Raw genomic sequence first — 144179 nt, forward strand, 5'->3', positions numbered from 1 at the left:
GAATTCGTGGCGGGCCGCATCAAACAAGTCAGAAGACTGATGACCCAAGAAGAAAAAGGTTAATTGTTTGAGATTTAGTCTAAGTTAATGCTCTGTTGTTTTTTAACTAGCTGGGAAAATTTGTACGCCGCTATTTTCTCTCTTCTGAACTGAATATAACCCACCACATAGGAACGAAACATAACCTGATCTATATACAAGAAAGAAAATCCACACTGACCTTGCGATTATCGACCATTGAGCGTCTTACCCACTGTATTCAAAACAATGGAATTTAATGATTAGCACCAGTTTACTGACTACTTAAGCAAATTCAATTTATACGACAAATACTAATCTGGCTTTTGCAAACATCAAAGCGCAAACACTGTATTAATTAAAGTAACTGATGATCTGAAGTGTGCTATGGACTATGTGGTCTACAGCCAGGCCACAATATTGGCATTACTAGAGTTCAGCGTGACACTTAAACCGCCAACATAGAGGGAATACTCAGAAAAATGAGACAGCTAATGTTTTCAGACAGTACCCTAAAGAGATTGGAAAGTTTTTTTGAAAAACAGACAGTAACATGTTTATGTCAATGGAAAGTCGTCCTGGAAGCGTGATGTCTCCGAGTGCTAAACGGATCAGCCGTGGTCCACTATTGTTTCCTTGTCACTGATATCTGATTGGTTCTGTCCTCTGGTTCACTATTGTTTTCCTTGTCAATGATATCTGATTGGTTCTGTCCTCTGTCAAATATCATTTCTATGCCTACGATCTCCAGCATTACGAAGGAACAAGGCCTGAATTCATTCGTCCATTCATGATCGGTCTTCAGTGCTAAGATGGGCGCATAACTGGGACTGAAATGAAATGCGAGAAAGTTCCGGGTACGAGTAATTTTATTATCCCATCAGAAATTAATAAGTTCTGAATTTCGCGAACAGCTGCCTCCCATTCTTCTCGTTTTCCGATACCTTATCGAAAAACGGTGAACACTTTTGTTTAACTTTGGATGAACATCTTATCTGGCCAGAAGAAACTGTCACTGCATTGCATCTATTCCATTGAAGAGCTTCGGAACATATTTCCAAAGAGTGTGACACGTAAACTTGCGAAATCACTTATTCTACAGGAAGTCCAGTATTGCGATGTAATCCAGCAGAGCACGGGTAGTGGGAATACTAGACGGTTAGAACCAACCACAAATACGTGTGTGCGTTATTAGTCAACCACAATATTGGTACACCTGGGAATGAGGGTGCTTCAGTCGGCGTACCATGAGTTTTTATAGTGGAATTTCACCAGTATACGCCGAACCACTTGGTAGCATCGCGCGGTTTAGGGCGCCATGTCACGGATTGCGCGCCCCTCCCGCCGGGGACTCGAGTCCTCCCTCGGGCACGGGGATGTGTGTTGTTCTTGGCATAAGTTAGTTTAAGTAGAGTGTAAATCTAGGGACCGATGACCGCAGTAGTTTGGTCCCTCAGGAATTAACACACATTTGAACATTTGAACTCTTGGTAGCATCCGCATAGCGGTCCTGAAAGCACCGACAGTACGATGCGTTTTCCTTAGTCACCACGGTACTTGTTTGCAGTAACGTCAGCGTATGTTTCCGATAAAGACCATGGGAGGCCAAGTGAAATAACATCGTGGTCGGGTAGTACATCGCAAACATCAGTCTATTTGACCATGTCAGTGCTTTATATACCCAATTCGGCCGGCTGTGGCGAGACGGTTGCATGAGTTTTATTGGATCCTCATTACTTACGTTCATCAGTACCTTGCATCAGACTGATCAACTGAAATCTCATCATAATCTAAAGACAAGGTCTGACTGATCTAGACCTATATTTGTGGCCATTCATAACACAAAAAATTTGGAAACTCTTTCACCGTTCAAAGTTCTTGGCAAATCCTTCTTTGTTGCTGCTGTCTACCTTTGAAATAAGTTACCCTCTGCACACAGTCAAATACTCCGCTGCTTTTAAGAAAAACCGGAAGCACTTTCTTTTAGCATCCTCATAACGTGTCCACCCACATTAACGAATATGTCCAGTTTTCTCACTGTTAAACAGCAAATCAAATGCTTCCACCTTACCCCATTTAAGCCGCTTTCTCTTTATATTTCTGCAACAGCCGCGTCGTCTTCTTTTCTCCTATCTTAATTAGCCTAATCGTGCTTTATCAAGTTCCTCTTTTTCTGCTTCTTCCGCCCCTTTTCTGATGTCCATTGCTGCTTTCTGGTCCTCATAATTTAAATCTTGCTTCCTGTAACTTTTCTGTTGTTGTACTCATGAACGTATATAAACTGCGTTTACCTTTCTCTCTTTACACCCTCTAACAATTGTTAAATGTTTTGTAATGCTGTATTTCAGAGCCGACCGGTGTGGCCGAGCGGTTCTAGGCGCTTCAGTCTGGAACTGCGCTACCGCTACGGTCGGAGGTTCGAATCCTGCCTCGGGCATGGATGTGTGTGATGTACTTAGGTTAGTTAGGTTTAAGTAGTTCTAAGTTCTATGGGACTGATTGCCTCAGCACTTAAGTCCCATAGTGCTCAGAGCCATTTGAACCATTTGTATGCCAGATGGTCACCGATAAGCTAAAATGTTGTTATAACTGCAAACCGCGACGTTGGATGCTGCCCTGTGGCAATGCGGGCACTTGACGCGGTACACTATGTGATCAAAAGTGTCCGGACACCTGGCTGAAAATAACTTACAAGTTCGTGGTGCCCTCCATCTTTAATGCTGGATTTAATATGGTGTAGGCCCACCCTTAGCCTTGATGACACCTTCCACTCTCGCAGGCTTACGTTTAATTAGGTGCTGGAAGGTTTCTTGGGGAATGGCAGCCAATTCTTCACGGAGTGCTGCACTGAGGAGAGGTATAGATGTCGGTCAATGAGGCCTGGCACGAAGTCGGCGTTCCAAGACATCCCAAAGGTGTTCTATAGGATTCAGGTCAGGACTCTGTGCAGGCCAGTCCATTACAGGGATGTTATTGTCGTGTACCGACTCTGCCACAGGCCGTGCATTATGAACAGGTGCTCGTTCGTGTTAAAAGATGCAACTGCCATCCCCGAATTGCTCTTCGACAGTGGGAAGCAAGAAGGTGCTTGAAACATCAATGTTGGCCTGTGCTGAGACAGTGCTGCGCAAAACAACAGGGGGTGCAAGCCCCCTCTGTGGAAAACACGACCACACCATAACACCGCCGCCTCCGAATTTTACTTTTGGCACTACACACGCTGGCAGAAGACCATCACCGGGCATTCGCCATACCCACACCCTGCCATCGGTTCGCCATATTGTGTACCGTGATTCGTTACTCCACACAACGTTTTTCCACTGTTCAATCGTCCAATGTTTACGCTCCTTACACCAAGCGAGGCGTCGTTTGTCATTTACCGACGTGATGTGTGGTTTATGAACATCCGCCTAACTTTCATAGTACTTGCAGTAGATCCTGATGCAATTGGGAATTCCAGCGTGATGGTCTGGATAGATGTCTGCCTATTACACGTTACGACCCTCTTTAACTGTCGGTGGTCGCCGTCAGTCAACAGACGAGGTCGGCCGGTGCGCTTTTGTGCTGTACGTGTCCATTCACGTTTTCACTTCACCATCACATCGGAAACAGTGGACCTAGGGATGTTTAGGAGTGTGGAAATCTCGCATACAGACGTATGACGCAAGTGACACTCAATCACCTCATCACGTGTCCGCCCCCGGTAGCTGAGTGGTCAGCGCGACAGAATGTCAATCCTAAGGGCTCGGGTTCGATTCTCGGCTGGGCCGGAGATTTTCTCCGCTCAGGGACTGGGTGTTGTGTTGTCCTAATCATCATCATTTCATCCCCATATACGAGAAAGTCGCCGAAGTGGCGTCAAATCGAAAGACTTGCACCCGGCGAACGGTGTACCCGACGGGAGGCCCTAGTCACACGACCTCATCATGTTGGAAGTGCATGAGTTCCACGGAGCTCCCCGTACTGCTCTCTCACGATGTCTAATGAGTACTGAGGTCACTAATATGGAGTGCCTGCCGTAGATGGCAGCACAGTGCACCTAATAGCAAAAACGTATGTTTTTGGGGGTGTCCGGGTACTTTTGATCACATGGTGTATGTAAACGGAGCAGACACGGACAGGGGATTAACCTAGCGAAGATATGGACTGCAAATGGGGAAATCCATTGAGATAAGCGACTTTAGAAAAGGGCAGATTATAATATGAAGGCTTTCACGACCGGATGACATATCTTCTGGTTAACCTTCCGGGATGTAAGGTCGTGGTCCATGAAACTCTAACGTTTCGACTGACGGGTCGGACGTCTGAGAGCGACTTATGTATCGTAGAAAGTGGGCGTGACCAGAGTTACACGTGATATGCAGAGATAACCTTTGTCAGAGATAAAACTTAACTGTTGTTGTTGTTGTGGTCTTCAGTCCTGAGACTGGTTTGATGCAGCTCTCCATGCTACTCTATCCTGTGCAAGCTTTTTCATCTCCCAGTACCTACTGCAACCTACATCCTTCTGAATCTGCTTAGTGTATTCATCTCTTGGTCTCCCTCTACGATTTTTACCCTCCACGCTGCCCTCCAATACTAAATTGGTGATCCCTTGATGCCTCAGAACATGTCCTACCAACCGATCCCTTCTTCTGGTCAAGTTGTGCCACAAACTTCTCTTCTCCCCAATCCTATTCAATACTTCCTCATTAGTTATGTGATCTACCCATCTAATCTTCAGCATTCTTCTGTAGCACCACATTTCGAAAGCTTCTATTCTCTTCTTGTCCAAACTATTTATCGTCCATGTTTCACTTCCATACATGGCTACACTCCATACGAATACTTTCAGAAATGACTTCCTGACACTTAAATCAATACTGGATGTTAACAAATTTCTCTTCTTCAGAAACGCTTTCCTTGCCATTGCCAGCCTACATTTTATATCCTCTCTACTTCGACCATCATCAGTTATTTTGCTCCCCAAATAGCAAAACTCCTTTACTACTTTAAGTGCCTCATTTCCTAATCTAATTCCCTCAGCATCACCCGACTTAATTAGACTACATTCCATTATCCTTGTTTTGCTTTTGTTGATGTTCATCTTATATCCTCCTTTCAAGACACTGTCCATTCCATTCAACTGCTCTTCCAAGTCCTTTGCTGTCTCGGACAGAATTACAATGTCATCGGCGAACCTCAAAGTTTTTATTTCTTCTCCATGAATTTTAATACCTACTCCGAATTTTTCTTTTGTTTCCTTTACTGCTTGCTCAATATACAGATTGAACAACATCGGGGAGAGGCTACAACCCTGTCTTACTCCCTTCCCAACCACTGCTTCCCTTTCATGTCCCTCGACTCTTATAACTGCCATCTGGTTTCTGTACAAATTGTAAATAGCCTTTCGCTCCCTGTATTTTACCCCTGCCACCTTTAGAATTTGAAAGAGAGTATTCCAGTCAACATTGTCAAAAGCTTTCTCTAAGTCTACAAATGCTAGAAACGTAGGTTTGCCTTTCCTTAATCTTTCTTCTAAGATAAGTCGTAAGGTCAGTATTGCCTCACGTGTTCCAGTGTTTCTACGGAATCCAAACTGATCTTCCCCGAGGTTGGCTTCTACTAGTTTTTCCATTCGTCTGTAAAGAATTCGTGTTAGTATTTTGCAGCTGTGACTTATTAAGCTGATAGTTCGGTAATTTTCACATCTGTCAACACCTGCTTTCTTTGGGATTGGAATTATTATATTCTTCTTGAAGTCTGAGGGTATTTCGCCTGTTTCATACATCTTCCTCACCAGATGGTAGAGTTTTGTCAGGACTGGCTCTCCCACGGCCGTCAGTAGTTCCAATGGAATATTGTCTACTCCGGGGGCTTTGTTTCGACTCAGGTCTTTCAGTGCTCTGTCAAACTCTTCACGCAGTATCATATCTCCCATTTCATCTTCATCTACATCCTCTTCCATTTCCATAATATTGTCCTCAAGTACATCGCCCTTGTATAGACCCTCTATATACTCCTTCCACCTTTCTGCTTTCCCTTCTTTGCTTAGAACTGGGTTTCCATCTGAGGTCTTGATATTCATACAAGTCGTTCTCTTATCTCCAAAGGTCTCTTTAATTTTCCTGTAAGCGGTATCTATCTTACCCCTAGTGAGACAGGCCTCTACATCCTTACATTTGTCCTCTAGCCATCCCTGCTTAGCCATTTTGCACTTCCTGTCGATCTCATTTTTGAGACTTTTGTATTCCTTTTTGCCTGTTTCACTTACTGCATTTTTATATTTTCTCCTTTCATCAATTAAATTCAATATTTCTTCTGTTACCCAAGGATTTCTACTAGCCCTCGTCTTTTTACCTACTTGATCCTCTGCTGCCTTCACTACTTCATCCCTCAAAGCTACCCATTCTTCTTCTACTGTATTTATTTCCCCCATTCCTGTCAATTGCTCCCTTATGCTCTCCCTGAATCTCTGTACAACCTCTGGTTCTTTCAGTTTATCCAGGTCCCATCTCCTTAAATTCCCACCTTTTTGCAGTTTCTTCAGTTTTAATCTGCAGGTCATAACCAATAGATTGTGGTCAGAGTCCACATCTGCCCCTGGAAATGTCTTACAATTTAAAACCTGGTTCCTAAATCTCTGTCTTACCATTATATAATCTATCTGATACCTTTTAGTATCTCCAGGGTTCTTCCATGTATACAACCTTCTTTCATGATTCTTAAACCAAGTGTTAGTTATGATTATGTTGTGCTCTGTGCAAAATTCTACCAGGCGGCTTCCTCTTTCATTTCTGTCCCCCAATCCATATTCACCTACTATGTTTCCTTCTCTCCCTTTTCCTACACTCGAATTCCAGTCACCCATGACTATTAAATTTTCGTCTCCCTTCACAATCTGAATAATTTCTTTTATTTCATCATACATTTCTTCAATGTCTTCGTCATCTGCAGAGCTAGTTGGCATATAAACTTGTACTACTGTAGTAGGTGTGGGCTTCGTGTCTATCTTGGCCACAATAACGCGTTCACTATGCTGTTTGTAGTAGCTTACCCGCATTCCTATTTTCCTATTCATTATTAAACCTACTCCTGCATTACCCCTATTTGATTTTGTGTTTATAACCCTGTAGTCACCTGACCAGAAGTCTTGTTCCTCCTGCCACCGAACTTCACTAATTCCCACAATATCTAACTTCAACCTATCCATTTCCCTTTTTAAATTTTCTAACCTACCTGCCCGATTAAGGGATCTGACATTCCACGCTCCGATCCGTAGAACGCCAGTTTTCTTTCTCCTGATAACGACATCCTCTTGAGTAGTCCCCGCCCGGAGATCCGAATGGGGGACTATTTTACCTCCGGAATATTTTACCCAAGAGGACGCCATCATCATGTAATCATACACTAAAGCTGCATGCCCTCGGGAAAAATTACGGCTGTAGTTTCCCCTTGCTTTCAGCCGTTCGCAGTACCGGCACGGCAAGGCCGTTTCGGTTATTGTTACAAGGCCAGATCAGTCAATCATCCAGACTGTTGCCCTTGCAACTACTGAAAAGGCTGCTGCCCCTCTTCAGGAACCACACGTTTGTCTGGCCTCTCAACAGATACCCCTCCGTTGTGGTTGCACCTACGGTACGGCTATCTGTATCGCTGAGGCACGCAAGCCTCCCCACCAACGGCAAGGTCCATGGTTCATGGGGGGGGGGGGGGGGGGAAACTTAACTATCGATCGTAATCTAGCAATTCTGTAGTGCTACTGTCCAAATATCACTAAGTTTCATGGTCTCTTCTTTCCGATTAAAATTATCCCTATGTTTATATATTTCAATTGCTTCTCTACAAAGTCGTGGGTAATAGTTCGTCGTCGTAGATAAAATTTTTGTTTCGGAAAACTTCACTTGATGATTTCCTGGCTGAAAAGCGTGTTCTGCTACAGCCGATTTGTCTGTTTTTCCTAATCGGCAAAGACTTCTGTGTTCTTTTAACCGTGTATTTACGCTTCTTTTTGTTTTCCAACATAAACTTTACCACATGTACACGGAATTTTATATACGCCACTGGCTGACAGAGGAGCGCGTTTATCTTTTACAGACCGAAGAACATGACAAATTTTCTTCGTTGGTCTAAAAACAGGTCTAATATCATGTTTACTTAAAATCTTTCCAATCTGATCCGTTACTTTCTTTATAAAACATCTGAAGCACGCTTTTGAGAAAAACGGCTACTCAAAGAAAGAAGTAAGCAGAATTCTGCACCCAAACAACAAAAAGCTTAAGGACAAGTCCGAAAAACGATGGAAGAATACAGTCTCTCTCCCTTTTATAAAGAAAGTAACGGATCAGATTGGAAAGATTTTAAGTAAACATGATATTAGACCTGTTTTTAGACCAACGAAGAAAATTTGTCATGTTCTTCGGTCTGTAAAAGATAAACGCGCTCCTCTATCAGCCAGTGGCGCATATAAAATTCCGTGTACATGTGGTAAAGTTTATGTTGGAAAACAAAAAGAAGCGTATATACACGGTTAAAAGAACACAGAAGTCTTTGCCGATTAGGAAAAACAGATAAATCGGCTGTAGCAGAACACGCTTTTCAGCCAGGAAATCATCAAGTGAAGTTTTCCGAAACAAAAATTTTATCTACGACGACGAACTATTACCCACGGCTTTGTAGAGAAGCAATTGAAATATATAAACATAGGGATAATTTTAATCGGAAAGAAGAGACCATGAAACTTAGTGATATTTGGACAGTAGCACTACAGAATTGCTAGACAGTTTTATCCGTGACGAGATTACGATCGATAGTTAAGTTTTATCTCTGACAAAGGTTATCTCTGCATATCAGGTGTAACTCTGGTCACGCCCACTTTCTACGATACATAAGTCGCTCTCAGACGTCCGACCCGTCAGTCGGCAAGACTCACCGGAGGAGAAACACCCCTCTGAAGATGTCCAGCGCAGCTCTGGACGAAACGTTAGGAGCTGAAGAGTTTCATTGACCACGACCTTACATCCCGGAAGGTTTACCAGAAGAAAGGGCAGATTATTATTACGTGGAGCCTGTGAACCAATAACTCATCACCACGTACGAAAATTAGGGGCCAGCTGTTTATGCAAAATACATGACCTGTGCGTAGACATCTAATGTCACATACCTGTACAAAACCTACAAACAAACAGTCGGATCCCTGATATGTAGAATTAGTGATGTATTTCGGTGGTGGTGGTGGTGTTTGTTGGGATGTTTAAGGGGGCTAAACAGCGAAGGTCATCAGTCCCCCAGATGTATTTCGCTCCAAAGACGGACAGATAAGCTATTTGGCTCATCAGTGTAACTTGTCGCGTGCTGATGCTAATTATTAGAAATATAACGCAAAATATGTAGGATGTCTGATTAGATGTAGGAGAGAGACCGATAGCGCAAATCTTATCAGGCTTCCCTTCGTTTTTCACTGGCAGAAAGAGCGAAGAAAAAGCGAGCGTCTATATGGCTCCGCAGGAGCTCTAATTTTTCGTCTCTTATCTTTGTGTTTCTTACGCGAAATAAGTGCTGGCAGCAGTAGGTTCGTTCTGCAGTCAGCATCAAATGCCGATTATGTAAATTTTCTGAATGGCGTTCCTCGAAAAGAATCCCCCCCCCCCCCCCTTGATTTCCATCTGATTCTCGAAGCATCTCTGTAGCACTGGCGTGTTGTTCGAAGCTATTGGTAACAAATCTAGCGCCTCTGAATATCTTCGATGTCTTTGTGCAATCTGACCCGGTGCAGATCTCAAAGACTCGAACAGTACTCAACATTAGTTCGTGCTAGTGTGCTATACCTGGTCTCCTTTACAGATGAGCCTATCTTTCCTTAAATTCTCCCAGTGAGCCGCAGGCGACGATTCGCCTTCCCTACCGAAATCCTCACATGTCCGTTCCACTTCATGTCGTTTTGCAACGTTACGCCCAGATATTTAAACGATGTGACTATGTCGCACAGGACACTGCTAAAGCAGAACATTATGGGTTTGTTTCTCTTACTCATCCTCATTAAATTACATTTTTCTACATTTAGAGCCAGCTGCCATTCATCACACCAACCAGAAATTTTGTGTAAGTCTCTTGTATTATCCTACAGCCACTCACTTTCCACACCTAACCGTACACCGCAGCATCATCAGCACACAACCACAGGTTGCTAGTCACCCCGCTTGCCAAATCATTTGCGCATACAGTAAATAATGGCGGTCCTATCACACTTCCCTGGGCACTCCTAAGGATACTCCTGTCTCTGATGAATACTCGACGTCGAGGACAACATACTGGATTCTGTTACTTAAGAAGTCTTTGATGCACTCACACTTCTGGGAATGTATTCTGTATGCTCGTGCCTTCGTTAACAGTCTGCACTGGGGTAGTGTCAAATAATTTACGAAAATCTAAAAACATGGTATCTGCCTGTTACCCTTCGTCCATAGTTCTTCGTATATCATATGAGAAAAGGGTAAGCTGTGTTTCACATGAGCTATGCTTTATAAAACTATGCTATTTAGTGGACATAAGCATTTCTGTCTCTAGGAAATTTATTATATTCGAGCTTCTAGATTCTAAATGTTAAGGATGTTGGTCTGTAATTTTTCGGGTCTGTTTCCTTCTTATATAGAGGAGTCACGTGCGCTTTTTTCCAGTTGCTTGGGACTTCAAGCAGGGCTGACGCGGGATGTAGCGGTGGAGCAGAATCGAATACGTCGCAAGCGATACCTCAGGGTCTCTTGTTTCCCCATGGGCTGTGCTGCCAAGGCACCTCCTAGTGTACACGACGCCGTGGACCTGCCCTCACAGCAGGGTGAGAGGTGGGATGCAAGGCGTTCACGTCGTTTGAGGCGGAGGGCCAATGTGAAGACTAGCCGACTAGCCTCGCCTCTTTGCCCTGTGGGTGAACGGGTAGCCGCTTCTTCAGCAGGGTGCGAGCAGGCACACACTGCCAGGGTTTTGTTTGTTATCGGGAGCTCTAAAGTTAGTTGCGTTAAGGAGCCCCTTACAGAGATAGCGTGGAAAGAAAGTGAGTGTGAACTTGGTATGCCTGCTGGGGGGTCTCATCCAAGACGTGGAGATGGCCTTGACTGCGGCTATCGAACGTGCAGGGCGCAGTCGTTTGCAAGTTGTGGCTCACGTCGGCACCAACGAGGCCCGTCGCGTGGGTTCAGAAGCCATCCTCAGTTCATACAGGTGGCTGGCGGAGGAGGTGAAAGATGATGGCCTTGCGTGCAGGGTGCAAACAGAGGTTGCTATCTGCAACATTGTTGCGAGAGTTGATCCTATGGTTTGGAGGGTCTCAGTCAAAGGCTTCGTCAACTCTATGGCGGTCTTTGTCGCAGATTTCTAGACCTGCATTACCGGGTGGTGAATAGCGGAACTTCCTTTAATAGGTGAGCGGTGCACTATACAAAGGAAGTAGCTACTCGTGTATCTAAGTACTTGTGGAGTGCACATAGTTTTCGAGACTAGGAAGTCGTTTGAGGTACTCTGACGAACACGCACCAGACGATTGAAGATGGGGGTATCAGACAGTGTTCAGAGTAAAGATATTTCGTCTGTCAAAATTTTATCAGGGAATTGTCGAACTATTTGAAACAAAGTTCCCGAATGTACTGCCCTCCAGGAAAGTTCTCACGCTCATACTATTTTTGGGACCGAGAGCTGGATAAAACCTGAAGTAGGAAGCACTGAAATTTATGGTGTCATGGAATGTTTATCAGAAGGACAGTTTAGACGCCATTGGCGGGAGAGTGTTCGTTGCAGTCAGCAGAAGTATTGTCTCTAGTGAGAAAAACTCGCTTCAGTTGCCAGAGATTTTCTTAAATTCTTCCATGACCAGTTTAGAAGCTTAATGCATCATCTCCAGGCGCCACCAAATAACTGTTAGAACATAAACGTGGGGCAATCAGGCCAATCAGCCATGGGGATCACATCCACGCCAACAAAATCATGGAAGCGTAGCACCAGCAACCACTGCGGCCGCCTAGAAAGCACGACACGGTGGACGAGGTATCCGGACGCGACCATCGACCTGGTGTAACAACAAATGCGAATCCCCCGACCAGTCAACACGTTTCGATAGATCTACGGTCCAGTCTTGATGAGCCTGTGCCCACTGCAACCGTAATTGGCGATGTGGTTGGTAAACACGGAAAAATATAGGGTGTATTTCAGTAGAACGAAAAACAAGTCCAAGTTGCAAATTTTTGTTTTTTTAGTCATTCGATGACTAGTTTCGGGGCGGGACTCATTTTCAACTAGTCATCAAATGAATAAAAAATAAAAATTTGCAACTTGGATTGGTTTTTTGTTCTGCTGATTAACAGAAGGTGCTAACCCAAGCTACCACAGCATGGTCGAAATGCGCACATAAGTGATATTATGTGGGTAGCCCCATGTACAATAATATGGTCTTGAAAAGTGTTCGAAACACTTAAGTCTGCATCAGTATTGTACTTTGCCGTCAGTAATCCACCGATCGCCACCTGTCTCTTTACAGAGTGGGCACGCCTCTAATCTCCACGTTCCGTGATGGGACGGGGAATTCCAACATCTTGTCTCCTGCTTGTGATTTCACGGTCCTTGGAATAATTGATGATGACAACAGCACGTGAACACAGACCAGAAACGCCGTTTCCGACATGCTCTTTCCCAAGCTCTGGGTTATAATATTCACCTCTCTGTCAAACACGTTTTTGCAGAAGTGATTTTCCCCATTTGCTGCCCCTTTTTTCGCTCGAATGTTTTCCCGTTCATTTCTGCTTCCCATGCCACGTCCCTTGCCAGAACGACAAAAGCGATCGTTCAGTATCGCGATAGGCAGTGTTCAACATGTTTGGACTATATCACTGGCAGACGATACCTGAATGAATAAAAAAAAAAGTAAACTAGGTGTATTTAAATTATACATCGGTATTGTTCTGTCTAATACTGAATATTGAGTTGGCTATATCTTAAAATATTTTATACAGATGAGGTACAGGGTGTATTAAAAAGAATCATGCGATTTGGCACGTCTATATTTCTGAAACTAATAAACATATACAATGAATTTTGTTTGTTGCTGAACTGGAAGATCAAAAAGTTTTTTCTCATACCTTTCCATAGGTGTTCAATATGTAGCCCTTGAGATACATCGCTTATGTCAATGCGGTATTCAAATTGTTTCCACACTCCATCGAGCATGTCTTGAGTTACAGCTTCCACAGCTTCTGTTATGCGATGTCTCAGTTCATTCATTGTTGTTGGTAACGGAGGCACATTGATTCATTTATAAACCCCCGCAAGAAATAATCACATACGGTCAGGTTCGGTGACCTTGGAGGCCAGTAATGTAAGGCTGAATCATCCGGTCCAGTGCGACCGATACGTCGTTCAGTAATCCTTTGATTTAAAAATTCCTGCACTTCCAGATGCCAGTGTGGCTGTGCCCCAAGTAAAACACGAGGGTTTTCTGTTTCCAACAGTACGTTGTTCACGCATATATCTCAAATAACATAATAGTTATGATTTTTTAAAATCAGATGATTTTTTTATACACTGTCTAGTGTAACGTCTTACAGTCTCATAGGTCGGATGCCTGGACGTTGCTCAATCCCATGCTATACCCGCAATGTCTCGCCTTTCTCGTCACCCACATACACTCTAGGCCACCATCAATCTTAGCGTGTTTCGTCCAAGTAATATATCCTCTAAGCCCATTATTTCCTCCTTCCCCTTCCTTTAATAATCATGTGATTATCATTCAACACGTTCAGTTTGGCTATGCAGACGTTGAGACAGTATATTATAGGAGTGGTGTGGAAGCAACCCTTACTTGCAGAATTTTGAAGATACCAGCATTGAGTGGAGCCACCACATTCCCTTTGTTAAAGCCCTCTCCGATGTATATTTTTCGTAACGTCGTGGGAATTTAGCTGCTGTTACTTGCGTATTATTCAGGTTACTGTCAAACTTATTTCAACTGCGCAGTTTCTATGAGACGTGCACAAGCTTAGCTGAGTGTTCCTGATGACGCTCGCGCACTAGGAAACACCTGACGAAAATATACATAACGTTTCGTTTACACTTCTAGACAATCGTTCCCTTTCCCAGGTACTTATTACTTTGTCTCCCATGTAGCACAATTAGGTATTACACGCTTACTTCCAGTAACAAGGTATATCAAAAAATATCCGTACAAAGTTTTCTTCTGAATTATTACAACAGTACAAAATTTATAATGAATATTATTAATAAACATAGACGATCGATAAACGGACAATCATTACCATATCGTCGTCCCCTCCTCTCACCTGATCCCCTTGAAGGAAAAGAAGGAGAAATTATAGCCGTTTATGAATAGAACTAGGCATATGTTTCGAGTTGCAGGCTTCAAGCGGGGTACCCGCGTGGTCTAGGGGGCCTTGTCACGGTCCGTGCCGCTCCCCCGGCGGAGCTTCGAGTCCTCCCTCGGGCATAGGTGTGTGTGTCGTCCTTAGCGTTAGTTAGTTTAAGTTCGATTAAGTAGTGCGTAAACCCAGGGACCGATGATCTCAGCAGTTTGGTCCCATAGTCCTTATCACAAATTTCAATTTCAGTTTATTTGTTCCACGCTGTAAATATTACAGTTGGTTTCCTTTCACAGTTTGCCATATGGAACCATATAGAAATTCATGTAAAAAAGTTATTTACCTCGAAATTTTACGACTGGGAAATGTCGTGTTTATGCCTATCATTAAGTAATTCTTTGTGGAATGATGTGTGTGTGTGTGTGTGTGTGTGTGTGTGTGTGTGTGTGTGTGTGTGTGAGTAGGTGCACATGTGTGCGTATGGGTTGATTTTGTCTGATAGTTCTTTGAGGGCAGAAAACAGATTTACGTTGCAGAGAACTGTGTACTGGTTTAGCATATTTTTTCCTTTCACTATGGCGTAGTTTTTTCCTAATGGTCGCCTTCAGTTCACCGAGCATTCACCATCGTTCGTCAGAAGAAAAGTCCATCATAACGTTGTTATTGCTGAGTTGTAGTGACGTTCCAGTGAATGTGTTTTCTTTCTCCAGCTCATAGCTTCAAAAGATATGAAAAGTAAAGGAGCTTCCATTCGGCACTGAATGATGTGGCTACTCCACTATCTCTTTTTATAGTACAAGAGCGTAGCAGCCAAAGTATTTCTAATGCAGAACGTAAATCTAGCAGACTGACTGGAACGTGAGAATGCGACTGCTTTGTTCTGGCGGCATCCGGCTGCAGCCCACCTGTTCCTCTTCCACATCACACATCAGCCACATTCGCCGCTGCGCTCGGAACGCTAGGGAGGAGATCGGTTCAAATGGTGCAAATGGCTCTGAGCACTATGGGACTCAACTGCTGAGGTCATTAGTCCCCTAGAACTTAGAACTACTTAAACCTAACTAACCTAAGGACATCACACACATCCATACCCGAGGCAGGATTCGAACCTGCGACCGTAGCGGTCTCACGGTTCCAGACTGCAGCGCCAGAACCGCTCGGCCACCAGCGGCCGGCGGAGGAGATCGGCCCGAGCACTGTTTGCCATGGCCTACTTCAACCAAACATACTGCTATGTAACATAATTCTAAATCCTTTTCAGAGCGACAGGCTGATGTACTCCGCCTTCAGCTGCAGCTGGATCGACGGTGACGTTCGTTTCAAACGTAGCCTGAGCATCTTCATGATGGTGACTGTGCAACCGATCCGTATCACGGTGGGCAAGATGTGTACACTGTCCAAGCAAATGCTGCTCCAGGTGAGTGAAACCGATGTAAAACATTATCATAGATAAAGTATAACGAAAACTGCAAAATCACTTGATCCTCAGTGGTAGCCGTCCTTGTAGTGGAGCGTACTGAGGACCACAAGACAAAGAAGAAGACGACGAGTGTGAATACTGCACGTTAGTACGGGCGAACATTTCCTGAAATGCTTCCTATTCAAAGCAGTATGTAACTGCATTAATTTATCGACTAGAGAGATAGTAATTGACAGAGTACCAGTAAATTATAGTAAATGATGCCTGAACGAACCAAATAAAATACATTAGTGTAAACATTTGTTCTCTAACAGTGAAACTGTTAACGTCTTGAAATGGACTCGTGCTGACGTGGGCGTCTAAGCAGCGGACTTTGGCCTCCATACGTTCGAGAAGATCGCAAATGGAATTTAGGACCATCCTATAAATGAAATCACGCTGATGAACTGCTGGTGATTAGAAGAATGTAGAGAAATGAAGGAGATGATTTATTTTAACCCCATGCAGACCCGAACTTTCTTGTGGAGGAAGGAAAATTTTTCTTTATGTGGAGGGCTATTAAGTGATTTTTTAATAATTTTAGATACAAGATTCATACAAAGATATCTACCCTTTTTCAAAATATACTTTGTACACTTGACTTCATTTTGTGGACCAAAATAAGTAATTAAGAAGTATTCCCTTTTGTAATAAAAAGCAAAACGATCATTCAATAATTACCATACAAAACAGCAATAACAATATTGAGTTATACGATGGAATATAGCGAACCAGCCACATACTAGTGGTCACGGACTGTTGCTCACTGTTAAATTGATTTGCTGGTACTTACATAGTGATGCCCAACAGTTAGCACCATTTGCGCATGATGAAAATGTTGAACATTCACAAATGTGTGTCTCAGGTTTCGATTGTAAGAAAATACTTCTGTTGTAGCTAAGACACAGTAAAAGTTAATGTCCACAACTGTATCCAGAGTGTCTGATAGGGTTCAATTTTCTAAGAAGCCTTCGGCATTTCAAGTGCGGATATCAGTCCCCACTGTGTTCTTACATGAGTGTACCCGAAATTCTATGAGCTGCAGAAGTTTGTTGTAACTGTTGTTCAGTAGGGATCTTAGAGACCGTGGAAACCCAAAGTTTATCATGTTTTTGTCGTGTGAGTCCTGAGGCGATGGCAATACATATATTTTATGCTCTTTTCACAGGTCTTGAACGGAACGTACGGCTTATTGAATATGCTCTACTACCTGCATAGAAGCAAATGAAACGGCGCCGAAGAGGCAGATCTGAAGAATACTCTGAATGTGCTACACATCGTAACAAACCAGCAGAAGTAGTTGTACTGTCAAAATTTAAATATTTACTCTAAATGTAAAGCAAGCCTCTGTTGATAGTATACCACTCAACAGACGTTTAGTGACGTCTTTATAAGGGTTACATATGACTTCAGAGTTAATATGAGATCTAAGCATATCAGTCCATATTTGAAACGTTTATTATTCTTATGTCTGATAAATCTGCGAGTATACCCTCATTGTCTTTGAAAATAATTCTAACAGTCTAGATCACAAGGCACATTTATTGAAAAGTGATCGGTTTCGATCACCACATGATCATCTTCCGACCTACAGCTGTAATATAATGCAGGATATAAATTACAGCGATTCCTTAAAAGAACCTAAAATCAGCTAAAAAGTTATAAAACGTAGGTATACCCATTTTGACGGACAATGACTATGTGTGGAGCAGGAACCTCTGAATGATGACAGTCAACTTCTAGAGAGAGCAGTACAGCTATGTCTCTAAGTACTGGAGGTTCCGCCTACAGCTGACAGCATGATGTCAGCCTTGGCCAGTCATATATAAGTCAAGAAAAATATGTACAAAAAGCTGTACTTATTAGTAAACTTAAAGTCAACATTACGTAAAATAATTTTGCAGTGAACGAGAAACACCTTGTTAACATGGCTATTTTGAAAATAATACACTAAATGCTTTAAAAAAGGAAACCAAATAAACATCGCATTCGCTTTGTCTAGGTTGCTCCTAAGCGGCATGCTCGAAAATAATTACGATATTGTTGGTTTTTATGGACACAAAAAAAAAAATGGTTCAAATGGCTCTGAGCACTATGGGACTTAACATCTGTGGTCATCAGTCCCCTAGAACTTAGAACTACTTAAACCTAACTAACCTAAGGACATCACACACATCCATGCCCGAGGCAGGATTCGAACCTGCGACTGTAGCAGTCGCGCGGTTCCGGACTGAAGCGCCTAGAACCGCTAGACCACCGCGGCCGGCCTCTATGGACACCATATCAAAGCTGTAGCATAAGGGCGATTGCCAAACAGATGACCGAGAATATCGTTAGGTGATGCCCAGCAGACGACCTTCCGTAGGTATACGAAGCAGTTGGTTGCTATTGAGATGGAAGACACTGATCTTGGGCGATTTTCATTGAAACAGTCACAAACATCGATAAATGAAGTACATAATGCTCCGTAGATGAAGTTCCAGGATATAAATAAGCAGTATCCGTTAATGTACGTATTGGTTTACAGTAATAGCTGTAGATCGTAATATTCTAGCAAACAATGACAAACATGGTATGAGAGGCTAGCAATATTAAAGAAAAAATACATGCCTGCATTTCTATAGTAAATTGATAAAAATGAGTAATGTCGAAGTAGAAAGTTGTATGTTGTGAAAATTTCTTTTACAGAATGTGTGCATCTTTGGGTCCAAATAAACATGTGTATGCTAAACACAAGTCGGAGAAGAGAAAAAACTTGCTCTTATTTGAGAAAAATAAATGATGATATGGTGCATAGTTCTATGTTATCAAGAGACTATAAAGAGTATTAACACCTTATTTTAACGCAGCTGTACTGTACTTCGGTAGGGAGTTGTAGACGTAAACTTTAGTTCGGAAGGGAGGATTCTTAGAAGAAACCCGAAAATAGCATTGTCAGTCCGGGTGTACAGTGCGCTCTGGTCTGCAGCGTGACGCTAGCGAGCTCACTGCCGAAGGGAAGACGCGTGCAAAACGGCACTACAGAATTGCACCTGAATTACACGTCACGATCAATCGTAAAATCCTGTGCACAGCATTTCAGCACTCAAATAGGCAACAGCAACGAGCAGTTGTTGAAATGTCCGTAACAAAGCTATATTAATGGTCGTGTTTTTAAGTTCAATGAAAATAATTTCGAAGTAAAGTTGATTATTACGTTTCGAAGCACTAATGTTTACAAGGATTAGGAAGGGTAGCTCTAGGTAATAACAGCATAGATGCTCGGGAGGATAAGGGGTGAGTGCGTGATGTATCGGTAAAACGAGTTTTCTAGTTTGCAACTCACTTAAATACTTAGCTAGTGATTGTTTGTTTCAGTGCATGTGACAGCGTTTAGAGGAACTGAATTGCTCATCAATAAAGAGAATTTTGAGAAGTGAAGCGTGACAAGGACATGAATATACAATATAGCCTGACTCGCCTGTTGACAGGAAATAAGGGAATTGAATTTTATTCCACTTATGAACTGAAAAATTTTCCTCCCATATTCTCAGTATCTTGCTAAGAACACAATTAAGAAAACGGTTGATCATTTCGTCGTTGTGAAGACAAAAAGAGGAGAAACTCTACAGCATTGCGATATATCTCAGACAAGAGAAGAAGCATAGAAAATAACAACTGAAAGTTGCAATGGGGCAGCAATCACGGCTGTCCACTGTAACGAATTCCGTTACAGACTGACAAACAGAATTCTTTCTGGAAATTCAGTCTACCCCTTTGTTAGCCACATATATTTAGTAGTATTCCAAGCCAAGTCAAACGACATAGAACGTAGTTCCCTTCTCTCTTTGAAGAGTGTTATTGGTATTTACCCGAACAAACGATAATAATGCACAATGTAGAAAAGTAATAAAAGAAACGATTGCCTAAAGCGTTTACCAAGCCACAGAGTTTTAGGTGCACGAATGTCATAAAGTCCTTATATTTTTCATAAAATTGTATTCATTTACATAAGGAATATGATGTAGAAGGTTACACCACCGCTCCGAAATCACGACTGACAATACCAGTTTCTGTTTCCTTGAATTGGCCTCTACAGAATTTTTTATTTTTGCTGTACTTTAATGTACTCCAATTGGGCTATCAAGTAATGAAGTCAGTGAATCCAAAGAATCGTTGAAGAGAAAAGTCTATGGGTTTCTAAGTATACAGGAGGAGGAGGAGATCAGTGTTTAACGTACCGTCAACAGCGAGATCATTAAAGCCGGAGCAAAGGCTTGGGTTAAGGAAGGATGGGGAAAGAAATCGGGCGTGCCCTTTTAAAGGAACCATCCTGAAATGTGCCTGAAGTGATTTATGGAAACCACGGGAAACGTAAATCAGAATGGATAGACGTAGGTTTGAACCGTCGTCCTCCAGAAAGCGTATACAATAGGAGACGGGAAAAAGTAGTTAATGACGGAAATTATATAAATCAGTAGTTAAGTATCGTAGGCATAACTAAGTTGGCACAGAAACATAATGGGCGCAGTGGGGTGATAGTTACAGGGTAAATTCAATAATCCGGAATATTGTTTGGTCTTTGAAGTCTTAAAATTAACACTAAGAATTGTGAAAAATGTAAAAAATGTTTTCAGTAGCGCGCGTTTGTGTCTCCAGAGCAGTGCTATGGCCCGGCCCGTTTCTTCTTGAATGAGATCACTAAGAGCGAGAATGCATGTTTCAGGAGATGCACGGCTAAAGGGTGAGAATGATTTGCTGGAGTTTATTATATTAAAGAACTCCAAACAGTGTATTGTGGATAAGAAACTACTGTGAAAGCTCCCGCAAACACACAACTGAAAAAAGCTTTTGAGGCTTAAAAAGTAGGCATCTATGAAACGAAACTGATCCTCTGTGTCAGCTAGAACAGAAACCTCAGTTCTTTGATTCACTCATTGGCGATTACAACAAAAAGTGGAAAAAGCGGGGGGCAATACGTATTCGTTAATCATGAAACAAAGTCTCATATAAAAACAGATATTCGGAAGAAAGATTTACGAGCGATCAAAGTATTACTTGAATTTTGGAAAGCCCAGATAGATTACAGTAAAACAGTAAGACTGATATAGTAGCAACAGCAATTGAGAGATTCATAGCTCATAAATTGGTAAGAAATGGAACTGATCCCCCATGGTACACAAAACAGGTCCGAACGCTGTTAGCCGGCCGCGGTAGTCTAGCGGTTCAGGCGCTCAGTCCGGAACCGCGGGATTGCTACTGTCGCAGGTTCGAATCCTGCCTCGGGCATGAATGTGTGTGATGTCCTTAGTTAGGTTTAAGTAGTTCTAAGTTCTAGGGGACTCATGACCACAGATGTTAAGTCCCATAGTGCTCAGAGCCATTTGAACCATTTCGAACGCTGTTGCAGAGGCAACGGAAAAAGCATGCGAAGTTCAGAAGAACGCGAAATCCCCAAAATTGGCTAACATTTACAGACGCGCGAAATTTGGCACGGACTTCAATGCGAGATGCCTTTAATAGGTTCCACAACGAAACATTGTCTCGAAATTTGGTAGAAAATCCGAAGAAATTCTGGTCGTATGTAATGTACACAAGTGGCAAGACGCAGTCAATACCTTCGCTGCGCAGTGCCGATGGTACTGTTACCGACGACTGTGCCGCTAAAGCGGAGTTATTGAACGCAGTTTTCCGAAATTCGTTCACCAGGGAAGACGAATGGAATATTCTACAATTTGAAACACGAGCAGCTGCTAGCATGAGTTTCTTAGAAGTAGATACCTTAGGGGTTGCGAAGCAACTCAAATCGCTTGATACGGGCAAGTCTTCAGGTCCAGATTGTATACCGATTAGGTTCCTTTCAGATTACGGTGATACAATAGCTCCCTACTTAGCAATCATGTACAACCGCTGGCTCACCGATAGATCTGTACCTACAGATTGGAAAATCGCGCAGGTCGCACCAGTGTTTAAGAAGGGTAGTAGGAGCAATCCTTCGAACTACAGACCTATATCATTGACGTCGGTTTGGAGTAGGGTTTTGGAGCATATAATGTATTCAAACATTATGAATCACCTTGAAGGGAACAATCTATTGATACGTAATCAGCATGGTTTCAGAAAACATCGTTCTTGTGCAACGCAGCTAGCTTTTTATTCGCACGAAGTAATGGCCGCTATCGACAGGGGATCTCAAGTTGATTCTGTATTTCTAGATTTCCGGAAAGCTTTTGACGCCGTTCCTCACAAGCGACTACTCATGAAGCTGCGGGCCTATAGGGTATCGTCTCAGTTGTGCGACTTGATTCGTGATTTCCTGACAGAAAGGTCGCAGTTCGTAGTAATAGACGGCAAATCATCGAGTAAAACTGAAGTGATATCAGGTGTTACCCAGGGAAGCGTCCTGGGACCTCTGCTGTTCCTGATCTATATAAATGGCCTGGGTGACAATCTGAGCAGTTATCTTAGGTTGTTCGCAGATGATGCTGTAATTTACCGTCTAGTAAGGTCATCCGAAGACCAGTATCAGTTGCAAAGCGATTTAGAAAAGATTGCTGTATGGTGTGGCAGGTGGCAGTTGACCCTAAATAACGAAAAGTGAGAGGTAATCCACATGAGTTCCAAAAGAAATTCGTTGGAATTCGATTACTCGATAAATAGTAAAATTCTCAAGGCTGTCAATTCAACTAAGTACCTGGGTGCTAAAATACGAACAACTTCAGTTGGAAAGACCACATAGATTCATTGGCAGGTCACGTAGAAGATGCAACAAGTCCACTAAAGAGACAGCTTACACTACACTTGTTCGTCCTCTGTTAGAATATTGCTGCGCGGTGTGGGATCCCTACCAGGTGGGACTGACGGAGGACATCGAAAGGGTCCAAAAAAGGGCAGCTCGTTTTGTATTATCACGTAATAGGGGAGAGAGTGTGGCAGATATGATACGCGAGTTGGGATGGAAGTCATTAAAGCAAAGACGTTTTTCGTCGCGGCGAGATCTATTTTCGAAATTTCAGTCACCAACTTTCTGTTCCGAATGCGAAAATATTTTGTTGAGCCCAACCTACATAGGTAGGAATGATCATCAAAATAAAATAAGAGAAGTCAGAGCTCGAACAGAAAGGTTTAGGTGTTCGTTTTTCCCGCGCGCTGTTCGGGAGTGGAATGGTAGAGAGATAGTATGATAGTGGTTCGATGAACCCTCTGCCAAGCACTTAAATGTGAATTGCAGAGTAATCATGTAGATGTAGATGTAGATGTAGATGAGTCGTCACGGTCATTTGCCTGTATGGGAGTCTTCTCTGGCTGACCTAAGCTGGTATGTCTCTATTAGAACGTGTGGGCTTCTGACAAAGCGAAAAATACAATTCAGGAACAAAATTCGATGAGCTTTCAGCATGCTATTATTTCAATAGCGAATTTCCCTACCAAGATATCGAAACTCCCATACGAGAACCATCACCTCAAATGACTTTGGAGTGTCTCAAAATACAAGATGTCTCAAAAGAACAGTGGAACTCGGGTTCCCGGGTTCGATTCCCGGCGGGGTCAGGGATTTTCTCTGCCTCGTGATGGCTGGGTGTTGTGTGCTGTCCTTAGGTTAGTTAGGTTTAAGTAGTTCTAAGTTCTAGGGGACTGATGACCATAGATGTTAAGTCCCATAGTGCTCAGAGCCATTTTTTTGAACCAGTGGAACTGTGATATGTTATAGGATCCAAACTAATAAAGATATTCACACCGTATTTTGCCTATGATGCAGAGAGTATCGCAAACTTCTTATGTCATTCAGTCAATTTCATCATGTGCGCCTTTGGTAGCACTCAGAACATTCAGTCTGTGTCCAAGCTCTATCCAAACTCGGTGCAACATATCCACATCAGCTGTGGCAATGGCAGCTGCTATTCGGTTCTTTAAGTAAGCGTTTGGCCGTCTCTGTCCTTGACGTATCCTGTAGAAAGATGTCCATCGATGTACTGCCTGGCGATGTAGCAGGCCAGGGAATTGGACCACCCCTGCCAGTCCAGCGATCGGGAAACATCTGCTCTAGAACATATCGCACATTCTGAGTCCAGTGTGGCGGTGCACCATCTTGTTGGAAAACACACGTGTCTTGGAGGTCTGCTAGTTGTGGTAACACAAACAGCTCAATCGTATCAAGGTAATTGTTAGAATGAACTGTAATTTCAGAGAAAAAATATTCCTACAATGCGATGAACCATAAAAAAGCACCATACTTTCAATTTCGGGCTGTCACGTATCTCTTCCGTCACGGTATGCGGGTTTGTTGTGCCCCAGAAGCGACTATTGTGTTTCTCTACCTTATTTCACACCTGGAATGTTGCTTCGTCAGAAAATGCTAAGTAGTTCAGAAAATTTACGAAGCGAATTGCGTACGTTGTGTCTTTCCACCTGGCTTCAATGTGTGTAACAGTTGCAATCGGTATGGATGCATCTGTAACAGTTTCCGAAGGACCCGGTGCGCGGTCGCGACAGGAATTGGCAGCGCCTGCGACACCCTCCAAACAGGCTGCTGCGGTAATGGCTCACATTAACACTTCCTGTCTGCTTAAAATTCCTGTAGCACCGGCGTATCGATGTCCTGTTTCGAGTTTAGAAGTTCCTTTGAACGTGCGTGTCCCGATTTGGTTTAAATAAACCATTACACATACCGAGTCCTTTTTTTGCACTATTCCATTATGCTCCGCTCAAGGCAACCTGGAACCCACACAAACAAATCTTTGTCATATAACCCAAACATAGTGTGAATATCTTAGATTGAGCCCTATAACACAATGACGCTGTGGCGCATCTTTTGAGAGACTCTGTACATCTTACACTTACGAGAATTTAAATTTGGAAGTTAGTAAATATTTCATAATTCAGGTGTCACAATAAGTTCGTAAGCTATAGTGTTACTTTACGGCTAGTGTGTTCTCACGCCTCTGTCAGCTTCAAAACCTCTTATCGGGATACATATGTACCTACATCAAACATTTATGAACCTATTACTGGCGTCAAACAGTGGAAAATAATTGGTATTCTGCTTCATCAATTTATAACCGTATAATAAAACTGTTATTCGCACTAATGAGTAACTGTATTAAATAATTCCTCCTCGTTACGTAAGGCAAGTCATTCGCCGCTGGTGACTGCCATCACTCGCCATGACGTCGTATCCACACTGCACTGGATGTGGGGACATGTGAAAATGAAACTGAATTGTTGACGCCCTTAGGAAGGGTTTGTTCATCTGTTTTAGCATGTATATTTGTTGAGTTGCATCTTAAGTACTCTGCATATTATCCAGGCTACGAAATGTTTACGAAAATAAAGAAGTAAAACTGACATAAAATGAAGAAGGATGTTTAGTTATGTAAATTTTCGTTCTGAAAGACGGCTAAACGTAAGGAATAATCCCCTCACTGAATGAGTTTCGCATATAGTTTCAGTCACGTGTCATGACCATTTACTGATCCACAGCGACAAATATGGATGAGAGTGGATTATGTATTGTCTTGCTGAATGTACAGGCGAACTAATTAGTACGCGTTCATCCAGGCCCCTATTTCATTTTCTGTAACTATTCCTCCATACAGGGACTTCACTTGAATCATGAACCGGTTTCTGTCTCGCGGCAACCATGTCGTCCATCCGGTACAGAGAACGGAGAACGACGAGTCACCCGATAGGAAGTACCATCCATAGGCTCTTGATCCAGCGGCTCGTTAAAATCGAGGTGTCTGCTCCACGTCTGAAGTGATTACTTCACACGATGACTTGCACAAAGTTCTCGTCACTTGACCACTTTCGTAGCTATGTCATGGACAGCTAATAATTCTGATGTCATTGCAGTCGGAAAGATATACCAGTAGTTTTGTTTTCATCCCCTGTTCATTTACAAACTGTCAGTTGAACACTTTCTTGCAGATTAAGACTGTGTTCTGCACCGAGACTCGAACCCGGGACCTTTGCCTTTCGCGGGCATGTGCTCTACCGACTGACCTATCCAAATACGACTCACGACCCGCCCTCACAGCTTAAAAATTCTGTCAGTACCTCGTCTCCTGCTTTCCAAACTTCACAGAAGCTCTTCTGCAGCCTTGCAGAACTAGCACTCCTGAAAGGCAAAGGTCCCGAGTTCGACTCTCGGTCCGGCACACAGTTTTAATCTGCCGGGAAGTTTAGTATCAGCCCACACTCCGCTACAGAGTAAATATATCATTCTGGTATCAGTTGAACATTCCATCATTTTTCGCGCCACCAGTCGGGATATTTTTAATTCACGTTCCTACATTTCGGCTGATAAAAATTCAGCTACTCTCAAAATTTGCCGCTTTCACGTTTTTAAATCACTTTACAGACTGTGGAGTAAATGTGCATTCGTCAGAGATAGCACTGTTGGTAACAAGGGCGTCAGTGATAGATTAAAGGTGATGTGTCTAAGAGTAAAACAAAACAAGCGCAGAGCCGGAGAATACACAGCGCTTACGAAGTGAGTTGATTATAATTAATGATAGTTTGAAGACTTAGAGTATTTCGTTCGGGAGTGCAGACGTGAAATGGGCGATTTCCATGATTTGTCGAGCTGGAAAACCCTGTCCTCTGTTGAGCAAGTGGTCTGCTAATTTTAATTTTTTTCTACAGCTTCTTTCATGACTGAATCCTAGTAGGATGAGACCGTGGCCAGTATCTTAACTCTGTCGTAATTCATGGAATGGCCAGAAGAAATACAGTGTTCAGCCACTGCCGATTTATTCGGCTGTAGAAGGCAAATGTATCACTGGTGTTCAGTACTGTTTTCTTTTACAGAGTTTATTGTTTGTCCTTTGTACCTTTCACTACACTCACATGGAGTTCCATATACTCGTATACATGTCTTTCTTAGAAGCAGATCATCCGTCACAGACATAAGAAGAGCTGCCGTATTGGCCAGTGGAAGGAAGATCACATCCACTTGGTCATTACTGTTGCAGTTTTTGATGATATGTTTCTTACATACGGGAGAAATACTATAGACTTTACATGTCTTTCTTCTTGCTCTTGGTTTAGTTGGTCTGGAGTTGGCGCTTGCAGAGGTCTCTTAATTAGATGTTTTGTATACCTATTCTTATGGAATATTTCTTCCTAGTGTATAAGTTCATTCTGAGGTCGTCAGCGCCAGACACTATATGAGCCCTTGTTAGGGCTTTCCGAGTGAGAAATTCGATTGAACATTCAAAGAAATATTTATATTGTAACTGCGTGTTAAGGTGACTGAAAATAAAGGATTTCATTCAGGGCTACACACAAAAACAGCAAATGAAACTGCAATAATAAATATTAAGTCATAGGACAATGACTGCTTCAAGTGGTCAGTTGTGGCTGGCATGTATCTTGGAAATTGGAATGCAAATCTTTTGTTTCAATACATTCTATACGAAAACAAATTAATCCTTGTGAAGATACTGTTCCCAGCAGAACTGAAACATGTTCACATTTTCGAAAAAAAGGCGAATGAATCTCAGTAAAAAGTGGCAATATTTGATATTCTTATTGTGAGCCAATGATTACAGATAACTGGAGAAATAAGTAGTACAACCATATATCACAAGGTAACGTCAAAAGAAACGGATGAATATTGTTGCTGGTTGCAAATACAGACATGTGTCATTTGTACTGAATAAACGCTTGTAATTAGCACATAAGAGGGTTACTACTTGTCAACTTTCAACAACAGTATATGACGCAGTCTGTATTATTTTGATACCAAAGAAGAATTAGAAGTACATTTAGCCTCCCAAATGGCAAGAACGAGTATGCATTAGAGACAGTGTTGTCCTTTGTTCTTGCAGACATGAACTTACCAACAATGGGTTCGTAGCCATTTACAATGAGAAAACTTGATACATCTAACACTGAGTACATCTTGATGTGAATAACCTTTACAGCTGGACGATGTTAAAGTATCTTCGACAGTTCTGCTTTTTTTTTCTCTTTTTTTTTAACGTTCACTAAATTTTATCCTTTACTCAAGCTTCGTGCCACATTAAGACTAATACACAAAAACACGTGACTACAGCAAGCGATTTCAATAAAAAAATGTTGAAACCGACACATTGTAGTGTGTTTTGAAAAACCATATAAAATGTGTGAAAGATATGGGACATAAGACTAGCAGTACACTGGGAAGGTAGATGTGGAGCAACTGTATTAATTGCTAGACGAAAATATTAAAGGAGTTTTATTTTTAAGGAAAATTTAGTCAGTAGTGAACTGAACAGGCTTAATGTAGTCTCATAAAACTGTTGCAGGAGAGCGGCTATTTTGGATATTTCGAAAGCCATTCTTACCAGCTTTAATTGTGGATACAAATCACTTAAAACTATGCTACTCAGGCATCAATAGCTTAATCTATCACATTAAAACACCAAATATTTATGACGATATCAGAAATTATTTGATACTTTAGGCTTCTCTGTAAGTAACATATACAGTATTCCACCCCTACATAAAAAGAGGTTGAAATAGTGAAAGATAGTGACTGTAACAGAATTTTTCAGTCTGCGAGTAAAATGTATACACTAGAGTCTGGATGTGTAATGCACGGAACTAATGCTGTGAAACAGTCTTCTGTTTATAGGTTAACCACTGACAGTTAGAGGCAATGTATATTGGACTCAGAAAAAAAACAACCTGTGCAGTATGTATTTAATCAAAGCGACATGTAGTTTCTATCGCTGAACAACACACATTAGGTTTATCCGCATAAGATGATAATGGTGTTAAGCTTCCAAATAAGGAAAATTCATTGGCCTGGAGTAACTACCACTTGAGAAGTGATGATGATGGTGATTAATTGTCTTGTAAATAATGGAAATATCGTGTAAATAATAGAAGTACCTGAGAAATGTATGCGTGCAAGTGTGCATGTGCATGTGCGTGTGCGTGCGTGTGTGTGTGTGTGTGTGTGTGTGTGTGTGCGTGTGTGTGCGTATGTGCGTGTGTGTGCGTGCGTGCGTGAGTGTGCGTGTGCGCGCGTGAATGTGTGTGTGTGTCTTCTTTTCCTTAAGCGTTTGTCCCGCGTGCCTGCAGGGTCGGCTACATGGACCCGTTGTCTCCATTTCGCTCTATCACGGGCTGCATCTGGGTGGATGTTCACGCATTTAAGGTCTTTATGAATTGCATCAGCCCAACGTTGCTTAGGTCGTCCATTGAGTCTAGTGCCGACGACTTCAAGTATGTAACCCGCCTTGGCAATAGAGTCATCACCGGGCCGTAAAACATGCCCAAACCATCGAAGAGGACTCTCACGCACCTTGTCTTGGATCGGTGTAACACCAAACTGTTTCCTAATGCTGTCATTAGAAACGTGATTTAACTTAGTGAGGCCCACTGTCCACCTTAGAATCTTCGTTTCCATTACACTTAGGAGGAGTTCTATCTCAACTGTAGCTGGCCAGCACTCACAGCTATACAAGTCGGATGACAGTGCGATAGATTTTTGCTTTTAAATTATCTTTCATCCTGCGGTCGCAAGTGACTCCGGTTGTTGTTCGGAACTTCATCCAGGCTGCCTGAGTTCTGGTGTTGACCTCTTCGGTGAGTCGGCCTTAAACGGTGAGTGTGCAACCAGGGTACTTATACTCACACGAGTCAGACCTTCACCATTAATCGTGTTGGTTCCTATTTCATGTCTGTCTGATGTCATGTACTCAGTTTTCTTCAAATTAAGGCGCATGCCGTGTTGTGCCAACCGGTCACTCCATTCTTGAGATAGGCTCTGCAGATCAAGCTTGTTTTCTGCTGCCAGCATCACGTCGTCAGTATAAAGTAAGGTCCATGGTAATGGGCGGTGTAGGTCATCTGTCACGGTGTCCATTACGAGAATGAGCGGAAGTGGTGATAATGCAGCACCTTAATGGACGCCGACTGTGATGGGGAAGTCCTTGGACAGTCCTGAGATTTTACGGACCTAACTTCTCGGCTGTTCATAAAGTAACTGCACCCAGTTAATAAGCTGCTCCGGCACATCATGCTGTCGAAGTGCTAGCCAGGGCCTTTCCGAGATCCAGGAACGCTAGATGCAGCGGCTTGGCTTTCTCATGATGTTACCCGACTAAGAGTCTTGCAGCATGAATCGCATCAGTTGTGCCGCAGTTTTTTACAAATTCATCTTGGTTTCTGGAAATCTGTGTGATCTCACGCCTCCCTTGGTCCAGAACACGCTCAAAGATTTTCGTGGCATCGCAGAGAAGTCGAACTGGACGGTAGTTGGTGCACTCATAGGGATTTCCCTTCTTCTTAAAGACAGGCACGGTGATGCTCTGCTGACAATTAGTTGGTGTTTGACCCTCGTCAGTGATCTTGTTGAAGAGTTCCGTTAACCATTGGGCTGCCTTACAATGATGGGAACACCGAAAATCTGCTGGAAGGTCATCTGGGCCGGTGGCTTTCCCTGGCTTCAGCTTCCTCAAAGCAGTCTTGACCTCTTCGACTGCAATTTCTCTTACGAACCCTTCAACTGCATGGCCGGTGGGTATTGGTGGATGGGGGAACTCTTCTGTTGAGATTTTCTTGAAGTAGCTGTGCCATCGTTCACTGGCTTTCTTCCAGTCAACTAGCCGATTACCGGTCTCATAACTGATTCCGTAGAACCGATGAACATCTTCTGAATTGCTTTAGCGGGTCGATGTAAGTCCCGCTCTCCTTCACGTGTGTCAAGTTTTGCGTATAGATGTGTGTGTATGAAAATATTTAAAAGCATTAAAGGCAAAAAGTGTAGCAACATCCAATTTTAAATAGTTGTACGGGTTAAACCCTTGTTACTTTTGATACAAAAATGTAAAAAATACAATTAGTTTAGCATATGAAGTATATTTTGTTTCAGTTTTTCTCCTCCCATTTCCTCTGTAATATGTAGTTCATATCGTTTGTGCTTCATGTATGTTAGTGCAGTTGACATGAATTGTCCCATAGCAGCTGGCTGAGTCTGTTATCAACCTATCAGACATCTGCACAGCTGATACATGAAAGTCATTTCTGTTTTGCACTAGTTACCATCTTTCGCCATCAATTAGCTGCACTGAATCCCATAAAATGTTTTGCAGGAGTTTGTGTCTGTATGTGAGTGCGTGTGTGTGTGTGTGGGAGGGGGGGGGGGGAGGGTTGATGGCGTTGATGACGTCAGATTATACAACACAAGGGCAAATAGCTCCGGACATGGTTCCAATTTAATTGAATTTTACATATTTTTTCAAGGATGTGGTGTATGTCTGAATATAATAACATTTTAAGCAAATCAGAAGTAAATATCTTTTCACTTGGCGCCATTTTTACGCAGTTCAAATGTAGCTTAGGTAATTTGACATCTACTTTGTGACTGGCAGCCTCAGTTCAATACCCACTAGAATAATAAGCGACGATTGGCTGATTTACTTTAATATTACGCTGAAATAGGTATGACAAGAGCGGGCAGTTGAGAAAGGGGGAAAAGGAGGGGGATGTGGCGTGTCAAGTGATTATTATTGTTAATTATTATTATGACGTCTTAATAAGAGTAATTACGTCACCGATGTGACTTGACTGATGACATCGTTGATGAGGAGGGCGCTGCTTACCGTTATCTTAGATTGGGTCATCATTGTCCTTGCTTGTAGGCAACTGGCAGTAGCCATACACTTAACGTCAGTGGTATCACAAGGTTGAATATCACATTTTAGCGTGAAATGTACTGGAATCGCTGTAGAGAACAACTAGGAAAGGCGGCCGAGGGACTTCCGACACCAATCACAGTTATTCTGTTAATCATCAAAGAGGATGGAGGAGCTGACAGTTTCAGGGCAATCTCTTGCTCTTGGGGTGCGAAACTACTTCTGAAATGTAGAAGAATTAGCAATGATCAGCAGTATGGCAATGTAGAAGGCAATGGAAAGGATTGCACTAAAGAGACATAGTAGGTATCGAAGCGCATGTGGCCTATATTTATATAATGATTCCTCAGTCGGCAAACGATTCCGGATTTATCCCTCATTCGGATCTTCATAGAGGGGACTGCCGGAAAGGAGGTGACAATGAGAAAAACTCGACTAACCGACGAAATGGTAACTTTCTAAGGTCAGAGAGTGCACTAGGTCCAACATGGCAGGGAGGCTACAAAATCTTGATAAGGAAATGGAATACCTTAATATGCATTTAGTGGAGATCAGTAAAAAATGGAAAGAAGATTGTAATTTATGGTTAGTCGAATACATGTTAATATCAACAGCAGCAGAAAATGATATAGTGGGAGGAGGATACGATATGAATAATAAGGTAGGGCACAGAATGAGTTACTGTGATCGGTTCAGTGATAAGAATCGACGACGTATCAACGCAAAAAACAGTACTTCAGATATGCATGCCGATGTCACAAGCAGACGATGCAGAGGTAAAAATAGTGTGTGAGAATTTTAGTCGGGTAATTCAGTATGTAAAGGAAGACAACAATAGTTCAGGTATACATGATGACGTCGCAAGCAGAAGATGAAGCGACAGAGGAACTATACGAGGATATTGATTGCGTACGTAAAGGGAGATGAAAATCAAATAGTCAGAAGGGATTGGAACGTGGTTGTAGGGAAGAGAGTAGAATAAAAGATCACAGGAGCAAATGGGCTTGGTAGTAAGAATGAGAAATGAAAAAGAATACTTGAGTTCTGAAATAAATTTCAGGTAGTAGCAACGAATACTCTGATCACTAACCACAAGAGGAGAAAAAATATTTGGAAAAGGGCAGAAGATTGGGAAGATTCTAGTTAGATTGCATCAAGTTCAGGCAGAAATTCCAAAATCAGTTACTGGATTGTAAGACGTACTCGGGAGCAGATACAGACTCTGATCATCATTTAGTAATGATGAAGAGTAGGCCACATCTTAAGAGACTAGTCAGGATGAATTAATGCGCAAAGAAATGGGATACGGAAGTAATGAGAAATGAAGAGATGCCCTTGAAGTTCTTTGAGATTATAGATACTGAGATAACGAACAGCTCAGAAGACAGTTCAGTAGGAGAGGAATGGGCGTCTCTCAAAAAGGGCAATCACAGGAGTTGGAAAGAAAAACATAAGGATGAGGAAGGAACTGCAAGGAAACCATGGGTAACAGGAGGGCGTGGGTGTGAGAAGGGTGGCAGCGGCAGCAGTAGGCCCAACTGACTATTTTGGAAATACACTGTAAATATGAAAAATTGCTCTAAACACAGGGCCTGAATTTGTATGACCTAAAACATCAGGAAAATTGGCACCAAAATTACATGAAATTATCGATGGAATGAGTTAAAAATTATGTAAACCACACGTAATCTGACCTATAAAATGAGCCAGCATAGGGTTCTCAAACTTTCTGTCACGGATCCCAGGAGAGTCGCGGCCTTACAGTAGAGGCCTCATGGTATTTTCATAAAGACAATAATTTTGTTTTTAAACTTTCTAAGGACAGGAACAACGAGTGCGCTAGTAGTGACATCTAGGATGCCAGCAAGTATGTGTTGTCACAATGGCTACGCTGTAGGTGACAGTCGAATTGTACTATATGACTTAGTTGTTTATAATCAATAACAATCAGACTGAAGATTAGTTTTGTCGAAAGCCGATCGTTTTAACTCGTGTTTGTCTTTTGCAATTTGTGTTTCTTTGTTAGCATGGACAAATTTTTATATGTAAACAAAAATGTGATATTTGAAGTGTATCATGCAATTGTAACTACATCAATAGACAAAAAAAGGAACTTCATACCATTTCGGTAGATATATTTTACGGCCTGCAAAAACATAATGTTTACTAACATAAATGTGCCTTCAGCAGACAATAGTGTTTGTCCTCAAACACTCGATTTGGTTGACGATAGTAATAATAAATTAGTTCAAAAATTCAAAGATACTGATATTTCGCTATTCATTTGGATGAAGCAACGAACAACGACAATGGTGCACATCTAATTGTCTTAAAAATAAGCAATTTCATGAAGATTTTCATTTTTACAGATAAAAAACTCTTCAGACAAAAGCAACAGAACTCTTTCAATTACGACACTCTTTTATGGAAGAAAATTGGGAAAATTGTCTACAGATGAAGGTCGCAGAATGGCTGGATGTTACGGCGGATTGCTAGCTCCGACACTTAAAGAGGCTCCTCATGGTATTTAGAAACACTGTTTTATTCACCGAGATGCGCTGGCATCAGACGGATTAAGTCTTGCCGTTCATGAAGCTCTTTAATCAACGGTCGAAGGCGTAAACTTCGTTAAAAGTTGACCGTTTTAATCGAGTTGCTTTGAACAAATTTCGATTGATATGTGAGTCGACTACATTTTCATAATTTTTTACTGTAAAGCTCCCTGTTTTTCACATGTGAATGGCTTGAATAGGATCTGAACTCAGAAATGAACGTGAGTTCTGGAAGAAACTTTGTAGACTGTGACAGGTTGAAGCTCGCTTATGTATGTAACATATTTGCAAAACTCAAGTAATTGAACACACCTTTTCAAGGTAACGAGACCAATATTCTGCTACTGTCAGACAAAATTTCAGCCTTCAGAAAGCAACTACAACAGTGGAAGAAAACTTTGGATGATAAAGATATACAATATGTTTTGCCTGCTCTTCACTCAGTTTTAAAAGACCATGACTTCAGTTGAGTGAAGAACTGAAGTGCATGTTCTTGGATAATGTAACTCAACTCAGCAGTTACTTTCTGAAGCACTTTCCAGAAGAAACAGATCAACACAACTGGATCAAAGAGCCACTCAGAACAGTACTTCCATCGACACCTACCACTGAAGAAGAAAGGCGATTTGTTCTTGTTTCTTGAGACTTCGTCTTGAAATCGAAGTTCGTTTCCTCATCACTGATAGAGATCTGGAGCTTGATGAAGCACCAGCATCAGTGAGTACGTCACTGTTGATACCTTTTGCAACCTACTTCCGTGAGGTAGGTTTCACAGTATTGGCAATGGTCTACACGAAATACAAACCGCGAATTACCGTGGAGAAAGGGATGCGAGTCGCTATTTCCAATCTTGTACCCACGCCATCTCGGAAACATATTTACACACAAGCGATATAACATTCGGCGCCTTTCTCCTCCCCCTTTCCCACCACATTTTCAGAATAGCCTCAGATCATTCGGCATCCCTCACCTCTTTATCTCATACATTAGTTGCCGTTCCTTCGGTTTTTGGTAAGACCTTTAGAGGTAAGTCTAAATCGAGGGAGTGTGGAAATGGGGATATTTTCACTAGGAATTATGATACACCCTGTGTACAAATTTAGCACAAGTGATGCTTCTTGCCCCCTTCTCAGCTTGGTGTCCCAAGCGATAGATTCTGTTGCTTTGGCCGTAAACCAGGCCTGATCGTGCCTAGTTTGAAGAACTGATGATGAAGTGTTAAGCTCTTCCTTTCCATTGATTTCTTTGCAAGACTAAGTTGTAATAATATTAATAGTTTATTAAAATGGGCTGTGTCAACATCTAATAGAGGACGTAACAGCTAAAAGTGCAGATATTTCTACTGGTGATTGAGGGCGGTGCACTGAACAACATTACGTCACTAATGTCATTTACAGAGTGATAATTACAGATATTACAAGTCGTATGCATTTAGGTCGGCTAATGTTTCTCAGTACATATGACAAGAGCACGCCGTTAGTGGTTATTTTCCCCTGGGCAGTGAGTCAAGTGTTGAAGTGTGGACGTAGAACGGTCAGTCTACATTGACAGGCGTAGTTTAGTGCAGTTACGACCTTGGGGAAAAAAATAGGTCTTAAATTATGTGACATGTTCGTGGGAAGACTATTCGACAGAGAGGAAAAACAAGCAATGCATTGCTGCGTGTAAACATAAAGGTACCACATGTAAAAATATCTGCACTTATACGCGGTACACCTTTTAAAACAACTTTTACTAAATTTTTTCGAAACTCTAATTTATTTCACCCTTCCATTGAGTCTGATATGTGCGAAATGGGTCCTGGGTGTTTATATTCAGCTCGGAACTGAAAATACAATGAAGTTTGGAAATGAAGATACAAAAACTATAATTTATTTAGAATCATTATGTTTCCCTTTCACAAATCTCGTTAATGAAGATGTAATAAAATTGCAATGTATAACGCTCAGCATGCAAAGATTGTAGAAAGTGAGGAAATGTCTGACGATGGACAGCACATGGTTGTAGTTCTAAAATATTTCAACATTTCCAGAAACAAATCAATATAAGCGACACACCAGTATCGATATTTCACAAATGGACATTAGATTTGGTATAATAGCGATACAAATTACCAATATTTTTGTTTCAACCCGTACTTGATGTGTGTGATGTCCTTAGGTTAGTTAGGTTTAAGTAGTTCTAAGTCTAGGGGACTGCTGACCTCTGATGTTAAGTCCCATAGTGCTTAGAGCCATTTGAACCATTTTGAAGCGTACTTGCTACAAGTACACAACAGTAACTGAAGGGACAATGACAACAGATGAACCGCCAATTAATTTTCAACATGTACAGATATTTTCTTGAACAATTTTGTCACTTTTTTCCTAGAGGAACGTGCATTGTACGTTCTCGCTTACATTTAAAAAAATGAGTAGTTGTGTTATAAATGAACATTAAACACAATACGTAAGAAACGAAGACTTGGGCTTAAACGAGACCAACAGAAAATAACGTAAATGGGGGGAAATGTGAAATGTGTGAATGTAAAAACAGGGTTCGCTATAATTATACTGTTACCTTGTTTGTGTTTAAAGGGTAAATCACCGAAAATTGCACCGCAAATATTTCGGAAATCGAAAGTGCCGTTGATGTGCGGTTTTCACAGAATGGATTGGTAGTCAGTGGCTCACACCGTCAGCCAATCCACAGATTGTAATAATACTTAGAAAGTGTGCTTTTTGTGCAAACATACACTTTTTAAAATGGAATAATGACTATTGACATTATCAAACTAACAGCTCGGCAAGAAAGACTGTCAGTGGTGTTCGTTGCACGATTCCATGCGCGTCGTTTACGACATACCGAATTTTGAAAATTTCCCATACCGACACTTGTACAATAAATGTGGTAGCACGCACTAAAGAATAACACAAATGCATGCACTAGTTATGTGGTTTCTGACCACTAACGAAGCAACTTAGAATCACAGGTTGTGTTCAAAATTATCACGGACAGTGGCAGTACATGCTTCCACTTTGGTATAGAACGACTGTGTACACATGCTAGCATTTCAGCGGAGACGTCAGAGCAGGTATAATGAGCCAAGTGTTTTTAACAACCTTCAGAACTTAGGGTGGAAAATATCCGTGGGTGACTGATATACAAATTCTTATTACTGTTATAAATTTTTAAACCTGTACAATAGTCACCCACGCTATCAGATCATTTTTTATCATTTTATTATTATTTTAAGTAAACAGATGATGGGGAAAATTATATTCAAGGAATGTAAACTATGTTTAAACTTTCACGTTTATTTAAAAATTCGTTAGTGTTCAATAAAACGGATAACACATGCTAAGTCTGTCTCAAAGCTGGTGCCTTATTTACTATTGTAAATTGCTTGAGAAAAGTGTTACTCAGAATGGGGTGCAGTTAACATAAAACGTGATATTCTAAGATTAGGAAACAAAACATAGGAAACAGGATGGGATACCGCATTCAAAGAAGCACACGAAGATAGTTCAAGTGCACAGAAAAAAGGAACTGAACCATCACCAATCCATTCTATTTAGGGAAAGAAATTCCACTCCTCGCGCAATCGTCTTCCCAATGGATAACCACAGACTGGTATTGGAAGTTTAGACAAAGATCATGTGGTTTGATGTAACCACAATCTTACCAAAATGCTCTATAAAAATGCTTCAAGAAATCTTGGAGTAGGAAAAACTGCTCGTGATAGCGATTAATTAAGTTTGAACACGCAAAATATTATGCAAAAGAGTAACCGAGGGCTAGATTGGTTACTACAGCACATGTTCCACGTGCAAAACTAAATTTACAGAAAATATGTAATTCCACAACGATTTTAATGAAGAAATCAAATCCAAACACATTGTTTACAAAAGAAACTTCCGAACTGCGTTAATAATGGCATAGTATTGACCTGATGGCTCAAACAATTTTATGAGCACGTGGTACTGCTACTACAAAGCACACACCACGTGTGTTGAACACAAAGAGAAATTATTAATTTCGAGAATTTCAACGAGAGAAAACACTTATACGCGATGATTTTAATCAGAATTACGCCTCATTACAACGTGCTTCCACTTTCCTTAGGAGTGAAACAAAGCAACTACCGCAATACACTTCGAAACCAACACTGAAATCACACTGCATCCTGATTTAAAATAAATATAAAACATTTTCGATGTAGGTCTCTAAGAAAAGTAGTTAATATTTCATTGAGACTGAAAACTTAAGAATTTCATTGTCCTTCGGACTCACCAAACATGCGCTTATCCGGAGATGTTACCACTTGAGAAACTGCCTGCAGACTGATTAGCGTGGGCACCGTCCGAGGGCGTCCCACAGATACAATAGGAAGTGACCAGAGAAGTAGCTCTCTTTGCCAACCTGACAAGGGACGGACCGAACCACAACCAAGGAGACAAACATCTATGCCTTAGAAATCGTATCTACCTACTCAGACGTTGGTCCTACTGTTCTCTAGCAGACAGAACTTCTCTGCTGCCACCGAGCATGCAACTACAAATACTCTCACTCATTGATCCTTTCTCACCAGAAGGGAAGGAGATGACAATAGCTTAAGACATCATATACACTACGTAAAGGAGGCGGATGTGGGTTTCATAGGAAACTCTGTATGATAAGATTTATATAGGTGCAAATGTATGACGTAAACAACAATAAATCGAGGAAAATAACATGAAAGAAATCTAACAGAGACCTTTCACAAGGTTGCAGTAATACGTCGTCGCGTATAATATAATGTAGTTGGTATGTGCTTGCAACAGCGTCTTTCTGCTTTCCCCACAGACAAGAGTCTACAGGCGTCAAGTCTGCGTCCAGCCCAATGCTTTGGAAACAATTCGTGAAGGTATACTATAGTAGTTCGTGCACTATGGATTGGACAGCCATCATGTTGGTACCACAGGTTCTCCTAGTCTGCAGAGGAACGTCTTCTAGCATCCGTGGAAGCTGGTCTGCGCGTTTAGCGCTCTGTCTATGAAAAACAGACCCATCATCTGATGGTTCACTACCCACACCACACGGTTACACTCTATGGATGCTGACCTTTCACTTGAAGAAGCTAACGGGGATTGTGAACACACCAACAGTGTATCTTTCGGCGAGTTACCTGGCCCTGATTGGTAAATGTGGCTCAACCACTAAACAAGATAAATGATACATCTGGATTATTCTGTCTTGATGTCCGTGAAAATAAGTTGACACGATTCTCATAATCGTTACAATACATCCCTCAATGGAGAGAAACGTGATAAGGATGGAACCTATGTCGATGGAGAATGAGTAGGTCTCCTCCGTGACCCATTTCACTTCCTCTGACTCATGCCACTTTCTCGTGCGACTGCGCGGGAACTAACGTGCGGATCAACTGCAATAACAGCAAGAACGTTCATTTCTCCCTCTTCTGCCGTCACTTGTTCCTTTCTGTTATGTTGTCTACGTGCTACACTGCCAGTTTCGCGTAAATGATTGAAGAGATTGATAAATAACTGCCGCGATGATAGACGTCTATTGGGATAGCTTGCCACATACTCCGTACAAGAACGAATTGATTTCTTCCTACTCTCCATACACCACAGCACGTCAGCGTCTTTTGCATTGGTAACTCCCATATTCCACTCACAACTTACTGTTTGGACTGTCATTCACTAACTGACTAGCAAGTGTCAATGTACTCAAGGAACATACAAGTACACTGTAAGCAAACACAACATCGTTCCTAGCAGCTACGCACGTTGATTGGTACAAACAAGTGTCAAAGTGAAAACTTCTCAAAATATGGCATCACTTAACCGACTGGCGCTAGAATCCTCAAAATTTCTCATTGACATGTGTAGGGAAAATATTTTACGCTGACTGACGTGAAAATCTATAGGCGCCCCTGCAAAAAGTACGAAGAAACCTTGCATAACGGAAGAAATACTTCAACTGATACCGGAATATAAGTCTTTTCCACGCCTACATCTACATCTACATTATTACTCTGCAATTGACAGTTCTGTGCCTGGCAGGATGTTCATCGAATCACCTTCAAACTATTTCTCTACCGTTCCATTCTCGAATAGAACACAGGAAGAACGAACACTTGAACCCTTCCGTGTGAGCTCTGATTTCTCTTATTTCATTGTGATAATCATTTCTTTCTATGTATATGAGCGCCAACAGAATAATTCCACACTCTGGTTGGAATTACATGAGAAGATCACGACGGAATGAAAAAAGGCATTGTTTTAATGATTGCCACCCCAATTCGCATAACACGTCGGTGTCTCAGTCTTTTCCCCTTTCTCGCGCTTATACCAAGCGAGCTGAACTTCTTTGAACTTTTTCGATGTTCTCCATCAATCCTATACGATGCGAATCTCACATCACACACCAGTGCTCCAAAAGAGGGCGGACAAGCGTAGTGTGAGCAGTCTCTTTAGTAAACCTATTGCATTTTCTTTGTGTCATGCCAATAAATCGCAGTCATTTGATTCCGCATAACACTATGTGTCCGTTACAGTTTAAGGTATTCGTAAATGTAATCCCTAGGTATTTAGATGAATTTTTTTTGACTTATGGTATAACCAAATTTTAGCAGATTCATTTTATTAGAAATGTGAATGACTCCAATCTTTCCATTATTAGGCGCAACTGTCCTTTAAGAGTCACACTGATATATTGTCTAAATCATTTTGCATGTGGTTTTGATCATCTGATGACTTTACAAGACGGAAAAGGACAGCGTAATCTACAAGCAATCTAAGAGGACTGCTCAGATTATCACCTAAATCGTTTACAAAGAGCAGGAATAGCAGAGGGCCTGTAACACTAACATGCGGAACGTCATATATTACTTCTATTTTACTCGATGACTTTCCGTCAGTTACTACAAAACTAACCTTCCTGACAGGAAATCACGAGTCCAGTCCCAAAGCTGAGACGATACTCCATGGCAGTCAAACAGGTAGTTTATGAGGAACAGTATCAAAGCCCTTCTGGAAATCTAAAAGTATTAAAACAATTTATCTTTCTCTAATGATAGCACCCATTGCTCCGTGAGAAAAAAAGAGTTAGTAGTATTTCGCAAGAAGAATATTTTCGGAATCCTTATTGGCTGTTTCTCAATAAATCGTTTTCTTTTCGTGTTAATTTATAATGTTGAAACGCAGTAATTGTTCCAAAATCCTACTTTAAATCTATGTTATCGATATTAGTCTGTAATTTAGTGGATTACTCATATTTTCTCTCTTGGCTATTCGTGTGACTTGTGCAACTTTCCTGTCTTTTGGTACGTATCTTTCGACGCCCAGGATGTTGTGACTGCTAGGCATGGAGCTATTGTATCAGCAAACTCTTAAAGGATCCTGGCTGCTACGGTCTACACGGGAGGCCTTGCTTTTATTACATGATTTAAGCTGATTCGCTACACAGATACTATTTCTTCTAAGTCACTCATGTTGGCAGATCTTGATTTGAATTTTGCAATCCTTTAATAAGGCAATAAATAGCAAGTGCATTTAAATCACCGTCGATTCTCTGCAGGTAAAAAGCGAATAAATAGAAATAGAAATAGGCAGTTGGGAAAGGCATGAGGGCATGTACTATGAAATATGTACAGGAATCAAAGGGGAACAATAAGAATGGAAGAGAAAGAGCAAAGCGCTTGGACTAAAAGGATACAAGACAGGGATTCACACTTCGTCCCCAGTGTTGAATCTATGCAACGAAGAAGTAATGACCGAAATAAAAGAAAAGTTCAAGAGAGGGAACAAAATTCAAGGTGAGAGGCAATCAATGATAAGATTAGCAGGGGGTGATTGGACTCTTACGTCCTGGCCCACCCATTTCCTCATCTGGACAACTGACCTCTGCTGTCATAATAAGTGTTTTACAATCTAATAGCGTAAGTGTCCAAGGATGTATGACGCCACAATCTCTGGAGCGTAATCATACTGGATTCGACCGTTGACATGTGCAGTTATCTTAATTTTCATCCATTTTCGCAATTGCACAAAGCTCACAGCCGGCCGCTGCGGCGGAACGGTTCTAGGCGCTTCAGTCTGGAACCACGCGACCGCTGCGGTCGCAGGTTCGAATCCTGCATCGGGCATGGATGTGTGTGATGTCCTTAGGTTAGTTAGGTTTAAGTAGTTCTAAGTTCTAGGGGACTGATGACCTCAGATGGGCCGGCCGGGTGTGGCCGTGCGGTCTAGGCGCTTCAGTCTGGAACCGCGTGACCGCTCCGGTCGCAGGTTCGAATCCTGCCTCGGGCATGGATGTGTGTGATGTCCTTAGGTTAGTTAGGTTTAAGTAGTTCTAAGTTCTAGGGGACTGATGACCACAGCAGTTAAGTCCCATAGTGCTCAGAGCCATTTGAACCATTTTTGAACCTCAGATGTTAAGTCGCGGATTGCTCAGAGCCATTTGAACCATTTGAAAGCTTCACAGCTGCCAGGCCCTAGGTTCGAGCCCCCAGGGCCCCCGCCTTCTCCAGCCTATGTGCAATTATCTAAATTTCCATGCAATTTAATCAAAATTTATATGGTATCTGCATATTCGTACGTGAATTAATTAGTTAATACAAAGCAGCGTAATTTCATGAAATTTAACGTAAGTATTACAACAAAGTTCTGAAATATCGCATTTTCCTCTGTCATGTATAAACGCGAATTAAGCCCACTCGAGATGGCGGCCACCCTGCTCGGGGTCCATAGCCCCGTCCACTACGTTAGTCCTTGAGGTTTTTATGGGTTACTACCTTCACTCCATAACGACTTTGAGCTCTGTGGTATTATTCACCTTGATAGTTTCACTCTATGACCCACAGTGGTATTATATTGCTAGTTCACTCGAAACACTGTTCTTCAACGACACGTACAAGGCTAAAGGTGTAAGGTTCTAAGCAAGTAAATATCGGTTTAGCATCGGATAATGACCGTGAGGTAACAGTGAAAATTGCAAATGATCGTCGTAATATGAAAAGTGCAACTTACGGAGATGGAGAGTAGCGAAATATGCAGGAAAATAAATCACATCATTAGGTTGATGACAACAGAGTAGGATCCATCTCATATTCCTCCACACATCAACATCGATAGTAAGAAGGCCACCATCATCGACATGTACGGAGCTCCTACAATGAAGTTATCAACATCAGAAAATGTCTTACAGTGTGTCTGTTTACATCGTTCAACTGTGAATAACCTTTACTGGTTATATAGTGTATTGTGGATTGCAACAAACAATCTAATTCTATGAAAAGCATATGTGATGATGTTGTGAACTATGTACATGAATATACCACACAGGATGATTTAAAACAGTGTATGAATGTAAGTATGTATGCAGTAATGACGTGTGGTATCTTATCTCCTGTAACTATTAAAACGATAGCGGCTGGTTCCGGCGGAGGTTCGAGTCCTCCCTCAGGCATGAGTGTGTCTGTTTGTCCTTAGGATAATTTAGGTTAAGTAGTGTGTAAGCTTAGGGACTGATGACCTTAGCAGTTAACCCCATAAGATTTCACACACATTTTTATGATTAAAACGATATAACTTGGAATTACAGATGGAATACCTAGATTTGTCGGTGTTCCTATAGGTTTGAATGCTACACAAACAGAGTGTATAGACAACAAAAATATTGCAAGGATGTAAGGCAGAATGTATAATAAAAAAAGTTGAGAAAAATGCATATTTTGTTTCTGTATAAAAATATGTGAACAAAACGAAATTTATTTACAATATACATTTTTATCTGTAAAGCAGTTCCAGTGACTAAAAAAAAATATAACATGCAGGAGCAAGAAAGAACAATGACAAACAGGTCATATTATTCTACATGCATGTACACTTACCATAGATATGTTCACACATTCGAAGAATAGTGTGTGGTAGGGTTTTAATACCATTCCTGCAAATGATCCATTTATTATCACAGCGAGATAGTCTTGATCCTCAGTTGCAATACGCTATACCTTATATGTTTTCGTGATTCAAGATTCGTTTGGCATACCATATTTGGGAGAGCAACTTGACCAATATTGTCATACAGACATTTCGAGTAATCGTCGACCTTGAGATTTTTCTTACTGCACGACTCATACCCTTATCTCAAATTAAGGGTTCAACTCTTTTCTGGTATGTATACATTTCTGAACAAAAACCAGCAAACTCTTTGAAATGTAACCCATTTGTCTTTCATGAGACCGATAAGGATTATTGACCTCATACCCAGTGATGCCGATTTCGTCATTATTGGATCTTATATCTTCGTATGTGTCGCAACCCTTCAGCCACTAAATGAAGCTGTAGGTATTTACATAAAGTAACTTATAGTGTTTAAAATGAGGTCCGCCAAACTGCACAGGTGAAGCTCAGGCAGGTGTAATGTTGACATACCGAAATAAAAAGGTTTCATGAGCTGCACCGAAATATTTCTCTTTTCCAGTGGAGCAAAGTCTTTATTGAAAATAGCAGCCTGTTAAAGATTTAGCTTGGTAATCAATTGTCTTCCCCCATGACATCCATCCCATTTAGTGACAAAATAAATATTGTGATGTTTTCGAAGTATTTCCATTGTTTCCTCGAAAATAAAGTCATAAATCTATAGAAATCTTTTACAAATGAACTCAGCGGTGCCGTATAGCGATTCTATCCCACGGCCGTGATAAATTTGGCAACAGAATTGCTATTTTCCATCCAATACCGATAGCGGTCGTGCGGGATGTGGCAGATCCAACGGAGCCGTGCCTGCAGCAGCTCCTTACCATCAGTGCCCTCTGCCGCCATGATACAGGACGACCGGCGGCAGTCACACAGCTCCACTCATACTTGGAGCCTCTTTGCTATGTGACGCTACGCAGACGCCGCCTAGGCACAGCTCCAACACCATCGTTCGTGCTTTAGTTCAGAGACACTCTTCCTTGTTTGCACTGAAAGCTAGACTCTATTTTTTGATGCATTATTTGAAACGAATCGTCATATGCGTGGAGAAGTACAAGTTAAGTAAATCTGTTGTTCAGTGTGATAATGACTCACTAACCATTTCCGTTCCCATTCAGCCGCTGCACCACTACGTGGACCACACCTCCTTACCCTTGTATACGAATTCCTACACAACAGACTCTTTGCACAGACTATTTCTTGTATTTCAATCAAAATATTTTTCCAACCAAGCAGACAGATAAAATTTAATAACGTGATGGATTTTACCCAGTTTCATCCCTAGCTCTAAGCACTGCTGAAGATTTCTATACTGTGTAACATATATTGTTTTCCAACGTTTCTATCAGCTTGCAGCTGCCACTGATGAGATATTTTGTTCTAATCCCTCGATTTCTTTATCGGATAACCATTGAAATCATCCAGTAGGTAGAAGCTGTTGCAGCGCATATCTGTATAAATTTTTAACACCTAGATACAAGGGTCAACATGAATCGAGGAATGGTTTACTACTCATTTGAGGATTGTTTGTCACTGCATACCTGTGCATGTACTGACACAATCCACCACGAATTCCGCGTTTGAGAAATAATAGCATATCAACATCTGTTAATAAATCTACGGTGATAGAAGCCTTTTTCTAAAACTGCAGCCCATGCAAGGCCTAGTGGGGTAAAATAGATTGCAGGATCCAACTCAAAAGTTTTCGTGTATACATTCTGGAATACTTCAGAGATGTCTGCAAATAAACGTACATTTCTGTCCATGTAAAGAGCTGTATACTTCTCTAAATTACAAATATCAAACTCGTTCCAAACAAGGAGCTCTTCAATGAGGCAATGAGCATCATGCCCAATCAAATTGTGGAGAAAAAGGGGTATTGGACCAGTTATGTGCTACACCGCAGAATTTACAGGTAAGATGACCATGATCCATACAAAAAGTTTCAAGTAATCTATCTAAGGATTTACCGCAGATATAACATTTAAGTACATTCTCGTGCAATGTGCGAAATTCGGGGGATTTAGTTATACAAACAGTCGTTTCATAAAGCATGTCAACTATCTTTGCAAGATCTTCAAGCTCAGACAACAACCATCTCGTTAAGTCTTTACCAGTATACGATCCGAAACGATTAAGAGATGAATCATGTGAACACATGACTTGACACGGGATTGCAAATACTGCAAATGACACATGATTTTCTGTATCAGTCCTGTGTGAGATAGGATTATCCTTACAACGCCCTACAGCTTTGAGCAGACACCCGAAGTCAAACTATACGGCAAATGGTACAAGCTTCCTGCGGAGGAAATTCTTAAATTAAAAAAAAATTATTATCTGTGGGCATTTCTACTTCTTTTTATTTTTCATTCATTAGTTTTCTTGCTGGTTTGATGTGAGCTGCCTACGAATTCCACTCCTATGAAAACCTGTTAATCTCAGAGTATCACCTGCAGCCCGCATTTTCAATTATTTGCTGGATATATTCGAGTCTCTGTCTTCATTTACAGTTTTCCTCTATACAGATACCTCTAGTTCAAAAAATAGCTCTGAGCACTATGGGACTTAACTTCTGAGGTCATCATTCCCCTAGAACTTAGAACTACTTAAACCTAACTAACCTAAGGACAGCACACACATCCATGCCCGAGGCAGGATTCGAACCTGCGAACGTAGCGGTCGCGCGGTTCCAGACTGCAGCGCCTAGAACCGTTCGGCAACTCCGGCCGGCCTACCTCTAGTACCATGTAAGTTAATCCCTGATACCCTGTCGAAAAGTTCCACCTTTTTGTCACTGTTTTCAACATACTTATTTTTTCGCCGATTCTACAGAGAACCTCCTCATTCCTTACCTTATAAGTCCACACAATTTTCAACATACCTCTGTAGCATTACATTTCAAATGCTTCGGGTCTCTTCTGTTCGTGGAATGCTCTGTATCAATATAATGTTTGGCCACAGCTGACTGGCCTAGCTCCGATAAGCGTGTGTATCTTCGATGTTCCAAGCATCTCTCATTAACGGTATGTGTTGTTTGACATATGTATGACTTCTCACAATTTCCGAAGCAATCTGGTACACATCCGTCTTACGAAGCAATAAATCGTCCTTTACAGAGCCGAGTAAAGCAGCAATCTTCGTGGGAGGTCGGAAGATCACCTTAACACAGTGTTTCTCAAGAATACGGCCTATCTTCGAGGAAAGAGCACCAACATAGGGCAAATACGGACTTGATCTGAGAAAATTACTATCTTCTTCCTCATCACATACCTGCATTCCAAGTTTTACATTGAATGCTCTACGAATTTGTTACGCAGAAAAACCAATATCTTTAAAAATGCTCTTGAGGTATGTGAGCTCTTCTTGCAAATTTTTTTATCGGATATACAGCGCCCCCATACACCAAGGTCTTAAGGACACCTATGGTCTGTGAATGGTGATGGCAGCTACTGGTATGTATATATAGATTTATCTGTGTCCCGTTTACAATATACGGCATGTCCTAATGTGCAATCAACTTTATGGCGAACGACAACACCCAGAAAGGGGAAGCAGCCGTCTTTTTCTGTTTCTGTAGTAAATTTGATATTAGCATGAAAAGAATTCAAACCAAAAGTCATGTAATTTATCAGTACAAGGCACTGGACTCAAAAAATTTTAAACCGACGGTCTTCTGGAGGTACATGGACGACACATTTGCAGCACGGCTGCACGAACGAATGAGTTACATCGATTGCTTGAGCATTTCAATCCATACTAGTATCAAATTTACTATGGGAATAGAACAAATGGCTGCTTCCCGTTTTTGGATGCTGTCGTTCGCCTTAAATTTGAGGGGACATTAGAATATGCCGTGTATCGTAAACCAAGTTCGTATGAGAACTTATTCTTGTTTCACGTGAAGAACTTTCTGCATATTTTCGAAGTATTCCATTAAAATATTCGGCGCTGTACAGACATTTTTATGTTTATATTGAGACATACCCCCCCATGAACCATGGACCTTGCCGTTGGTGGGGAGGCTTGCGTGCCTCAGCGATACAGATAGCCGTATCGTAGGTGCAACCACAACGGAGGGGTATCTGTTGAGAGGCCAGACAAACGTGTGGTTCCTGAAGAGGGGCAGCAGCCTTTTCAGTAGTTGCAAGGGCAACAGTCTGGATGATTGACTGATCTGGCCTTGTAACAATAACCAAAACGGCCTTGCTGTGCTGGTACTGCGAACGGCTGAAAGCAAGGGGAAACTACAGCCGTATTTTTTCCTGAGGGCATGCAGCTTTACTGTATGATTACATGATGATGGCGTCCTCTTGGGTAAAATATTCCGGAGGTAAAATAGTCCCCCATTCGGATCTCCGGGCGGGGACTACTCAAGAGGATGTCGTCATCTGGAGAAAGAAAACTGGCGTTCTACGGATCGGAGCGTGGAATGTCAGATCCCTTAATCGGGCAGGTAGGTTAGAAAATTTAAAAAGGGAAATGGATAGGTTGAAGTTAGATATAGTGGGAATTAGTGAAGTTCGGTGGCAGGAGGAACAAGACTTCTGGTCAGGTGACTACAGGGTTATAAACACAAAATCAAATAGGGGTAATGCAGGAGTAGGTTTAATAATGAATAGGAAAATAGGAATGCGGGTAAGCTACTACAAACAGCATAGTGAACGCATTATTGTGGCCAAGATAGATACGAAGCCCACACCTACTACAGTAGTACAAGTTTATATGCCAACTAGCTCTGCAGATGACGAAGAAATTGAAGAAATGTATGATGAAATAAAAGAAATTATTCAGATTGTGAAGGGAGACGAAAATTTAATAGTCATGGGTGACTGGAATTCGAGTGTAGGAAAAGGGAGAGAAGGAAACATAGTAGGTGAATATGGATTGGGGGACAGAAATGAAAGAGGAAGCCGCCTGGTAGAATTTTGCACAGAGCACAACATAATCATAACTAACACTTGGTTTAAGAATCATGAAAGAAGGTTGTATACATGTAAGAACCCTGGAGATACTTAAAGGTATCAGATAGATTATATAATGATGAGACAGAGATTTAGGAACCAGGTTTTAAATTGTAAGACATTTCCAGGGGCAGATGTGGACTCTGACCACAATCTATTGGTTATGACCTGTAGATTAAAACTGAAGAAACTGCAAAAAGGTGGGAATTTAAGGAGATGGGACCTGGATAAACTAAAAGAACCAGAGGTTGTACAGAGTTTCAGGGACAGCATAAGGGAGCAATTGACAGGAATGGGGGAAATAAATACAGTAGAAGAAGAATGGGTAGCTTTGAGGGATGAAGTAGTGAAGGCAGCAGAGGATCAAGTAGGTAAAACGACGAGGGCTAGTAGAAATCCTTGGGTAACAGAAGAAATATTGAATTTAATTGATGAAAGGAGAAAATATAAAAATGCAGTAAGTGAAACAGGCAAAAAGGAATACAAACGTCTCAAAAATGAGATCGACAGGAAGTGCAAAATGGCTAAGCAGGGATGGCTAGAGGACAAATGTAAGGATGTAGAGGCCTATCTCACTAGGGGTAAGATAGATACCGCCTACAGGAAAATTAAAGAGACCTTTGGAGATAAGAGAACGACTTGTATGAATACCAAGAGCTCAGATGGAAACCCAGTTCTAAGCAAAGAAGGGAAAGCAGAAAGGTGGAAGGAGTATATAGAGGGTCTATACAAGGGCGATGTACTTGAGGACAATATTATGGAAATGGAAGAGGATGTAGATGAAGATGAAATGGGAGATACGATACTGCGTGAAGAGTTTGACAGAGCACTGAAAGACCTGAGTCGAAACAAGGTCCCCGGAGTAGACAATATTCCATTGGAACTACTGACGGCCGTGGGAGAGCCAGTCCTGACAAAACTCTACCATCTGGTGAGCAAGATGTATGAAACAGGCGAAATACCCTCAGACTTCAAGAAGAATATAATAATTCCAATCCCAAAGAAAGCAGGTGTTGACAGATGTGAAAATTACCGAACTATCAGTTTAATAAGTCACAGCTGCAAAATACTAACACGAATTCTTTACAGACGAAGATTAAGGAAAGGCAAACCTCCGTTTCTAGCATTTGTAGACTTAGAGAAAGCTTTTGACAATGTTGACTGGAATACTCTCTTTCAAATTCTAAAGGTGGCAGGGGTAAAATACAGGGAGCGAAAGGCTATTTACAATTTGTACAGAAACCAGATGGCAGTTATAAGAGTCGAGGGACATGAAAGGGAAGCAGTGGTTGGGAAGGGAGTAAGACAGGGTTGTAGCCTGTCCCCGATGTTGTTCAATCTGTATATTGAGCAAGCAGTAAAGGAAACAAAAGAAAAATTCGGAGTAGGTATTAAAATTCATGGAGAAGAAATAAAAACTTTGAGGTTCGTCGATGACATTGTTATTCTGTCAGAGACAGCAAAGGACTTGGAAGAACAGTTGAATGGAATGGACAGTGTCTTGAAAGGAGGATATAAGATGAACATCAACAAAAGCAAAACAAGGATAATGGAATGTAGTCTAATTAAGTCGGGTGATGCTGAGGGAATTAGATTAGGAAATGAGGCACTTAAAGTAGTGAAGGAGTTTTGCTATTTGGCGAGCAAAATAACTGATGATGGTCGAAGTAGAGAGGATATAAAATGTAGGCTGGCAATGGCAAGGAAAGCGTTTCTGAAGAAGAGAAATTTGTTAACATCCAGTATTGATTTAAGTGTCAGGAAGTCATTTCTGAAAGTGTTCGTATGGAGTGTAGCCATGTATGGAAGTGAAACATGGACGATAAATAGTTTGGACAAGAAGAGAATAGAAGCTTTCGAAATGTGGTGCTACAGAAGAATGCTGAAGATTAGATGGGTAGATCACATAACTAATGAGGAAGTATTGAATAGGATTGGGGAGAAAAGAAGTTTGTGGCACAACTTGACCAGAAGAAGGGATCGGTTGGTAGGACATGTTCTGAGGCATCAAGGGATCACCAATTTAGTATTGGAGGGCAGCGTGGAGGGTAAAAAATCGTAGAGGGAGACCAAGAGATGAATACACTAAGCAGATTCAGAAGGATGTAGGTTGCAGTAGGTACTGGGAGATGAAAAAGCTTGCACAGGATAGAGTAGCATGGAGAGCTGCATCAAACCAGTCTCAGGACTGAAGACCACAACAACAACAACAACATTGAGACATAGGTCTTTGCTGCTTTACACGTGGCCAATTCGGCGTTTTCCGGCACGTTCAACCCTAAAACATTGTTCTTGAAGGTTGATGTCTATCTCGACCTCGTTTATTTCATATCTCATTTCTCTAAAATGGAAATGCGAAAGAGTTTTGAGTTACAGGCGAAATTTTCGTATCAGATCCATCCATCTGTATAGATTTCTCTTCGATGTATAAATACCTGCTACTTGGAAGAGTGATGACGTCTTTAAGCTGGACTGTTATTCTGAGCCTATCAGAATTATTAAACGTTGTTGATATAATTATAAGGTTTGTGTGAAACTTACTAATACCGCCAAGCCCGTTCATTATATTCTACACGCAGTGCTATATGTAACGATGCCATTGCGTGGTTTCAAACCTAATAATTTAAGTTATTCATAGTTGGCCTTTGTTATACACAGATGTGTTGCTCCATTCGATGCCTATTCCACCTTTATATTGTACCCTCAATTACCTTCTTTTAGATATAATTGTATAATTATTTGTTCTCCAAGAAAGTTGGCCGTCTTGGTCGACAACAGTCACCGCAAGCACATCCATCGCTTTAACAGTTACAGGGAGATATATTACATTAGATGGAACGTTAATTATTTTTCCCAGGATGTACTGCAGGAAAAAAACTGTAAAATATACTTATCATTTAAGTATGTAAATAATGAAATTTTATACAACATGACGAGCTATTTATAAACAAATTTTTATTTCTTCGGTGCCAGTTTCGATCTATTTAATCATCACTAGAAACCATAAAAATTGTTATTTCAGCCTACATGCCATCATCGCTGATGAAAATGAAACGATTAACGTAAGTGCTATTTTAAAACGCTATTGTGGAGCTCTGTCGTAAAAAAAAAGATGAAATGCATTCACTGGAAAGTGCGCTCCACAGAGCAGAAGTCACTATGAACATGTAAATGGACGTAAGATTATAGTAGTTTAACTATAAATGTATTTTACCTTCCGGCGATGTCTCTCAACTGCTTTGGCCACAAATCTGAAAAGCGACTTTTAACAAAGAAAATGGATAATGGCTTGTAAAAGGAAAGGAAGACACTCATTGTGCAAAGTGTTACCATTAACCTAGATCATAAGTGGGCTTGACCTTTAGTACCACTCAGCTGTGATCTCAAACAACTATGATGTCACTGTGCATTTTGTGCACTAAATTGTTGTTATTTACTGTAACAGGCCCTAGCGTGGTACAGAATGTTCAATGACACCATCTGCACTTATTTCTTCCGGTAAGTTAAGTTGTCTCTATTTCAACGATTGATCAATTTTCATATTTTTTGATGAAATATCTTTCATTGCTGATGCATAAAGAGCTTGATGTGTAAGACAGTGGGTAATATATATTAAATCTGTGAACATATATGAAAGCGAGAAAATATTACGCTCATCTGAAAGTGTACGTATGGTTCAAATTCTTTCCAGGAATTCTTTGGCATACAGCATGCAACATGCAACTTCTGACTTTCGTTTATAAGTGGTCTAATATCCACTATATACAGGGTCATCAGAAACAGCCTGAAAAGCCTCGTAGAGGTGGTGAAAGGGAGGTTATGATACGAAATAATTGTTAAGAAAAAAATTCGGTAAGCTGCAGCGTTTCTGAGTTATTTAGCACTGAAATTAGACAGTCAGGTCACAACGAGCGCAAATTGAACACTTAAAGGCGCTAAAATGCTTTAATGCACAGACATCTGTAGGTGTGTGATCTACTATTTGTTCCAGTACTCACTACCAGTTAAAATGTGCCTTTTTTCAAAATCATAAATTGAAATTATTTGAGCTAAAGATACATTTGTTCGCTCTGAGAAAACCAGACGGGAAACACGTTTGACACTGAGAATGGCAGGTTGCTTAAATTTGCCCTCGCGGCTACCTGATTGGCTAACTTCTGTGCTAATTTACTCGGAGAAGGCCAAACATATCGAATTTTTTTTTAACAACTAGTTCTCTCACAACCACTCCGCAACACACTTAGACGCTTTTTGGACTGTTGGTGACTATCCCGTAGATCTCTCTTTCTCACTTTGTAGACATACACCAGCCTTCAAAATTGTTTAGAGTTACAAAAAATGACAATTTGGTGCAGTCACACATCCCAGCTATACCTACATTCAGTATGTAACAATTCTATGTGTTTTCGTGTAACAATTACACTTTGTTACATTTACAATCAATAAGTTGTAGTGCGTTCTACACTAGGATAATACAGCTACTGCATCGGTGGTGCACTTGCAAACAGTATCTTAAATTTTTGTAACACGACTCCACCTATGTTATGAACACAATGAATGCATTTCGGAAGTTTTAGTTCCTGATAGCAAAATCGCATCTCTACAACATCTACAGCAAATACGTTACATTTTCATAGCGTGACTTCAGCTCTGCTCCATTCAATATGTTACAAGGGTTTCCGCATTTATACAACACAATAAGTGCCCCTCTACAACGTCTACAACTAACATGTTACATTTTAATAATACAGCTCCGCTCACCTAAATTTCCAGTCAATATGTTTTGGGAGATTTTACAAAGATTTCTGCGTACCGTGTTATAGCCACACGAGAGTGTGAATATATGAGTTGTGCACCCACTTAAAATTATGAACCCAATCAATAAATTACATTGCCCAACAGATTGAAACTATTTTCCCTCGTATGGTCTGTACGTCAGTAGATTTACCAAATTTTTTGAATGTTGAAAAAAAAAACAACGATGTACCGGACTTCCTTTGTTATGTCACACTTTTGTGGTAGAAAATAGTAATAAAATCATATTGATTCTATTTGCAACTAGCTTCGCGCTTGATGCTCTACTCGCGTTTGTGTAGTAATTAAAACAAAAATGCTTTTATGCACGTGTATTAGACACATTGAAAAAGTAATGTACTGAAGAGACGCTTCCTTTTCCAAGCAGTTCTGAAAAAATCGATTTGTTGTGGTGACTGTTAACAGCTTTCTTTGATTTAGTTCACAAATTGCAAAACCTTTTAAACTTTTCATGCTAATTAAGGCTGTAGAAGTATGGCCTTTTCCGAATGTAATTCTGTCTAAAATGCGATTCTGGTCGCTAGAGCCGGAGGTTTTTGACGCTCCTGCCTTTTTTTATTACATTTCCATAGAAACTTTCGTCCTCTAATACATATTTCTTCATTTCTAACCACGAAGTCAAATACCAACTTTCATAAATTTAGCTGTAAAAAGTTTTTGTACTACGAACTATTTTAATAAAAGTTTTGATCCCTTGTTTCACCCATCTTTCACCCCCTTAGGGGTTGATTTTCCAAAAACACTGACACACGAATTTTTTTAAATTTCTAACCAAGAAGTCAAATAACAATTTTGACAGATGTAACTTTAAAAGTGCTTTAGTAGTTCTTTAATAATGATTTATTTTTTAAAAAATTGATCCACTATTCCACCATCTTCGGATTTGAATTTACATGAATGGTGAAACACGTTTTTTTTTTATTTCTGACAGAGAAACCAAATACCAGTTTTCATAGCTCCCGCTGTTCGGCCCGACAGCTGAATGGTTACCACGACGGAATGCCGTGCAAAGGGGCCCGAGTTCGATTCCCGGCTGTGTCGGAGATTTTCTGCACTCAGGGACGGGGTGTTGTGTTGTCATCATCATATCATCCTTATCGACGCGCTAGTCGCCGAAGTGGCGTCAACTCAAAAGACTTCCACCAGGCGACCGGTCTACCCGATGGGAGGCCCTAGCCACACGACATGTCATTTCATAGCTCCCGCTTGACTATTACGCTCATAGCGACATACTTTCAAAAAATCCTTCATCCTCTTTTTCGCTCCCTCAGTGGTCGTACTTCGAAAAATCCCTTCTTAAACGATGGCTGTCTCATTTCAAGTTAACCATTTGGGCTGGACGATGAGGATTTAGCGAAAGAGTCAGGACACTTTCTTTTGTATACAGGGCGAAAGAAAAAAGACGCATCTGGATGACGACATGCGATTCCTCATCTAGAGTTAAGACAAAAGTTTATCTAGCAAAGTCAGATCGAGTACATTTTGAAAAACATATATGGAAATGAGAAGCTGGGAACACTGTCACATCGTGCAGCGCACAGAATGTACAAAGGAACTACATCAGCCAGCACTACGTTAGCTCACTGAGCGGGCCACTGACCATCAAACCCCATCCACCGTGGAGCTATGGTTAGAATTCACGTCAGGTTCCTTTTTTATTTTTTAGATAACCGATCCCTAGGCCTCATCGTTTACAAATAGCACAGCATTATATTACATGGCTATAGCTTATCACACGACATTAAACTGGATGCATTTGTCTACAAACCGCACGGTGCACAACCACAGCTCATCCTGTCAAGTTTATGTAGGGTGGCTTCCAGATGGAGTTCACGAACAATGAATACCTGGGTGATTCACATAACCAAACTACTTCTGTTGCTCGTGCGTATTATGCACGGTAACCTCAAAGGCGCCATCCTGATAAGAATCTTTTTCGTCGCCTTCGTCCACAAGTATTGGAAAGGGGTCGTCCGAGGACTATGTGAACTCCAAGAGGACACGATACTTGAAATCGTTCACCAATCATCTCAGCGAAGTACCTGGGATATCTCAAGGTATTTCCAAATATCTCAAAGTCTCGTTGTTGAAGCGTTGCACGATGAAGAACTGCATACATATCGTTACAAGTTCTCTCAACAGCAGCGATCAGAAGCCGCATTCGACGAGCATAGTTATGTGAATGGGTTTTGCACCAAATGGAAGATAACGAACATTTTATAAATAAAGTGAAATGGACTGACGAATCTAGCTTCACTCTTGAAGGTATCTTCAACCTCCACAAGAGCCATTATTGGTGGGAGCACAACCCACATGTCAACCGTGAACATAGCTTCCAGGCACGCTTTGGCGTAAACCTGTGGGCTGGAATCGTGGAAGGAATGCTTTTGGGCCCTTACTTGTCGCCAGACAAGCTAAATGCGGCGTTCTATCGCACGTTTCTGTGTAATTCTTTCCCTGCAGCATAATAAAACGTTCCACTTTGTGGAACGGTGGGTTAATGTTAATATCAGTCATAAATCATACGTAATAGTAAATATTAGAATATTGTTCACTGTTTTTTGCGAGAGCCTGGAAAGCGTTTTTGTGGTCAGCCAGAAAGCGAAGCAGAACGTAATGCAAGTCCAGCCCACTGATAGAATTGTTACCATTCTCTATTACACATAATTGTAATATTCATTACGTTAAAAAATGGTTCAAATGGCTCTGAGCACTTTGAGATTTAACTTCTAAGGTCATCAGTTCCCTAGAACTTAGAACTACTTAAACCTAACTAACCTAAGGACATTACACACATCCATGGTTCAAATGGCTCTGAGCACTATGGGACTTAACATCTATGGTCATCAGTCCCCTAGAACTTAGAACTACTTAAAAGTAATTAACCTAAGGACATGACACACATCCATGCCCGAGGCGGGATTCGAACCTGCGACCGTAGCGGTCGCGCAGTTCCGAACTCATTACGTTAATACTAATAATAAACCTCTCTATCCTGAACAGCACTATGAGCAGTTCAGAGGCGACTTCTACGGTAAGTTCCCATTAAATGGTCTTTCGCCCTGACTTCTGATAATCAAAGTAATTACTCGCCACAAAAGTGAAAATAACTACTTGCCACACAGATATCTTAAAATTACAGGCGGCACACTAACACTTACTTCCGCGAAATCTAAGCGGTCCAGGACGGTATACAGTCCTCCCGATTTCACTTCCTATTTGTACCAAAAACATGAGTTTAGATGCGATGTGGTTGTGACATGATGTAAGGCATCGCGTACTCTGTTATTTGACTGGCGTGGACCGTACGGTAGCTGGCTGCGAAGTGAAGTAAAGTCTTACTACGCTACGCTACGCAAATTCACGGAGCATCGTACTCCGGTGTGTTGTAGGGTGAGCGGATCACGCCTTTCTTATTTCTGCCTGGGTGAGTTGGTAGTTGTCCTCTCGTTGGAATCTTCCTCACGGTTGCGTTTCTTCTTTTACTTCATCCGGCTCATGTTGCGGCGTGCCTTCACTCCAGCAACCTTATGGTCGGGCGCCAGTGAACTTGGTTTCCCAAGTTGCGTATAAGGTCGTTCTCCGACATCCGGGCGGCCGCGTAAAAACAATGCGCCGCCTGCCGGAATCGGTGAAGTCTTGCCTGTCGGGCCGTATTTATATACGGGCGCAGCAGACGCCCAGGGGAACACCTGCTGTCATCCGCTCTATGCCCCGGTAGTAGCCTCTAAACGGCCGCTATCTCGGACCCATAATATTTTATAACACTGTTGTGTATTAATTTAGAATCTTCGTAATTTTTTATGACTCTAATTAAAATAAAATATTTAGCTCGCCCACACATTTAGGATTCTTAGAAAGGAACTGACAGTAGAACGTGACCTCTGAACTACAACTTTAAAAGACCTTTAATTTGTTATTATTTACATCCAGGCCTTGAAACTTGTTATAGCTGTATTATTTAATAGGTTTCATCATGTGCTGTAATCACAGCTTTCTAGCATTAATGTAAGGGATACTTAATCTACTACAAATAAGGACGTTTTTGTTCCAAATTTAGTTTTAGTAAATTACTCGAAAACTATTAGAGGTCGCTTAATGGGGTCACGTAGTTATTATTTTTATGCTGAACTGCAGCTTCATACAAATTTTCATATTCCTAAGTCTAATATTTAGCGCCTTCAATTTTTCTTAAAAACGTTGATCAGGACCAAAATATTGCTTTGATCACGTTGAGACTTGTATCAGTTGATTTTGACATAGACCTGCACATTATGACCGTTTTTTGGCTTTAGAGCTTTATTATTTAGTGCCACTTATTTTTTTCTTAGAACCATGTATTTAGGGAAAAATATTAAGCTGATCAATCTGAGATTTGACTAACTAAACATTAATATATTAAAGCACATACTGAAAAAATTAGGAAAAGCAATTTTAACTTTTAATTTCATTCTTCAATTTTGGTGCTATACTTAATATATTCTGATATTTCCTATTACTTATGATTTATGACTGATATTATTATTAACCCAACGCACAGATGCGTTATGGTGACGTGGTACTACTAGCAGTGAACTGGGATAAGTCCCGGCACACTCGCTCGCATCTGTATCTCTCAAATGATACGCAGTCCGGAACCGCGGGACTGCTACGGTCGCAGGTTCGAATCCTGCCTCGGGCATGGATGTGTGTGCTGTCCTTAGGTTAGTTAGGTTTAAGTAGTTCTAAGTTCTAGGGGACTGATGACCACAGAAGTTGAGTCCCATAGTGCTCAGAGCCATTTCAAATGATACAGCGCTTGAACCGCCACATCTTGATGTTGAGCAGCGGCTGTTATTTCGGCATGATGGCGCACCGGCACGTTTTGGTATAAATGTGTGTAGAACACACACCAAAAAAGTTTTGCATCACCATAGTTCCCAGAACTCCTGAAGATAGATGTTGACTGTGGATATTGGATCACACACAGTTCCTTTGACTGTTCAGAGATGTCACTAAACCCGTCCAAAGATGTAAACAACCACGCATGATCAGGGACTATTACACGGAGCGGGTCCGACAGCCGATCAGTTCCAGTCATTCCACCAGGAAGGAGGTATACGGTTCGTGTTGTCTGTGGTTCAACCATGCCTAGATGATCAATACCGCGGTTCGATAGCGTCAGCATTGTTACTTTCTGCCAGGAAGGGAAGTGTCCAGGCGTCTAGGAGTGAACCAAAGCGATGTTGTTCGGACATGGAGGAGAAACAGAGAGAGACAGGAACTGTCGATGACATGCCTAGCTCAGGCTGTCCAAGGGCTACTATTGCAGTGGATGACCGCTACCTACGATTATGGCTCGGAGGAACGCTGACGGCAACGCCACCATGTTGAATAATGCTTTTCGTGCAGCCACAGGACGTCGTATTACGACTCAAACTGTGGGCAATAGGCTGCATGATGAGCAACTTCATTCCCGACGTCCATGGCGAGGTCCATCTTTCGAGCCACTACACCACGCAGCGCGGTACAGTTGGGCCCAACAACATGCCGAATGGAGCGCTTAGAATTGACATCATGTTGTCTTCACCGATGAGTGTCGCATATGCTTTCAACCAGACAATCGTCGGAGACGTGTTTGGAGGAAACTCGATCAGACTGAACGCCTTAGACACACTGTCCAGCAAGTGCAGCAAGGTGTAGGTTCCCTGATGTTTTGGAGTGGAATTATGTGGGGCAGACGAATACCGCTGCTGGTCATGGAAGGCGCCGTAACCGCTTTACGATACATGAATGCCATCCTCCAACCGATAGTTCAACCATATCGGCAGCATATTGGTGAGGCATTCTTCTTCATGGACGACAATTCGCGTCCCCATCGTACACATCTTGTGAATGTCTTCCTTCAGGATAACGACATAGCTCGATTAGAGTGGCCAGCATGTTCTCCAGACATGAACCCTATCGAATATGTCTGGGATAGATTGAAAAGGGCTGTTTATGGACGACGTGACTTACCAACCACTGAGGGATCTACGCAGAATCGCCGTTGAGGAGTGGGAAAATCTGGACCAACAGTGGCCTTGATGAACTTGTGGATAGTGTGCCACGAGGAATACAGGCACCAATCAATGCAAGAGGACGTGCTACTGGGTATTAGAGGTACCGATGTGTACAGCAATCTGGACCACCACCTCTGAAGGTTTCGCTGTATGGTGGTACAACATTCAATGTGTGGTTTTTATGAGCAATAAAAAGGGCGGAAATGATGTTTATGTTGATCTCTGTTCCACGTTTCTGTACAGGATCTGGAACACTCGAAACCAAGGTGAAGAAAAACTCTTTTGATGCGCGTATTTACTAAATGAATCGTTTTCAGAGAAATTGTTGTGTTTAGCATTATGTACAATCTAGTGTACCTACATTTTGTGCTTTTTGTACCTCACTGGGTAATTCGATGTTACTGTATCCACTATTATTTTCTAGTGGCTGTTTTCGTGTGACGGATAAAACAAAGTGATCGTTTATGCTGTAAGAGGTTCATGTTATGTCTTAATGTTTAAATACATCTACATCTACATCTACATTTATACTCCGCAAGCCACCCAACGGTGTGTGGCGGAGGGCACTTTACGTGCCACTGTCATTACCTCCCTTTCCTGTTCCAGTCGCGTATGGTTCGCGGGAAGAACGATGCCGGAAAGCCTCCGTGCGCGCTCTAATCTCTCTAATTTACATTCGTGATCTCCTCGGGAGGTATAAGTAGGGGAAAGCAATATATTCGATACCTCATCCAGAAACGCACCCTCTCGAAACCTGGCGAGCAAGCTACACCGCGACGCAGAGCGCCTCTCTTGCAGAGTCTGCCACTTGAGTTTGTTAAACATCTCCGTAACGCTATCACGATTACCAAATAACCCTGTGACGAAACGCGCCGCTCTTCTTTGGATCTTCTATATCTCCTCCGTCAACCCGATCTGGTACGGATCCCACACTGATGAGCAATACTCAAGTATAGGTCGAACGTGTGTTTTGTAAGCCACCTCCTTTGTTGATGGACTACATTTTCTAAGGACTCTCCTAATGAATCTCAACCTGGTACCCGTCTTACCAACAATTAATTTTATATGATCATTCCACTTCAAATCGTTCCGCAAGCATAGTTCCAGATATTTTACAGAAGTAACTGCTACCAGTGTTTGTTCCGCTATCATATAATCATACAACAAAGGATCCTTCTTTCTATGTATTCGCAATACATTACATTTGTCTATGTTAAGGGTCAGTTGCCACTCCCTGCACCAAGTGCCTATCCGCTGCAGATCTTCCTGCATTTTGCTACAATTTTCTAATGCTGCAACTTCTCTGTATACTACAGCATCATCCGCGAAAAGCCGCATGGAACTTCCGACACTATCTACTAGATCATTTATATATATTGTGAAAAGCAATGGTCCCATAACACTCCCCTGTGGCACGCCAGAGGTTACTTTAACGTCTGTAGACCTCTCTCCATTGATAAAAACATGCTGTGTTCTGTTTGCTAAAAACTCTTCAATCCAGCCACACAGCTGGTCTGATATTCCGTAGGCTCTTACTTTGTTTATCAGGCGACAGTGCGGAATTGTATCGAACGCCTTCCGGAAGTCAAGAAAAATATCATCTACCTGGGAGCCTGTATCTAATATTTTATGGGACTCATGAACAAATAAAGAGAGTTGGGTCTCACACGATCGCTGTTTCCGGAATCCATGTTGATTCCTACATTGTTGATTATGGGTTTCCAAAAACGACATGATACTCGAGCAAAAAACATGTTCTAAAATTCAACAACAGATCGACGTCAGAGATATAGGTCTATAGTTTCGCGCATCTGCTCGACGACCCTTCTTGAAGACTGGGACTACCTGTGCTCTTTTCCAATCATTTGGAACCTTCCGTTCCTCTAGAGACTTGCGGTACACGGCTGTTAGAAGGGGGGCAAGTTCTTTCGCGTACTCTGTGTATAATCGAATTGGTATCCCGTCAGGTCCAGCGAACTTTCCTCTGTTGAGTGATTCCAGTTGCTTTTCTATTCCTTGGACACTTATTTCGATGTCAGCCATTTTTTCGTTTGTGCGAGGATTTAGAGAAGGAACTGCTGTGCGGTCTTCCTCTGTGAAACAGCTTTGGAAAAAGGTGTTTAGTATTTCAGCTTTACGCGTGTAATCCTCTGTTTCAATGCCATCATCATCCCGGAGTGTCTGGATATGCTGTTTCGAGCCACTTTCTGTCAAGTCGGTACATAGAATTTTACTTTCGAATTCACTGAACGCTTCACGCATAGCCCTCCTTACGCTAACTTTGACATCGTTTAGCTTCTGTTTGTCTGAGAGGTTTTGGTTGCGTTTAAACTTGGAGTGAAGCTCTCTTTGCTTTCGCAATAGTTTCCTAACTTTGTTGTTATACCACGGTGGGTTTTTCCCGTCCCTCACAGTTTTACTCGGCACGTACCTGTCTAAAACGCATTTTACGATTGCCTTGAACTTTTTCCATAAACACTCAATATTGTCAGTGTCGGAACAGAAATTTTCGTTTTGATCTGTTAGGTAGTCTGAAATCTACCTTCTATTACTCTTGCTAAACAGTTAAACCTTCCTCCCTTTTTTTATATTCCTGTTAACTTCCATATTCAGGGATGCTGCAACGGCCTTATGATCACTGTTTCCCTGTTCTGCACATACAGAGTCGAAAAGTTCGGGTCTGTTTGTTATCAGTAGGTCCAAGATGTTATCTCCACGAGTCGGTTCTCTGTTTAATTGCTCCAGGTAATTTTCGGATAGTGCACTCAGTATAATGTCACTCGATGCTCTGTCCCTACCACCAGTCCTAAACATCTGAGTGTCCCAGTCTATATCTGGTAAATTGAAATCTCCACCTAAGACTATAACATGCTGAGAAAATTTATGTGAAATGTATTCCAAATTTTCTCTCAGTTGTTCTGCCACTAATGCTGCTGAGTCGGGAGGTCGGTAAAAGGAGCCAATTATTAACCTAGCTCGGTTGTTGAGTGTAACCTCCACCCATAATAATTCACAGGAACTATCCACTTCTACTTCACTACAGGATAAACTACTACTAACAGCGACGAACACTCCACCACCGGTTGCATGCAATCTATCCTTTCTAAACACCGTCTGTACCTTTGTAAAAATTTCGGCAGAATTTATATCTGGCTTCAACCAGCTTTCTGTACCTATAACGATTTCAACTTCGGTGCTTTCAATCAGCGCTTGAAGTTCCGGTACTTTACCAACGCAGCTTCGACAGTTTACAATTACAATACCGATTGCTGCTTGGTCCCCGCATGTCCTGACTATGCCCTGCACCCGTTGAGGCTGTTGCCCTTTCTGTACTTGCCCGAGGCCATCTAACCTAAAAAACCGCCCAGCCCACGCCACACAACCCCTGCTACCCGTGTAGCCGCTTGTTGCGTGTAGTGGACTCCTGACCTATCCAGCGGAACCCAAAATCCCACCACCCTATGGCGCAAGTCGAGGAATCTGCAGCCCACACGGTCGCAGAACCGTCTCAACCTCTGATTCAGACCCTCCACTCGGCTCTGTACCAAAGGTCCGCAGTCAGTCCTGTCGACGATGCTGCAGATGGTGAGCTCTGGTTTCATCCTGCTAGCGAGACTGGCAGTCTTCACCAAATCAGATAGCCGCCGGAAGCCAGAGAGGATTTCCTCCGATCCATAGCGACACACATCATTGGTGCTGACATGAGCGACCACCTGCAGATGGGTGCACCCTGTACCCTTCATGGCATCCGGAAGGACCCTTTCCACATCTGGAATGACTCCCCCCGGTATGCACACGGAGTGCACATTGGTTTTCTTCCCCTCTCTTGCTGCCATATCCCTAAGGGGCCCCATTAAGCGCCTGACGTTGGAGCTCCCAACTACCAGTAAGCCCACCCTCTGCGACCACCCGGATCTTGCAGACTGAGGGGCAACCTCTGGAACAGGACAAGCAGCCATGTCAGGCCGAAGATCAGTATCAGCCTGAGACAGAGTCTGAAACCGGTTCGTCAGACAAACTGGAGAGGCCTTCCGTTCAGCCCTCCGGAATGTCTTTCGCCCCCTGCCACACCTTGAGACGATCTCGCACTCTACCACAGGTGAGGGATCAGCCTCAATGCGGGCAGTATCCCGGACAACCACAGTCGTAGTCCGATCGGGGGATGCGTGGGACGAGCTGGCTGTCCCCGACAAACCCCCATCCGGACCCCCACAGTGATGCCCATTGGCAACAGCCTCAAGCTGTGTGACCGAAGCCAACACTGCCTGAAGCTGGGCGCGAAGGGATGCCAACTCAGCCTGCATCCGAACACAGCAGTTGCAGTCCCTATCCATGCTAAAAACTGTTGTGCAAAGAACGTCTGAACTAATCTACAGAGAGCGCAAACAAATCGGCACACAATTTAAACGGTTATTAAAATACAAGATTGCATAGTAAATGCAGTAATGCTGCTACTTGCGCACTGCTGACACACTGCTCGGCGGCGGAAGGAGACTACGCGATTTTACACTATTCAGGAACTGAAACGCGATGCTACAACTCTCAAATACTATAATACGCCCGAAATTTATGAATTAAACAATGCAAGTACCAAAAACACACAAAGAAATTAAGAATTAAACTATGTAACAAATGAGTGAGCTAGGAGTATACGACTTGCTGCTGCAGCTGCTTATCCAACGGCGGCAGGGAGTACACTGACTGTGACCAACCGACACTGGCCGTTCAAAACAAAAACAGAAGACAGACGACTACGCGAATTTACACTATTCAGGTACTAAAACGCGATGCTACAAGTCTCAAATACTATAATACGCCCGAAATTAGGAATTAAACAATGCAAGTACCAAAAACACGCAAAGAAATTAAGAATTAAACTATGTAACAATTGAGTGAGCAAGGAGTATACGACTTGCTGCTGCAGCTGCTTATCCAACGGTGGCAGGGAGCACACTGACTGTGACCAACCGACACTGGCTGTTTAAAGAAAACAGTAAGAGAAAGATGTATACAAGACACCGCAATGTAGAAGTGTAAACTGGATACAAGTTGATGCTTTAATTAAAGAAAAGGCTGAATGAATTACGGTGCTGGCGGAGCCAATGGGACAGCTCCGACACAGCGCAGAGTCTATGCTACCTATTCTTTGCCATGCTGCATGCAGTTACAGCGTTGTTTAAACTGCATATCCAGTAAACCTTTTGGCGGGACTAGGTTTTACTAGATACACCGTTGTCTTGAATAGGGATGGGGAATTGCTTACCGACCGCCATGAGCAGCGTTTTTTCTTCACCCCGTATGTGCTGAACGTTAACAAAACCAGAGATAATACACATAGCTCTAAAGCTATTCCCACACTTACATAAGGCGTCAAAGCAAACTTTATACTATACAACGGCTCACATATAGCCTTAGAAACTACACTGATAAGATACGTTATTGGTTTACAAAGTTTAATGCCAATATAATTTGAAAAAGGAGTTGAATAAACTTAAAGAATTCTGGATCATACAGGTGTCAGGGTCTCGTCACAATGATACAAAGAGCTGTACAAAGCAATGTTGCACACGTGGTTTTGCGGGTAGCGTTTTAGACTACTAATCAGTTCGTCTCAGGTCCCCGGTACGAACATGACCATTGCTTCAATTGTGAATAATAATCATCGGCAATAGAGACCGAAAACTTCTGGTACAGGAAGTCACCTTCATTTTCCCAATGGCTTTGCCAAAGAGGGCAGTGGTGCAGATGGAGGTTCAGGGCAGTTTTTTGCCTTTGGGGTGGGAAACAGCCCATGAAAGCAATGATGAACGGCATGAGGCTTCTAAAGGCAATGCAAACCACTGTATTAAAGACACATAAAGTGTATCCATTGGACAGATGGCCTCTAACTGAAGAAGTGCCATGAGGATCTCTTCATTGGCAAGAGTTTCACAATATTTCTTCATTCGGATCCCCGGGAGGGACTAACAAGGGGGAGATGACCACGAAAAAGGATGGATAATGAAGGGAAGGGTTCCAGAAGTCGGTGTGTAGAACGTCAGAAGTTTGAATGTGGTATGGAAGCCAGAAAACCTGAAAAGGGAAATGCGAAAGCTAGACCTAGATATAGTGGGGGTGAGTGGAGATAAACGGCATAAAGACAAGTATCTCTGGCCAGATGAGTACAGAGTGATATCAACACCAACGGAAAGTGGTACAATAAGAGTAGGCCTCATTATGAATAAGAAGGCAGGCAGAGAGTAAGTTATAGTGAACAGTTCAGTGACAGGCTTCTTCTCTTCATAATCAGCAGCATACCAACACTGACTACAATAGCTCAGGAATACATGCCTCCATCGCACGCAGATAATTAAGAAACAGAGAAAGTTATATGAGGGTACTGGGCAGGTCATCCATTACAAAAAGGGAGAGGAAAATCTAGTAGTCATAGGGGATTGGAACGCTGTTGTAGGGGAAAGAGTAGAAGAAAGGATAATGTGAGGAAAAGGGTTGGTAGTAGGAATGAGAGAAGAGAATGACTAATTGAGTTCTGCAATACATCTCAGCTAGTAATGGGGAATACTCGGTTCCATAATCACAAGAGAAGCAGGTCTACTTGAAGAAGGCCTTAAGATATGGGAAGATTTCAGTTAGATTACATCATGGTCAGGGAGACATTTTGAAACCAGATACTGGATTGTAAATCTTACCCAGGAGCAGATATAACCTCGAATCACAATTTAGTAATGATGAAGATTAGGTTGTAGTTTAAGAGACGCGTTAGGAAGCATCAATGCACAAAGAAGTGGAGTACGGACGTACTAAGGCATGAAGAGTTTCGCTTGAAATTCTCTGAGGCGATACTGCGATAGCGAACAGCTGAGTAGGCAGTTCAGTTGAAGAGGAATGGTAATTTGTAAAGAGGGCAATCGCAGAAGTTGGAAAGAAAAACGTAGGCACAAGGAAAATAGCGGCAAAGAAGTCATGGATAACAGAAAAAATAATTCAGTTGATCTATGAAGCAACGGAGTCAAAACTGTTCACGGAAATTCGGAAATACGGAAAAATAAAATAAATAGCAATCACAGGGAAACTAAGCGAAATGGCTACATGATAAATGTGAAGAAATCGAAAAGGAAATGATTGTCGGATAGACTGACTCAGCATACGGAAAAGTCAAGTTAAGAACAAGGTGGCAACATTAAGAGTGGATGAGAATTCTAATATTATTTGCAGAGGAGAGACAGGATAGGTGGAAATACTACGACAGAATACACAGCTCTCAGAGGCTTAGTTACAAAAACATAAACGGGCGCGTCGGCTCTGTAACATATGTTTCCTTGTGGATGCAGAAATATCGCTAGAATATCTACGAGAACGAAGAATTTGCCAGTACAAGCTGTAATTGACTAGGGACACTGCAACAAAAAAACTAAAACCCGCCTGAATACGACACGAAGGCCCAACGGTTCCGAACGGCCGCTGTGTTATCCTCACCTTACAGGCGTCACTGGATGCGGACGTGGAGGGGTATGTGGTGAGCACATCGCTCTTCTAGCTGTATGTCAGTTTACGAGACCGGAGCCAATACTTCTCAATCAAGTATCTCCTCGGTTTGCTTCACAAGGTCTGAGTGCAGCTCGGTTGCCAACAGCGCTCGACAGACCGGATGGCCCCACATACAAGTGCTAGCCCAGCCCGACAGCGCTAAATTTCGGAGAGCTGACGGGAACCGGTGTTACCACTGCGGCAAGATCTTTGGCATTAGGGACACTGCAATGCGGTATGTCATAAGCTGAGATTTGGAGTAGGTCTGGGTGGCCGAGACGGTTAAGCCAACTGGTGGGCTCGAGTCCAGTCCAGCACAAATTTTCAGCTTTCACCACTGCAGTACCGCAGTGGCCTGTGCAGTACCTCCCCTTTCCCTTTCTTCCTCCTTCCTCTACGTAAAATCTTGTATTATACAATACGTGCAAGAATCAAGACCTGAAGAACAAGAAAGAATAAAAATATATAAGACAGGGATGGAGTTTTTCGTCCCTACTTTTCAGTCTATACAACAATGAAACAAGGATGATAATGAAGAGTTCAAGAGTGGGATTATAATTCAAGGTGAAAGGATGTCAATGATTCAATTCGCTGATGTCATTGCTATCCTCACTGCAAGTGATGAATAAATAAAGGATCTATTGAATGGAATGAGCAGTCTAATGAGTACAGAATATGGATCGAGAATAAATCGAGGAGAGACGAAAGTAATGAGAAGTAGCAGAAATGAGAAAAGTGAGAGACTTTACACCAGAACTGGTGATCACGAAGTACATGAAGTTAAGTTATTTTGCTATCGAGGGAGCAAAATAATGCGTGATGGACGGAGCAAGGAGGACATAAAAAGTAGACTGGCACTGCAAAAAGATGTTGCTACCAACTGAAGTCTAATATCAAATGTAGGTCTTAATTTAAGGATGAAATTTCTGTGAATGTGTGTATGGAGCACAGCAGTGTATGTCACTGAAATATAGACTCTGGGAAAACTGGAAGAGAAGGGAATAGAAGTGTCTGGGATGTGGTTCCGGAACGCTGAAAATTACATGGGCTCTTAACGTGTGGAATGAGGTGGTTCTCCACAGAATCGGCGACGAAAAGAATATGAGGAAAATACTGATAAGAAGAAGGGACAGGCTGATAGATGTTAAGACGTCAGGGGATAACTTCCAAGTTACTAGAGGTAGCTGTGGAGAATAAAAACTGTAGAGGAAGACAGATATTGGAATACACCAACAAATAATTAAGTGTATAAGTTGCATGTGCTACTTTGAGATTGAAAAGCTGGCGCAGGAGAGGAATTCGTGGGGGAGTGCACCACGTGTCAGACGACTGGTGAGTTACATGTACACAAAAAAACTGTGACAGGTAATGACCCAGAAATAGTCTTTTATTATTAACGGCGCAATAATGTATTAAGAAATGTTATTAAAAATCCAGGAGTATGCATATCATGTCTGCAACTGGCAGAGAAGATGATAAAATGAAAGCGGTATGGAATATTTTTGAAAGAGAGACAGTCAAATACAGTTGGAGTACTGTAAATGAAAGTTCACGTGTAGCAAATGTTTTTAATTATTTTTTATAATAAATAAGAAAGTTGATGTAAGTAGTCCAGAAGACAAAGCAAAACAGTTCATTGAAGTAGTAACACATATAGTATTTAGGGAATTAAAAACTATTCTTAAATTCTCATGTGATATCAGGAATATCATCATAACTGTGAAACCAATAGTTCGTATTGTTTGAATAATATCTCCAAGAAAAGACTAAAATTTTTTGACCCAGTAATATGTAATGTTCTTAGCCACTTATGTAACGCATAATTAAATCAGGATTTTTACAAGAAGGATCGAAATATGCCATTATTAGGCCTCCCTATGAAAGGGTGACTCCATAGATGTGAATAACAACCACTAAGTTTCACTCCTTACACCATTTTTTAAAATTTTTTGAAGAAAACGAAATTCAAGTTTATGACTCACCTTTACAGTAATAAGATACTTAGCAAGTCCCAGTGTGGATTTTAAAGGAGCCATTTTACTAAGCCGACTATTTATATATTGACTGAGAACATAAAAAATATTTAAATAATAAAATATCACGAATTGAGATCTTCCGTGATTTACCAGAAGCATTTGATTGAGCAATTAAATTTTTATTGAGTGCGTATTTCAGCAAATGGCTGGTTTTGTTCGTATTTAAGAAATATAACTCATAAAGTTTTTGTAGGAAAGAGTCGACAGATCATTTGCATGCGTAGAAATCACTGTGGGAGTCTCAGAGTTCGATTATTGAGCCATCATGTTCATTATCTGCCATTTTATTTGGATCAGGAGGAAGAGTTAGTCCTGTTAGAAGATTATAAAGGCATTGTTGTTGAGCCGAGTAAAGAAACATCAGTGAATAATATTGTATCCAACGGTGAGCTGGATTCCCGACCTAACGCGGACATGGGCATGTCAGAGGCACTAATGATCTGAACAGTGGCAGCTGCTGTGAAAGAGCGCGAGAGCACGTGGACACCCTAGCTGTTGTCACCATGAGGATTTATTGGTTATTTTTCTTTGAATGCTGTTAAACAGAATGTAGATGCAGTAATGCGAAGTACACGACACTAAATCTATCGCACTGTTTTTCATATTGCTCCTCTAGACTCGGTGAAACTTGGCATCAGAGTCGCGAGCATATCTCCACTTCAGCACGTTTTAAGGAGCAGCAGACTTTTACCGAAGTTCGTTTACATAAATCCCGCTAGGCGGTAGCACACTCCAAAATATGCAAATTCACTCACTATACACTACAATTAGATCCGACATCAGTATATTTTTTAGTTATCCTGACAGAAAAAAATAATTTGGTGGGACTCTTAATGAGGTACACTACATTAACTTTTGGATTTTATCCTAGAGTAATCCATTTCAGGCGGTGAGAACCATAACGCACATGATCATCGATTGTGAGAAGTTTGTTGATCTTATGGTGGGTCAGTTTATCTGTACTATAGGCCCACATTGTACACATATCTGATCATTCATGAAAAGCTGTCTCACTGATTTCTCTGATATTGATTTCAATGTGAGGGTTCGAAGACGGTGACGTTTTGGTCCTTATGGCTCTCAGCGCCTGATTTGTATTCTACTCAAGTGACCTTGTTGGTATATAGTACGATTTTTAATATTTCCGCAAATGGCAGTTTGTGATTGGTGTTTATTGCCTACTGTGCACGAATCGGCTTTCCTGTGGAGTGTCAACATGAACTTTTTTGAACCAGTAGTAAGCGCTAGCAGAAAAGAAAATACCAGGAAAACTTAGCCGCAAAGAAATTAGGGTATTTCAGACCAGTTCCGTTGTCTGAGAAAGTGACGAAATCAAATAAGCATGACAATAAACGAACATTTAACAAAGAAGTGTATAAAAAACTTAAGCTGTTGTGTGGATGCAACTTGAGAATGCCTGATTTTCAGCCCAGAAGTTAATTCTTTAACTAATACAAAAATGCGAAACGGAGAGTAGCAAAAGCTTAAACGTTATTTCGTTCTTGCCACAAACTGCACTTAATTATGTACAAAACATCAAAGGTCAACAAAAACGTTTCTTCCTTTTTTCAGAGAAGTTATGCATGTTATTATTATTATTATTATTGACAGCAGTTGAAGTTGTATAAATATGTTGATAAGCATAACTGTTGTACAGAAGATGCTGTTAATTTGTCACCCTCATATTTATCTGAATTTAAAAATCTGAACCCTCAGGTTGTATACTGATTAGCCGCCACTAGATCTGAGTGTTAGCTGCAGGCGGCCATCGTAAGGGGAAACACCGCTGAGGTATGTGCGTCACGTGTCGCCACCTGGTGGCGACTGTTCGCTGCTGAGCCTGTTCCCCCTGCTCACGGTGTGACTCACTCCTTGCTGCACTCCTTATACCCGGATCAGAACAACAAAGTCATCGACAGCGAAGCACAGTTCAGCGTGGAAAGGGCCGATGTTGTCAGTTTGCCGAAGTGAGGACGTGCGGTATGGCTATAGAAGCAACAGCTGTGCGGTTCCGTACTGAACTACCTTCTCACGCCACTTTTTAATATGTCGTTTTGAGTTTGCTTTACAAGATTGTTATATCCTTGTGGCTTAACAAACTCACTCCAGTGTATAAAATGATACCGTGTTCCTATTATTTATGCCTCAACAAAAGCAACAGGAAGCGCACTATTTTTACAATAATCAGAATGAATCACGTTCAGTTGTCGTATTCGATGCGTGAGGGCTGTTAAAATGGATCTGAACTAACAGCATTAAAGAAATATAAACTGCTTGAGTACTTACCAATCACTATAGTGCACATGCTGGGTCTTATACTTGTACAGAGGAGTATTCCTTAATAATGAGTTGAGCCAAGAATACGAAACACAGACACAAAAGTAAAGACGAATTAAGGCAAAGGGTGAGTGACAGTTAGTTCAGAATCACTGTCTTCCTCGACACCGTCGTTATCTGAGCTCTGGCCCGTGAATTCGTCACTGCAATTACCCAAGGATACAATTGTATTACTCTGTACACTCACGTAACTTTCCACTTCTCTGGCGTTATTTGTGCCACTGCTTCCTCTAAAATGCTTTGAATTTCTGTCACAGTGAAACTTTCTTTATTTGATGCCATTTAGTTTTTAATTTGTGCCCAAAACATTTCGATGGCGTTAATAGGGTATGGTGGAAGACTAAGAACCCTATGGCCATGTTCTTTAGCTACCTCGCCCACAAGATACTGTTGAAACTGTGGCTTCTTTTTCTTTACTATTTCCATGAGCTGCGCCTTACGTAAACCGTCCTGGATTTTCATGTTGTGGCGTTTCAACCATTCAATTGTGTCGGCGTTTTTGGTTGACAGCGTTGGAGCTTTATCTTTAATAACTGGATGATATGGGGCATTATCCATTACAATGACAGACGGCCGATTTAAGTTTTCCGTTAGTTGCTCTTTGAAAAACTTCAGAAAACTATCGTAGTGGTGGTAGTCGTTTGTTTCCTCTATTAGTAAATAAGGAGACAATTAGGTACGAAACCAGATGCAGTTCCGGCAAGCAAGACAATAATTCTTGCGCCCTTTCCCATTAGAACAGCAGAACTTCCACATATGCTATCACCAGACCAGTCTTTTCTGACGGAATAACCAGCTTTATCCAAGTGTCATCGAGCCACACAATGTTTTCAAACGGCACTTTAGCAATAGTTCTTAGATATTGACAACGCCATGCTACGATGACACCTCTCTCCATTATAATTTTCCGGCGATTAATTATACTGAAGACCGGGATCTCTGGCAGTTAACAAAGACGTTTTGCTGCCAGTGAATAACTCTGCCTCACGAAGAGTAACGCACAGTTTTTTGTAGTTTCATGTTTTTTTTCTCTCGTAATATTTGTATATGTGGCAACGAACTGCATCTTGTTGAAAACAGTCCAAATTTGTTACATGTGATTCTATCCTCCTCCCCTTTCCGAGTGTCTGCTGTTTGGATGAACCAGGCTCTTCTCCTTCTGCACAGTATTACTCTTTAGAAATTTTGACAACAGCATTTTTGTGTATCTTCAAGGCGTCTACAGTTCTTTCGACTACCTTCGCTAGAGGCCATAGACTTGCACCACTGTCCCTCTCTTTGTCGAAATATTCTCGCATCGAACACACACACTCACTGTCTGACCATGCAAAACGTGAGTAAATCTCTGGACTTTCTGTTTAGCAGACACACTTTTTGCGCACTTCCACTGCAAGCTTCAGACATTCTGTCGCGCAAAATAAACTTCGCCGCACAGAGAAACAAAGCACCCAACGAAACTGGCCACAACTGTGTACAATTTAGGTTCAGACAACTCCAACAGTATGAAATTAATAGCATCTGCTATAGAACAGTTACGCTTATCAACAAGTTTATACAACGACAGCAACTGTCAATAATTATAACAGTAATAACAATATCAGTAATAAAATGCATAACTTAACTGACAAAAGAAAGAATTATTTACTTGGAATTTTGTTGTTTTGTACATATTTAAGTACAGTTTAGGACAATAACGAAATAATGTATAGGCTTTCGCAACTCTCCATTTCGCGTTTCTGTATAAGCGGGAGCTTTAGTGCTTTTCATTTTTTTCGACAGATGTGTAAGATCTTAACAGATGTATAAGTTCACGAATTTACCAATCAGATTTTCTTACGCTGCACTCACACGACAAATTGTGGTAACTGTATAATTCCTTCTTAAATGTTAGCTTGTAGTCACGCTCATTTGATTTCGTCACTCTCTCAATCAAAGGATCTGTCCTCTGAGACCATAGTTCCTGTGCTGCTGACTTTTCCTGGTAATTTTCTTTTCTGTTCCTAGAATGAGATTTTCACTCTGCAGCGGCATGTGCGCAGATATGAAACTTCTTGGTAGTTTAAAGCCATGTGTCGGATCGAGACTCGAAATCGGGATTGCACCTGCACCCTATCAGAGCCTCGATAAATTTTCCATCGAAAAAAACCTCTCGCTCTTTCTGTTGGCCAACGACTGCCAGGAAGCTAATGAACTGCTTAGATCACAACTAGTACACGTTCCTAATCCACAAATGTACTGCTGCTTTAGGCAGAAAACTTAGTCAAGCTGTTTGAGGCTTTCGGCTGGCTGTGTCAAGAAGCATGGTGGTCACGTTAGTTGAAAAGGAACCTAAATGAGAATGCACAGGCCACATAGGTTTATCAAAGGAGACACACCTGCGAACAGGTCGTTACCATATCGTTGTAGTTGAATTTTCTTGTAACCATTGATAAACTATAACTAAGGACACAAAACAATGTATCATGTGCCACATAGTTGCTATAAATGTTAGAAAATTGGGAAACGTAGTCCACATCCATAGGAACAGCGACCAGGGCATCATTGGCAATCACAGAAAATCTGCAATAATGAATGCCAGATATAACTTTTACAGCACAGTAATTAAAAATTAACTGCAATATTTAGGTGAAAATTACTCCTGGTCAATCAATGTGCCATTACAAAATGAATCTTGTACATAAACGCTTACTGAACGCAACCTAAAAGTCAATGTACAGTTTCTAGGCTACGAGATGGCATAAACAAGTAATGTAAATTATAATATATGCTAAAATATTATCCACTATCATTTAGTTTAACGAATGCTATAACATGCCTATCTCATGGAAAAGGAATATTATTTGCAGACAGCAAGAGGAGAAAGTTCTTAGCAGCAAATCATGAAATAAGGTTATTTTAGGCATAGATATAGATATAATATCCACAAAATGAATGTGAAAGGAATTTACCCAGTGAGTAATAATGATATCAGGGCACTGCAAAAACAAATAATTAAATGCTGATGGTGCATTCAGAAAACATATTGCGAAAAAAGATACAGACTTGAACAAAGTACTGGCAACACATCGAGACATCAGACAGTAAATCGAAGACTGCCAGAAAAAAAAGTTTGCAAAGAGCTAATATAATGGTCCATGTGGAAACTCTATAAGTAACTTCATTTAAAAAATAGATGTAACATATCTGTCAAAGAGGTTTGATGCTGACATAAAACACAATATCTAGCAAAATAACGATCTCATTGTACACATTAATAGGTGATTTGGGAAACAAGAGTAAAATTTCAAAATTTGAATGTAGAACAACAGTCCTAAACCAGCTCTGTTTTATGTAACTGTGATGTGAGCAGTAAGGCAACAAGATAAAAATAGGATAGAAACATTAGGAAAGATATGAAACTTCCTGGCAGATTAAAACTGTGTGCCCGACCGAGACTCGAACTCGGGACCTTTGCCTTTCGTGGGCAAGTGCTCACCATTGTTTTTTTTTTTTTTTAATTCATTTTGTTCGCTGTTGTTCGTTGCATCTGCTCGGGGCGGACACCGTAAGATATCCGTTTTTGTTCGTTGTTGATCGATTAACTCAGTTTTTTTTATTACAGAGGCCAACCGGCTCTCTGACCAAACACGCTGAGCTACCGTGCCGGCATCCATCTGAGCTACCGAAACACGACTCACGCCCGGTCCTCACAGCTTTACTTCTGCCAGTATCTCGTCTCCTACCTTCCAAAGATACTTTTATGATACAAAATCAGAGTTTGCCTTAGAGTTTGCCTCGGGGGCCCTATCACAGTTGCGACACATGGGGATAGGCTTATGAGAGCCGGAAACCGGTCGTGATAATAAAAGAAATTTACAACTGAAGTGGTGTTTTCAATCTCTGGTAAGATGATGAGAGTTTGTTTGTTCAAGTAATGACACACATCCATATCTAGTTACTGCATATTTAAAAAAATATATGCAAGTTATCTATATACATATATATGAGGTATGCAAGGGTCCAAAATCGTTATTTTTCCGTGTAACTAAAGAAAGGAAAAGTTTTACCTATTTATAGAGACAATGAAAAACATCGAGACTGGTGCGAGTTAGGCTCTCACAGTTATATAACACGACCAACAGGTATGAAATGTATTATTCAGTGCTGGGAAGATATAGGGAAAAAACATATCTCTTCATACAGTGCAAATGATCATAAAAGACGCTGTGTAACACACATTGCCAACAGAGAGACAATACCATCTGAAGTTCAAAATGAAAACCAGGCACACTATTTACAACAGCATTGACTAGAATATATACAATGTGCTAACAATGTCAGAATCTTCTTTCTCAAAATAAGCCCCCAAAAATAATTTCACTATTATCTTTAGATTAATATAAAATTAGGATAAAAGGCATGGCTCTAAATAAAATTTTAAGTAATGATTTAATAATTAAGAGTTAATTAATTTTTCATGTCAGTGAGTTAAAGGAAAAAAAAGTGCACCAGAATATCATTTGAAATTAAAGTGTGAAAACATACACGGTTTTTCCACTCCAGAAGAAAAATTTAAGCCCTCTTGTTCGAAAGGCAAATTCTAAAATTTAGGATTATGCACAACGCTTTTGACTGCAGCCTGTCATTAAAAGATTTTCAGAGTCTTTCCACACTCAAAAAACCTTTACTCTTAAAAGCTTTGTCATTGAGTAGACCAGATCCCCAAATAAAATCAAGACAGTATGACATTGGTAAATAATCGTTATGTACATGTGACCACCAGTGGGAACCTCAGAGTAGCTAGCATGGAGGAAATGGATAGGGACTGCAAATAGGTGCCACTAAGTGGGAATGTGGATTGACACCAAGGTGTGCCGAGATAGTGGTTCAAATGGTTTAAATTGCTCTCAGCACTATGGAACTTATCATCTTATGTCATCATTCCCCTAGACCTTAGAACTACTTAAACCTAACTAACCTAAGGACATCACACAGATCCATGCCCAAGGGAGGATTCGAACCTGCAACCATAGCAGTCATATGGTTCCAGACTGAAGTGCCTAGAACCACTTGGTCACTCTGGCCGGCTGCTGAGATAGTCTGTGCAGTTGCAATAACACTGTACTGTGGATTGCACAGTGGTTAATGCACTTACATAGGAAGCAGGAGATCCTGGGTTCGAACCCCAGTCCAGTACATATTTTCACTGATTGCCACTGATTCTATGTGGCGACATCAATAATTCCTTCCCTTTCTTTCCGTTCTTCTCAAATCCACCTTCAATTTACATATAATGATAAATAGTCAGTAAAGAGTTGGCCTATTTTCTTATAAAATATAAACAAAACTAATTGTTGTACAAATGATAAATATAGCAGCTCTATCAGTATCACAAGGACATTTTGTAAAATCTTACTTAAAAACTGACAATAATGAAATCAGAAAATGGCGAAATAAAATGAAATCTTAAGACAGTAGCTTTGAAGTCTATTATTACTCTCAGTATATAAAATAGGTTAAATGAGTTTGGAGCTTGTTCCTAAAGAATGTGTAGATTAGCATTTTTAGTTGAAATTACTAAACTCATAAAATTTGACAAGAAAGGAAATATTTGTCATCAAAAACTAAAACCCTTAGGAACCAGTTAACACTTCATTTCTATATTTAATGCATTGATACTTTTGAAATATTAAATATAAATGAATTGAGAAGCAATGTAAATGAAGGTTACTAAAATAAATATGAACATTTTGCTAATGATAAAAACAATAAATAACAATAAGTTTATTAAGTTGAAATCCATTAAAAATTCTTGCATTAAACACAATGTAAACCAAAAATAAATATAAGTATAATATCTCGCTTTACATAGAATAATTGTCAGTGTTAAAGAAATACTTTACTAATAAACAATATTTAGAATTTGTTCCTGAATACAATTTCCAGTATACCTCATATATGATGACTTACCACATCTAATTTGAAAGTATTATTTATAAAAATGTAAAGGGTATTAATTAAACGAGTTATATTTCATTAATATGTATTCCACCTTCACTACCTCTTGTACCATCAAATCTGTTACAAACAAAAATCAGTTTTAAAGCGCCTCCTCTTAAACATAAGCAGCATTTTAAAAGTAAAGGATTTTACGATATGAATCAATAAAATTATAATTCTAAATTAATTTTATCTATGTAGAAGTATTGTGACAAACAAATGAAGCAGCATCAGTTCCATGTTATCAGTCATGGGAAAGGTTCATTTGAGTGTAAAGAGTTGATGCACAACATTTTGGGCTTTAAGAATTTCACGCTAGTATCCAGTTAAATACAACTAACCTAACTTGATATGACTCAAATTTTTTAAATTAATTACTTACTTGAGGACAATGTTATGGAAATGGAAGAGGATGTAGATGAAGATGAAATGGGAGATACGATACTGCGTGAAGAGTTTGACAGAGCACTGAAAGACATGAGTCGAAACAAGGCCCCCGGAGTAGACAATATTCCATTGGAACTACTGACGGCCGTGGGAGAGCCAGTCCTGACAAAACTCTACCAGCTGGTGAGCAAGATGTATGAAACAGGCGAAATACCCTCAGACTTCAAGAAGAATATAATAATTCCAATCCCAAAGAAAGCAGGTGTTGACAGATGTGAAAATTACCGAACTATCAGCTTAATAAGTCACAGCTGCAAAATACTAACACGAATTCTCTACAGACGAATGGAAAAACTCGTAGAAGCCAACCTCGGGGAAGATCAGTTTGGATTCCGTAGAAACACTGGAACACGTGAGGCAATACTGACCTTACGACTTATCTTAGAAGAAAGATTAAGGAAAGGAAAACCTACGTTTCTAGCATTTGTAGACTTAGAGAAAGCTTTTGACAATGTTGACTGGAATACTCTCTTTCAAATTCTAAAGGTGGCAGGGGTAAAATACAGGGAGCGAAAGGCTATTTACAATTTGTACAGAAACCAGATGGCAGTTATAAGAGTCGAGGGACATGAAAGGGAAGCAGTGGTTGGGAAGGGAGTAAGACAGGGTTGTAGCCTCTCCCCGATGTTGTTCAATCTGTATATTGAGCAAGCAGTAAAGGAAACAAAAGAAAAATTCGGAGTAGGTATTAAAATTCATGGAGAAGAAATAAAAACTTTGAGGTTCGCCGATGACATTGTAATTCTGTCAGAGACAGCAAAGGACTTGGAAGAGCAGTTGAATGGAATGGACAGTGTCTTGAAAGGAGGATATAAGATGAACATCAACAAAAGCAAAACAAGGATAATGGAATGTAGTCTAATTAAGTCGGGTGATGCTGAGGGAATTAGATTAGGAAATGAGGCACTTAAAGTAGTAAAGGAGTTTTGCTATTTGGGGAGCAAAATAACTGATGATGGTCGAAGTAGAGAGGATATAAAATGTAGGCTGGCAATGGCAAGGAAAGCGTTCCTGAAGAAGAGAAATTTGTTAACATCCAGTATTGATTTAAGTGTCAGGAAGTCATTTCTGAAAGTATTCGTATGGAGTGTAGCCATGTATGGAAGTGAAACATGGACGATAAATAGTTTGGACAAGAAGAGAATAGAAGCTTTCGAAATGTGGTGCTATAGAAGAATGCTGAAGATTAGATGGGTAGATCACATAACTAATGAGGAAGTATTGAATAGGATTGGGGAGAAGAGAAGTTTGTGGCACAACTTGACCAGAAGAAGGGATCGGTTGGTAGGACATGTTCTGAGGCATCAAGGGATCACCAATTTAGTATTGGAGGGCAGCGTGGAGGGTAAAAATCGTAGAGGGAGACCAAGAGATTAATACACCAAGCAGATTCAGAAGGATGTAGGTTGCAGTAGGTACTGGGAGATGAAAAAGCTTGCACAGGATAGAGTAGCATGGAGAGCTGCATCAAACCAGTCTCAGGACTGAAGACCACAACAACAAACAACTTTTTTTTTTAATTTTTGAACAAATATTTTAGTTATGTTGTATTTGTTACATACATAGGTATTAGAGTATGGCATTAGTGATGTTATAGATCGATTTTTATGCATATCTGTAAATATAAAACATGTTATTTTTACAATAAAACTACATAAATTTATTGACCTATTATTCTAATACAGCTGCTAATATATTAAGTGTGTTGCTTTAATGTTAGTTTTATCTGTCCTTAATTAGAGATTTTCAGATCAACTATATTATTAACAGGAATACAACTCTCTGCAACTCATCTGTTATATGACAAGTACAAATTTACGAAACTTCGAAGTCTAACTGATCAAATATTTTGTTTCTTATTCCGGAAAAGAATTATTAAATAATATCAGTGTATCTTGGATATAATCCAAAGGTTATACTTAGCTACAACCCTTTATTCTACTCATTGTGCAGAATCATAATGTAAAATATTTTGGATGGAGATGAAATTATAATATTTGATGTCTTAATTAAGATTTCTATTTGGTAAAGTAAATGTTGTTCCTACAAGATAGTTTAGAATCTTATTGAAATTTAGAGTAACTGAAGAAAGGAAGCTATTTATATAGTACTTTGAGGATCAAATCCACATGGGAATAAATATTTTTCTAATGTATTAATTACCTTCCCCATAGGAAGTATGCAAGTAATGTAGAAATTAATATGGCATTAAGCATAATATGAATTGTTGTTCATAAAGTTAAAGTAGTTTGTCTCAAATATAAATCATTCTTCTTGACTGCAAGTAAAATGTGCTATATGTGATATAAAGAACCACATGTATACACTATTAGTAATTGAAAATATGTGATGTCGAAAAATGTCCTGCATGCCTTCTCCACAAGTACTTCAGTTTGTGGCACATGACTTTGATAGGAGTGGTCTTTGGTTGGGAGCTGTATAAGTGTGCTTTCTTATCAAATTCTTTGTTTTACTAACAGCAATATACGATGATAGAATGAGTGCAAAATAAATGAGGCAAACACTTATCCTGGATTTTCATTTTAATTAACTTCCAGTGAAACAATAATTTAAGAAGAGCCAACGCACATCTGTCAGAAATAATAAACGCTTAAACTGGGCCTTTAAGAACATATGGTAGTTCTTAGCCTAGGATATACAAAAACGTGTGGTTCAGAAGTAATATGACTTTGTGCCATAAATAATACTGCACATCAGTAGCTTATCATAAATGAGAAAAACACCCTAAACCGACTACCACTACCAGCACACACTGCACAGATCACACACATGAGAAACACAATGTGCAGTGACAACACTCTGTTGTTCAATCAACAATGAAATGATGCTAGATTACAAGGCTCACCTCTACGACACAGACACGGCATAGCCTTTTGGTACCTTTTGAGTTAAATCAAAATTGTTATATGATCAGAACACAATAGGTCCTCAAATCACAGTCACACACTAATGCACACATGCAGTTCTGGGCGCATTCAATGGCAAAAGTGACTCTTATGTTGTACTTTAGTATCGTCAGATTGAAAATTTTCTTCTGCAATATCTCGCTGCCTCCCAGCTCCCATAGGTTCTGGATGTCTGGAGGAAAAATCACTTGGTACACCAGAAAAGGAGGACTACTTTACATCTGGACACACCTTTTATTAATCGTTTCAGTGTCCGTGTTGTGCTACCTCCAGCATTTCTCTGAGTCCATGGAAATGTCTTCTCGTTTCTCCATGTAACTACATTCTCCTTGTTACCGTCAGTGCAGGATGCTCAGCTGACGACTGCAGTCAACCTTTGACCAGTCTCGCCAATAACAAAGACAATCATGGATGTCACATCATATGAGGCCAGTACCAAACGAAAGGTTCGTCAGCTGTTGCTCATATCGACCTCCAGTGCTGGCTCAAGTTGATGTGGCTACTTCTACTTCACACTGCAGATTCCGAGTGCAGTTGCTGTTACCGAGTGCCTACTGCCAACCTTCAGTCATATGCCCAGGCTCTACTGCATGGCAGTTAATTCCCAGAGCTGAAACTGTGAAGAAAACTAGAATTACGACGTTTGTACATTACTGGAGTGTAAATGTGTGTCTTAATCAAGTACGAATGCGAAACGATAGAATCGAATAGCTCTTTTTTGATCATTACAATGTTAGCAACAAGAAGTGATTGGTGTTGACGTAATCTGCATGATCCCAGTATGACTGTACTTGGAAGTATTACTACTCTCTGAGTATGTGGGAACAGGTACACGCTTCATACATATTTCCTGGTCTAACTATCGCTGTCGCTTTTACAATATTCTCCAGGAGTGCCTGCTGTCTCTTATCATGCCCATATGAATTCAATAAAAAGAAATATGTAAAAAATATAAAAATTATTACCTGTGGTGTCCAGGTGGTGCTACAGCAACACTACTTCATGTCTGCTGTTATAATCAATTTTTCTTACTCAGGCTCAAACACCTACATACTATGTCACATGCATACTGTGCTTCCAAAACATAATAGAATCACTGTGTACTGACTAAATATTACCAATGGAACATGACAGGTGGTTGACATTTGTTTACTGAGTGAGAAAATAAAAATACTGATAAAGAGATTGTACCAAAACTTATGTGTAGTCCACCAGATACTTAGATAACAATGCAGCAGCAATAATATGGAGAGATTTTCAGTATTCATGTGATAGTAGTACAGTGACACATAACTGTAGTAATACTGTGAAAAGTTTTCGCTGTAAAGTGACTGCATGATTATGTTGAACAAGTCTGTGATAACATCATGTTACAGGTACTTCTGATGCAAGGAGATATCTCTATTAACCAGTGGACTTCAGAAAGGATTAAGATGTTGTGTTTCTGTTGGTAGTCTTAATGTTCCTACATCATGCTAAACTGTTTGAAAACCACTCAAAAGAACGACACAAAAAATGAAACTCCAGTTCAAGAAATGAAATCATTGTCAAGATAATTCTGTTGATGAAGTTGCTGTATGTAATCCTTGATATGTTTCTTCTTGAACCACATTTTATATTTATTAAATTATAGGAAGGAGTGTAATTTGAGTTCCAGTTATGATTTAATTTGTATCATTTAGGTTCTCTTGACGCTACATGTATTACTCCATTTTCTTCTCATAATGTGAAGGTCTGTAATCTAATAAGTTAAATGTGCGATTTGAGTCAGTTGTTACTGAAAGTTGTTTATGTGAATTCTCTATCATGTAGAGTTCTTAAAATGGAGAATACATTTGCCCAAATTACTGCTACTGCTGGCTCTAGGATTAATAATAATATATTGACAAAAAAGTGTAAGTATCCAGAAAGAGAGAGGAAACAAAGTCAAACTCATAGTTGGAGACGATATGTGATGTTAAAGAGTGAAATTTAGAAACAGCTTGAGAGTATGAGCTCATTTACAAGTATGACATTGCACACTTCTTGCTTTGATGTATACACTGATTCAGTTTTTATGTGTGTCATAAAGATGTTGTGTCTTCTCTTGAGGGAAGGTGGCCCACAATTATAGTAACTTGTCCTTGATATCAAGGATAATGGCACTGGAACAGAGTTGACATCTGAGCTGATGTCAACATGTTCTTTCAGGCACATATCTGGGAATCTTGCTAGTGATGGGAGTATCTGAATGTACTTCATACAGCTCATGGAGATAAGTGAATTGTTAACAATGACACTTTTGTGAATTTTGTGGAGTATAGAATTCTCAAAATGCAGAATACCCAAGACTTAATTCTTAATAGTACGGACTAGTATTTATATAATATTTAGCCTATGGAAATAAGTGTATGGCATTGTAGGCTGCGAGCCCCCAAATAGGGAAGTTTGGCCACTGAGGGCAAGTACTTATTGCATTAAACGCCACCTTGGGTGACTTGCACATCGGAGATGGGGATGAAATGATGATGAGGACAACACAACACCCAGTCCCTGAGTGAAGAAAATCTCCTGCCCCAGCCAGGAATCGAAGCCAGATCCCTTGGTGTGCCATTCTGCTGCACTGACCTCAGCTAACAGGGGCGGACATTTAGCCGATAAATTTTGATGCCATAAAATTTGATTATTAAATTTGTTCCTGTTGATGGTCTTGCCTTGCCTAATAGTGTTAATTAGTGTGCTGCAACTGTACTGCAAATGAAATTGTTGGCTGAATAACACTGCTATTCAACACTCAATATGGAAAAGTTCTATCAAGAAGTGATGGAAGAATCCATAAATAAGGCAAATGAAAGTGATAAATTCCCAATCATTTTCCGTTTGTTTCATATAATATTAAAAGTTGTACTGACAAAGAGATGCTAAATGCGCAAAAGCATGATTAGTAAGACTAGTTCATCATTACAAAATGAATCTCAGTCATATTGTTGTCATTGTGGCAAATGTTACTGTTAGGTCACTAGTTCTTGTGGAAGAGTATTTGAACTTAATTCCTAATTTGTTAATTAATATCATAATGAACATTAAAATGAAAACCAATAATGTTGAATGACATGACTTTGCTGTAAGCAATGTTTTGTGTAATCACATATTGTTATGTTTAATAAGTTACAAATAAAATAAATCTGTGGTATTGTTAATTGGAGTAGTGGAGGGATTAATAACAATAAGAAGAATATGCCTGTTCAGTAGGTTCAGTAGATTACTTCTATCGACCTATATTAAATATAGTGGCTGATGAATCAAATGGTGAGAATAGGTTTGTTACTGTTTGTTTTTTAATTTACTTTTTGAAATACATACTGTTTAAAATGAGAAACTGAAACAATAAAAATAAGAATAATTGAGAGGAATCATCTGAGAGGTGCTATCTGATTTACTGAGAATGCTATCTCTTATCAGCAGTGGTTGTAAATTCACTATTTTCTAGTTTACATTCAATCGTATGATGTTCAAAGGGTCCAAATTTTAACAATTAGATATTCATACTAGTATATTTAAATTTTAGGAAATTCCTTAGATTAGCTTATAGAATCACTTTATAACAATTGATATGAAATAATTTCAGCTACACAAATTAACAAACACTGTCCTAGGAGTATCTCAAGACTATTTATTGGAAAAGTTACTTCGTTTGATGGACTGAGTAGTGGACAAATCGTAACACCTAATGTTAGAACTACTCTTGGATATTCTGATGCTCTTTATCAGATTCAAACTAGTGTACTTGCAGGTAAAAATCTTCAGTGATCTACATCTGATGTAGGAAATTAATCAAATTCCACAAATATTTCTTAAAGTATGTAATAGTCAAACAGCTAAAAAAATCTGAGTACTCATCCCTTCAACATATTTGTTGTATAATTATTTTTCTTGAAATTATTGCTTAAATAGTGTCACACAGTAATTAATGGAGTGGTGGTAGAACAAATAAACATGATAGCTGTTTGGGATGTTCAAACAGATTCTATTAAATGACCACATTTTGAACTGTGTGAGTTAAAACTAATATTGAATGAAGATCGTACATTTCAATAAAATTAATTACTGTAAAGCTCATGTAATAATCACAGAAGGATAACTGGCTCAAGGTCTCTCTAATAATGATACAGATGAAATTTATAAGGTTTTATTAGAAATTCATTCCTTTAGTTATACAGCTACAACCAATGGTACAAATCTACAAAAATACAATCTCGAATTGAATAGAGATCATTAATTTTTTTTTCTTCTGGATGCTTGTGTTGTTGTTCGGTTTCTGTGCATACATTGGCTCTCAACACACCTCCTGTCCAGTTTGTAAGTATTCATTCTCATACAGTAACAATGAAGTGATAACTGCAACAAATGAGATAGTACATTCTAGATTATTTATAATATTTTATGGTGTATCAGCATATGGATAGTCAGAAACTCATGGAAGTATACCTGCTAATCCTAAGAAGTGTTGAAGAAATATTGCTACATTCATTGCAGTGAATACAATCGAAATTTAGGTTTTTAATCATGTGATATCTATAGTGAACTCTTTAAATGAAGTGTACCATTAAAAACACATCTTGCATCTGAAAATACTACTATACATGTACTACATATTTTAAGTTTAAAACTTCATTGTAAGTGTTAAGTAAAAGAGAATCAAGAAGTGAATTTATTAGTGTTAAACTTACCAAACTTGAAAAAGTAAATAGGGAAGTAAAAGCAGATTCTAACAGTGATGGTGGATTGAACTTAAATTTTGTTCTCCAATAATCTACAAATTCGATAGTCGACATGGTAGCTCAGTGTGTTCAGTCAGAGGGTTAGCTACCCTCTTAACACAAAAAACTGAGTTTATGGATCAACACTGAACTTGAGCAAGTGTCAGAGGACGTCCACCACGATCAAATACAGCGATAAATTACGAACAAAATAGGTCAACCAAAAAAGGCGTAGCGTCTTCGGTTCATAATCAAAACGTATTTGGTCCTGGATTAGAATCCTGCTACTGCTTAAATTTTGATTTATATTCATCATTGGTGGCCGAAAACTTCCGGAAATAAAGTCCTCCCCCAATCTGCCAACGGCCTTGTCAAAGAGGGTGGAGGAGTGGATGGAGGTTCAGAGCATTCTCTTGTCCTATGGGTGGGAAACAGCATCTAAAGGCGGAAGAATCAGCAATCATCAACGGCATGATGATGCAGAAGGTAATGGAAATCACTGCATGAAAGACACACTATGTGTGTTCACAGGACATGTGTCCTGTAATTGAAAAAGTGTCATGATGATCTCCCCATTGGGAAAAGATTCCAGAATAGTCCCTCATTCGGATCTCTGTGAGGGGACTGCCAAGGGGGAGCTTACCATGAGAAAAAGATTGAAAATCAACGGAAGGATAACGTTCACTGAGTTGGGGCATGGAATGTCAGAAGCTTGAACTAGAAAATCAGAAAAGGGAAATGCAAAGGCTCAATATATGTATAGTAGGGGTAAGTGAAGTGGAAAGAAGACAAGGATTTCTGGTCAGATGAGTATAGGATAATATCGACGGCTGCAGAAAATGATATAACGGAAGTAGGATTCGATATGAATAGGAAGGTTGTGCCGACAGTGTGTTGCTGTGAACAGTTCAATGATAGGGTTGTTCTTATCAGAATCGACAGCAAACCAATACTGACAACGATAGTTCAGGTACACATGCCTACGTCGCAAGCTGCAGATGAAGAGACAGAGAAAGTGTATGAGGACATGGAAAGGCAGTACAATATGTAAAGGGATATGAAAATCTAATAGTCATGGGAGACTGGAAAGCAGTTGTAGGGAAAGTAGAAGGAAAGGTTACAGGAGAATAAGGGCTTGGAACAAGGAATGAAAAAAAGGAGAAAGACTAATTGAGGTCTGTAAAAAGTTTCAGCTAGTAATAGCGAATATACTGTTAAAGATTCACAAGAGGAGGAGGTATACCTGGAAAAGCCTGGGTGATATGGGAAGATTTCAGTTAGATTACTTCATGGTCAGACAGAGATTCAGAAAGCAGATACTGGATTGTAAAGCATACTCAGGAGCAGACATAGACTCAGATCACAATATAGTAGTAATGAACAGTAGACTGAAGTTTAAGCCATTAGTCAGGAAGAATCAATACACAAAGAAGTGCGATACGAAAGTACTACGGAATGACGAGATACATTTGAACTTCTCTAAGGCTGTAGATACACCAATGAGGAATACCTCAGTAGACAGTACCAGACATCTCTAAAAAGGGCCATCACAGAATTTGGGAAGGAAAACATGGGTACAAAGGAGGTAACTGCAAAGAAACCATAGGTAACAGAAGAAATACTTCAATTGGTCGATGAAAGGCGGAAGTACAAAAATGTTCCGGGAAATTCAGCAATAGAGAAATACAGGTTGCTGAGGAATGAAATCAATAGGAAGTACAGGGAAGCTAAGACGAAATGGCTGCAGACAAAATGTGAAGAAATCGAAAAAGAAATGAGTGTCGGAAGGACAGACTCAGCATACAGAAAATCAAAATAACCTTCGGAGACAATAAAATCAAGGCTGATGACATTAAGAGCGCAGCGTGAATTCGACTTTTAAACGTAGAGGAGAGAGCAGATAGGTGGAAAGAATGCATTAAAGCCTCTATGAGGGGGAACATTGTCTGATGTGATACGAGAAGAAACAGGAGTCGATTTAAAAGAGACAGGGGATCCAGTATTAGAATCAGAATTTAAAAAAGCTTTGGCAGACTTAAGATCAAATAAGACAGAAGGGATAGATAACATTCCATCAGACTTTCAAAAATCATTGGGGAAAGTTGCAACAAAACGACTATTGACGTTGGTGTGTAGAATGTATGAGTCTGGCACCATACCCTCTGACTTTCGGAACAGCATCATCCACAAAATTCCGAAGACGGCAAGAGCTGACAAGTGCGAGAATTACCGCACAATCAGCTTAACAGCTCATGCATCCCAGTTGCTTATAAGAATACTACACAGAAGAATGAAAAAAAAATTGAGGACGTGGTAGAAGACAATCAGTTTGGCTTTACGAACGGTAAAAGCACGAAATAGGCAATTCTGGCTTTACAGTCAATAATGGAAGCAAGACTAAAGAAAAATCAAGACACGGTTTTAGGATTTGTCGACCTGTAAAATGCATTCGACAATGTAAAAAGGTGGAAGATTTTCGAAATTCCGAGAAAAGTAGGGGCAAGCTTCAGGGAGAAACGGGCCATATACAATATGTACAGCAGCCAAGAGGGAATAATAAGAGTGGGCGACCAAGAACGAAGTACTCGTATTAGAAAGGGTGTAAGACGAGGATGTAGCCTTTCACTGCTACTGTTCATTTGCACAACGAGGAAGCAATGTTAGAAATAAAAGAAAGGTTCAGGAGTGGTATTAAAATTAAAGGTGAAAGGATATCAATATACGATTCGCTGATGACATTGCTAACCTAAGTGAAAGTAAAGCAGAATTACATGATCTGCTGAACGGAATGAACAGTCTAATGAGTACAGAGTATGGATTGAGAGTAAATCGAAGAAAGACGAAGGTAATGAGAAGTACTAGGAATGAGAACAGCGAGAAACTTAACATCAGGATTCGTGGTCACGAAGTAGATGAAGTTAAGAAATTCAGCGACATTGGCAGTAAAATAACCGATGACGGAAGGAGCAAGGAGGACATCGAAAGCACACTAGCAATGGCAAGAAGTCCAATACTGGCCAAGAGAAGTCTACTAGTGTGAAACATAGGCCTTAATTTGTTGCAGAAATTTCTGAGAACGTACGTCTGAAGTATGGCATTGTATGGTACTGAAGCATGGACTGTAGGAAAGACGGAACAGAAGAGAGTCGAAGCAGTTGAGATGTGGTGTTACAGATGAATGTAGAAAATTAGGTGGTTCTGCGCAGAATCGGAGAGGAAATGAGTGTGTGGAAAACACTGATAAGGAGAAGGGACAGGGTGATAGGACATGTGTTGAGACATGAGGGAATGACTTCCATTGTACTAGATGGAAATGTAGAATTCGTGACGGGCCGCATCAAACTACTGAGAAGACTGATGAAAATAAAAAAAAGTAAATTTCGTTGTGTTTCAACATCTGTACCTAGGGTAAGTACAGAATGTATTCTCTCAATAAATGCTATTAGTTCAGTTGATAATACAGCTTAAATTATTCCCAGTGGTCCAAATGACCCAGTTTCTATGCTTTGAGAAAAAAATTGAAACAGTACCAAATTCTGGAATAATTAAACTACATAAATCATTGTAGCCAAAGTAAACACAAATGTTACTATAAAATGGCGTGACCTCTTCCAGTTGGATAAGAGATTTTGATACGAGGTGAATGTACTTAAATTTCTGTCAGTTACTGATACTGGTATGCTGTTAATGCATGCTAGTTCCGGTACTCGAAGAAGATGAGCTGTAATGATAACTGATCAGATAAGTGTATATTTATGGTAGTGATTTTTTTAATGGACTACATCAACAAATAGTGAGACCCCTGCTACATGTAATGAAAAAATTATCAGTCTACATTTGCATCTATATCTCTAATAGCACATAGTAGTGTTGGATTGAACGACTCTCATATCGTAGTGGCTTTATCTACTATGGAAAAACAAACAAAAAATATGGTATACCCTCTCAATGTTTCCAAAGTTCACTCAACTGCACAGTGTCAAATGCATCACAAACCATCTCTGATCGCTTACACCATTGTCTAAAGACTAGCAAGCCACTACAGCGGATGTCAAAGCTGAGTGCTGGCACCACACAGGCCTGATATTGCCTGGATCAGAAGCAGAGTCCTCCAGGGTAACTCTTGCTCACACAACAACCAGAATCAAATAAGTAAGTGCTGCAACCATGTCTCTGTGAGATTTTTCCATAATGTATCACTATTGAACGAGTAATGATTGTTTCGACCACTTCATTGAGTAATTCTGCTGAAAAGTTGTCTTTTCTCAAAACACAATACATGTTAAACAGTTTCATATTACAGAACACGTATCACATATAATTTAGAGCTGCAGAAGGATGCTGTAATTTTATATTACTGGAGCACAATTGACAGCAATTGGCGAAGATCTTTATACTAACCCATCAGTGCATAATACAGATGTAATGCAGTCTAGCATCTTAGTAGTGGGTAGCCCATCTAGGTCTCCCGTAATTCTCTACTACCTTCTTATAGCCAAATGCAAAATCATACGCCTGCAACCCTCTGTACAGTGCGTGGCAGAGGGTATAATAAAGTAATATTATCGCTTCTCTTTCCTAACCCGGTAACTTACTGATCGAGAAACTAACGATAAAAATGATTGTCTGGGTGCCTCCATGTGTGACTTAATCTCGTTTATGGTAGGCATATGACAGCTACGTCAGATACATGATAGTGATGATATAATGATACAAGAGGCTTCGTTGAAAGCGGTTTATACTTACCAATAGAAATTTGCGAGAAATACACTGTCTTTTTTCGGATGGGATGTACCTGTACAATACAGGGCAAATAAAATACAGTGTGAACAATGTGAAAGAGCTACCAACACTGTTCAAAATGGTTCCAATGGCTCTGAGCACTATGGAACTTAACTGCTGAGGTCATCAGTCCCCTAGAACATAGAACTACTTAAACCTAACTAACCTAAGGACATCACACACATCCATGCCTGAGGAAGGATTCGAACCTGCGACCGTAGCAGTCGCGCGGTTCCAGATTGTAGCGCCTAGAACCGGTCGACCACTCCAGCCGGCCTCTGACACTGTCCTTTGTATCATTTACATTGGTGCAGCGACTTTTTGGGTCAGCCGCAACCAATGACAAATCATGCAGCGTTGCTGTAAGAGAATGGAAAGAGTTAGGATTTAATGACTGCATTGTTCGTTTTTCCCCATGTGCTATTCAACAGTTGCATGACCTTGATACTGTATTCCAGGTAGATCAGTGAGTACCTTTCACTTCCCCATGGGAAGTGTTGATAAGCATAGGGGTAGTTATTTTAGAAACAAACCCAGTTTCTAAATTTTGGTCCTCATTGTAGTGTTAGGACTTCTAGGTGACATGCGGATGAGATCTACAGCCACTCAAGTGCAGCATGTAAGTCGACCTGTTAGTTGTTAGAACACCCACAGTCTTTTTCTTTTTCAGGCGATACTAGTTTAATATCGAAAATCAAGATCCTTAACACTTGCATATAACCATACAGCGTGTGCCAGAAAGTACGTCCGAAATTTAACCCACATACATTCTTCATTCAATTGTAAAGGATGATTGTCGGTGAACACCCATAATTCCTCAGTGTAGTCATTCTATGAAACATGTCTACGAATAAGTAATACATCAACTTCAACATGCACCTTGCATTTCCAGCAGTAAAACTCTCTTGCAGCGAAGAACATATATGACTTTCTTTAACATTTTGCTATAAGTATAGAACTGGCTCTGTACCGCTCTTCATCAGAGTCCTTATTAATCCAAGCTGATAAGCAATACCAAAAACTACTGCTTTTGTAAGCCACTTCTTCTTCCATGTTGTTACTATTGTTACTGCTTCCATCAGTAGTGTGATCAAATAGCAATGTACTTTTCGCCCACTTATATGCGAAAGCTACAATTGTATGTGTCCCTGTAGCAATCATTCCTCCCCCATATAATTCGTTATAACTGTCTGCTGTTGGCTGCTATCTTTTTACACACAGGAACATCGTCCAAAACCTTGTGCGTACTGACAAGGTTTTAATATTATGATCCCATACACAAGCATTATAGACAGACTTGTGAAGTGTTCCCGAGAGAAGTATACCCCTACATAATCCACCTTTGCGCTCCCTGATGTGACGTCATCTGTCACGTGTCACCTATATTTTTGTGTAACCCTGTAATTTGATATGTGACTTAGAATGTTCAATCATCCCAGTATCAAAGCAAACGTATGTGTTATCTTCGTATAATATGTAGCATGTACTGCTTTTTTCTAATTGTACCTATGAATCACCATAATATGAGGTATGGGTATAGGCAACCAATTGTAATAGCTACGTCACATGTGTTAACGAAATAGACTTTTTTTCCTTGAAACACGTTGATACAGATTAGAGGAGTGTCCAAAAGGCATCTGGCTCGCTATGCTCGATGCTGTAAAGTGCGCTTGGTAATGGCTGATACGGAACTATGTAACACATACCGCTTTTCGATGAAAGTGTTAGGATTATGGTGTAATCGCATTAAGAGTTTTCCTAGCTAGTTATTATTTGTTATTTCATTATGCCGTGTTTCCTGCTAACTCTATCACAGTATCTGTCTAATGCAGAATATCCAAATCTCTGTGCTACATGTCGAAGTGTAATGTAGGCTAGCATGCATATGTGTACCGCCATATGTCATAGAAGTAGAACTGTGTTATATTATCAGACCCTTAGAAGATGTGAGCCACCAAAGAGAGACTGCATACACCACACTTACCACTGTATGCATACTGTTCACTACCCCAGTGGTGCAAAATGTATTTTTTCTACCGATATAGTTGCTGCTGTATTCCTGCAGTGGGGCGTCAAATGAAAACGAGACAGATGAAAAGAGTAAAATGTTTTTTATTTGAGAAGCAATCACTGTAACTGGTAATACATTTTTCCCACTATGTAACAAGACAGTCGATGACATCATGGACCAATGTGTGTAATTGCCCCTGGAATATTTATTGCACCCAGACGTGCACCTCTTTGTCCAAAGCAAATTCATGGCTGTGAATTTCTTTCTTTCGGGTTGTGAAAAATATAGAAACCACATGGAGAGAAATCAGGACTGTACAACATTATTCTGCAACAGAACGATACCATTTGTCAACATACCCTGACATTTGGACTTGATGGTGCACTTCAGTTGTTGCGAAGTGTCCATTTCTGTAGACAGCGTTTTAAGTGGTTTGTTATGGATGGTGTGTGTTGTGAAAGAATCTGATATTTTTTCCCTGTAACATAACTCAATGCAGAATCGAGTTGTTATTGGTTTAGTGGAGTGTACATTCCGCCCCTGAAGACCTATACCTATATTGGAAGGCATCTGTTACTGGATGATATGAACTGTGTATTACAAGTCTTAATGACAGTACTCTGCCGAGAGTAAAATTATGTTTCCAATCACATGGAAGACTGTCTACGTCGACAAACGCTGGTAATATCTGTCAATTTGATACTAAAATCAGGATCGTTTAATGCCGACTAGTGCTTTTCGAAGGTAGTGTTCAGATCATACTACAATCAAAGCCAGAATTCATGTGATGTACTGTTCCCACATCACATTAAACCAGTTAACAGAAAATACAGAACAGTACAGTACAGATTCGAATGTCTTAGCGGTAGCACTTTGCAAAGAATGAAATAGTGTTTTCTTAATCCCATAGAAGACCGTCTACATGGACAAACGATGGTATTATGTGGCAGTTCTACATTTCGACTCGAAAATCATGATCATTTAATGCTAACCAGTTTTGTTTTTGGAAGAATATGTTAAAATTAATGGTGTAATCATAGTCATCAAGTTGAGAAGAGACCAAGTGTGAATCATGTAGGAAAAAAAGAGAGAGAACGATAGTGCTTCATTCACTAGTATGCATATCAATAATATACAAGAAATATATAATAAACTAACAGTATTTTCTAAGAAGAACTTCGATTTCGTAACTTTTATTGTAGCTGAAACACCTCAAACGACACACAAGGATGAGTAAAGTCCACATTTAACACAAGCAGCAATATCTCTGCAAACGAGGGATAGAACTTCCATTTCTTCCCAGAAGCAGTTTTAACAGATGAAAGCATTGTCGAAAGTTCTTGCAGTCATTTGGCGTTCTGATGCTGCTTTCAGTATAACAATGTTGACAGCTTTCAGAAGATTTAATGGAAGTGTAATAACAGCTGGATCCTTTGTATCGTTTTCGTCCTACGCATCTCTGGAAATGATCTCAACAACAAACTATGGAGATCAACCAACAGACATTCTTTCAATGGGCCATTCCTGAGTGATATAGTGATGGATGGTACTAGCAACAAAGGAAAAGGATATGTCTGACAACTCTTGGGACTGACACACTTTATATATGATCGATATGATATTGCAACTTGAACAAGAGAAGGGCCATTTGCCATAACTGGAACTTCAGTTTATGGTTACTATGTTAGTCAACTATCATTACTTCAGAATATTAAAACTGGCAAAACATAATGAGATGTGAATTTTTAATCATTTTATATACGTATCAACGGATACTGTTAATGCATTGTGTCACGTATAATTGATATTTCAGTTCATGTAAATTGTATACCACTGCACTATTAAGGTGATGAGATGCAATGCGTATCTATTATATACCTGTAGATTAACATATAGATTTTAGACAACAGCTGTCGAGTGTGCTCTGATAAGATAAAATTTGGTCTGCAGATCAAAATTGCTTGCGATAGATGATCTGTAATATCTGTTCGTTTGATATGTGTTGCAAATTAGGTGTGTTGAGAAAAGATGATTTTTTAGCAGAATTACACAACGAAGGGGTAAAAGCGGTCATTACTTTTGAAATAAGACAGCCCTAGTTGCAAAATATTTTTATTTACCGGAAATGACGCGTTTCGTCTATTTGGGGCATCATCAAATTGGAACGTCATTTCTTGTAAATAATAGGGTTTTGCAACCGAGACTGTCTTATTTCAAGAAATTTAAAACTGGTTTCTGCAGCTGGCGCCCAGTGTGGATTCGAACCAATTTTACAGTCATTACTCATTTAATCTTGATATATTATGGAAGACTCAGTCAGTGGTGGCAATGGAGATAGGTTGCGATGCTTTCAGCATAGTGTAGTTGGGCGCCCTTTGTATGCATTACTGGAAAATTCTTCACACATTTTTATTTTAAGTAAAGTAGCAGTTATTGTCCTACTTTCTTTCTGTTACACCGTGGCTGGTAGAGTGTATCCGTGTACACAATAATTGTTAAAGCAAGGAAGCCATCAGTGTTATTTTATCTGTATGTAAAACAAAGTGTCGTGTGTCACCATGGCCTAGTGCAAATCTTTCAATTGGGCGCCACTTCAGCGACTTGGTATCCTTAAAGCCGACGGCACCCAGTTTTCCTCGGATTGTCGACAATCCAAGTACTAGATGGGCTCAACTTTGCTTAACTTCAGCGATCAGGCAGGTACTGATGTTACCAGTGTGGCAAGACCCTTGGCATCAAAATGTTACGTGTGCATACATGTGTGACTACTCAGATTACCTGCAGCTATTTACAATTCTGCAACGATCTTACAGTGTCAGAACCCTCTTGGGCGAACTGATAGTGTCGTCACACGCTAACAGTGCAGAGATAAGTCCATTGCAGAGGAAAAATGTAGCAGCAGTGCATTTGTTACATTGTGCTGATTATTAAATTTTAAATTATTAGGTATCAGTGTAATTCGTTTAAATATTGCACTGTAAACAATTATAGCTTTATATTAATGTGTATCTTATTGAAAATTGGGTGCTTGTCGAACACTGGGAAAGGAATCGACGAAATTGTAACAAATATCCCGAAAATTTAAATATGTGGGTAGAGTTTGCAGAAATTGCACTGTGGCTGTAGTTGTTGAACATTTGCTGCTCCGTACTTAACGTGTGTTTTCTTGAAATGTGGGAAAAAATCAGCAGAACTGTAAGACAGAGTCCCTACGTTATTAATAACGTCATACTGGAAAGTTTGCAGACAATGCCTTTGAGCACGATACTTTGTCGGAAATTCAAATAACACCTGAATTTCCCATTACTGCTGCTGAGCGACTGATATACAGAATAGGAATACCAGTTACCTCTCATGATGCTTAGTATCTGAAGACTGGTGCTACGGGAATTGGGAGGAAGGTGAAGAACCAATAGGAACGGATTACACTAATGGGCGAGCACGAATGCGCAGCTCTTTTAATTAAACTAAAGGATTCTGGCACCCATTTTGTTGATATATAAGGTCACAGCTAAAAGCGTTTGGTCAATAATTCTATCCTAAATAACAAAAAAATTAGAGCACAAGTGAGCATCTTGTTCAAATTAGGTTCATAAATTACATGCATTGTTTACTAACGGTCATTATATAGCTAGGGCAAGTGGTGGGTCTGTTTACTTAAGAAAAGAATGCTCATCGTGATCCAAGAGAGTCACAGGTCCATTACTCCTATATACTCTACAATAAGGACTGAAAATCTGAGTTGCATCTAATAGTATACTCTATTAGTTGTCAACACAGTTATGACTGATGTTTGTATTGGTAAATTATCTGTCAATGACCCGGCCAATTACCATGTAATCCAAAGGCACATACTGTATACGACGGCTTACTTCACCATGATTCTAAATTATATGCCAAACGCACACAACACTTCACCTGCAGCTGTTATAGGTACGCTGAGTGACAGTGTATAGCATGTGTTTTGCGATGGTAATGTTTCATGTGTCGTATCATGGTTGTGCATGTGAATTCCGTGATCTGCGGAAATTAGCGAATCAGGATCTCCTTTATACAGCACAAACACAATCACCTTTCACATATCTTTCTTCTCGCAGACCACGCCGCCGAAGCATGTAAAACATCAGCAGAGACTAGGAAAACATTAGGTTTTCCCCCAAGGTTTTGACTTGTAAGACATGATGCTGGGCCAATGGAACACTGAACACAAATTTTATTAGATGTAGCTCTGTCGAAATGGTATGATACACTGATAAACCAAACCGTTGTGATCACCGTCCACCGTGACACTGGATGCTGCATGGAGGCGTTGCGGGTACGTGACGTGGTAGCAAAGGTATATAAGCGGGGCAGACATGGAAGGGGGATCATCCTAGCGAAGACAATGGCTGGATACTGGGAAATCCATTGAGATCAGCAACTTTGACAAAGGGCACATTATTATTACGCAGAGCCTGAGAAGGTGTATCTTGAAAACGGCCGAGCTGGTCGAATGTTCAAGTACTACTCTCGTGAGAATCTACGAAAAAAGGTAGACGGACAGCGAAACTACTTGTAGGCTCTAAATGGTTGGACGTACACAACTCTTCACAGAACGTGGTATTCGGAGGCTTTTCTGCTCTGTTAAGTAGGATAGATGGTGATCTGTGACATTTCTGCGGAAAGACCACAATGCTGGTCTAAGCATAAGGATTTCGGAGGACACCGGTCATTGTACATTGTGGAACACGGAGCTCCGCAGCAGATAACCCTTACCTGTTCACATGTAGGCCTAAGGAAATCTTCAATTACGATTGAACTGGGAACGGGACCATTGGGATTATACTTTTGAAGATTGGAAACGTGTCGGTGAATCACATTTTTGCTACACTAGGTCTCTGGTCGTTTCCACAAACGCCGTCATCGATGTAAACAACAGCTCTGTACGTGCAGCACGCTACGGACGCAGGCTGGCGGGAGCAGTGTTATGTATGGAAGACATTTTCCTGCGCTTGCATGGGACGTATGATAGCGATCGAGGACACGATGACAGCTGCGAACCACCTGCATTCCTTCATCCTTGTTGTATTTCCCGACGGCGATGTCATCTTTCAGCAGTACACTTGTCCGTGTCTCGGAGCCAAAATGATTTGAGGAGGATTATGGTGAACTGAAGTTGATGTCCCGGCGACCAAATTCGCCTGATGTAAATCCTATAGAACCCACCAATGTCGCTGTAGTGCTCCATTACCACATAAGAAAATTAGCGGCCTGTTATTTACGCGAATTACATGACCTCTCACACGAGAGATTCACTAGGTATACCAGTTAAACAGGTCTGTTTCCAACACAAGAAATAAATTGACAGATTTGGGATGAACACAAGAGATAAGTTGTGAAGAACAAAAGCAAGAACTTTCCTGGCAGAGTGAATGCTCAAATAATCTGAGTTCTAAAACGTAACAGTCTCAGTCTGAATCCCTTTAAAGCCTATACAGATGAATTTTGTGGTATTGGTACCAAGTCTGCCACTTCCCAGTGTAGGAGATGTATCAAAACAAAATAAAAGCTCGTAACCACTCAGCAGCGTCCTGTCTGGCCAGTCGCACTTCATGGTCACACTGAAGAGTGGAAGAGTTCATCGTGGTAGCGCGACCTCTGGGCGATGTCTCCACAATGCTGCTGCATGCGCGTGAACTGCTGGCCGCCATCGATGAGCGAACCTAAATAGTCGTCTCTCGGAGTAATGGTGCTGTGTGAATGGCACCAACTTGTTTTCGGCGAATGTAGAAAATAGACCGACCTGCGCGCTGATCAGGGCTGTGCGCTGGCCTGGCTACCGGTGTTGCCCCTCTTCACCTGCCGTGACATATGTTGTGCGGGTTGCTGGTGGCGCCTGTTACACCCGTCCGAAAGAACAGAGAGAGCACCATACATTCTTATAATTGATTCAGCTCGATGGGTAATAAATCCACAACCTTCTCTGAGGTTGCACAATATGCGTATCGTTCGATCTCCTGCGGGAATCTAAAAGTAGCGAGCATGATGGACATGGGCAGGGACTGCCAATAGGTGGCGTTTGGTGGGAATGTTGTTCGACTGGAGAGCATGCCGAGATAGTCGGTGCACTGGCGATAAACATTGTGTCCGGATGGCGCAGTGGTTAACGCAACTGCTTAATGTGCATAAGACACCGGGTTCGAACCCCTGTCCGGAACACATTTTCACTCGTCACCTCCGATTTCGCATTAAGTCCCGATGCAGCCGATATAATCAGTGAGTTCCGTTTCCTTTCCTTTTTCCCCTTCCGCCTTCAATTCAGACAACAAACTATAGTATTAGTAAGTTGTTTTGGTCTTATTATGCAAGTAATTATATTAATTTCTCACCTTCTTGTTTAGTAGAAGGAAACATCTTAAGAATCCGAAGTTGTTTGTGGTCAGCTGAGAGCGGTTAGCTAGTTGCTGCTGAACTGTACTGCGATCAAGGCTTTTTAAATGAGTAGTAAATAATACAGACCTTTGTGTCTCTTCACCTGACGACAGCAAATTTCGTAAATGAAGTGTATCTCCACAACTAACTTCATGTGAGAACTATTCCATTCGGGTACACTAGAGTGAGGGGACCACGAACTATTTACTAGGTGGGAACATCAACGCAACAATAGTACAATAGTCTAAATACAACATCTCAATGAATGTTGTGAACTGTTACCGAATTCTTCACAGGTAAACCACTGCCGCATGATTCGTATCGGTTGCGAGTTCTTGTGAACAAGTCTGTTCTCATGGCAGCAGTCTTGTCTCCCGACCAGCTCGCACAACTCCAGCCAACCAGCCACGCCAACCCTCCAAGTTATCATTGCTTTCAATTAATAAATTATAGTACAAGCTTGGAAAAACAGTTAGGAAGGCAGACATGCTCTGACAATTTGCCTTGATTGTAAGTAACATATTTTTAAATAAATAGCTCGCATACAAGCTAAATGCAGGTTTGAAATTTGTGGACTGATTTTGTGGGGTGGAAACACGTTTTCCTATTGCAGGATGGGCCTCTTGGACCTTTGCTCACCTTCCCAAGAGCGAGTTGCGGTTCCTCATGGCACCATCAAATCTGAGGCTACCCCCTGTGCGTTTTATCGACCACGACGCTTATAAGAAGTAACTATGGCCCCCAGATCTTTGGCTAACATGTCTATCCCTAACCGAGGCTTTCAGTTTGTGAATCAGAGCCCACACAATTTTTAAGACCAACTGCAGCTCCTGTCAGTAAAACTTGTTTTCTCCCATGTAAGTGATCTGCTAATTTACTGTTTCCATTACTGTTACCATGATACAATGTTTCTTTCTGGATATCGAAGATCCCTTAGCCTTTGAACTTGAGTGTATAAATTATTTGAATAATTTATGGTAAATAGGTTCCAGAGCACTATTTTGGGCGAAGAGAGTTCATCGAAAGCAAGCACAAAAATTGGACTGCTGAGGACCTAAAAAGGCATTAATCAGGAAATTGTAATCACCGAGTAAATATAAGGATATTCGAAAGAATTTATTCGTAAATTTATTTGTTTCAGTTTCGACATACTGTTGACAGATGACCGGCAACGTTTTTAAAATTTCATAAAGGGTTTATTAAGGAATATGTTAACAACTGCAGTACACATGTTTGGCGAATAGTTGCGTACTAACTGATTCATTTTCAAGCCTGGCCTACTGAGGCTTCACTGAAAGTGCCTGAACTTAATCAACATCAGAATGGCAGCATATGCTTTATGAATTGCTCGCAAAATGACTGTCAGATCCATGATTTTGACTGGCTAAGGGGCACATGGGGATTGTGACAGGCATCCCCCACACATTTTACGTATTGCCATTTTGATGTTCATTATCAATCTCAGGCTCCTTCAGGGCAGCTTTGATAGCCCAGGCTTATAAATAAAGCACCTGGTTAGAATCTAGCTCCAAACATATCTACTGCACTGTTAAATATTCGCTAATCTACGCTTCTCGAAACAATTTAGATGATTTCTTCATTTGCGATTAGTAGTTTAAGTAAAACTCGGATAAATTCTTCATAGTTTCGATACATAAGATACAACAGTATTCATGTGTAGTACTGCTGATAAATGACTGAAAATCACCAACCTGATTAAATAAATATCTAGGTGTTATAAACTAAGATGTTGAAAGGAGACAGAAATCCAGTTACAGGTCCAGCGAATCGAAGACTTTCATTTATTGGAGATTTCTAATAATGTGCAGCGCATGTTTGAAGGAGAGTAAATACACGACACTTGTGTGACCTTTTCATAAGTTCTGATTGATCGTTTCGTAAGATCATCATACCGAAGTAAAGAGAGAAGTTTAAGGAATTCTGAGGCGTGTAATTAGGTTTAATAAATATTCTGTTTAATTCGTACAAGAATCTGACGGAAAGGCACAGTACTACAATGACAACGAACACAAGAAAAACAATATCCTACACGGCGATCATGTTACAAGGAATCAATGTAGCATGTTAATCAACTCTATTACAACATCGACTACTCTTCGTAAATAGCGTGCGGAGAGCGTGACAGAAGCGATGGGGACATGGCGGTCTTACACAGTTTTTGAAGATCAGGAACTTATCTTAAACCTCTGATAAACATTTCTCAAAATTAGTTTTTACGTAAAACTTTGTGTAATGATTCCGGACCAAAGAGTGATCACGTTAACATTTCCATTATTTTAGTAACAAACGTAGACGCCGTGCGGGGTAGCCGCGCCGTCTAGGCGCCTTGTCACGATCCGCGCGGCTGCCCTCCGTCTGAGGTTCGAGTCCTCCATTGGGCGTGGGTGTGTGTGTTGTCCATAATGTTAGTTAGTTTAAGTTAGATCAAGTAGTGTGTAAGCTTAGGGACCGATGACCTAAGAAGTTTGGTCCCATAAGATCTCACCACAAATTTCCAAAAAACGTGGACGCGGCCTTTAGTTTTTTCGAGAGCAGCTAGAAGATGCCCAAACTGTTCACTTTTGTCTTTTGCTATCCTGCCCTCCTTATGAAAGCATCGTGAACGGCGGCTCTGTATAAATTATAATATATTAAAATAATTCTCAAACAAAATGTGTTTGACTCCGTTCTTACGCTACCTACCAATGTATTAATAGTTCCATTATTTAGCCTTTTGTGGGAGAAAGGCAACATTTCGACGTGGCACAGATACACCTTTGGCATGAATTTGTTACAAATTTTCAATATGTCTTTTTCGCTTATTGTGCAACATAATCTTGCAGTCGTACGAAAAAGAAGTCCGAGAATTTTAACTAAGTACACAGCATAAAGTGATTTCGAGATCGTCATACGCCGTTTACATTTGAAAATTCAGTCGGTACACATTTGTAGTTGTTGTCCCAACACCAATCTGGCACAACTGCAACGTGCAGATTCGGCGTATATTTAATGAGCTGAAGTTGCTGAAGTCAAATTTCTCTCAATTCTTTGAACGTAAGGCTCTTCCGCTTTCGTTCTGATCATTTGTAGCAAAGTACGCGCGTCAGCAGCGAGACATATATGCCAAATGCGACCATATTTATGGGATACCACTGTCGTTGTTAACGCAGAATTGAGAACCCCGACAGATGGGTGTTACAGGAAAAAGAGTGCTGGGAAATAACACCTTGATTATACAATGCGGAGACGTTTTGTGGGCTCAACAAGTCGTTGGACGTCGCCTGCAGAAATGTTGAGACATGCTGCCTCAATAGGCGTCCATAACTGCGAAAGTGTTGCCGGTGCAGGATTTTGTGCACAAACCGGCCTCACTATTATGACGCACAGACGTTCGATGGGATTCATTTTGGGCAAACCCCGGTGGCCATACCATTCCCTCGAGTTGTCCAGAATGTCCTTCAAACCAATCGCGAACGACTGTTGCATTGGTGACATGGCGCATTGTCATCCATAAGTATTCCATAGTTGTTTGGGATCATGAAGTCCATGTATGGCTGTAAATCGTCTCCAACTAGCAGAACATCCAGAAGATCCAGTCCATTCCACGTAAACACAACCCATAACATTATGAAGCCACCTCCAGCTGCACAGTGCCTTGTTGACAACCAGGGTTCATGGCTTCTTGTGGTCTCTGCCACACTTGAACCCTACCCACATCAGGTCGTATCAAATGAAATCGTGACTGTTCTGATCAGGCCGCGGTTTTTCAGTCGTCTAGGTCCAACCGGTAGGTCACGAGCCCCGCAGAGGCGCCGTAGGTGATGTCATGCCATTGGCAAAGACACTCGCGTCGGCCATCTCCTTCCACGGCTCTGTTAATGCGAATTTCGCCACTATCGTAAAGATGTTCATCAGTTGGATTTGCAGCTCCATGTGTTTACCGTTTTTGTATTTAAAATTGTAGGATGTAAGGTCCGCCAGTTACGCAAAACACCAACTTTTCCAAGTTCCCAAACATATTTAAGCACCACTGCGCCATCATTAGTGGGTTTCCGTTTTATTTAATCTATAATGTGAACATTTTTACAAAACGATTGTTCATCGGACGTACCACAGTGATTTATGCAGTTATAGCACGCATTGTTGCTAGTCTGTTAACACCGTCAACTCTACGTAAACGCCGCTGCTTTCGATCGTTAAGCTTGCACTGCACAAAGAAAGCAGCTACTCGGGTAGCAGTGTAGTTGCGGAATGAAAATGAGAGTTTATTAGGATAGGCGGTAGTCTGAGGTACTCTGGTGAACATTCGCGAATCGATACTCAGAGAGGGAAGTCAGACCCCGTTCAGAGTAAAGACACTTCGATTATCATAATTTTATGAGTAAATTGTCGAATTGTTCGTACAAAGTCCCAGAATATACTGCCCCCCAGCAAAATTCTCCCGCTGAAATTATTCTCGGGACCGACAGCTGGGTGAAACCCGAAGTGAAAAGTCTGAGATATTTAACGTGTCATGGAACGTATATCGAGAAGACAGGTAAGAGGCCATAAGAGAGGGAGTGTTCATTGCAGTTGACAAAAATACCATCTATTGAGGTCGAAGCTGAGTGTGACAGTGAAGCTATCTGGTCGCTGAAAAGATTTTCACCAGTTGGAAGATAAAGACGATGGTGTGGAAGGGGAACGCAAATGTGACAACAGCAACACCATTCACAGTTAACAATTTTCAACAGAATATTTATTTAACAATTGTAAAACTTAATTTGATACAGGATGTACTTACGATAATGAAATCTTAAGGAAAAAATACTTTTCCTGATCTCCTCAGACTGAACACACTCCGATATTTTGAAAAAGATAAAAATATTCATAGAGCACTGTACAATAAATAGCTTTAACGAATCCCACAAAAATGGTAAGTAAGATGCTTGCTTTACATATATAACAATTATTAAGGGAATCAACAACTTGAACTAGTAGCAACTCCCTGAATTCGTGCCAAAATTGAGGCTAATAAATAACTGACGTTACTAAAATGACTAACTAAATTTACAACATCAAGAACACCAACAAAAATAAGATCGTTAGTCACTTCATTTCAGAATCAATAATTTCTCAAGGCGCACAACTGGTAAAATCATAAAACCCACTTTCAATAACTGATTGAATGAATTCTGTGCACTTGCGGCGCGGCACGTTTCTTTTCGCCACCCTGCCAGTGTCCAGCAATGTCATTTGTCTAGCTAAAAGCTGTAGTAGAAATTGCTAGACCACTACTGTCTACTGTAGGTCGCAACATACATAGAATTGTCAGGTAAACGGGATGTGGATAGTACTGAAATAAAAGTTTTAACTTAGCAATGTAAATTTTCAGGTGTATTTTTACGATAAAGGTCACAGTTAATACTGCCAAGTCCGTACTAAATGGCAACACAATGTAAAGTTCACACGCACACAACAATCACACACGTAGCCAGTTTATGGTATTTAAACCCGTTACCGCAGTTTATAGAGTTCACCGGATCGTTTGGTTATGAAAATGCTCGCTCAAATGTTGTGCACTCTGCTCTACACGTAATACCTGTTCCAGTCTTAGATCGCACAACACGCCACGCGGTTTTAACTAACAGTCAAAAACAATAATTTTGATATTCCGTCCGAAATTCCACACGACTTCCACTATACCGTTCACTTAAATACACTTTGTACTACTTCGCGAACTCGTAATTAGCATTTTTCCGCGATTTTACAGTACTTTCGTCGGAGCTACTTTCAATGAGATGTTACTAGTTCGAACCCTCAGCCCCGACTTCCCTAGATCACACCAAAGGCTTTGTTCCCAGCATAGATTGGCGCGAGCCTGCATTTCTCTGATTGGCTGATGTCACAAACAGCAAATCAGGTGTCAGTATTATCCCGCACTAACCCGCGCTTTACTTCAATGGCCAATCATAGTAAAACATTTCTTTCTATAGCAATTGCTAAATAAATAAATAAATTTAGAAAAGTATCAAATACAAAATTACTCCTTCTGAAATTACCGATTAATTTGTGTTCTACTCACGATTTATACGTACCATAAATTGACTGCACATTTAATTATAGTAAATCCCCTGTATAGTTTAACTGGTACTTCGTGAATAAACAAAACAATTTTCATCTACTTTTGTTCTTCTGCACTCATACAACACTCAAACTGCTAATTACTACACATATAAAACAAATATAATTATGCAAATACATTAAATATTGATCAAACATAAATTTACAACATTGTTTTGACTACGACTGCCAGCACTGTTCATCAACTGCTGACCTCTGCCGCCTACTAGTACAACTACGTGCAGCTCTGTAACTCAAGTCCATGTCAGCTGGTGTCATCTGTCAATGACTCATGCCTATAACGATATCGTCCTAACAAGTGACAGGAGCGATGCGAAGGCGCTACGCCTCACACTCGCACAGAATGTAAGAAAATACAGCTGACATGCACTTAAACACTGTTCAGTTGCCAAGTGGGAAGCAACTGTAACACAACTGTTATGTACGTCACTTCCTATATAATAATCCAATATAATGGTGCAGATCCTTTCTCCTTTGTCACAGCAATGTTACATGTCGGGTTACTGCACTGTGCTGTTCCCTTCTTCCACCAATTGATAGGCGCAGACCATTGGGACCACCATAAACAACTTGAATTGCTTGCCCAACAACATAGACCGAAACGCGACCAATTACAGGGCACGAAGAGTACTATACTAAAACAAACTAAACTTATAACATTACTAGGGAGTAATAGTTGGCCACACCTAAGACTTATAGGTCTGTTGTTTAAATGGGCGCTTGGCACATGAGCATTGACACAAGGTTAAACTACGTTATCTGACAAGAATAAAAACTGTGTACTAAGTTACTGCCCGTCTGCACTAATAAGTTCCAATGTACGTAATTACAGATAGCACGACACGGGAAGGGAGCGTTTACAGTTGTGAATCCTTACAGACTAGATCAACAAATGCAACTGACAATGCTATACCACAAAGTCACATGCAAACGTATGCTTGAGCCTATTACACTAGTGAGACATTTAACCAGCGTACATAGTTCTAAGCATTAGGCTTGATTTATAAGAAATATTCATAAACAGCTTCTGATCCAACTCGCCACTTTATAATCAGTTGTTACACTCAGGTTTGTCCGACGGGCAGCAAGCCTCACCTTTTCAATTCCGGAAATGGTCCCATCGGGCAGCGTACAGAGAACGATGAGTAGACAGAAGGCCACCGCTTCACAGCTCCACGTACTTCTCCAGCGAAGCTCCGTCGTAGCCGACTGACCCCGGCCCACAGCACTCCTCTCGACCCCTGTCGTGACCGCGGTTCGCGCGCATTTCCTCGTTCTTACTGCAACCCCGACCTCTCGATCTCGCGATATTCTCGCTAGGATCTGCTTGAGGAAGGAAAGCGTCCCCTCGCATTGAGCATCACGGCTCAAGCGTGTATAACGGGTGTAGGCGAAACCAAGCTAATTGCCAGTTCTAGTCATTCAAAGAATGTCTATGGCCAGAAGCGCGTAAATACCCAGATCGTGCATTACTAGTTGGACGCGGCTTCAACGTACCGTTTGTAGATTGGGATGTCTATGGCTTCATTGTACGAGGTACACACAGACAGTCGTGCGAAGTCCTTTTGTCTTGAGCAGCTAGTCCGGCAGCACACACTCCGTGGAAATATCTTAGACCTTGTAGCTGCAAATAGGCCGGACCTTATCGACAACGCCTGTATAGAAACGAGAATTGGCGATCATGATGTCATTATAGCAACTACGGTTACGAAGGTTAATAAATCAATTTATAAGGCTAGGAGAGTGTTTTTACTATAAAGAGCAGATAAGCACTTGTTAGCATCTCACTTAGACAGTGAACTGACATCACTTGGTTACAGTAGGATGAACGTACAGGAATTATGAGCAAAGTTCAACAGACTGTGGATCGTGGTCTGGAGAATTATGTGCCTAGTAAAGGACGGAAAAGACCCACCATGGTTTAATAACGAGATTTCGAAAATGCTGAGGAAGCAGAGGCTGTTGCACTCTAGGTTCAAATGAGAAGGCGCAAATGACGACCAAGCTTAGTAGAAACTGGTGCGTCTGTGAAAAGATCTATCCACGAAGCATACAACTACTACCACTGTCGAAACTTAGTAACAGATCTGGAAGAGAACGCGAGAAAATTCTGGTATAATGTAAAATCGCTTAGTGGGTCTAAGGCTTCCATCCAGTACTTGTTGACCAGTTGGGTGTGCCTGCTGAAGATAGCGAAACAAAAGCCGAAGTTCCAAAATTCACAATCTAGAAATCGTTCCCGTACAAATATACCGTCCGTTGAGCACCGAACACACTTCCGTATGGAGGACATAGTAAACCATACCTGAAACAAATGAAGGAGTTGGAAACTAGTAAGTCACCATATCTAGATGGAATCTCAGTGCTGTTTTTCAAATAGTGCTCTAGGCAGTGGCCCCTTACTTAGCTTGCATTTATTGTGAATCTCTCGATCAGCGCAAAATAGCAAGTGACTGTAAAAAGCACAGAAGGGCAATGGACCGAACTCGTAAATTTACAGGCCAATATCTCTAACATCGGTTTGCAGCAGAGTATAATAAATTTTCTTGAGATTTCTGTTCATTAATCAGCATGGTTTTAGAAAGCATCACTCGTGCGAAAAGCAGCTTGAACTTTTCCCACATGATATACTGCGAACTATGGATGAAAGGCAACAGGCAGATTCCATATTTCTAGATTTCCGAAAGGCATTTGACACGGTGTCCCATGGCAGGCTGTTAAAGAAGGTACAAGCATATGGACCTCTTAAGTTATAGAACCCAGTATGTTGTTCTCGATGCCAATTGCTCATCAGATATAAGGGTATCGTCAGCAGTGTTCCGGGTAACTATGGTAGGACAGCTATTATTCTCTATATAAATAAATGATTTGGCAGAAAGGGTGGGAGCAATTGCGGCTGTTTGCTGCTCGTGCTATGGTGCACGATAAGGTGTCGAAGATGAGCGACTGTAGTAGGATATAAGATGACTTACACAAAATTTCTAGTTGATGTGATGAATGGAATGTAGAGAAATGTAAGTAAATGCGGATGAGTATGAAAAACCCGCAATGTTCGGATACATCATTAGTAGTGTCCTACTTGACACACTCACGTCGTTTAAATATCAGGACGTAACGCTGGAAAGCTGTATAAAATGGAACGAGCATGTGGGGACGTGGTAGGAAAGGCGAATGGTCAACTTTGGTTTATTGAGAGACTTCTTAGAAAGTGCTGTTGATCTGTAAAGGAAACCTCATATAAGACGCCAGTGCAACTTATTCGTGAGTACTTCTTCAGTGGTTGGGATCCCTACCAGGTAGGATTAAAGGAAGATATCGAAGCGTTTCAGAGGCGTGCTGATAGATCTGTTACAGGTAGGTTCTAACAAAACGCAGGTGTTACGGAGATGTTCAGGAACTCAAATGGAATCCATGGAGGGAAGGTGACGTTCTATCCGAGGGCCACTATTGAGAAAATCGAGGGAACCGGCATTTGAAGCTGACTGCAGAACGATTCTGTTGCCTCCAACATACACTGCGCGTAAGGTACACGAAGATAAGATACAAGAAATTACGGCTCATACGGAGGCGTATAGACAGTCGTTTCTCCCTTGTCGTGTTTGCGAGTGGAACAGGAAAGGTATTGGCTTGTAGTGATACAGGGTACCATCTACCACGCGCCGTAAGGTGGATTGCGGAGTATCGATGTAGATGTAGAAGGCCGCCGGCCACTGCGTAGTCCGTGGTGAGACGTAATGCTTGAAATGTAATATTATCGGCACTTCCTTGACTCTGTGGATCGTGGAATACTGAATTCCCCAACGATTTCCAAAACGGAATTTCCCCTGAGTATAGCTCCAACTACGGTTCCTCGTTCAGAGTCTGGTAATTCCCGTAACGGGGCCATAATCTCGAAGGAAACTTTTCACATGAATCACACGAGTACAAATGACAACTCCGCCAACGCATTGCTGTTTTGTATCTTGTGTACACGATATTACCGCCATCTGTATACGTGCATACCGCTATCCCATGACTCCTGCCACCTCAGTGCAGTAAACATACAGGGCAGTCAGGAACAATCTCAGAACCTTGTAAGGGTGTTGTCGGGTAGGCTGTGCTGAAAAATAATTGATAATAAAAGAATTGATACGTTGGACCGTGTTCGAATAGTTTAGCATTAAAATATGCCAGTCAGGTCGTTGTCCGCGTAAACTGAAACAGTTGCGCGATAATGTCCAGACAACTGTTGGTCCGTGAGTTACCACTTATTCAAACTATCATTACCAGTTAAAATGTGGCTTTTTCGCAAGTCCTAAACTTAAGTTAGGTAGAAAAAGCTACGTTTGTTCGGTTTGAGGAAAACAATCGAAGAACGAGTTTTGTGACTGTCACTGGGGCGCTGCCTGAATTTGCGCGCGCGACGACCTGATCGGCTAACTTCAGTGCTAAATAACTCGGAAACGGTGCAAAATGTGTGATATATTTCTGAACAAGGTTCTTTCTGCACAACCTCCTCTGAAACACCGTTACAAGCTTTAGACGGTTCTGACGACCCTGCACTATTATGGACGATTTAAGTTAATTTTTAAACATGTTTTATCTGGAACTACAGGTACGTTGTCAGACTTTTCGCAACACTGAAATCTCTTAGCTAACGAGGAAAACCGATATAGATCTGTTAAAAGAACCATGGACCTTGCCGTTGGTGGGGAGGCTTGCGTGCCTCAGCGATATAGATGGCCGTACCGTAGGTGCAACCACAACGGAGGGGTATCTGTTGAGAGGTCAGACAAACGTGTGGTTCCTGAAGAGGGGCAGCAGCCTTTTCAATAGTTGCAGGGGCAACAGTCTGGATGATTGACTGATCTGGCCTTGTAACACTAACCAAAACAGTCTTGCTGTGCTGGTACTGCGAACGGCTGAAAGCAAGGGGAAACTACAGCCGTAAATTTTCCCGAGGGCATGCAGCTTTACTGTATGGTTAAATGATGATGGCGTCCTCTTGGGTAAAATATTCCGGAGGTAAAATAGTCCCCCATTCGGATCTTCGGGCGGGGACTACTCAAGAGGATGTCGTTATCAGGAGAAAGAAAACTGGCGTTCTACGGATCGGAGCGTGGAATGTCAGATCCCTTATTCGGGCAGGTAGGTTAGAAAATTTGAAAAGGGAAATGGATAGGTTAAAGTTAGATATAGTGGGAATTAGTGAAGTTCGGTGGCAGGAGGAACAAGACTTATGGTCAGGTGACTACAGGGTTATAAACACAAAATAAAATAGGGGTAATGCAGGAGTAGGTTTAATAATGAATCGGAAAATAGGAATGCGGGTAAGCTACTGCAAACAGCAAAGTGAACGCATTATTGTGGCCAAGATAGATACGAAGCCCACGCCTACCACAGTAGTACAAGTTTATATGCCAACTAGCTCTGCAGATGACGAAGAAATTGAAGAAATGTATGATGAAATAAAAGAAATTATTCAGATCGTGAAGAGAGACGAAAAATTAATAGTCATGGGTGACTGGAATTCGTCAGTAGGAAAAGGGAGAGAAGGAAACATAGTAGGTGAATATGGATTGGGGGTAAGAAATGAAAGAGGAAGCCGCCTGGTAGAAGTTGCACAGAGCACAACTTAATCATAGCTAACACTTGGTTCAAGAATCATAAAAGAAGGTTGTATACATGGAAGAAGCCTGGAGATACTGACAGGTTTCAGATATATTATATAATGATAAGACAGAGATTTAGGAACCAGTTTTTAAATTGTAAGACATTTCCAGGGGCTGATGTGGACTCTGACCACAATCTATTGGTTATGACCTGTAGATTAAAACTGAAGAAACTGCAAAAAGGTGGGAATTTAAGGAGATGGGATCTGGATAAACCGACTAAACCAGAGGTTGTACAGAGTTTCGGAGAGAGCATAAGGGGCAATTGATAAGAATGGGGGAAAGAAATAAAGTAGAAGAAGAATGGGTAGCTTTGAGGGATAAAGTAGTGAAGGCAGCAGAGGGTCAGGTAGGTAAAAAGACGAGGGCTAGTAGTAATCCTTAGGTAACATAAGAAATACTGAATTTAATTGATGAAAGGAGAAAATATAAACATGCAGTAAATGAATCAGGCAGAAAGGAATACAAACGTCTCAAAAACGAGATCGAAAGGAAGTGCAAAATGGCTAAGCAGAGATGGCTGGAGGAGAAATGTAAGGGTGTAGAGGCTTATCTCACTAGGGGTAAGATACATGCTGCCCACAGGAAAATTAAAGAGACCTTTGGAGAAAAGAGAACCACTTGTATGAATATCAAGAGCTCAGATGGAAACCCAGTTCTAGGCAAGGAAGGGAAAGCAGAAAGGTGGAAGGAGTATATAGAGGGTCTATACAAGGGCGATGTACTTGAGGACAATATTACGGAAATGGAAGAGGATGTAGATGAAGATGAAATGGGAGATATGATACTGCATGACGAGTTTGACAGAGCACTGAAAGACGTGAGCCAAAACACGGCCCCGGGAGTAGACAACATTCCGTTAGAACTACTGACAGCCTTGAGAGAGCCAGTCCTGACAAAACTCTGCCATCTGGCGAGCAAGATGTATGAGACAGGTGAAATACCCTCCGACGTCAAGAAGAATATAATAATTCCAATCCCAAAGAAAGCAGGAGTTGACAGATGTGAAAATTACTGAACTATCAGTTTAATAAGTCACGGCTGCAAAATACTAGCGCGAATTCTTTACAGATGAATGGAAAAACAAGTAGAAGCCGACCTCGGGGAAGATCAGTTTGGATTCCGTAGAAATATCGGAACATGTGAGGCAATACGGACCCTACGACTTACCTTAGAAGCTAGATTAAGGAGAGGCAAACCTACGTTTCTAGCATTTGTAGACTTAGAGAAAGATTTTGACAATGTTGACAGGAAAACTCTCTTTTAAATTTTGAAGGTGGCAGGGGTAAAATACAGGGAGCGAAAAGCTATCTACAATGTGTACAGAAGCCAGATGGCAGTTATAAGAGTCGAGGGACATCAAAGGGAAGCAGTGCTTGGGAAGGGAGTGAGACAGGGTTGTAGCCTCTCCCCGATGTTGTTCAATCTGTATATTGAGCAAGCAGTGAAGGAAACAAAAGAAAAATTCGGAGTAGGTATTAAAATCCATGGAGAAGAAATAAAAAACTTTGTAGTTTGCCGATGACATTGTAATTCTGTCAGAGACAGCAAAGGACTTGGACGAGCAGTTGAACGGAATGGATAGTGTCTTGAAAGGAGGATATAAGATGAACACCAACAAAAGCAAAACGAGGATAATGGAATGTAGTCGAATTAAGTCGGGTGATGCTGAGGGAATTAGATTAGGAAATGAGACACTTAAAGTAGTAAAGGAGTTTTGCTATTTGGGGAGCAAAATAACTGATGATGGTCGAAGTAGAGAGGATATAAAATGTAGATTGGCAATGGCAAGGAAAGCCTTTCTGAAGAAGAGAAATTTGTTAACGTCGAGTATAGATTTAAGTGCCAGGAAGTCGTTTCTGAAAGTATTTGTATTGAGTGTAGCCATGTATGGAAGTGAAACATGGACGATAAATAGTGTGGACAAGAAGAGAATAGAAGCTTTCGAAATGTGGTGCTACAGAAGAATGCTGAAGATTAGATGGGTAGATCACATAACTAATGAGGAAGTATTGAATAGGATTGGGGAGAAGAGAAGTTTGTGGCACAACTTGACTAGAAGACGGGCTCGGTTGGTAGGACATGTTTTGAGGCATCAAGGGATCACCAATTTAGTATTGGAGGGCAGCGTGGAGGATAAAAATCATAGAGGGAGACCAAGAGATGAATACACTAAACAGATTCAGAAGGATGTAGGTTGCAGTAGGTACTGGGAGATGAAGAAACTTGCACTGGATAGAGTAGCATGGAGAGCTGCATCAAACCAGTCTCAGGACTGAAGACCACAACAACAACAACAACAACAAAAGAAAGGGGTAGTTAGTACAAATACCTTGACATATAACTTCGAAGAACCGACGTTTGTTGTTTCGGGCATCAGTCGCATGGCTCGTCTGATGCATTTTATAAAGGCACATTTGCATGCCGAGCGTGAGTTTCCTCGGAAACGCGAAATATTAATTAAATAAATAATCAGTGACAAATAAATAAAGCCTATGGCACACAACTGCAGCGCTGTGTCGCTGATAAAACAAAAGCACAATTACGTTACTCTTATGTTTGATTAAGAAAGGGAGAGCTCTGGTTGAAGTGGTGCGAGAAGCACGTATTTTATTTTATTGTCTGGCACACCGCCATATTTCATGTTATAGAAGAATACTGCGAGTTGCAACCACACTAGGCACTCGATTCTGTAAAGAATTTATATTTATAAAAGTAAGTAGGATTATGAACTGTAGGCTTTTACATTGAATATATCTGATTTAACTAACTGTGTAACTTTTTTATGTTTAGTAGACAATCACCTCTGTACGACGTATTGGCATGGCTGGCAAATTATTGTAATATTGAGATTTAGATTATGAGTCCGCACCTACCGCAGCAGTCTTTGGAAACGATTTAATTACGAAGTCCGATTATTCAGTTTTATTTCACGGTCAACTACGAGTAACATTGCCTTTACGAAAAAGCCATTGTCAAGCGTCTGATACCGAATAATTAAACGTCCACGTCCCAGATAAGCAAATACAATTGCAATCACAATCACCATCATACAGATAGAATAATTAACATATTTAAAATAACATTTTTTATTTATTTTATTTATTTTATATTGGCGACTGCGTGTCGGACTTGTTATTTTGTCATTTGTTACATTGTTCTCTTTGTTTCATGTAAAAAATCAACTTTCTGGACCTGGACGTCAATGTATGAGAGATAAGAAAATCTGAAGATATTTTCCAATTCTGAAATTTTGCGGGAAGACGCAATGAAACTTCCAGCAAAATAAGGTAAGACGCAGCATCTTTGCATTGGTAGGCTTGTCCAGACGTATAATTCAGTGTATTAGCTTTTCAGTAAATTCTGTAGTGTTTCTTTTCTGCATAACAGTTTCAGTGATAAATTTCATTCTCAGTACTTTTCCCTAAACAATAACGTATGCAACAATACCAATACACGAGTGTACAATATGGCCGACTTCTGTACGATATCATGTAACATGGCCAGCAGCCATTACCAATAATCTCAACTTCAGTTTATATTTTTAAATTAACAGACAGCCATTGTTGCTACGAGCGATTCATGCTCAACTACATTTTATTTTAAAATCAGTGTCATAAAATTTTCTTGAAACATATATCACGTGTGGCATGGTAATAACTAGAAAACAATACGCAAAAATGGAACAGCAACGACGTACTATTCAGACGCAATCCGACTCGGACGTGAGACAAGTGTTAGAAAATGACTTTACGACAGCAACCGGTAGTGACGATTCATCAAACATTGACGCAAGTGTTGACGAAAATTTTGACGATAGGCCGTCCACTACAAAAATTTCAAAATCTCAATCAGAGCCCATGTTAATGCATGACGTCACGTCTAATGACGCGGCGGGGGCAGAGACCTTGCAAACGGTAAACATTGCCGACATGTTACAAATGCTAATGAAACAAAACGCCGAAAACATGGCAACCTTAAAGGCACAATTAGAGACACAAAATGAACAGTTAAAAACACAAAATGACGAAATCAAATCTGATCTCATAGCAATCAAGATAGGTAATGACACTTTATGTAAGCGTGTGGAACTTATAGACGCCACACTGACCAAACAGATGACCGAACTCAGTACTAAATTTTCCCAGCCCAATACGAGACAAGAAAAGACTACAACTGACGTAGCACTTTTACAGACACAAGTAAAAAACCTTAATGTCACGTGTGAAGTTCTTACTGAACAAATTCAAACATATCCTTCAGTACATGACAATCTTGAAAAACGAATTACTGACGTACAGAATAAATTTGACAATGTTGAACAACACCTGACTGACATCTTACAATCAGATGCCACAGCTCATTTTCAAAATATTAATAAAGAATTTCATGATTGGGTTGAGAACAAAGACAAACATTTTGATAGATGCTTACGTGAAAATTTACCAACAATTGTGCACGACTCCGTAGCGCAATACATTACTAATAACAAACAGCTGATCAGTGACGCAGTACAATCCGTCACTGCACCCATGAGACAATTCACCGATCAACTACAGTCTGAATGTAACGAAAATATCAGTCAAAATGTACAGTTCAGAAACCAATATACATTCGAGTATGATACACACATTCCGCACACGACAAATACACAAGAACAAAACACACCACGACTACAACACATACCACGATGTGGAAACACAAACACAAGCTATTATCATGGTAAACCACAGCAACATTATCGTAATTACTCGCCAGCTGAACATACCAGTAATTACAGTGGAATAAATCCGTATCACTATGCGAAGGAAGATGAAAGCTTAATGAAACACAGGCAATTTCAGATTTTTATCCCAGAAAAACGAACCATTCATCCGGTGATTTTTCTTAAATCTTTTAGTAACGCATTTCCACGCACTTGGAGTGACCGGAAAAAGATTTCATATATTGTCGGTTACATCCAAGGCGATGCAGCTGTCTGGGCATACAGTCAAGCTGACGTATGTACCACGTACAGTGAGTTTGAGCATGCTTTTCTGAACAAATTCTGGTCGCAATCCGTCCAGGAGCGACTCAGAAGACAAATTTTAGAACCTGAAACTTTTAACATTAAAAATGGTAACTTACGCAGATATTTTGAAAAATACTTGAACATGGGACATTTTTTAGACGAACCAGTCGCAACGCGTGATATACTCCGAGCGTTGAAGGCCAAATTGCCTTTCAACATTAAGGAAAAACTTCTACATATCCCGGATGACGATTCAGATTATTTTTTAACAGCCTTAGATTCGGTTGACATGTTACTTGAAGATCAGCGCTTCGCGCGGCAAAACAGCAGCCACAATGTTTACACTAGTGGTATGCAAAACATGCAGGCTTGCCAACACAATTCTGGCGCGCCCATAGTTGGATACGCGGTACAACAAAAACAGCAAACTCACATGCCGTCTCAGTACGGAAATCAAAATCAACACGCGTATTCCAATACAAACAATAGTTACAACAGTAATAACATTTCATGCGGCAATCCATACAAAAGGCACCGCGGTAATAACTACAACGATAACAACGGATACAAAGGTAATAACAAAAACACAAACAGAAATAGAAATAATAATAACTACGAGCCAAGACAGCATCAAGGTTGGACTCGTAACGATCAGTACTTTCATTCAAACTCTGCTTTACCACAGCAGCCACCAGGACAAAATTGGAGCATACCTTACGACCGACAGGTAAGTTATAATGCGCAACAGCAACAACAACCGCAAAAGTTTGGAGACCATAATAGGCAATATCCGAATGTGAATATATTAGAAATGACACCTGATGCACAACCTCAATCTGTGTCAGTACCTAGTACAAATGATAATCCAACAAACTAGAAACAGTCACTACTTTGCCCCAGGTCGTGGCTGAAGAATTCTTGGGGGGCGACTTCAATGTTAATCAGTTATTTGACACCACACTTGAACAACAGAATAATGATATGCCGAGTAATTCTAAACAAAAACTACCTGTTTTATTTATAAGATACAACCACAATAACAATATATCAGATGAACTTTTACAAGACAGTACACAATGTCGTTTAAACACAAATGAAATTGTTTTAGCATCTACTACTGGTGTAGTAGGTGGGATTCCAACTACTATTATCCTAGATACAGGTGCAGCTGTGAGCGTTTTGTCTTTTAATTTCTATAAAAAGATGTGTGAATTGGAACCTGTGCCTGAGTTTCCTGCCCAAAACTGAAAAATAACTACTGCACTAGGTAATAAGTCATGTAGGGTTACGGAGCAAGTTTTTGTAAACGTTAAAATGGCCATTCCTGGTTGTACAAAACCTTGTGACAAATTGCATATTAGGAATAGATATTATGAGCGAGAAGGACTGCATTATAGACTTCTCCAAAGGTAAATGTATTTTAAATGATAAAGGCAGTGTAATTATTATTGATTTGGACAGGAGAACTCTAAAGCATGACAAACACTGTACAGGGTACAAGGTTCAGTTAGTACTTGACAATGACATTCAAGACATGCAAACACACTCATCTGACACAGAGCTAATGGACTTGAAAACATTGCTTGATCATAAGATAAGTGAAGCTACAGCTCTCAGTGTACATGAACGTATAAAACTACAGGAAGTGTTATCCAAATATTTACAAGTTTTTACCAAACGATTAGGTGTTATCAACACGTACGTGTACAAGATTGAAGTTAAGCCTCACAAGATCTTCTACCATAAGACATATAACGTACCGTTATCTCAACGACCTGCTGTGTGGCAAGAATTAAAACAAATGTTAGACTGGAAGGTCATTGAACCATCCACCTCACCTTATTGTAGTCCTCTACTTGTTGTCAAAAAATCAAATGGAAGCAATAGGTTAGTGTTAGACGCACGAGCTATTAATGAAATAATTTTACCGGTTCACACAAAACCTGAAAATTTAGAAGAGCAATTACAGAAATTTCTAGATGCAAAATATTTTTCCACAATAGATCTCGCTAATTCGTTTTGGCAGGTGGGTATCACTCCTGATTCTCGGAAATATACTGCATTTATGTTCGGGGGGCGAACCTATCAGTTTTGTGTTCTACCCTTCGGACTGAATGTCAGCTCTGGGGTATTCATTACAGCCCTGGATACCGTGCTTGGCGACGATTTAGTTGAGACAGTCACACACTATGTAGATGATATACTGATAGCTACACAATCTTGGAATGAACACGTTGACACTCTTCAAAGAATTTTAGAAAAATTTGCACAAGCTGGAGTCACAGCCAACCTAAGAAAATCAAAATTTGGTTGCAGTGAGATAAAGTATTTAGGACATATCATTAATTCACATGGCATACGTCCGGATCCCAGTAAATTAGATGCTATCAGAAACTTTCCTAGCCCTCGAACTAAAAAGCAGTTAAAATCATTCCTTGGGCTATGTTCATTTTTCAGACGGTTTTTGCCACAACCACTTTTGAACAGTAAACATCTGCTAAATCTACTCAGAAAGAATCAAGTTTGGATCTGGTCGGAACAGTGCCAGAATGACTTTAATACAATTAAACATGCTTTAGTGAATGCTAACATATTGAGCCATCCAGATTTCAATTTAGATTTTTGTATGACTTGTGACGCTTCACGTACTGGCTTGGGCTGTTGCTTATTTCAAGTTGTAAAGAATAAAGAGGAGGAACAGATAAGAATTATTGGGTTTGCGAGTCGCACTCTAACTGAATGTGAGCGTACATACTCCACTACTGAGTTAGAAACACTTTCCATAGTATGGGCATTCAAGAAATTCAATTATTATTTATTTGGAAAACATACGGTAATTTACACCGATCACCAGGCCCTGACATTTTTGTTAACTTGTAAACTTGTACATCCTAGACTATCACGATGGGCAGTTACACTTCAGAACTACTCTTTTGAAATTAAGTACATAAGAGGTAAGGACAACACCATTGCAGACACTTTGTCTAGACTTCCACAAGGTAAGAATGATACCAACAGTGACTTAGAAAATATAAATGACTACAGGATTCTCTTAATGCAAGACAAGCAGTATCACCAATATTATATTGATATGTGCAGAAACATGGCTGAATTACAAAAATCTGATCCTCACTGGTATAAGATAATAACATTACTGGTAGAAAAACACAATCATCCTTTGACTAAGTATTACAAGTTACACAATGATGTGTTATTTTACCGCCGACATCCAAATGCTACTAACTGGTGTGTATGCATTCCCAAAGACTCTGAACGTAATCTAATTTGGCACACACACTTAGTTTGGGGTCATTATGGGACGAAAAAGTGTTTGGCAAAGCTCAGTACATACTGTTATTTTAGCAATATGAGAAGAAAAATTTACAGGGAACTAAAAACATGTGTCATATGTCAAAAATCAAAACCTCAGAATTTATCCACAAAAACAGATTTACATTCTATTTTACCTAGTAAACCCCTGGAAATTCTGTGTACTGACATCAGTGGACCGCATCCAGCAAGCTCTGGAGGCGTCAAATATATCTTAGCTTTTTACGATATATTTTCTAAACATGTAAAACTTTATGCTTAAATAAAATCCGCCACTGCAAATGCTATAATACGAAGATTCTCAAGTGATTACCTGACGCACGTGGGAAAACCTAAAGCAATTCTATCAGATAATGCAGCATACTACTCTGGGTACAAATGGAGAAATTTCTTGAAGGACAATAACATTAAAAGTATATTTATTTCGAGGTTTAGTCCACAATGTAACGCGACTGAGAGACTTTTCCGAGAATTAAATCGATTCATGAGGACCTATATTTCATCAAAACATACTAATTGGGTGTCCTACCTAAGTCTTTTCGAAGACGTACACAATAACTTAAATATTTACGATACGAATTACACACCTAACGAGATCATGTTCAATTGCAAACAGAACGATCAGTGGATAGAACCATTACCTAAGTTGTCAGACAAGGAAATCACACCTGAACAGAAAATAAAAGAAGTATTGACTACATTGACACATCACGCACAAATACGAAACAAACATCACAGAAACATAATAAAAAGAAAACAAAAATTCGAGGTAGGAATGCTTGTACTACTTCGTACTCATCATAAATCTGTAGCACTCAAACGACGCAACGCTAAGTGGCGTCTGCTATATGAAGGACCTTATATAATTGTTAACATACCGCATCCTGGTGCGTATCTGTTACAACATCCTAGAACTAACAAAATTATTGGGCTATACGCACACCGAGATCTTAGAGCATTTCATGCTGAATAATGTCAAAGTCATACCCATCAAAATATTGCTAAGCAACTCGAAAAACTCTGTTGTTACAACACAGATAATACGTAGTATAGAAATTTTCATTTCAGCGGTTCCAGTGACGCAGTTGAAGACAGAAGAACTCTTCTTTCAGCGCGCGCCTCCACCTGAAAGACGGAATATTAAAGTAAAATTTATGATTACGTAGCAGTGGATGACATATTAATTTTTCACGGAACATTTGTTACTGAAGGTACCACTGACTTGGTGTGACACCTGACGAACTGTCAGACGTCATCTGTGAAGCGATCTTTTACTTTGAGAAATAGATTAGACGCACATCTCTCAACACGAAAAGCATCTATCAGTAGTCAAGGCCACACAGACACTCTACACACACGCACAAAACGCGAGGAATCGAACATTTTCTCTCTCTTACTATTTTGAATATTTATTGAGTAGTGAAAACGCCTGGTCTTGCCTACTGATGTAATGAATGTTGTGTCTAACCTATCTTAATTTCAGATGACATCACAAAAAACATCGATAATATCCCAGCAAAACCGCTAAAGATGATGTAAATATCTGCAATTCATGTAATCAAATGTGACACAATGTAATAACCTATAGCGATGTAATGATGATGTAAACATGTTTATGTGCAACTATATTACGTTTATGCTAAGAAAATATGTGACATGTGTATGTATAATTACTTATTTTTTTAACTGATGTATAGTGTAACTGTTACTATGTAAAAATTTGAACAAAACGAGTGCCAAAAAGACATTGCATAGTGAACCACTGTTCACGGACATTAACGAACATTACTAACTCTGCAACTACGCAGAAACCTATGTGAAAGAAACTGTTAATGCCATTCATTATGCAGCGTATCTATGTGAACGCGATGAACGATTTCCTTGATTAATAACTACGAACATTTAGGTGAGCTATATTCAGCAAAAAACTGAAAATGTGAAGTGCATAATTCGTGCATCGTCTAGTGATATTACTACAGTACCCAAATTCAAGATGTTAACTGGATTAAATGGACACAAAGTGCCTGTCCAGAAAACAACACGACGGGTGGAAGAATTTTGGTTGGAACTTCAGGGAATGAAATGTTCTCGAAATGTGACGGACACTCTTACCTGGACTGTCCAAGGATCGATGCCAGCTATGTGCCGTCCGAGGTTCTGCAACCAAGCTTCCACGGAATGTAAACAACGAACTGCACGTGGACCAATTACTCGACGGGTCACGTCTGATCTGTAATAAGCAATGCTTTTAGTCACAACGAACTGCATCACTACGACTATAATGGAAATGAGAAATGGACACGCTTATGTATTAATCACGTTGTTATACAACGATGTTACTGTGATCAAAAAACTTTACCACGACGATACTAACCTGTAAAAAATTATTGTGCAGCGGATGAATATGAACTGTAATAACGACACGATGTGTATAGGTCAACGCACCTGAAAAATACAGACATTTTTCTTTGAAGTATTTCAAAACAATACTATGTAACTAAGAACATTCAACAATCTAAGTTGTATTGTGTTATAACAAATATTGTAAATTTAAAACTAAGTTACCTGTGATAGAATGTAGTCTTCATATGTAATCTTGGTTGAATATTTTCTTTGTGCAACGACTGAAAAACGCGCGCACACGAACAATATGATCTGCAATACTGTGCCGCGTGATCTAACTGTACGATATAACGGCAGTGCCGCAGTTACACAGACGCTTCTGCGCATGCGTGCACTCTATCTGCCAACATTAGAACTTTTACGGCGCACCCGCGTCATTCAAATTTTGTATATAATGTGTATAATGTGTAATATAAGTGATGTAAATAGTTGTAGATAACTTAGATTTTCTTGTGCCTTTAGGTGAATTGCTCGCCTGCAGGTGTGTCCTTTCGCCTCGCAATTCAGGGGGCAATATAAAGGCACATTTGCATGCCGAGCGTGAGTTTCCTCGGAAACGCGAAATATTAATTAAATAAATAATCAGTGACAAATAAATAAAGCCTATGGCACACAACTGCAGCGCTGTGTCGCTGATAAAACAAAAGCACAATTACGTTACTCTTATGTTTGATTAAGAAAGGGAGAGCTCTGGTTGAAGTGGTGCGAGAAGCACGTATTTTATTTTATTGTCTGGCACACCGCCATATTTCATGTTATAGAAGAATACTGCGAGTTGCAACCACACTAGGTACTCGATTCTGTAAAGAATTTATATTTATAAAAGTAAGTAGGATTATGAACTGTAGGCTTATTCATTGAATATATCTGATTTAACTAACTGTGTAACTTTTTTATGTTTAGTAGACAATCACCTCTGTACGACGTATTGGCATGGCTGGCAAATTATTGTAATATTGAGATTTAGATTATGAGTCTGCACCTACCGCAGCAGTCTTTGGAAACGATTTAATTACGAAGTCCGATTATTCAGTTTTATTTCACGGTCAACTACGAGTAACATTGCCTTTACGAAAAAGCCATTGTCAAGCGTCTGATACCGAATAATTAAACGTCCACGTCCCAGATAAGCAAATACAATTGCAATCACAATCACCATCATACAGATAGAATAATTAACATATTTAAAATAACATTTTTTATTTATTTTATTTATTTTATAATTTCTCCATTCCAATCGCTTGCTAGTCGCTTCATTCCAACATAGATCCTGCATCCGACATTATAGACTTTCTGTCTTGTATATACATATCTAGGCCTACACCAGAGCTTCTTTCCTTTTGACAGTTTTCAGCGTTGACTATTGTCGTAACAACTGTTATATGTATTCGTCTCATTACGTTCTTTGTCAGACCTTTATTCTCTTTGACTCATTCTAAGGCTGGTCCATTTCTTATCAGATCAATTCACGTGATCTTCAACAAGCCCCAGTAACATCTAAACATTTAACTTCTCTCTTCCCCATTCTCTATGTTTCGCAGCCACATAGAGCTCTATTCGACAAATGGCTTTTCTTGAATGTTTTCCTAGTCTCGAGCTTTGTATATTTGGGGGTCGGAAACTGTTTCTCCCAATAGAAAACACTCACTTTAGGTAGAACGGAGCAAGGACCACAGTCATTAGAGGCGGAAAGGTAAATGGGTAACAGAGGCAGAAAATAAGACAGCAAGATGGAGTGAATACTTTCATAAATTTATAAATAGTAAATAATTTTGCCCTTCCATCCTTGCGACAAAGTACTCTCGTGAGTATTTATAATGGATGTGATGCTACACTGACTGCACAGTAACTTCCACAAACACCAGTTGCCTTCTTTGGAAGCTAAATTCACTCACGAGCATCCACAAGGTTTGCTTCGCGATTTGGCCTGATGCCCGATTGATATCGCTGCCACTGCATTAATAACTCAGGATTTTCTCCTTCGTAGTTCGTACATGGCCTTTTGAAATTCAAATTTTCTTCCGCCGTTTTCTGATTTTCTATTCGCTTAACTTCATCTGCACGGTACAAAATTTCCACAGTATTAATTGTTGTCTTCTTTTCTGCCTCTATTACGAGTTTACGTATTCCGCATCTAATCATAGTGCTCATTGTTCTGTTCTACCTGCAGTGATTATTTACTAGAGTTTCTGTAACATTTACGTTATCCTATTTCAGAGTTGTCTCTGTCTCTTGACATCTTTCATCCCTTCATTCTTCTTTAACACTGCTACATTTCTGCATAATTTCATTTCTAGCTGGTCTTTACTGTCGGTGTTTACTTTCTAGATTTTTACTAATACTTGTTTACTTTCCACATTTTTTAAAATAAATTAAATATTTCAATCGATACCAGGCTGCCTTAATCCTAGTACGTTTGACTGTGTTTGCAACATATCTTTTGAGACCACTACACAGGTTTTCCACATTAATGACGCCTTGAAATATTATTTCTTTTCTTAAATATTTTTCAGAGGCAGCTTAAGTTTCCAATCCTTAAAATCAGGTCTCAATGATTAAGCTACTTTCTCTTAAGTTCTGAATTCTCTGCTTCAGTTAATTAGTATTAGGATAGGGTTACCATCAGTACCAGCATCTCGTCAGCTCTTTCGGTCTTTAAATTAATTTCTAAAGCTTTGTTGTGTCAAAGTATAGTCAATCTGATAATTCTGTTAATCCCCAGCATCTACCACGAACAGCTATTTCCATCTCAAAGGGTTCCGGAAAACGTATTCACAATGATTCGTTAGTGACAAAACAGGGTTCTATTAACCTTTTTCTCCTCTCATGTCCCCTGCGAGATTCCGTTAGTTTCTATTTGCTACATTCGGATTGCCTCCAACTCACCCATTCCCATTAAGTTCTCATCCTCTTTGACTTAGGGTAAACCGTCCAGTCACATTAATGTGACCACCTGTTAAAAGGCTTAACAAAAATCTTTTGCATCGTGGACCGTAGCGAGATGTGCTGGAAGAGAGTCAGTGAGGTCTGGTAGGTACCAAAAGAGATGGTTCAAATGACTCTAAGCATTATGGGACTTAATATCTGAGGTCATCATCCCCTAGACTTAGAACTACTTAAACCTAATGAACTTAAGGACATCACACACATCCATGCCCGAGACAGGATTCGAACCTGCGACTGTAGCGGTCACGCGGTTCCAGACTGAAGCGCCTACCGAAAGAGATGTGCGGCAATGCCCACTGCCCGGCGTAACCAGCTGCGCTATATTTCTCGGTTGAGAATCCATGATGCTTACAGCCGTTTCGAGTCTGTCCTAATTAGCGACTACGTCTAGGACGAATGCACAGTGGATTATTAATAGAAACAGATGCATTTACGACGGCCGAGTATTGTCACACAGTCTCGCACGACATTAATGTCTTGTATGCAACGACATCTCGAGGAGGAAACTATTCAAAAGCAAAAATTTTTTGGGTCTTATTTTTATCCGCAGAAATGTAAGTAAGATTTCTATATTTAGTTATCTATTACTGCAGATGACGAACAGTGAAAAGACAACACGTATACTGCAACACACAGAAAAAAACCGAAACCTCAGTATAAGTTTCTGTCTAAGTTTGCGAATATTTTACTTAAAATCTGAATTTCATACGTACACATAGTAAAAGGAAATTTTCCTGTGACTTGATAGAAGCAAATAACAAACCGACAGCTGATGCTGTAACTTCAGCGAAACATATCTGGCTGAAAGAAGAAAAAACTGTGTATTTTCACGGCGAAATCTAAGTAAAATCAAATTTATTTTGAAGCAAGCACAAACACGAGTGTGAGCTTCACCCTCAATATGGCACTCATTTTGAGTTTACTTGCAGTTGTGACTAAAAACATTAAATCGTATATTGGAAACCGTGTTCAAGAGAAAGAGCGCCAAATCTCTCGCTTACAGATAAAATGTAATGCCATTTACACAAAGAATATGTTTTCCTTTTGCTTTTAAATTGAAAATGATACAGCTGTCATTATTTAAGTTAAATCTGATCATTTGAAGTAACTGTTCTGTGTCACGTAGGTCATAACTGCAAGAGTATTGATTCAGTACGCCAGTGCTACAAAGTACACCCACTATCACTTCAGAACAGAAAATTTGAGACACTGTTTAGCTGCGACAGAGGGTCCGGAAAAGCTGATTGGATGCGAAAAATAAGCCAAATGAAGTCACTATTGTTTTATCTTGGTGAGTGAGGACGCTAACATGCTTTGGTTCGCGGACTAACGCACTGGCGAGATGAAAAAACTGGCCGTCCTCTAACTTAGAGACGAGGATCGTACACAGAGTTGCGCTTTGCCAGAACTACATTTCGGTGGTTTTGACACACTAGGTAAATGACGTTTTTTTGTTTGTTTGACCGTCTGTTTCACACATAATTAGAACCGTATATCATTCAGCGTTAGTCCATGGTGTATTTTATAGCCTTACAGGATACAAATTGCATTTCATAAGTAATAAAAATTAGTTGAGCGCCTAGCTTCTGCGCTTTTATGTAACCACAGCAATTACTATACACGGTGTCCCAGCTATCTTGTCCACCCAAAATATCTCTGGAACAATAACAGCTATTGGAAAACGACACCCACCGGTATCAATGTAGGGCTGGGGCCCATGAATGTACGTATTTGGAAACATTCTAAAACGAAAGCATATGTGTTTTTTAACACAGACTTATGTTGTTTTTTTTTAAATTGACCTCCTATATTTTTTCTTCAGCAATCCATAGCATGCAAAGCACATACACAATGGCGTTGATTGCATCGCAATATTCCCATTACATCCCGAGATATCAAGACGCGAAGTTGACGCTTGAAACATCCGACATGCGCTGCTAGCGCACGTCCTGAGGCTCAGGCGTGAACCCCATGCTGCCCGTAATCGCGATGTGATTGACATGCGTAATGACACCTCCATACTTATCAAGAGGTCCGAAAAGAATAATACGGTCTGCTGCCATCAACTCTCATAAGCACATAATGGTTTCCCTCTTGCACGTTTTACGTATCTACGTACACAATATGAACCGGTACCGATCGGTGTACATCCGTCAGGTTGTCTTATTTATCCTGCACACCCAAAATAAGGTTTATCTAATGCGTTATATGATCCATTGTGCCTGTCGCGGAGGGCCTGGCTCTACCTAGTCAAGTGTCCAACGTAGTTCCCACTATTGCCACAGTTACCACTTCGCCTTGTTTATGATTTGCGACCCATGCAAACTCCTGTACTCCACCACCCTCCGAGCATCCCATTTGTTGTTGCTTTGGCGTGCAGTACACCGCTTGCCAGTGTAGTCGTGCATCAGAGTAATCTAGTGACGGCACGGAGGTAGTACACATTGTGAATAAACGTTGTGTTGTGGAACTTATACTGTACAATATAATGTACACACATGAAGATATGGTAGAAATGCTGCTGATCTATGGAGAATGTGCATTGACGGGAAATACGTTATGAGATTGCTTGTTTGGTGAGAGTACTGTTAGCGAACATTATCATTATTAAGTTAATATGCCTGTTTTCTACCCTTCTCTACATACCTGTACTGTACCCTGTTGTAAGTGGACGAAATGCTGTTCAGGCAGAACGACTGTACAGAAGACGATTCCCTGACAAGCCATCGCCTTCGCGCCGGATGTTTGGTCGTCTCACATCTCGTCTACGTGAAACAGGAAGCTTAAATCCAAGACCTCGACATCGTCCTAGAACACGCACAGATGAACGTGCTGAAGTTGCTGTGTTCGCTACCATAGCTGTGAATCCTCAAATTAGCACACGTCAAATTGAACGTGAAGTTGGTGTGTCGAAATCAAGTGCACAGCGTATTCTTAAACGTCATAAATTTCATCCTTACCATGTTCATTTACACCAGGATCTTCGTGGAAATGACTTCCGCAATAGGGTAACATTTTGTCGGTGGGCTCAGCAAAAACTTCTGAATAATCCAAATTTTTTTTGCAGATGTTCTCTTTACCGACGAGGCATCATTCTCCAACAAAGGAATTGTCAGTATGAGGAATATGCATTATTGGTCCGCAGACAATCCAAAATGGCTCCGTCAGGTAGAGCATCAACGTCCGTGGAACGTTAATGTTTGGTGTGGGATTATTGGAGATACCATTATCGGACCTTTCTTTATAAATGGCATCCAGAATGGCAGACAATACTCCAGATTTATACGACACAATCTTCCTGTTCTATTGGACACCGTACCTCTGAACCGAAGAATGGTCATGTGGTATCAACATGACGGATGCCCTGCACTTAACGCCTTACGAGCACGACGACTTCTGAACCGTAAGTTCACTGGCAGGTGGATTGGACGAGGTGGCCCAGGTAGGTGGCCTGCCCGATCTCCGGACCTTACACCGCTGGATTATTTTGTTTGGGGAGCAGTGAAGGATGCTTTTTACCAACATGAACCAACAACACCAGAGGACATGAAGCAACGCATTATTGATGCTTGTACAGCCATCAAAGAGGAAACAGTAGCACGAAGTAGGGCATCCTTCATCCGCAGAGTGACCCGATGTATGCAAGCCAGTGGGCATCACTTTGAGCATGAGATGTGAACGCTATGTTTAGTATGTAGTGCTGGTATCACAGTGGAAGTTTCTAGAAAGGGCCATTTTACCCAGTGATGTTAAGAAACATTTGTTTGCAAGAATTTGTCATTTAACGCGTTAGATAAACATAACATTGATAACTATGTGATAATAAAACTAATTGGTTAAACATGTTTACATTCATCTTCTATGTCCTACCTGAACTTCCCAAATCAAAACATTTTTACCTAAACAACGGTAAAACTTTTAGTCCACTTGCTCGTTTCACTAAAACCATCAACATGAATTTTACTATTATGAGTGAATGATTAACTGTCACTTGCGTTAGATCTACAGTAAAGTAAAGTTTTAACGTTGAACGGCATTACCTTTTCAGTAACGGATTAACGATAAGCGAAGTTAACTTTATGACTAACGTTACGGTACACAGATATGATACAGAACCGCATCACCCCTAGCCTATGGGATAAGTACCTGCTGGAATGTACGACGTTAATGCAGGATGGCAGCAGACGGTATTATTCGTTTCGGACCTCTTGATAAGTATGGAAGTTTGATTACGCATGTCAATCACATCGCAATAACGGGCAGCATGGGGTTCACGCCTGAGCTTCAGGACGTGCGCTAGCAGCGTATGTCGGATGTTTCAAGCGTCAACTTCGCGTCTTGATACCTCGGGATGTAATGGGAAAATTGCGATGCAATCAACGGCATTGTGTATGTGCTTTGTCATGCTATGGATTGCTGAAGAAAAAATATAGGATGTCCATTTAGAAAAACATAAGTTTGTGTTAAAAAACACATATGCTTTCGTTTTAGAATGTTTCCAAATATGTACATTCATGGGCCCCAGCCCTACATTGATACCGGTGAAAGTCGTTTTCCAATAGCTGTTATTGTTCTAGAGATATTTTGGGTGGACAAGATAGCTGGGACACCCTGTATATTATTTTGTACTAAGTAGAACGTTTTTCGCCATGATCAAATGCAAGAGTTTCCTGTTATTTTTAAATGTGAAATTTGTTTATGAATGGTAGGAACGTCTTTTATATAAGTTCGACGAAGTACTGAAACAATGTTTGATATGTTTTTGTGTAGCGTTTCCTTTATTTTTATCTTTAAGTTGAGGAAATTGCATTTTCTAGCGGTTTGTGATGAATCTATATTGTTTCCTTTATTTTTACCATAGATTCCCTTGAAAAGTCCCCTTTAAAAAATTATCAAATGACTCTGCTGGTAAACTTCTACGTTATTTGATTTTCAAACAGCTGAGCAAAACTGAACCTACTCAGACATTTCTCTCCTTACTTATTCTAATCATCACTAAACTGACACATTATATTTTTAGCGCATCACAATCCGACTTTCAATAATCCCTACATAAGAATGCCCCTGACTAACAATAACCTATACCTTTCATGAATCACTTACCTCACAAAAATCTTCGTTACTCGAACTACTGCAATACAGCAAGCGCCAATACTGCCAGGAAAATAAGGCACTAACTACTGACAGGCATAGTTAGCAAATGAAAGATTTTGATAGAGAATAAACAATGTATTTACCTTAATAGTCTTCAAAAGTCGTCATATATATATATATATATATATATATATATATATATATATATATATATATATATATATATCAATTCATGACATCCGTCTTTAGAAAATTTCCTTTTTCTGGTGGACACACGTCCAGATAGTCCGCTTATAGTAACTTCTCAAAACTCTGGCATCTCTCTCTCCACATCCACCACTGCTGGCGGCCCACCTCCAACAGTCCAACGCTACACGCTGTTGACATCCAACTGCCCAACAATATACAAGCGAATATTCCAACTATGAGTCCAACTAGCCGCAGACTGCACACAGGGCAGTCAGCGATTTTCATAGAACGTGGCGTTACCAACATAAAAACCTAAACAACCTACTTACACCCTGTGTTTAACGTGACAAATCAATAATTTGCGAATAGAATCTAAATTAAACATCTACAAATTAATTTTCTAATAAATGCTGTTTATTTTTAAGTAAGATTCAGGAAGATAGCTATACAGAACGAAAGTGTTCCACAGGTTATGAGGTCCTTTCTATATCATCACTCAGTTTGTAAACGGTTTACCGCTTCCCGTTTTTAGGGGAATCTAGTGAGACACCGATCGCATATATCAAGAACGCGATCCCTTTTTGAGATGACCCCTACAAGTTATGCAACACATCTAATATACAGGTAACGACCTTAACGACCAAAGCCGCCAGGAGAATTATTCTACCTATGCTTATTTATGATGGTTTACGGCTAGGCACGGTATTTTTACAACTGTATTCAGAGTACATACTAATACAGCCAGTCATCTACGGTGTTCTTAGGCCCCAGAAGCTACAGGTGTCCAAATGAATAGGAGACTATGTGGGCTACCTGGTGTCTTAATATCGACAAGTTATTTATGGGGCGACTACACGCAGATAGTGTCTACTTCCCTGGTGGGACATGTCCTCGAGTCCTGAGAGGTAGCTGCGTGACTGTTCAGTGGCTGCGCTTCGGTCCTTGTAAACAACCTTGTCGCTGACTACCGCTCAAGGCGGGCACACACCATCGACGTCGATCATGCTAGGGACTACGGATGGAGTATCGTCCTTCCTTCTGCAGTATCCGCGGCCAGGCGAGTGGCCTTGAATTGGCTGTCACTCATCAGTCGCCGAACTCGATCCCTCTCAGCTATTCCAGATACCAGCGGATGATGCTGCCTGTACACATCGCATCCTGCCACGAGCGGGTGATGCTGCATATACACATCGCGGGCCAGGCTGTGCTTCCACTGTCTCCACCCCAGCGGCCGCCACATCTCTGTCCTAACGTCGCTGTTAAGATGGCCTCCCAGCCCCAATACTTCAAGGAAGTTTATAATGATTGTGGGCTCATCCCAGTAATTTGTTTCCAGTATTAATGTCACCCTAATTCTCAACATAATGCGATGTTTCCAACTCTTTCGGTTACTTTCAGCTTATTGCTACTACACACGAATCACCATAGACTTATTATGTTGCACGGGACAACCTACACAACTATGCAGAAACGTTACTTCATAAAATTCTGTTATTAGTCTACATTTCAGTACAGTGATTTAGTCATAGCTCCATTCCATGACTGAACGGTCACTGCTTCTGACTGTCACTCAGAGGTCGAGGTTTGAATCTACGACGTTGCTGAGAGGACTGCAACACTGTTAGAACAAATAAAAGCTGAGGAAACTGCGTGACTCAAGATATCATAAGAGAATGAGGAAGGTGTAGGGCTAATGAACAAATCAACGTCTTTTCTTTTACGGCCGGAATAACTGACAAGTTTTCACTGCAGAAAATACTTCGAAAATTTCTACAACAAACTAAGAAAATAGAGATCTGTGAAATTAGTTCTCATGGTGATAAATAAACACAGTTAAAACAGCTGCTGCAATATGGATGTGTAAATCAGACATTATTGTCATTTTAAAACAAATAGAGCTAGATCAATGTTCTACATCTACATCTACATGCATACTCTGCAAATCACATTTAAGTGCCTGGCAGAGGGTTCATCGAACCACCTTCACAATTCTCTATTATTCCAGTCTCGTATGGCGTGCGGAAAGAACGTACACTTATATTTTTCCGTAAGAGCTCTGAATTCCCTTATTTTATCATGATGATCGTTCCTCCCAATGTAGGTCGATGTCAACAAAATATTTTCGCATCCGGAGGAGAAAGTCGGTGACTCCAATTTCGTGAGAAGATCCCGTCCCAATGAAAAACGCCTATGTTTTAATGATGTCCAGCCCAATCCCTGTATCATTTCGGTGACACTCTTTCCCATATTTCGCAATAATACAAAACGTGCTGCCCTTCTTTGAACTTTTTCAAAGTACTCCTCCAAGCATATTTGGTAAGGATCCCACACCTCGCAGCAGTATTCTGAAATATGACGGACAAGCGTAGTGTAGGAAGTTTCCTTGGTATATCTGTTACATTTTCTAAGTGTCCTGCCAATAAAACACAGTCTTTGATTAGTCTTCCCCACAAAATTTTCTGTGTGTTCCTTCCAATTTAAGTTGCTCGTAACTGTAATTCCTAGGTATTTAGTTGAATTTACGGCCTTAGATTTGACTGATTTAACCGAAGTTTAACGGATTCCTTTTAGCACTCATGTGGATGACCTCACACTTCTCGTTATTTGGGGTCAACTGCCAATTTTCGCACCATTCAGATATCTTTTCTAAGTCGTTTTGCGATTTGTTTTGATTTTCTGATTACTTTATTAGTCGATAAATGACAGCGTCATCTCCAAACAAACTTAGACGGCTGCTCAGATTGTTTCTCAAATAGTTTATATAGATAACGAACAGCAAAGGGCCTATAACACTACCTTGGGGAACGCCAGAAGTCGCTTCTGTTTTACTCGATGACTTTCCGTCAATTACTACGAACTGTGACCTCTCTGACAGGAAATCACAAATCCAGTCACATAATTGAGACGATATTCCATAAGCACGCAATTTCACTACAAGCTGCTTGTGTGGTACAGTGTCAAAAGCCTTCCGGAAATCCAGAAATACGGAATCGATCTGAAATCCCTTGTCAATAGCATTCAGCACTTCATGCGAATAAAGAGCTAGTTGTGTTTCACAAGAACGATGTTTTCTAAATCCATGTTGACTGTGTGTCAATAGATCGTTTTCTTCGAGGTAATTCATGATGTTCGAACACAACATATGTTCCAAAAACCTGCTGCATATCGACGTTAATGATATGGGCCTGTAATTTAGTGGAATACTCCTACTACATTTTTCTTGAATATTGGTGTGACCTGTGCAACTTTCCCGTCTTTGGGTACGGATCTTTGGTCGAGCGAATGGTTGTATATGATCGTTAAGTATGGAGCTAATGCATCAGCGTACTCTGAAATTGGTATACCGTCTGGACCAGAAGACTTGCTTTTATTAAGTGATTTAAGTTACTTCATTACTCCGAGGATATTTACTTCTACGTTACCCATGTTGGCAGCTGTTCTTGATTCGAATTCTGGAATATTTACTTCGTCTTCTTCTGTGAAGGCATTTCGGAAGGCTGTGTTTAGTAACACTGCTTTAGTAGCACTGTCTTCGATAGTATCTCCACTGTTATCGCGCAGAGAAGGCGTTGCTAGTTTTTGCCGCTAACATACTTCACATACGACCAGAATCTCTTTGGATTTTCTGACAATCTTAGAGATAGAGAATGTTTCAAATATAAGGGTTTTCTCCAATAAGTTTTCAGACAGTCAGATGTAGAATATCCAGCAGAGTGAGGAAGTCGCGAAGTCATTTCTGTTAAAGTTATCTTAAATGCTTCTGATAGTCTACGAATATTTGAATCTACCTTACCTTATCAGAAATAAATCAATTTCCGCTTCCCAAAAAGGACGCTTAGAAATTGGACATTCCTTATGAGTTATAGAGTGGCAGTTACCTGAAAATTGCAGATTCCGATTTCCATTGCGGGACTTCTTTTTCTACGCTTCTATAATAGAAAAGGCAGTAAATACGTAATTCATAGGAATGCGAGGTATTCAATACAAATAATCAGAGTTCTTACGAAATTCGTACGTCTGGGAGATACCTGTAAATTTCTGGGCGTAGCTAGGTTAAAAAACAGAGAGCGAAATGTTATTTGCAACTTGTACAAAAAGCAGACAGCAGTTATACGAGCCGAGGGTCATGAAAGAGAAGCAGTGGTTCAGAAGGGCGTGAGACAGTGTCGTATCCTATCCCCGATGTTATTTAGTCTGTACGTTGAACAAGCGATAAAGTAACATAAAGTAAATTTGGAGAACGAATTGAAGTTGCGGAAGAAGAAATAAAAGCTTTAACATTTTGCCGATGACACTGTAATTCTGTCGGAGAGAGGAAAGGACTTGGAAGTGCAGTGGAACGGAATGTACAGTGTCCTGAAAGGAGGATATAAGATGAACATTAACAGAAGAAAAGAAGATTAGTGGAATGTTGCCGAATTAAATAAGACGATACTCAGGGAAATGAGATTAGGAAATGAGACGCTAGAATTAGTATATGAATTTTGATATTTGAGCAGTAAAATAACCTACGATGGCGAAAGTAGAGGGGATCTAAAATGTAGAATGGAAATGGCAGAAAAAGCAGTTATGAAGAAGAGGAAGTTCTTAACATTGAATATAAATTTAAATTTTGGGAACCTTTTCTGAAGGCATTTGTCTAGAGTATAGTCGTACATAAGTGAATCGTGGCCGATAAGCAGTTCGGACAAAACCAATATAAGCGTTTTTTGAAATATAGTGATACAGATGATTATTGAAGTTTAGATAGATAAATCATGTAATTAATGAAGAGGTACTGAAAAGAATAGAGCAGAAAAGAAATTTGTGGCACAACTTGACTAAAAGATGGGATCAATTAATAGGACACAATCTGAGACCTTAAGGAGTTATCAGTTTCGTACTAGAAGGAAGCGTGGTTGGTAAAAATTGCAGATGGAGCGCACGAGATGAATACAGTAGCCAGGTTCAGATGGCTGTGTGTTGCAGCAGATGTTCAGAGATGAAGAGGCTAGCGCAGTGTAGAGTAGCGTAGACAGCTGCATCAAACCACTCGCCGACTGAAGACCATAATGACAGCAACAACACATTTTATTGCGAGTTACACTTGACATGGAGTATGAAGTTATTTTCAATAGGGGCGCTTTATGGAACTGATCCAATAACTTTCGCGAAGTGCTGAAAACGAAAGCTCAAACAATATTACGATATTGCACGTAGTTTTTAACAACACAGGTACTACAATCTATTATTTTTCCGCCACTACCAGGAAGCGACTGTCAATTAATATGTCTTCCCTCTGTACGGGAATTACATAACTTGTAGAATTGCAGGTTGTGACGCACGAACGACAACATGTGGAAGTTTGGGTCTGGCCATGAATCGTGCACGGATAGCCAAGGCGGTTATGCGTAAAACGGGAAACCGGGTTCGAGTCCCGGGCCGGCACAAATTTTGATTGTCGTCATTCCATTACACAGTTGATGCTTTCCCGTACTCGCAATTGCGAGTACATGTATTAAACATCGTTATTGGTACTCGTAGGGATATATGTAACGCTGATTAGTTTCACTGCAACTAACAAAATTAGGAGCGATATGTTTTCGCGCCGTCCTTGTCTGTTTTTTTATCATTTTCATTTTTACGCAAAATCTATTTTTATTTTATGCAAATTCGGCAGTACAAAACGCTAAGTTTTAGTGCTCACTGAAACTATCAAATTAAATATTACTGGACATATTTCATCGTCACTCGCCAAGAACGACTTTATTCCTCCCGAAGGCACGTACACGCTGCAAGTACGGTGAGGGATTTGTGCAGTCGGCTGACTTTTTATGGACAGCCTTATACTCGTTTATAATGGAAGAACACACTTCCGTAGTTAAGTGGCCAATCAAGACCGATAACAGCTCATCTTAGGAAACAAATATCAATTTGCCTCTGAAACGCCTAATGTGTGCTCTAAGGAGTGACATTATATTGTTAGGTGGGTGTTACTCCGAAAGGAGGAAAAGTCATTGATAAATGTACTAGACTTCTGTTTGCAGGTAACAGTATCTATAAAGAATGTGTCTCGTAATTTTTGCAGCAAACGATATAGCTGCGGGAAAGCTCAGGGTATACTTGGCAGCCTCGAATGAAGCATTTGACTTTGTTAGAAAAGTGTCTTGCTCGATTCTTTGAATTGCCTGTAGTCCACGTGACTGAGAACAATGCCTTAAATAACGGAAGGGGTCCTCAATTTCTCGTGTTGATGTGTCAGGACCGGAGACAGCCGAGGCAGAAGCAGAAGGGTGCCCACCAGCCAGGAGAGGTACGTCACGAGTGTGGGCGCATCCGATTCGGCGCTTTCTGAACGCCCCCCCCCCCCATCCGTCTCCCCCCACCCATAGGTCTGGGAGTTGTAGTATTCACCTGGCTCACGTGGGCGAATCTTGCTTGCAATATTCGGCTTCAGAAGAATACATGAGTAAATCTGATGTCTATTAGTTATGATTCATAATGTTGTCGTGGAACACGTAATTCTGAAATCATATAGGTTTTTACTTTTACTACAGAGAAATAACATCAGGTTAAAGTGCTACATGTCGAAACAAAATCTCCGAACAAAGGTAATTTCTGACGTTGGAAATATGTATTACACAACTTTCGTTAACTGTAGTCTTAATGAAAGAGTAAATTAGTGCTGCTACTAAAGGGGTGCCAAACTTCTCTACTTTGTCTCTAAGCTTATTACCATTAGAAAGTAGAGAATTTCAAGGTCTCAACGTATTTCCCGTGTTCTCAGTAGTCACCGACGCGTTTCCGATAATCTCGATCGATTTTCGTACTGATCTGGCTTGTATTCGTAGTAGTTCTCGCCACTTGTAGTAGTTTACATACGGCTTTTGCTGCACTTTACAACGGGAATCAATACAACGCCTGTAAGCAGTACAAAACTAAACTTTGCATTAGCAGATGTGTTAAAAATAATTGCCGTTGGATAACGCGCACTTCACCTTTGCACTATGACAACGTTATATAGTTTTTCAACGCGTTTTTACATTAACTCTAAAATGTGATTGTGCAGATGATTGTCGCTGTTGTGGTCTTCAGTCAACACTTGGTTTCATGTAGCTCTCCGCGCTACTCTATCCTGTGGAAGCTTCTTGAACACCCCAATAACTACTGCAACCTATATGCATTTAAATCTGTTCCTCTACGAAATTTACCCGCCCGCCCCCCCCCCCCCTCCCACTTCACCACTTCACTCCTTCAACAAATTGGTGATCTCTTGATGTGTCAGAACGTGTCGTATCACCTGATCACAAGTTTTTAAATTTCTTTTGTTCGCGCTTCTATTCAGTACGTCTTCATCAGTTACGCCATATACCCATCTAATCTTCAGTATCCTCTTCTAGCATCTCGTTTGTCTTCTTGTGTAAACAGCTTGTCGTCCACGTTTCATTTCTGTACAAGGCTGCACGCAGATAAGTAGCTTCACAAATGGCCTCCTAACACTAAAATTTGTGTTCAGATTTAAATTAGTTTTCTTCAGTAACGCTTTTCTTGCCATTGCCAATCTTCATTTTGTATCTTCCCTCCTCCAACTAACATCAGTTATTTTACTACTCAAACAGCAAAAAAATCATTTACTACTTTCAGTAGTTAACCCCTCAGAGTCGTCTGATTTAATTTGACTACATTCCATTACCCTTGTTTTGTTCAACATTCAAGACAATCTTCATTCCGTTCAATTTTTCTTCGAAGTCCTTTGCTGTCTCTGACAGAACTACAATGTCATCGGCAAACCTTAAAGTTTTTATTTGTTCTCCCTGAACTTTTCTTTTCCAAATTTTTCTTTGACTTCTTTTACTGCTCCTTCAATCTACAGACTGAATAACACGGAAATACGCAAAAAATGTCACTTCCTCCACCACCTCTGCTTCCCCTTCATGCCCCTCGAATGTTTTAATTACCATCCTGTTTGAGTACAAGTTGCATACAATCTTCCGCTTTGTCTTTCTTTAACCTACCTTCTAAGACAAGTCGTAGGGGCAGTATTGCGTGCCGTCTTCCTATATTTTCAGAAACCCAAAGTTATCTTCCCCAGAGTCAGCGTCTATCAGTTTTTCCATTCTTCTGTAAATAATTTCTGTCATTACTCTGCAGTCGTGACTTATTAAACTGTAAAACTGCAGATAGGATAATTAACAACATTCTATTTAATAGAATTTTCGTATGATCCCCAATGAAACAAATGTAAACAAAAAAGATGGGTTACCAGAAGGATCCATTATGAGATCGCTGCTATTTTAACAGTAAATATTACCAGGTACTACAAAATAAAAGAACTTGAAAACAGTATTGTGGAATGGGAAGAGGAAGTGGATAAAAGAAATATGAGAAATATTATACTGAGAGAATATTTGACAGAGCATTGAAAGACCAAAGTGGAAACAAGGGAAATATAGAAGACAACATTCCCACACTGTTATTAAGATCCTTGGAAGAACGTACCGTGCCAAAATTATTTAACTGGAAAATAAGTGAAACAGGGGAAATATTCTCAGCCTTCAAGAAGAATGCTATAATTCTAATGTCAATGAAGGCGAGCATTGACATACTTGAACGTTAGAGAACAATCAGTTTAATTATTCATGGTCTCAAAACACTAACACAAATTGAAACTTCCTGGCAGATTAAAACTGTGTGCCCGACCGAGACTCGAACTCGGGACCTTTGCCTTTCGCGGGCAAGTGTTCTACCATCTGAGCTACCGAAGCACGACTCACGGCCGGTACTCACAGCTGTACTTCTGCCAGTACCTCGTCTCCTACCTTCCAAACTTTACAGAAGCTCTCCTGCGAACCTTGCAGAACTAGCACATTCTACACACCAAAGTGAATAGTCGTTTTGTTGCCACTTCCCCCGATTATTTTAGAAATTCTGAGGTAATGTTATCTATCCGTTCTGCATTATTTGATCTTACGTACTCTAAAGCTCTTTTGAATTCTGATCTCTTCTAAATCGACTCCTGTTTCCCCTTCGATCACGTCATATAAATCTTCTCCCTCATAGAGTCTGTCAGTGTATCCTTTCCACCTATTCGCTCTCTCCTCTGCATTTAACAGTGGAATTACCATTGCACTCTCAATGTTACCACCCTTGCTTTCAATGTTACCGAAGGTTATTTTGACTTTCCTGTGCGCTCCATCTGTCATTCCGACAATCATTTCATTTTCGATTTCTTCACATTTTCCTGCAGTAATTTCGTCTTAGCTTCCTTGCACTTCCTATTTATTTCATTCCTTAGCGACTTGTATTTCTCTATTCCTGTTTCCCGCAACATTTTTGTAATTCTTTCTTTTATCGATTAAATAATGTATCTCTTCTGTTACCCATAGTTTCTTCGCAGTTAACTTCTTTGTGCCTATGTTTTTCATTCCAACTTCTGTAATGGCCCTTTTTAGAGACGTACATTACTCTTCAACTATACTGCCTACTGAGCTATTCTTTATTGCTGTATCTGCAACTTTAGAAAACTTTAAGCGTATTTCTTCATTCCTTAGTGCTTCTGTATCCCAGTCCTATGCGTATCGATTCTTCCTGACTAATGTCTTAACTTCAGCCTACTCTTCATCACTAGTACGGGGGTTATTCGGAAAGTAAGGAACGATCGGTCGCGAAATGGAAACCACAGTGAAAATCTGATGAAGTTTTGCACAGGTGTGTTGCACAGTGTCTCTGGTATGCCCATCGATCGCGTTACGTCTTTCGTTTTAGTTCTTAGCACACAGGGAGCGCAGAAAGATACCTAGAACAGTAGTGTCTCCCCCCAAGTACGAGGGCCTGGTGAGAAATTTCGCGTCAAGCTATGCAGCCAAGATTACATAACTGTCGTGCGTTTCCTTCTTCAAGGCAATTCTCAGCTGCATCCTGCAGGATCAATGAAGGTGCTCCTGCATCGTTTTCAATAGGAAATGTTTGATTATCCACAATACAGCCCGTAGTTGCCCCCCCCTGAGTTTCATCTCTGCTGAAATGAAACACTGGCTATGAAGACAACATTTTGGCACAGACAACGACTTGTAGGCCAGCGTAGAGAATTGGTGCAAAGCACTGGCGGCTGCCTTCTATAACGATGGTATTGGAAAGTTGGTACAACGCTACGACAAACTTCTAAGTCGGATCGGCGACAATGGAGATACGTAGCTGGAAGTTGTTGCTGATTGTTGCAAATAAAACAGTTTTGATTTTCACTGTGGTTTCCATTTCGCGACCTATCGTTCCTTACTTTCCGAATAGCTCTCGTATATTGTGACCTGAGTGTATACCTGCTCCTGAGTATGTCTTACAATCCAGTATCTCATTTCGGAATCTCTGTCTGACCATGATGTAATCTAACTGAAATCTTCCCATATCATCCTTTCCAAGTATACGTCCTCCTCTTGTGATTCTTGAACAGACTATTCGGTATTACAAGCTGAAACTTGTTACAGAACCGGTTATCATCGGAAAACAGAACAGATCTCCACTCCGTCCTCCAATGAGCTCTCACTTGAAACCACTGAAGTCGCAAACGACATTACTTTGGGGTCGGTGGAACGCACGCTACAGGGCGTGTGGCTCGGAGCTGTCTTTGAAGTAACAGATTTGTAACAATTCGTTGTGTCACTGTGATGCTAACTGTTGCTTAGATTGTTACTACAGATGCAGTACGATGCACCAGCGCACACGCCGAACACGATGGTAGTCCGGGCTTCTGGCGACCGCTGCCAGTAGTCACGTACAGTGGCTACGTTCCTGCCAAGTTTTTCTGCAGTATCGCAGAAGGAACATCCAGCTTCTCGTACTTTCTATTACACGATCTTGTTCAGACTCAGTGAGGCGCTGATAATTACTTCGTATTTGACATCTTAAAGGCATTGTTGACTAACATCACCTCACTTCGTACAATCTCAAAGGTAACTAATGCTCGCGATTGTTACAGTGCGTATTTAAAGCAAACGTGATTTTCATCCTCATAGTGACGCTACTAGCGCCATTCTTAAGCAAGTGGAGCGAAATCTGGCTAGACGTCATCTTTCAGATGTAGAAACACGCCTACCAACTTTCGTTTATCTCGCAAAAATCTTTGTTGGTGTTGGAATGTTTTCCCCGTCAGCGTGTAATTTTCAGATTTGTACTGGCAAATATGTTTGAAGCAATGGAAATGTAGACTCTGAAAGACACTTTGATCAGAATAAATCACGCAAAACTGATACATCAGGAAAGATCAACCACTCTGATTTATGGGGCAGCTTCTTTTCTTTTTAGGTACGCTTTATAGTCATATGCATTTCTTCCGGTATTGTACCAATTCTTCAATCCCTGCATCTTGAAATTTGTTCAACTCGAATAGCCAACCATAGCGCCATCTGGTTTCCCCCTTCAAGCTAGACGAGTTTCGCTCTTTGTAGTTTCTTCGTTTGACGATTATTTCGGTAGATATTTGGCCCGGTTACTATCAATGGTCCACCCTGTATATATATTGTAGTCAAAACATTATGACTACTGCACACAACGAAATTATTATATATATATATATATATATATATATATATATATATATATATATATATATATATAAAATTGGCCCACGTTTACTACGACTGTGGAACAACATTGTTAGGTCAGCGATTAATATGTTGGTTAACTACATCTTTATATGCTAATAAGGCACTTGATAAAGGGATAGTAGAGGAAGTAATCCTTTCAAGGGTGTCACTGCTCAGCCATAGGGGCTCTGAACACTGCTAGCCGCACAGTGGCTTTGAAGACTGTGCCTTCCTCAACAGGAGCCAGAATGGAGCACTCCTCGGCGGACAGCGCCTCGCTGTTGGGTCCAGGAGCCACCCTGCGGCGGCTGATGGGTCTCTGGCAGCCGAGAGGTCGGTTGGCCCGCGTCCTCAACGGATTACTCGCTTGTATGACGCTCGCCTGCATCACGTTTCTGGCGCTATGTGTGGTCCTCAAGCTGTATATGGACCCTCCGGAAGAACTCGAGCAGATCACGCTGTGCTGCCTCGTCGCTTCTATCTGCGTTGGTTTTTTTTGCAAGGTACACTTTGCTTTAAAGTCAATCTTTCATGTATGTGATTACGATTCTCATGCACGGTGTACATACTTTACGATGCCTACAGAAATATTAACGCTCGAAACAAGAAATAGTTAGCTGACGAAATTTCCAGTTATATTGTTTTGCTTAGCGAGTTGGTTAGTCAATAATTAACGAGAAAAGATTTTTTTGACTACAGGGACAGCCTTTGAACACCTCCTGTGCCAAGAAGCGGCGGCTGCGTGGGTACGTCAGAACAAGCAGAGACTTCCTGGTTCATGCTGACAATACACGATCGATAAAAGAAGAAAATTAAACTCGTTCGATTCCTTGGAGATACTCTCCATGTGACGTTATAACCGAACCTTGGAGGAAGTAGAGTTTTTCAAATGTTACGCGCTTCTTTCTACTGGGCTGACTGCTGAAAGTTATCGTGCATTCTGTGATAAATGTACTCTATTTAGACAAAGTACCTCCATGAAATCTTCAGTTTCTTCCAATTCATTAGCTGAATGCCAATTTAACATCAGCTGTAATGGATATAGGATGAGATTTATACATCTTCCATCGCTGTGTACAGAGTTCGTATACCAAGATCAAGATCTTTCTAATTATTCTGTACCTTTTACTCAGGCCTTCTTGGATTCAAAGCGGCAACACCAAGTGGAAGAATAATCAGTTGAAAGAATTTGCAAACAATGTTTCATAACTTCTCCTCGAGTTATGCATAGCCAGGTACTACAGCATCGTTCTCCATTGATCTTATTCACGCCTAAATTGTCACTGCTGCTTGCTCGTTCTATACTTCTTATGGATGCCTGGATGGCTTCTGCATCTTCCTCAACCTTGAATCCGCATTCGGACTGCAGAAGAGTCTAGCTGGGGGATATGTGTCTTCGAAAACCGGTTCATTCCGATAATCGAACTGTATACTTTTATTTAACAATTTACCAATAAAATTGGATAGGGTGGATAGCATGTGCCGCTGTTTGCTGATGATGCTGTGGTGTACGGGAAGGTGTCGTCGTTGAGTGACTGTAGGAGGATATAAGATGACTTGGACAGGATTTGTGATTGGTGTAAAGAATGGCAGCTAACTCTAAATATAGATAAATGTAAATTAATGCAGACGAATAGGAAAAAGAATCCCGTTGAATACTCCATTAGTAGTGTAGCGTTTGACACAGTCAAGTCGATTAAATATTTGAGCGTAACATTGCAGAGCGATATGAAGGTACAAGCATGTAATGGCAGTTGTGGGGAAGGCGGATAGTCGTCCTCGGTTCATTGGTAGAATTTTGGGAAGATGTGGTTCATCTGTAATGGAGACCGCTTATAAAACACTAATACACCTATTCCTGAGTACTGCTCGAGCGTTTGGGATCCCTATCAGGTCGGATTGAGGGAGGACATAGAAGCAATTCAGAGGCGGGCTGCTAGATTTGTTACTGGTAGGTTTGATCATCACGCGAGTGTTACGGAAATGATTCAGGAACTCGGGTGGGAGTCTCTAGAGGAAAGGAGGCGTTCTTTTCGTGAATCGCTATTGAGGAAATTTAGAGAACCAGCATTTGAGGCTGACTGCAGTACAATTTTACTTCGGAAAGACCACAAAGATAACATAAGAGAGATTAGGACTCGTACAGAGGCATATAGGCAGTCATTTTTCCCCCGTTCTGTTTGGGAGTGGAACAGGGAGAGAAGAAGCTAGTTGGTGTACGAGGTACCCTCCGCCACGCACCGTATGGTGGATTGCGGAGTATGTATGTAGATGTAGAAAGTCCATGTTTTTACAATAACATGAATCTCTTTCATTATTACAGTCGCAAGCACAGCAGAAACGTAAGTGGTACAGCCTAGAATTAACGTTTAAGAATATCCCTAATGCTCGTGTGTTTAAGGAAGTTCACTCACTTACGAGCAGCTAAGTCACGCACTTCTTTCAGGAATGATACCTGATGCTGTTCGTTTCATTCTTGAGTTCCAAATGATCAATAGGTAGGATCTAAAAATGTAAAAGCTTCGGAAGCAGGCACTACGTGTTCATCACAATTTCCTGGACATCTAGTTGGTAGCGTTAGTGCCCGTAAAGTCGTCGATATCAGCTATTATCTGGCTGTACAGTTCGTATACGAGGATCAAGACCTTTCTAATTCTTCTGTAGCGTTTAATCAGGCCTCCATGGGTCAGTGACGAGGTTTACAATTTAGTTATCCTACATGATTTTGTGTCCTGGATCTGCACCGTCGAGACTCATCCATTACTGAACGCATTCTTCACCACTTTCAGGACAATTGAGTTCTTTTAGCGTATTGATCGTTTCAAACATTCATCCTGTTTGTTATTTTCAAACAGACTTAGAGAATTTTCCGCCATACTTAAAATTTTATTCCAGACTTTATTCAAATTCTGTTCCTTTA

Source organism: Schistocerca piceifrons, chromosome 1, assembly GCF_021461385.2.
Source record: "Schistocerca piceifrons isolate TAMUIC-IGC-003096 chromosome 1, iqSchPice1.1, whole genome shotgun sequence".
Classification (NCBI taxonomy): domain Eukaryota; kingdom Metazoa; phylum Arthropoda; class Insecta; order Orthoptera; family Acrididae; genus Schistocerca; species Schistocerca piceifrons.